Here is a 144179-nt window from a genome sequence, read left to right as displayed (position 1 = left end):
AAATGTTGACTTAACAAACAAAAATATTTTCTTCAAATTGACAATTCACACAAACTGCAGTGAGTGTGTTTAATTTCGTGCCTTCCGTCTCCGGTGTCGTTTAGGAAAAACCTTGTTCCTAACTTAGGAAAATGCCTATTTCTTCGTTACGTTGTACGTTACGTTACTCCGGACTGACATGAGACCATACCTGTTTTATATTTTCATTGCAGCCAACACCTACTTGTTTTGATTTTCCTTTTTTGACTATAGATCATTTTCATTATACGGTACTCGTCAACGTAACCCCACTTAATTTTTCGTCAAGTAAACCTCAATCAATTGACGGTAGCTGCGTTCAATTTACTGGCTTTTGCATGAAAATCGTTCGTTCAATTCATTCGATATTTTTCGACATGTCTGACAGTTGGGATCGTGTCTGACGTTTACAAGGTCATGAAAATGATCAGTGGTCGCCTGTACCTGGGTCTTTCACAAAATAGTAGATAGCACACTGGTTAGGAAATTTTTATTTTGGTGGTTTAGCTTGTGCTGTATAACTCAAGACGAAAACATGGGGTACAATGACACAATACTACAACTTCGAGACGAAAACAAGATTTAACATGAATTCCGAACGAACGCAGACAGTGTCACTTAAATTTTCTAGTGGCGCCTCCACAAACTTAAGGCCGATCTGGAAAATATCCACTGAACCGTTTAAATTTTTGGTACCAGCTGCCTCCGTTGGTGACTGTTCTTTCAGAACCCACATTATCACCACGAAAAGCACGCGTTTCGTAAGAATGACATAAAATCGTCGATTCGTTCAGTTACATTATGGCATCCGCAAATAAAATATGATTCGGCTAGAGCATTATTATATATCAAGCCAATAGGCCGATAAGTCTATCCAAACAAATTGCCGTCATTAAGTAATTTTATGAATGAAAACGCAATATCCCTTAAATTTTTTGTTGATCCCAACAAAATGCCATCATTATTGATAATGCTGGCACAACTTTAATTACGTCTCGGATTACATTAACAATATTCAACGTAATATACCGTTATTATGTGCGATCTATCAATCCAACATTTAATGAGACAGTTGGATACGAAGAAGTCATATAAGTGGAGAAGCTGGATTTAATGTCTTTATTCGTTTGTCAATGGATATTATCTGTCCGTTTTTTCAGCTTTAATTTCTTCGTTGTATTAAGGTCGGTGGAAGGTGTACTGTACGTTTTATGTAGCACCTTGGCAACTACTGGACGGATATGAGTTTAATTTTAAAAGGGATTTTGGGATTAATGGGATTATTGTACGGCTAAGGATAGTTTCAAAACCATTCATTAGGTTATACTAAAAAAAGTTTTCATTTTCTCGGAAACAACTTGTTGCTTTCAACAATTTTCCTTGTAGCTAAGACGATTTTAATTAGGTGTAGTTAATAGACCTTGAATTCCACCGTCAGTCAATTACTTAAAAAGCGTGGGTTATTTCTTCCATCTACATCTACAATCTATGTGCACCTAGACCACTTTTAAAATTTTTCAAGTTTAATGTCAAAAAAATAGCAGTCGAGGGTTGTTATAGTGGGCAACGCACACAAAACATACGATTTTTATTGATTCATTATTCATTGTCAATAAATTAAGATTGGCTCACCTAGTTTGTGTATATTACGTAGGTGGAAGCACGGGGTTTCAGGGGGTTTCGAACATTTAGTTTTTTCATGTTGCAGATATTGCAGTGTCAAATTCTGTCCAAGATGTGACATATTTGCAAGGTATTGGCCTTTTTCACAAAGTATAATCAGCGTAACCTTCGTAAAAAGAATCTTGAATCTGACAAGAGCACGTGTGCCAACGTGTAAAAAACAAATGTTCGAAACCCCCTGCTGAACCGTGGCGATCCTCTTGTCAAACGGACAGTACATAAACAAATTCCATAATTTATCTGCTCGCTGTTTGTAAAATAAACGAGTGTAAGATGATTGTCATTACCGTAAATTCCGTGGAAGGTTCGAATCTGTACGATTAATGTGATCTTCGCCAGTTGAAAGATGTGAAAGTCACTTCGACGCTTACAGGAAAGTAAACCTCCTAGGTTTAAAACTCTGTACTAGGGGCTTAGCTCTGCGAATCATCAATGCCTAGGGTTCTAAGATGGAAAGGCGTGCGAATTTGGCTGTAGTGTGTAAAAATGTAGGTATGTTTGCTGTAACTTTCATATTTAACTTCAGTTCAATTATTCAAATTTCGTACCAAATGAATGCAATGCAATGAAAATACCCGAAATTTTTGCACAATGACAGTCTGCGTAAAAATAATGATATCGACAGTATTTCCAGTTCGTGGTCCCTACTTACTCGGTAATTCTATCCTTTTAACCTGAAGCCTTCCATGAACTGATTTTTACTTGATCCTAGAGTTATTATTTTTTTTTTTATTAAATGCAGCTGTTTTACTAAGTAAAACACGCACGAGGGCCACCGTTTGGGCCCATTGTGCTACCACCTAGAGTTATTAAGTGGACCTGTTGACCAGTTTTAAAAATTACTTTTTGCAACGGACTGTACATAAGTCTCAATGCTGTACAAATAAAATGCGTGAAATTTGGCCTAATTCTGAATTTCTGATAAATGCAAAATTATTTTAAAATGTTCATTCAGGCCACTTTCGATGTGAAAACCAGAAAATGCAGTTCAAGTCAGGTCAAAGTTAATTTCCTCTTCGCATTAATGACGAGAATCTGTAGAATCGGTGAATCTATTAATTACTTCGTTTGACCAAAGTATCATTTAGTATAGGTTTCTTCCAAGGTCGTTCAAAATGTCAATCATCGCGTCATCCACAGAGAAGCCAACACAACCTCACTTTGAAGTTTTAACGAAGAAATTTGTTAAAGTTGCGGTTATGTTTGCTTCTGTGGATGACGGTCGGTTGTTTTCGGCCTGCCAAAATTCGTTTTTACCGTACGATGGAAGAAACATATTAATGCAAAATCTTTTACTTCAAATGTTTTGCCATTCATTTTATACAATTTAAGACCACATTAATCTTAGGTCATTGCTTATTTTTGTCATTTCTGTCGATAACAAACGATAAGCCGTTTTCAAGACATCATTTTTGAACATAAATTTCAATTAAATTTTCAGGTTAATAATAGATTTACAGAAAGACCTAAAATCAAATGACATTTTTATCCTCTTTCCATTTTTTTTGCTGCATTCAATAATCCTGTGGCTCAAACGATTAAGCGATTTAATATTCTGAATGGAATGTCGTTGCATTGTAATTATGATAAGCTCATTAAAATCCGAAGCCTTTTCCACACAAAACATTTAACTTTATTTCAATTAATTTATTGAATTGAGGTCGAACCGACAAATTAATGTACCAAAACGTTTCTGTGTGTGTGCATTATTGTATTTAACAATGCACAAAATGTAGTAAATTGAAACGGTCTGTAGCTTTTCGCCCATAAAAATATGTATCAGCCATACGAAATAGTTATTTGTTAACCAAGGTGAGAAAATAGGAAATTCCACCAAGAGCGAAATTTGGAATTTCCTATTTCTGCGCGAGTATGAAAAAGCTTTTGTTGAGCCACCAAAAAATTAAATTCCATTTGTTACACTTCCAATAGTACATTTCGCACCTAGGACTAAAAGTCTTTTTTTAGTGTGTAAGAGGTTTCCAGAAGGCGAAGTCGCACTTTTCGGGTCCTAGGTATGAAATAGTAGATTACGGTACCTGGTTACACATTTGTATTTTGACGTGGTGGCTGCAATCACTAATTAAGCCCTTCCAATTTTGATGTCAGTCATCTTGAGTGCCTTTCAGAACCTTACTTAAAAACGAAGTGAATGATTTTATCTGCTACCAAAGCACGACATCGTAAATACATAGCCAGAAGGGGCTGATTTGACGAGGGACAATTTATTTCAGTAACCAGATCAGCAAGCACCGAGTCTCAAGTCTCAATTGAAGTCCATGAAATCAAACTTGCATCGAATGCACTCTCACTTGAAATTCATTTTATAAAGTCAACTGCTCCTATTTCTAGATCCCTTATTTGACTTTAAAAAAATGTACTGCTCCTGCTAGTGTATTTGCTATGCTGGGATGTAAAGTGCAATTTGCTGCTTTAGTGATAGTATAGTATGGGCTATGCATACAATCGTACTACCACTAAAGCAGTAAATTCCTCCTAACAGATACAGTAATGAGCAGGTAGCCGTTTTTCAATCAAATTTGTATTCAATTGAATTAATGGGAAAGATTACCTATACCATGTTAAAATGAAACAAGAAGTGGAATGCATTGATGTACCATGTTCTCACTAATGATTCGGTAATACACATAATTGTCGTTATGATATTTCCATTAAAGCTTTTCAAAATCATTTAGCTTTTTCTGACATTAAATTCCTGTAAGGTCTTTGTTAGCAACGAAGGTTGGAATTTGAAATATTTGTTTAGTGAAAATGGCCTTTGATTGAAATTATTACGTTTCGGACTCTTAGAGAGTTACGAGTACAACAAACGAGTGTTACTTTTAAGAGAAAAATTGGTTTGTGGATGATAACTTATCGCACTTGGAGAAATCTTTGCAAATGTGTAAATTTATGTGTTTTGCAAGGGTTTCTCCAAGTGGGTTAAGTTATCGACCACAAATCAATTTTTCCTTTAAAAGTAACACTTTTTTGCATGCTTTAATGGTTTTACTTTCTCAAAAAAAGATTTTGGTTCAGAGAAATCATCAAAAAACGAATATTTTTGCGCACAAATGTAGGCTAGAAAATTTCCATGGGGTGAGGGCTCTTAAGTGTTTCAGTTTTATGATATTTTAGCTCACACTTTTGAAAACACCTCAGTGAATTCAATTTTTGCGCCAAAATATGATAAGCTAAGATTCACTTAATTGACTGGTAACATCGATGACTTCCAAAACTCTGATAAATCCAAAATTGTGTTTTCTTAAGGTTTTTTTTGCGCAAACGATGCGAACTCGCTTCGCTTCTATCGACAATCTCACATTTAGTGCGCAAAACCTCATTTACTAACTAGTTATCAAAACAGCTATTTCAGTCTAGTAAAAAAACGCGAATGGTGAAATCAAGCCAATTCGCACCAAGGCTGTATACTGTATACCCAAAGTATACAGCCTTGATTCGCACAAGGTGCCATTAGTCTTTTAGCTAAAAACATTTAAGAAATATGACTTTGTTTGAAATTCAAACTTTGAATAGCCTTTGCGTAAAATTGCTGTATTTATCGTTCGGACAATCCTACACTTTACAGAATTCGGTCACTGGGACGTATACCTAGTCCGTAGCAATTATAAATGTTGATTGATTCGATTGATTTCGATTCATTTCGATCATCAACTCTACTTAGTGGCAGGCGAATAAGCAAATGATTGACAAACTAATTCTCTGATTAAGCCTGCTTCCTGGCAACAAACATCAATTTCAATTAATTAGCGCTGGTTATGTACGTTGCTATTCGTATCACTCATGCTATTTTGTGGTTTGGTTCAATGGAATAATAATTCCTTTTTTTATGTAGGCAGCGATAAACAATTTTGGATGTACGTACATACAATGGCACAACGGGCTAAATTTTATAGCATTGATGTGTCTAGTATGAATATATTTCATATATGTAATGTATGTTGCCATCTATCACACTCCGTTTATTTTTTGCTGTTGTTGTTGATCAAATTTACCTCATGCACACACAATCTAACGAAATATGTAAATATATCGGGGAGTATAATTCGGTTTAAAATTACGTCCATCAGACACTATACTACGTAAGGTATACACAATTCAATTGACTGTGGAACATTTTCAGCCTGTTATCGACAATATATATATTATATCCAACTTACTTCTTTTATGGTTCTGTAAGCCACCACCACACAACGTTGTCTTGTAAGAAAAAAAGGCGTATGTTTATTCTTCAATTCTCCAATATTCATCGGAAAATGTTAGACTAAACACAATTTACAAACCGCTGGGCTATTGTTCGATTTTTCTCGGATGGGGCGAGAATGGATAACACGGTTCCAATTATAACCTGCACCGAATGGTAGTAAAATCGTACGATTGTATATTCTTTAATAGAGCCACTTAATTCACTCTACCTTTTCTTTTTGTGTTAAAACAAAAACAAATTTCATAAAAAACTATGAACCCGAACCGCAGACGAAAGGCGATACAACCTTCCACAGCACTGGTAAATCTAGAACTGTTTCCACACAACGTAGATTACTCACCATTGTACGAGAAAAAAAGCACACGGCCTGAACTTCTCTAATACTCGTGCCACAACTTGGGGTAGTTATGTGCAAAAAAACGAGCGCATGGCAAATTCACACAGAGTTTCGGTCCTGCATTAGAAGAGAGAATCATCGATAATTTTCCTTTCTTTTTCACTTCAATTTTTTTTTGTAAACAAAATTGTAAGAAGAAAATGTTTTACGAGAGTTTCAAAGTTAGGAACGTGCCCGTAATTCGTGAGATGTTGCTGGTGTTATTATTTTTGTTTGGCGTTCAACATTTTATCGGTAGACATAGTCAATATATTTGTGGCTGGAATAACCATACATAATATATAAATACGGTTTGAAGGCTCGGAAGATTTATACACGACGAGTCCATGTGGAGTGGATTGAGTTCAACTCCATTAATTACTACACCGTACGATATCCTATGTTTGTTCATAGTACATAATTCGAGGTGGTTCACATAATGGGTGGTAAATGGGTATATAGATTTAGAGCACATAGTTCATCAAAGAGGTTACAGACCGGAAGCAAGATTAGAATTGATCTGAAAAGTCGTCTGTTATCGGCAAAGTGCCGGCCAATAATCTGTAAGCGATGAATTTCTTTTGTCTTTACATATGATAAAACTATTGAAGTAAAAGATTTAAAGATTAGAAAACAGTTTGATCGATAGAAATAATATAGTTTTCATGTGTTCGGCGCGATAATTCTCAAATGCAGTGGTCTTTTCCTATTATAATGATAATTCAGGGAATTAAATGTTTATTTTCTCACCTGGAGCTCAGCTCTGGAAAATAAACATTTTCTCGTCTAAATTGTCTCTGAAATGACTAAAATCATCAATTTTTCGTTGATTTCTTCACAAGTTTTTTCTTGGACAAAACCGAATTTCTGCTAAACACACATGAAAAACGTGAACGGGCGTGATCACCTCAAATTTTAAAATCCAACTCGGTCGATTTTCGGCAAAATCCGATTGAAAAAACAAATTTCGCTTTTGTTGGAATTTATAGTTCCCTTCTTACGGTAAACAAATAACTATTAAAGACTAGAAACAAATTGTTTAAACAATAGAATTAATAGATTTAAGGATTATACGTGTCATTGCTGTCAAAAGAATATATTTCATGCAACATTACATTATCGACCAGTTTAATTCAGTCCACGGTCAGACTTTTCATTGATTGTAAAACATTCCGAGTAACAATTTCCAATCCTAGTTGAAAATTGATAAAATATCAGGAGCTCGTCTGCTTGAGAAGTCAAGAAAATTATTGCGACGCAACATCCTGACCTGACCCTACTTTGTATCAAAAAACCAGTTTTGTGGTGTCCTGTCAAGGAATGCAGTCCATCGCTAACTTAGGCAAATAAGCAAATCCAATACTATTGGCCCAATACTCATCCAACACTTATTAATTTCAGACACACGATGAATATTTAAAGAAAAACAGCCACTTCATGCGGCCTGTGAGCCGAATTTCATGAATCACGAAAGTTTCGAAAATGAACCGCTCCTGCCTGGTTTATATTACTCTGCCGTGCTTCACACTATAGAATACCTTGGATTTCCCCTTACTCAGTGAGTCGACCTCGACGTGTTACAAAATTGAGGTACATAGTTCCCATACCATACGTCACATACGTAAGACCCAACCAGTGAAATGTCAACTACTAGCGACACCTATCTTCTAATAGACCAAGCATAAAGGTTACAATTCTCTTCAAAAATACGGCAATGCACAACAGACCCATTAGAGGTCCATTTTATCCTACATATCTTATCGTACGGTAGGCGTAAACGTATAAGAACTTAGTACTTCGTATGGGTCTTCTAATCGCCTTCCACAATCGTCTCAATTCAATTTACTGGTTTGTTCGAAATTTGCGTTATCAATAATTGTAAATTGACTATCAAGTGGATAGTATCCTCAAACCGCTAACCGTCATTAGCAACGCAATTCATGTTTGAACAAACAATTAATAGAGAACTTTAGCAAATCACACAATAACGACAAAACCAATAATTCTCAACAATAACGAAAACGATATTGACACGGAAAAATTTTATCATTGTGAATGAGGTGAGATGGGTAAATATGTTCACAAATCATGGTGTGTCATGTGGTGGTAGAATTCAAACTTTCTTGTGAAAGTAGATACTTTTATCAAAAATTAAATTCGAAACAACAAAAATTTCAGGTTTCTATATAAACTGTGGCAATGCTCCGCGCGAGATTAGATAGAGACATTTCGCACTCATATATGCACTTTTCAATGGCTAACTTGATTTAGAAAATTTTTACGAGTACTTGGTGATAGGTTGGCGGTAGATTCAGTTGCGTTTCAGGCACATATATTTTTGAGATGCAGATTTTATTCTAATACCGACGCATATTGTATCAGGGATACCGGTATCCCAACCTAGAAAATGTGGATTTTGTATCACGAATACCGGTATCTCAACTGAGATACACGCATTTTGTATCACGGATGCCGGTAAACCGAGTGTAGATTTTTCTTTTACTTATACCGGGATACTGGTATCCCAACTGATATTCACGCATTTTGTATCACGGATGCCGGAATCCCAACTGATATACACGCATTTTGTATCACGAATGCCGGTATCCCAACTGATATACACGCATTTTGCATCACGGATGCCGGTATCCCAATTGATATTCACGCATTTTGTATCACGGATGCCGGTATACCGAGTGTAGATAATTCTTTTACTTATACCGGGATACTGGTATCCCAACTGATATTCACGCATTTTGTATCACGGATGCCGGAATCCCAACTGAGATACACGCATTTTCTATCACGAATGTCGGTATCTCAACTGAGATACACACATTTTGTATCACGAATGCCGTAATACCGACTTAGAAAGTGTGGATTTTCCTTTTATTTATACCGGGATACCGGTATCCCAATTGAAATACACTCATTTTTGTATCAGGGAAACCGGTATCACTACTTAGAAAGTGTCGATTTCCTTTTAGTTATGGCTGACATAGCTCTCCTTTAGAGCGCCAAATTGGCAAGGAATTTAGAGTAGCGCTAGATTTCTACGTTAATAGTGTAATTTCGCGACTATACGGCAGTATATAGACAATTTCAACCCGAAAAGTTATGTGCTTCTATTTGAATTTCATTTTTGTTTAAGTATCTACTTTCACAAGAAAGTTTGAATTTTACCACCACATAACACACCATGATTTGTGAACATATTTACTTATCTCGCCTCATTCACAATGATAAAATTTTTCCGTGTCAATATCGTTTTCGTTATTGTTGGGAATTATTGGTTCTGTCGTTATTGTATGATTTGCTAAAGTTCTCTAATGATACCGAAGCGAATGGCAGTAGCACAGTCGTATAATGTCTCTTCGTGTTCGTATTGAAAATGAAAGTTTCTAAATTTTTTCATTTAAAATCCACGTGATGTTTTGTTGGCTTTACTCGTAAATAATTCATCAAACTATTCACACCTCCTCAACGTGAAACCAACAATTTATTTTTTATTTTTATTTAATTCAAACATGCGAATTTTAGGTATATACTCACCGCTATGACTATTCACTTGGGGAAATCACATCAAGAAAACAAAACCAGTTCGTTTGGCTTGTATCTATATTATATGATTCCCCAACGACATAGTGCACCGTAAAATGCGTACTGTGTTTGCGGTTAAAACTGATGTGTCGTCACAAGATCGCTATAAGAATAATAAGGCTCATGGTTTGAACATTCTCACTTCAAACTACCGAGCAAAGAAAAAAAAGTTGAAAGAATGCAAGTTGAAGGTGAACTTAACTTGCGGTTACAAGACAATCAAACTATTAAATGACGTAGCCCATTTTTTCTTCGCTGTTTTTTTCGTATTTAATTTTTTTTTTACATTCAGTAGTATAACCGATTCAGGTGCCAAATTAAACTGCTTCCGCTAAATTTATCTCTCGCCAAACTAGACTGCCAAACATCAACAATGACTCATGGAAATTTCGTGCAGCGAACTATCGTAATATTTTGTTGGTCGTTAACGTTATTCCGTTTCGGTAGGTATTCAAGATCAATGAAACTTAATATAAAACCAAAATGATTCACGTGCCCCGGTGCTGGTTTTACGTACGTTATGCACCAAAATACCAAAACTAGTTGATTTTAGGTAAAGGTAAGCAATCGGAACCGGTATATTACATTGGATTGGTTTCGTTTTTATTTGTTTTTAAATTTATAAATTTATTATTCATGGAATTTATTAGAATGAACGGTCGCATGTGTCGCACATTTATGAATAACTCGTAATAACTGGTACACATGGGTAGGGATTTGTCGATCCAAACTCGTCAAAAATGTAATTAATTTACGCAAGCAACATGCAAAGCTTATTCAATTAGTACAGCGAAGTCCCTCACGTTATATCTGCACGTAATGATGTAGTAGATGTAATAGCATTGCTTTATCTATTCGCTAGATAAATGTGAAATCGAAAACGCTGCACCCACAAATTTGAATTTTATATTCTCATTCATGTCATTCATGTCATTTCACAATTCAGGCTTAATTAAACATCAGAATCGAATCAATTACTCAAAAAAAAAAAAAACACCAACGACAGTCTGTACATTTACAAGAGTACTCTTGCAATTGTCACGAAATGCAATATCAAATCATTAACGTGCAATGCAATCTTTTTTTTTCTCTGTCTTGACTCAACATCTACAGGTGCTCGATGATTAAATGTCTCCAATACTGGAATTTTATATAATTAGTCTTGAACTTGGCATCTTGTTCAATAATGTAGTTCAATTACTACTTTCGTTTTTTATACGAATGCTTAGGTCAAACGTCACCGTTAGTGGAGGTCACTATAATAATACGTAATAAGCAAAGTTGTTAAGAGAATTTTTTCTTTACGCACTATACGTAGCGAAATTATTGCATTATTCCCCCTCCCAATTCAGAATTCTACGAATATCGATTGCTGCAACGTTGCGTTTTCCATTTAATCTGTAATCTATGTAATCCAAGAGTTAACGCACTTCGAAATCTATTTGATCCGATAAGATTTTTATATTACTTTGATATGAATAATGAATGCGTGCAAGATAAATCGACCGATTTTGATGAATATGTCATACCTGGTATGTAATTCATTGATTATTATGTCATTCATTCTTCTGTATATGTTTGTTCTCGTTCTTGGATGATAGCGGCAAACCTTAGCTACTGCACTGAGGAGCAAATCCGATATTCTATTTAAGTTCATTAATAGAAAAGCCCTTTTTATTCATTAAATTCTTCATTTATTTTTCTTACATTTTACCATTGAATTATAAGAGAGATGCAAACGTAGCGCTGAATTGGTAAATACTTTTCATTTTTATTTTCAACATTTTATTCTTGGTAAATTGACTCAATTAAGGAAGTCAAGATCCCAAAAGCTTTCAACCGTATACGTTGAAAAGTCATTTCTAGTAAATTTTCTTTCGATAATAGTGAATGCTCTTCCAAGAAGCAATTAGAAATTGAAAAAGAAATTCAGAAAATTTCATGGCCAATCTTTAAGCAGACAATCCGTGAACTTATTTATATAAATCACGAAGTTTTGTTCAATTAGTTGAATGATGGATTGATCGATTGGCATAAGTCGCTTTCAAGATATTTCTGAATCGGAAAGTCAAGGTAGCAGTAAATTTTTCAACTGCTCTCAAGAAGGACTTGAGTCTACATTATAAGCTCAAAATAAAGCCGGAAATTTTCGTTGATTTAAAATCAATTCTCTAATCTTTCTCTATCTAAAAATAATTCATTCCAAACTGACAGCATTTCGTCAGAGGAAACAATTCGGAATTAAAAAAATTTCGATTTGGACACTTGATTATGCAAAATCTTATTTGAATTTCTAATTTTTGTAAATCGAAAATCCTTCAATTCATCGCGAAATTAAAATGTTTGTACAGAGCAAACGGAATCCGAATGTTTTCTCAGGTTTACATTTCGATGTTGTTGGCTTGTCGATTCACACTATACTAATCCAACCGAACGATTGTTATACAGCATGCGAATTTACATCACGATTACAATGCGTTTGGGTTTGAAGCAGCCACAAAGCAGCAGCATATATACCAGTGGTCGGTCGTTATATTTATATATAGGAGAGAATGGAGGGAGTATATCAAACACACAATTTTCCTATATCATTTTAGCAGAATGCTAAAAGTGCTTTACGATTTTTACGTCACCACCAACATATTATAGCTCAAATGCTTTAAACTCAATGTGCGTTGGTATTTCCGTCGACTTGTTGTTTCATAAATATTTTGATTTTTAATGATGTGGTATAAGCCAAGAGCTTTAGCGCTAAGACTTCATAACGTTTATGTTAGATGGTGGAGTAAGATCGTATTTTTATTGGCGACTATATTACACATCTCGTCTGCATAATAAATATTGTGTTTGTACGGAGACGTTTTAGTTTTCATCTTTTTTGTGTGTGTTTTTTTGGTGTTTTGTTTTAAGTTCAGTCGGTGACCACTTAGGGGACATTGAAATTGGTTGGTTAAATAATAATTGTGAATTAGATTGTTCAGAGTTTAATTTTAAAAAAATGTTTTAAAGGTCCGAAGTGAACTTAATATCCAGCCATATAATTATTAAGGATACCCCCTCAAAAAGGTAAGTCAAAAATATGTCATATTTAAAAGGAATGTAACTGAATGCCAGATTTGAGAGGCTAAGACCGTTTTTTCCTATTTTTTTAAAATCTAAACAGCTCTTCATTTTGAGCAAAATATTGTTTTCTAAAACATTGCGTTAACGATAAACTATTTCTCTCCTCAAATTGCTACTCAAAGTCTAGTACTTCAAAATAAAAATCTTCGATTTTTCAATGTTTTCCATTTTCTATCGAAATAAGTATTAGATCTAAGCAAAATAGTATACTACGTAAGTGCTCAAAACGGCACTGTTTTTTTACATCTAACAAAAAAACAAATGCCTACAGGAGGATTAATGGACATTATAAAAAACGGTTCATTCTCGACGCATGTCGTAGAATAATTTTTTGCTCAGATTTACTTTTTACGTCAAATAATAGTTATTTTTTCAACGAGGGAAGAAAAGTTCGAAATTGTTTTGAGGGTGAGAGCGTAGCGAGAGTCACAAGTCACTAGAGATAATGGAATTTGCAAAATTTTTCACAACAAAGGCTCCTGAAGTTTCTGCGGAGGGGAGAAAAATACTAACTAATTTTAACTGTTCGACACAAATCTGTTACTTCATTTGTTTATCATAACATTTTGCTGTTTAAAAGAACTCGTTTCATGGCTCTTTGTTCATCTTGGTCGTCGTTGTCAATAACAGCTGAGTTTCTAAGTGTATTTCACAGTTCCTTTTCTAGAAATAATATAGTTCTTGTATAGTTATTTATGCAACAAGTTGCACAAGGGGGTATGTTGTTGTCACTAGATGTGATATTAAACAAGCAAAGCGAGTAGTGACAAAAGTAACTTATTTTTGTAACTAGTGGCAAACAGTAAAACATCCAGTGAAACAGTGAAAAAAGATTCTTCATACGTCACCCAAATTATGTATGAAAAAGTCACTCTTCGCAGCTCAGTTTCAGAAAGCATTTTTTTGGGTTTATTCTGATTACTAATTGCAGAAAACATTGTCTTTACAAGCAACAACGTCACTCTTGGATTTCTTTTACCAAACGTTCTGTCTCTGATTTGTACGAGCACAGCTAGTACATGGCCTGGAGAAAATTACCATTGTACAACGTGTTGCACAAACTAAATCCATTTTCCCATTCAACAAATCCAGCTGTAAGAGTCAACAGCGTCTTTTCATTTCATAAAATATCTGTCGTTGTCAAAGACATCACATGTTATACGATGGAGAATGATATTGCAACAATAGGATGTTCATTGTATGCATCCAGTAATTCAATTCAACGGTTTTGCCATTCTGTTGAAGTTTGAAGTTCATAGTTAATAATTCAATGGATGTTAGACGTCAAACCGTCACATAATATTGTCAACAAGATAGAAATTTCTACAAATTTAAAATGATTTCGTTCTCTTGCTGGAGGTAAACTGAATATAGTTACTATAATACAAGTAAAGGATCATCACTAACTTCAATATCATTTCATTTTTTTTTTATCAAATTGTCGCTTTTATAATGTGAATCAACGACATAGACTGTATGTAAGTTTGATTTTTTTTTGTGTATGCGTTATACGGGAGCAACCTAGCCTCTTTTCTACAATCTGTTTTTATTTTAGAGGGAGACAAGGGCAACAATGCACAACAATTTTATTCTGAAAGGTAGTGTTGATTGTGGGTTTTAGTTCGAAGATGGACATATTTGGTTATGCCTTTCCTGAGCTAGAACTACCTAGTGTGTGGTTTTATAATTTTATATATTCAGTTGGGACCTTGCCAAAGTTCTCACGTGCAATGTTCTCATGGGAGTGTTCACAGGAGCAAGTTTGTTTACTCAAGTCAAGTCAAGTCAGTCGGGACTATAGCCCGTTGAATTAATGTGCAAGAAAAAAAAACAAAAAAAAGTTGGGTATTCATGATCAAGAAAAATAAAATCCAGAGTGTGTATAGTGAGATAGAGCTGTAGGAGTGAAAGGGTACTAGGCCCCATTTTTTGTATGTAAATCAAGTTAATAGTAATCATAGCTATTTACATGGCAAGGGACAATTGCAAAGTCCCTAGCTTTGTAATGGATCTTACATGTTACGGCGTCGAAAGTAGTGATTAAAACATGAAAAATACTGTTTTCGAAGAAGTGTCAACAAAATTCACACGAAAACTCTATTTTTGATCTTTTTGTCCCTTGTCATGTAATAGTATTTTATCTACCTAGGTGAAATAATAGCAGTGAAAAAGTACTATTATTTCGCCGTTGGTAAATAAAATAGCGTATTCACCTCTGTCCACATGTTTATTTAGACACTTGGGGTTATACCATTCGCCTTCAGCTCATGCAATAACTCCCCAAGTGTCTAAATAAACATGTGGACAGAGGTGAATAATCTACTATTACATGCCACATGCGTCGAAAACAGTACTTTTCATGTTTCAAGCACTTCCTTCGAAGCCCTCAGCATGTAAAATCCATTACATAACTCGGTAATAAAATGAAAATTCTCGTTTTCATGTGTTTATTGACCTCGGCTCCGCCTCGGATCAACAAAAATCACTGGAAAACTCTACTTTTCATATTTTTTATCCCTAGTCATGTAAAATACTATTCCTTTCAATACCTAAGTTTGTTTACGACCGGAAAATTTGGCTAGAATTCTCAGCGGGGAAGTTTTCGTGATAAAAACTCTTGTTATTAAAAGTCTTAGTGCAGTTGTTACAAGATCTAACTCTCGTAAGTCTTCAGATAGTACCTCTGGACGAGACCACCATCAACGATTGTAAGCCTCATTAAGTTCCGGAGGACCTTTCATAATTGAATTCTAACTGCAATCGAAACAGCTGAACACTTTTATGGAAGTAGATATAAAAGACTGCAAAGTTTAAGTGATCAGGGCATAGAGTAAGACATTGGTTATCGCATTATTCGTTCGTGAAGCGAGTCGCCAACGGTCAACAGTGGCGATTGATTTTTTATTTTTTCAAGTTGGCATTCATTCTTATACCCTTTGAAAACCAGTGCTTTCACCTAAGAAACAAGTACCAAGCGAGCCTCAAGCCATAAAAAATTCTACAAAACTCATCATCAAAGTATAGCTATTATAAAGTACTGCGTGCGTGCCATCAACTTACTATCACATTCTGTCCCAAAATGATTAGATAGATGTCTCATCATCTTCACTCAATTTACATGCATTTCAATGCACAACATCGAAATTCCCACAATATTTCTTACATTACAATTGTTTGTTGTCGTTCGAAGAGTCAGCTAATTAACCACAATCAACTAATTATCGTAACCTACTAACTCATTTGCGTAGAAAATATTTCAAGTCTACCGCTACCGAACAGAAATTATATTCCGATTTAAGCAGCAAAAAAAAGAGCTAAACACTCAACCGAACAAAAGATTATTAGATTGTAGATTGTAGGTATAACGATAGACCTATATGCAATCCGCATAAACGAAATGGTAATGTTTCGGTGTCTACGGAATTAATTTCAATTGAAATGAGTGTATCATTCGCCGTATCTCAACAGATTCCAATCAAATTGCTGGTAATTAATCAAACGACACTTATTAGCGCAAAAAAAAAGAGTAAACTCCCGGCTCTCATATTACCATTAGAAGTGATAGTAATATGAACAACTTCAACAACAACAAAAAATGCTGAAACATTGTTCAAGTATGCAATCGAATTAAATACAGAACAGATATGGTACTTAAACGATTGTGTCTGTTGAGTGGAAGAATTTTATGCTTTTTCATTTGCATTTTTAATTAGACGATAATTGAAATGGGCAATTCATCGAATTGTGCGTGTTGTGTTGCGTTACTTCCATAGAAAAAAATATGGATAATTGAACGTCCAATTAGGGTGGTTAGAACATTACACTTTTTGTCATAGTTTCAAGGTTCTATATTATTGCCTCATGGACACTCTATTGACTCGCTCATGTGTGCGACAAACGATCCTTCCACTCAACCTTTAATTTAAAATGAAATGCGAAAAAAATTCAAATTTATCACGAGCATAGAATTCAGAATACGTAGTATCCTTGTGCTGCAAATTCATTGAAAATAGGAACAATCATGCCGTAATTCTAAGCGACCTTTCTGAAAAGAAATATTCATAGGAAACATTCGTTCAGTAGTACCTTGGCCAGTAGAGGCGCAATTTTTTCAGTACTTCATTCTGTGGAGCTCATATTCGGTGGAAACAACTTCACTCCGGTTAATATCTATGAAATGTCATAGCGGTGAAGTTGGTTCACATATAAATAGAGCTGACATTTGTCTATGGCCATGATGAAATGTAATGGAATTATACAAAAATCTATTACATTTGAGTATCAAAACAGCATTTCATTAAGTGACCGAATTAAATTTTAACGATTTTACACTGTACTACGACATTTTACCTTAAGAGTAACTGAAGGCATCAACCACCCCTGTCAACTATTCCCAACTCGTAACTTGAAACGCTAGGGCAATCAATAGTGTCGTTTTTATGTGAGCTCTCGGTGCCGCCTCGTACAACAAGATCTGAGGGTTTCGCCTCTTATTTATTTGGTATATTAAGAAATTCCCTAATCCCACACCCGCTACCACCATTTTCAATATTGATCAGCAAAGTGACAAAGGCTGAGACTTTATGACATTTTCGTGTTGGAATGTTAGCAAAAATTATGGGTTACACTAGCAGTTACATAATATAGTAAAATACGTAGCATGGAATAATGACCAATTTATATCCCTTATTTAAAGTGAATTAAATCATGTCTGACAGTCAGGCAGTGCCTATTTAACGAATCACCGAACTTTCCTAATTCTCTGAGATTTTCTTGAAAATTTATTTGAATATCGATACAGAGTACGTCAGTGAAAGTTATAAACAGGAGTTTGTTTCAGCTGTTTTTCAGCTGCACTCATACAAACAAAATTGCATTTACTTGTTTATTTGGTTAGAGGGTAGAGTAGTTACACACAACAGTGCGTTAAAGAAGCCTTGCAATGACATACAAGCAGATTTATTTATATGCATGGACATGCTAGGAAACAGCTGAAGTAAATTCTGTCCACTGTAAAATTTCGAGAAAATATTTTCTCACACCAGCAATTTTTCTGGTCGGAAAAATGGGGACCACCCTAATAAATCATAGAAAATGAAGTGTTGCTGAACAGTTTGATAGACAGTAAGTAACAAGAACGAAAAAAAAATATTCGTGTGTAGACAACGAGCATAATTATACGTTTTTTTATGTATTATAGGCAGAACAATCAGAGATTCAGCAACTACCTTGAACTCAACATAAAATGCTTGGAATTTAAATTCATATAAAATACCGAGTCTGCAAATAATACAAATTGTTCAATAAACTACACGATTGATGGCGATATGATATTCCGAATCCATCTGAAAGAATAAATTAAGAACATTTAACGATATTATTATAGGCTCTACGTAAAATGTAAGTCATACACAACAGCACACAGTTCAATCAAGTCATCTATCAATGGCTCTCGAAATTTATTAAATAAAATAAGAATGGGAGACGAGATACATCTGTGGTGTATAACGGATAAAAACGCCACGGTTCCGTGCTGTGCCGACCGGCGGCAACAATTGCTTATATATAATTTCTATTTAAAACAATTCAAGACGACACGACACAAATAGTTATACAATCCAATAGTATCAAATGGTGCAATCATATTGATGTTGTTGATTTTCCAATTTAAATTAATTTCATTAAAAGTCATCGGGTACGAATGTATGGTGTCGTGTATTTGTCTTTCAGTGCGGATTGTTTACTGGAAACAAATGAGGCTAAGGTTGGATTAAATTAAAGTTTTTATTTTTCGATCATCACCATCAACAATTTTACTTTTCGTTGAATAGAATTTATTTATTAGATGCACTCGATGCCAAAAAAAAATTTGAAATTCTTTTACGTTCTTTTTACGAAAGAAAATGTGCAGAAGAAATGAGGCTACCAACAGACACTCCTAAATCATTCGTTTTGAGTAGATTTTCACTTCGGTTCTCTCTAGTGTACAAAAATTGTTGATGAAATGCAGTATTTTTGGAACTAAATAAATCACAATAAACGAACGAGACTTTCTTTTTAGTCGGTTTCCCAATCTTTATTGCCTTGAAGACCTACTTTCATTCTATTTTCGGATGGATTAGATTTCCATACCTTTTGCGAGTACTGATAGACACAAAGATTTCAGTCTTTGCTGACATGTTTCACGCATCACGCACATTTTTCAGGAGCAATCGATAAGCATATTTCAAAATCTTCTACTACTTCTTCGCTTCAAGTATTGTATTCAAGCCAGGGGTCGTACTACTCCTTATTTTCCTGATTTTCCTTATTTTTGAAAAAACCACCTTATTCCTCCTTATTTTTGAAAAAGTTCCTTTTTTTTCCTTATTTTTCAATAATTTTGACGAGAAAACTACATTTTTGGATAACAGATAATAAAAAAAAATCGCTGCGCGGCAGAATACTGAGCAATAGGGTCATCGTAAATCTTCACCCGATCTCCTACTGCTAGTAAACAAACCATAGAAATGTAGTTCCTTGTTGTCGATTTTACTGAAGAAAAATATCCACGTGGATTACAGTAATTTTGCTACCTTCCCACTCAATGGGAAGAGCGGTGTTGAAGAAGGGGAGGGAGGGTAGAATTGAAGGTAACGGACGAATGTTTGGAAAGAATTGCCTCTGTCTCACGCTAAAAAGCGCGGTCATACTAAGTCAGCTAAAGCATCGACTTTACAAAAAGTCAGTCTAAGAAACAATCTAACGACAATAGAGCACAGTGGGCGAGGGGGTCCCAAAGTTTCAAAATTTTGGTGGACGCCACTTGTGTTGGAGGCTTGAAAAGGTCAATGGAATCTACCTGTTCCAAGTCATCTATGGGAAGAATCATTATTTTATTATTTCACTGATGTACTAAGAGGGAAACTTTCCCAACAAACTATTTGGTGGTAGATCACATACAAAAAAACAAGACCTACATAAACTTAAATTCATTTGATCAAATTATTGTGTTGTTTACAAATTTGATATAATTCTGACCTCAAATCTCTACTTCACCTAAAAGAAAATTAAGGAATGTAGCATATTGAGAAATGTACAGTTTTATCCTGAGGTTCAAAACACGACCTACAACCAATGGAATGTTGTAAAGAGCCATAGTCTTATTTTGTGGGTTGTGTGGATTATTTGTATTAATATTTACACGTAAATATTCACAGTCCACAAAATAAACAATTGACATGGTATAAGAAAGTAGCGGTAAGCTAAGGTTAATAATTTCAAATTAACTTTTACTATTAAACCATGGTAATTCATAGGCCGCGTTCAGGAACGAAAAATTCTTCACTGAGTGAACATTCGTTTCGTTGAGTTAACGCTGTCAAGTTTAACTTTGAGGTTAGATTTCTCACGATGTACTTTGGTCGTGAAAGTTTACCCAGATGTCATGAACGTTTCGTTTCTGAACGTGGCCCATTGCGTTTAAGTGGATTTAAGTGGATTAAATTAGTGTAAAATCGTTGAATATGGGTATGGGAATTTTTGACAAACTTCGTAATTTTTGATTATGAGCCTAAAAAAGCGTGCAGGGGGTGTGCGTATAAAAAATCATCAAGATTTTTACCCAAAAATTTACTTCCAAGCTCCTTATTTTCTCCTTAATTTCAACCGAAAAATTCCTTATTTTCTCCTTATTTTTTTAAAAAACCTCCTTATTTCCTTAATAAGGCACGCCATTTTTGAGTGCGAGGTCTGATTCAAGCTGATAGGCAATCTTTTACTTCATTAGTTCAGTCATTCGTTTTGCTATACATAAAGAAAATATTGAGCTTTTTGCTTGTTTTTGTCTTCTGCTCTTGCCAATAGCAGATGATAATAACTGTTAGGTAAAATGTTGTTTGGTTTGTAGCTAGCGCGCAATAAGGCTAATACTTTGGTGAAACTTAATGTCTGACCTAAAACGGTCGTCCTTCATCATCGTTTCATTTGAAAGTTCTTGGTATTAGCTTACTATGTACAACGACGATTCGCTTATCAAATTAATGCATAAATGACTATTAGATCCAAGGCGAAGATGAGGTGAATAAACACATGACAACTGGACTTTTCATTTTTATCTCGAGTTATGAATTTACAGTGATCGTCTCAGGATAATAAATCATTATTCATTTCAGTGGGGGGTTTTGAAAAACGTGCAAAGACGTGCAAGGGGGGAGGGGGGACTCAAATATCGCAACTAAACAGCGTGCGCACTATTTGAATGGCCCCTTATGTGGAATATCTACTGAGACAGTGATGCGTTTTCCATACAGACACTTTGGAAAAGAGCTCGTGGGGCCAAAAAAAGACTGGAGCCCTAAATGACACAAAAGAACAAAAAAATTATTTAATTTTTAAGTCATTAGGCGCTCGTGGTAACATTCGACGCTATGATAATAGACTCGTAAGCACACATTATCAATAATTTCATGTTGTAAAAACCAAATTTTTCGAAAACTTAGCTTCTAGTATACGATTGTCTTTATGATAAGGCATTGGTTTCGTATCTGCAATGCATAATGGACCCTTTCACATTTTTCATTTTAATAAATTTGAGATCAATTTCAACTAGAGCCGATTATTAATAGTTTAATGATACAAGCGTTCGTTAGTCATGAACATTAATTTAGATTTGTGCTTTGTAATAAAACGAAAACCGAATGTGGAATTCTTTTCGTCTTATGTATTTTGTATAAATTTTATTACTTTTTTTCCTTCGTTGTTTTCAATTTCCAGTTCACCTTGAGTGTAATGTATAAGTGTATACACCAGCCGTTCAGAATGTTCTTAAGTCTTAAAGTGTGGGCAAATTGGACAAGTAAAGTTTTATTTAAATAAAAGATAAAAACTTCTTTTCGCTTTTATTGTATAATTATTCTACTTTAGTTAAGCTTCATTAAACATAGACGTCTCGCTATGGAATGGCTGCGCTAGTCGGGTTATACATGGTAGTGAATCAAGATTTTTTTTTTTAAATAAAAGTAACAAGCGAACGAAGAGCAAGGGTTTTTAGATCACTTTTTTATGTCTGATAAAAAGAACACCGCAGCAACAGCAAAATATATTCAGAAAGTTGCAATTCATTGCGAGAATAAGAAAAAAATAGTTGAGACGGAATAACATGACTGTCCTGAAACAAAATTTTTTTCATTCTGCCGTAAGCTTGAGGTTATAATATATGGAAAACGAAATATCACATTGCATTATGTAGCGAGAGACTAGGTTGTCATCTCAACACACATATGTCTACGGTACACTTTACGCGATAAAAAATTTCTTGGAAAGCAAAAAGGGATCAACTTTAATCTGTGTGTACACTACTTTTATTGATTTTTGAAAGTCGAGCTAACTGCGAGCTACTCCGATCATCTAGTTTCTTTGTGGCTGTGTAGGCTTCGAGCTATTTTGAGGTTTTAAGTTTCTACTTCCATTGAACTTCTACAATATTCGAGATTGTGTTATCGACAGTGACTAAAAAAGAAACATACGATGTGCTTTTTTCATAATGTGGTTTCATGTTATATAGCAAAATGAAATAGTAAAAACAATGAAGTAGCAGATTTTGTAATCAAAACACTATGAAGAAATGAAGTAAAAGACTTTGATGATGGCGGCAGATTGATCTATTTACATAAAAAAAGTCGGTTTCAGAACTTACAGTGGAAGCTTCTCTATCTGATACTAAACAATACCCTAGAATGTCATAATTGACAAAAGAAAATTGAAGTTTACATGAAAACGAATGGTAACGCATAGAAACGCATCGAAACTAATACGTTGTCGATTGCGCTACTCAGGATCAATTTTTTTGCTATTTAATATGTCCCTCTCGAAAGAAAGAGAAGTGTAGCCTCTCCACCAGCCATTCTCCGTATACCTTTGACTTATTTTTCGTAATAAATAATTTTTTCTATCCAACATCTGTAAGTACGTTTGACAGTTATTTCATACCTTCACACCTACAGTTTACCACACACCCCATATGACGACGGTTTTTTGATTCTTGAATAGATACACCGTGTATCTACATTTGTGACTGATGAAGGTTTGGAAAAACATTCATACGCTCTCAGCTACTTATATTTAAAGCTAACTTTGTTTCGCATGGTGGTCACGAGCTACCAGGGTTAGTGATAAATTGAACTTTTATTTCACTTATAATTCGCTAGAGTTTACGTTTGCAAAATGGCATAAGATGGCAAAATGTTATTAGAGCATTCACGTCATAATCCCGCCAAAAATGTAAATATTTTCAACTGAAACCATTTAACAAATGTCAAAAACTATGCGCTAAAATGTCCCTATATGCGTTATGTTTGAAATTGAGGGAGCACTTATGGCGTGAATTGTATCATCATCACCACTGTTGACATGGCTTGATGAGAAATGATAATTTAGAAGCATCGAAAGAAGTATTTAATCTCTCTCAGATCGAAGCAGTGACCTAACGTTTTGTTAACACAGTCAAACACTACTTCTGGCCACACTTAATTGCATTAAAACCTTATTCGGAAACTACCTGAGCAGGTGAAAAAATCAAACTCTTAATTTCACATGTTCCGCCTGCCTACTCATAAATTGGTATGCAAAGAATTCCGTTTGTCTATTATTAGACCACAGAACGCCATCATCATAAAAAACTGTAGCAAAAACATTTACGTCCAGATGTTAAAACACGTTGTGCTATTCACTGTGACATGTCGATTATTAAGTCAATATTTATTTGTATTTGACTTGCATTTATTTAATTAATAATTCTGATAAACTTCAATTTAATTAGAATATTTTACAATGTTTCTGTTTGCTTCCATTTTTTTTCCCTCCATATTAACATAACTATAGTGTCCACATGTTGATCAAGTTTACCTTGATGGAATTTGCATATTCATTTCAATACTAAGCATTTTATTCGGTCCAATGTTCTATTGGTTTTCTAATCGGAATGATTTTGACTAGCAAAGTCAAAGTTTTGATATGGGTCGATTGATTAGGAAAATTTTTGTGTGACAAGTAGAAGTAATAGTAGTTTGTGTATCAAGAAGTAATAATTCTGATTTTTTGAATTCTCTCTTCTGAAAACAACGGATCACATATGTGACGCTGCTTGTGAAGAGCTTTCGCAAGCTTTCAGCTATTTTTGTATCCCCTTGAAATGTTGCGCTTTTCGAATCGAACACAAAAGAAGCTCAAACCTTTGAAAGCTCTCCAAAGCGCACGTTAAATTCAATACGTTATTTTGGCATAGCACTGCAGCTATTAATAGATGAAAAATACTCTTATTGTTTTCTGCATCTAACAACTTCAACCTGTGATAACCCGTACTGTAAAACAAGGTATATGGGTCGGCTATTTTTTAATAGGGCTGCGGTATATCTTCGCACCTCATTTTAGTTATATTCACATCGATGAACATCGATGAATACTATACAATTTAAATGATCTCACTACAGTTGGTCCACCCTCTGTCGATATCATCCATTACTTTTGGTAACTGCTTTCATTTTCCGCTCGTTTCTATTTGCTGTACCATTAATTAGTACGGTGCGGAAAAACTTACTTTGTCCAATCGGAATTCAATGTGTCGTCGTATGGTAGCATGAACAATGCAGAAAATAATTTGCTTTATCGAAACAAATAGGTACAAAGAGAAGTCATTTGCAGCAAAAAAAATCTAATTTGTGGAGTTTAGTCATTTAGTCAGAAGTCTGCTCATGTTCTTCTACCTTCGAAACTTGATCGAACCTAGAGGATGCAATACTGTTCTGCACACATAGATTTACCCATTTGTTAAAGTTAGTCTCCTATGCTTCTCTAATTGCTCTATTTTACCATGCTGTTTCAAATGGCAAAAGAGAGCAATAGTAGAAGCGAAGAAGTAACGAAAATGGGTAATTTTATGTCTGCAAAACAGTAGCTGAACGAGTTACATTGTAAAATCATCTTTAATTTTTGTAAAATCTGCATTCCACTAGCTCCACGTACATCGACATCCGTCACATGTGACTTATGAATCCGAGAACCTATTAGTAGACTTTTGTCTTAATTTGTATATCATGAAGAAATGAAATTCTAGGATGTCAGGATCATGAGCTATTCCGAATTTAAGTTAAATGAGAATTACACTGTCGCGAGTGAGACGAAACTATGTCTCGCTCGCACCAATGTAATTTGAAGTTGGAGTTAGGAAGAGTGGGATTAAAAGGTTGGATTTCACTGTATTGATGAATATCACCCATCTGAACGGCGGATTTACATCTGACCCATCTAAAACCCCGGTAACTTGTCGAATATATTGATTTGAAGAATACCATGATTTATACCCATACATATTTACACGGCCACATTTCCGCCAGTCTATTAGCATTATGTGTTTCATTTCAACCTTTCAATTGAAGTGCTTGTACAACGGATCTGTAGTGAAGAGTGGAAGAGGTAAAATATCAATTTTCTTTCGTTGAATTAAAGTGATGTTTTCTTAGGCGTTAATACAAGCGCCAAACGAAAAAAAAAGTTCGGTGTCGGTGTCATTTTCAAGGTTGAACGATTTTTTTTACTTGATACAAGTTCGTCTATCTATCACATCGAGAGGCATAATAATTAATGGTTAACATTCTTACACTCGAAAACAAATAGCCGGTCACACAATATTCTGCGTTCAATAGACATTATTTATACATTTCTCGTAATTTGCTGTTGGTATACATAGTATGACGGCATTACCGGTTTTTTTTTACATTAAATCATTGTCGAATAAAGAAAAACAAAATTACAAAGCCCGGAACTTGTATCTGTTTAAAGACACATAAACATTTAATGGACCAACAATTATATTTCGTAGATTATGCAGATTAATTGTTTAGTTGTTTGCAACTAGATTAAATTAGTTTCAATTATGTTAACGACGGATTTTCTCGACTTTAAATTAAAAACGAATAAAATTCCATTACAAGGTGTACTCTAGGTATGCCATTTTAGTTAATATCAATCATAAAATTATTATTACCGTCCTCGTATCACAAAAATTTAGATTTTCTAAACGGCTGGTGGTAATTATATTCTTTGTCAAGTGCTTTTGGCAAATTGAAGATGCACATGATTCAAGTATTAGTTTTACTGCTTGACAAGAATGACAACCATTTTGAGGTTTTAAGTTTCTTCTTCCATTGAACTTCTACAATATTCCGATGCGATGTGCTTTGGCTAATGTGGTTTCATATAGCAAAATGAAATAATACAACCAATGAAGTAGCAGATTTTGTTAGCAATTTGTTGAAAATACTTTGAAGAAATGAAGTAAAAGAATCGTTAATTATACATTGATGATGGCGGCAGGTTTTCCATTGAATAGCCCTAGTATCATTAAAATAAATTGTTTCAGAACAGTTTTGACAGAACTTCATAAACAATACCCCAGAACAGATCATCATAATTGCCAAAAAAATAATTATTTCTGAGTTGAGCAACGCAATTGAAGTTTACATGAAAACGAATGGTAACGCATAAAAACGTAAAAACGCATCGAATCAAGCTTTTTGAAAACAGAGCAATAGTAATGTCAAGGGAACTGAACTGGGATTATTATTTTGCAAGATTGGGCTCAATTGTCAAAAGTGACAGACTATGTGATTACGTAGCTCAGGATGCTTCAATAATTACGGTTGAAAGCTTTGATCTTAATTCAAATTCTATTCAATTTATGCAAGATATGCTTGTTTTATGTGAAGCATGTGAAGTCTATAAAAAACGTCCTTTCTAAATCGAACGCATTTTCCAGTGACTAGAAAGGTGTCGATCCCTAGAAGTCAAAGACATATTTAAAAAAAAAATCCTCGGAGGTGATCGAAAACCGACACGCACCTTTCTTAAGTAAATTCACGCTGTAAGTGCGGTAGAAATTCAAAATGGAAAGTGAGGAGAGGTCTTTCACTTTCACTTTTTCATCGAATCGTTTACTTAAAATTCAAATTTTAGGCACACTCACGGCGTGAATTTCTTCAAGTGAATGAGTCGTATAGGGTAGTGTGGAGTGACATGACATTAGAAAGGTTGCATGTAATTTTTAGGTCAAATGGGGCCATATTGAAAAAATCCGTAAAAATGTGACGATTACGGGAACTTCTAGCAGTTCCTACCCTAACGCAACGAAAAAATCAAAAAAACTATTAAAAGCTACTACTAGTCTCACCTTGGAAACGACTAACGACATCAACCATGCATATTGTCACGATGAATGTGCAGTGCATACCGTTGCAGTGTAAATTTGAGACTCGGCTTCTCTACTCGAATAATTACAGGATCGGAAAGATTTGATCAAAAATTAGTTGTCCTCGAATTTAGCTCTGGAACATAAATTTTCTTACCACTATCAACCTCTCATATCTAGTTTTACCGTAAAGAACACTTTAGGGCGTTTAGGGTTAGTTTTTCGGCTAAATTTGAGCAGAAATCCGTTATTTATTATCTGAATCAGCAACTGTAATTTGAAGCATTTTCTGCTGGACTTGTGGTTTAGAAAATGTATACCGGACTACCGGAGCTATAAAGTTGCATTTGTAAACTATAAATATTCAGCACAACCAAAGCATCTAGCAGTATAATAGAAAAAAATAAAGTAGTACTTTAATCGAAGTATGCGAATATTTCCATACCTTTTTTTCATAATGTCATTGCAAAATTACCATTAAGGCTGCTTATGGTATTATTGGTATCAAAAAACTACTCTATTTGACGTGTAAAAACCTCTATTAGCCTGCTAGGTGCTTTGGCACAACCAACCGATCAATGTCCGTTTATTCGAATTAATTTATTAGTTCAAACCAACCAACGTGCAATTGTCATCCTTGGCATTGGTCACGATTCGATTTTATATAATGTACCATAAATAACATACCATAATGTCTGGAGAATGTTCAATGTAATGTGAAGAATTAATACAAAAGTAAACATTTTTGCTATTCACCTTCTTTAACCAGATCCGCGTAATTAATTCTTCACTCTCGTCATTACGATGTTGACATTAATTTCGTTATAAATACAAAACGAAACCAATTAATTACGAGAATCGGATCTACAATTGCTGAATGGATGTAGAATGTAGAGACCATTTTGTTATTAATTTTAATTTTGTATTTCTATTATTTCCACTATTACTTCCACGCCTCAACAAGGACTTCCGCAATTGAATTACTAGGCAATTTCCATAGTCGTGATTATTATTAGCGTGCTATCTGCTAGATATTGTATTGGTCGTTTCCAACAACGCCGCTGAGATTTAATTACCTTCTCTTGCAGATAATTTTACATTTTCAAAGAGTAAAATGCAATCAACAATATTTACCAACTTGGCTGTAATACGGTTATGCTGTTGAGGCTCACATACAGTAGTAAAAGAGGTTGCAATGGAAATATTGTTGCCAACAAAATGTACAAGTACATCCTATTTTCCCATTTTTCCGATATTTAATTAAAAATTCATTTAACTAGTACTACGTCCCACATTTCACGAAACATGCACTGCACATTTTCGCATCTCTATGTTTCCGTAGAAATATCGGAAGTGTAATTCAGAACAAAGTTGTGGGTAGTTCTAAAAATATATGTTTGTGTTGTGGCAGATAGTTGGGATAAGATGCGACATTTCATCCTATTTTTCAGTAAATAGGAATTTCCTGGAAATTACATTTGCCTTTGACTTTCGATGTAAACTTTAAAATTACTATTTGTAAATATTCTTGAGGTAGCCAGGTGCGGATTGTCTTTCCCATACTAAGTACAATCTAGAAAAAGTCTGTGGAAGAAACTATAAACTAAAAATTCCACGTTCCGAGCCGCATGAGACAATTTTCATTTCCATATAATTCGCTAAACATGATCAGTTGTTCCGATAAACATTAGATATAAATGTCAATGAGCTGATCATATCTAGCGAATTATATAGAAATGAAGATTGTGTTGCTCGGCTAGTGAAAATTCTTCTACAAACTTTTTCTTGATTGTATTGAGTATCCTAACCATAACTAGAATTCATAATTTATCTTCACCTGGATCATAGCGTTGTCAAGCGACAGTGCGTTACCTGGATTGAACTCGAATCTTGGAGGAAGATCAGTACGTTACTAATGAGCCAATCCGTTCCCGTTTGCATGAATAATTTTTTATGACAGGGCTTTTGCAATTTTTCGAGCGTTTTGGTACCCAGTCTGGCACTGCTCCAGCCTTTACCTAAACTTTCATTCGTAAGCTCCCTTTTGCCAGAATATTTTCAACGTCAGACATTTTTTTCCTGTTCTTCCTGTTGAAATGAAATATATTTTTTTTGTTTATCGACAGTTGATGTCACTGAAAAATAGAGTTTAAAAGACGGAAAGAAAATCCGGAAATTTTAAATTTTCTTCAGAAAACTAACAGAAAATAAGAGGAATGGGTGGATATGGCGGAAAACAAATTTTCTTTTTACCATCTCACCTCTTTCAGTTAAATAACTTTTTGCTGTTGACTCCAAATATGTGTAGATAACGGGAAAAGTTTTGCTGGCACAATGTTTCTTAAGTTTAACATGACATTGGCACCATTTTCCTGAGTCGTGGCATTGAAATCGAATTTCATCCAAACAGATGGATCGAAAAGCTATTAGACAAGATTTGTAGCATCTTAATGAAGATAATTTGAGATGCATTCGGTTCACACGATTCAAGTTTATTTCTTTGCGTCAGAACATTGTTTTCAAACGAACAGTCTTGTGATGAGTAGAAAATTTCAGTTTAATTATGATTCACTAGAGTTGCACATGCCCAATAAGGTCTGTGGTATCTTAGCAATTTAGTCTCCTGATGAGTACTGATGAGTATATCCTGATGAGTGACTAACATAATAAGCATTGCTTCTAGCAGTCTTCAAGAGCGTTATCTGCCTTTTGAATAGTTTGATGTCTGTTGTCTATTGTATATGCTAGGGCAGAGTAGAATCTTGTTCGAAGTTACGCCTTCATCTTCTTAAATAATGTTTTCTGTGTCTTTTCCGTACATTTAATAAATCATTTCGTTTCATCTCTTTCCAGAATTTCATGTCAAAATGTTGCCAGTATTCAAGAAATTGGGGTTTCTTTACAATAGCTACGTACTAGCCATCTTAACAATCGGCTACATTCTGGGTGAATTGGGCCACTATCTCATTGGTGTTACATCGAAACAAACAGCCATTGAATTGGACTATGGCGATCATGCCTGTCAGTTGAATAACACAGAACTGACGAGAAATGAACTGCCTATTCAGTGCAAGGCAATAAGCAATGCAACAGAGTAAGTATTGATCTTGGCCCTAACTTGTAGGGCGTCTGACACTTGATTGGCGAGTTTATATTTAACTGGAACTTACAAACAGATGCATCGCTCAAAGTATAAATGGAACGGCCTACTGTGAATGGAACTACAACGGTTTGGGTATCGACTATCAACTGTTAGCTGGTCCCAGTTTCATTTTAGTTTTTACAATTGTGGGAATTGCTATGGGTGTGCTAGCCGATAAGTACAATCGAGTACGAATGTTGGCCGTTTGTACAATAGTTTTTGCCGTTGCCATTATTCTACAAGGATCCGTGACAAAGTATTGGCATTTGGTAGTGCTGCGAATGATCATGGCTGCAGGTGAATCGGGCTGCAATCCGTTAGCCACTGGTATTATGAGCGACATATTTCCGGAGAAGAAACGTGCCTTGGTCATGGCTATTTTCAATTGGGGCATATACGGAGGCTATGGAATCGCCTTTCCTGTCGGTCGATATATAACGAAATTGGATATCGGTGGACTGGTAATATCCAAATGAATTTGCTTCCTTTGATCGATTTTGATTTTTAGCCATCATCACTTGTAGGGTTGGAGAATTTGTTATTATGGAGCCGGTGCTCTGGCTGTAATCGTTGCAGTCCTAACTGGTACAACATTGAAGGAACCGACACGAAAAACTATCGGAGAAGAGAACGCCAATCAAAATAGGAAGAAAATCTCATTGTGGAAAGTGTTGCTGCAACCGAGAGTTCTGATGTTGGCATTCGCCGCTTCGATTAGACATAGCGGTGGCATGACGTTCGCTTACAATGCCGATCTGTACTACAACATTTATTTCCCCGATGTTGATTTGGGATGGTGGTTGTTCATCGTGACAATTGGCATTGGTAGCATTGGTGTGGTTGTGGGTGGGGTGGTATCGGATAAAATTGTAGCGAAAATGGGGATAAAATCACGAGTAGCCGTACTGGCCATCAGTCAGTTGATCGCAACGCCATTCGCTTTCGGATCAGTTTATTTCGAGCCGTTGTGGGCTATGATTACCCTCGGAATAAGCTACTTCTTTGGTGAGTTCAGACCGAAATTTAAAAGTCGAAAAACGAATTGACGAAAAACGTTCCCCATTTTGCAGCTGAAATGTGGTTCGGAATCGTGTTTGCCATTTTGGTTGAAATTGTTCCGCTTCAAATCAGATCGACAACCGTTGGCATTTTCTTGTTCGTGATGAACAACATTGGGGGTAATTTGCCAATTCTCGTTGATCCCGTTGCCAAAGCTCTCGGTTACCGGGAATCGATCTCAATCTTCTACGCCGGATTCTATTTGATAAGTATGGGGAAAGAATTATTTGCAATAGCAAACCGACATTTCTGACTTCATTTTATTGTCCACTCATAGGTTCGGTGCTATTTTTCATCACCATCTTCCTGATGGAAACATCGCCGTCGAATGAAGTTGAAGAAAGTACCGCTGAACAACCGAAACTACCACGTGATTCTGGTCATGACAATCGTATGTTTGCCGATGAGACTGGACTGCCACATTTGGCGAACAAAGCTCATCACATGCAACAGCAGCATCCACACCATGCCAAATACGAGAACAGTAAACTGTGATTTGTTTAGGAATTTTGATTTAAAAGAAATAATTTATTTTTATAAGAAAAAACAACTTGCTCCAATTTAGTCTGTATTGATTGTAATATGCGACACATACTTAGTTGAAGTTGAAGCTGATGAATGTTACTTAAATTTGCCAAAAAAAATCCATTTTTTTCTATGAAAATGTTTTTCAGCGTTCATCTTGAGTTATCTATCTCGAAGAACAAGCAGAGGAAGAGATTTTATAGACTGTTGTGATCAGAGCGGGAGTTCCGAAGACCAGTTAATTATAACTTCCCTGGGGGGATGTATTTGTCACTGCATTTTCACGTACAATTTTTGGACAAATCCCCCAGGGAAAGTTAAAATAAGCGTTCTAAATTATATTTCCTTCTCTCTCCATAATAGTCTATTAGCGTTCTTGGGGAGCGTTGATAAGAGCAAAGAAATTTCACGTTTAAATTGGGACATAGATCAGAGGGCAAAGGTGTCAATACCAATTTTTTTACATCAACCACAAAAATGATCATGGTCATCTGTCATCATACTCCTCGAAGTAGATTGTAGTCTACAAATTGTCGTCATCGTATTCGGTTCGGTGATGGTACGAAAGATGATATGTATCGTACAATCCACTACAAAATATTGAAAAATCACAAAGAATTTCACCAGAAACAGCGGAAGTTCAATGCTTTATGGTAGTTCTCGAACGAAGTCTTTTGTATAGGAATTCTAGAAGCGAGAACTCTGGCATACATACGACCCTTAAAAAGCAATGACCATAGCATGTGCAACCGAGCAGCAGAACGGATTTTCCAAGAGGGGCCTGCGTTGCAACCCTACCATGTTGCCATTATAAAAGATGAGAGATGCCGATTATATTATATTTCGGACACACATGCTCCACTTGTTGGTAGTATTTTGATTTCGATAATTAAATGTTTCATCCTGATTGTTTATTGACAAATTTTCATTAATAGTTATTTACGACGTCTTGTCGACCTCGGCTTCGCCTCGGGTCGACAATCGACATCTAGTGCGAAAAAATACCTTCATACCTACCGTGGTAGATACAACGTCTTTCGCAATTTCGGGCCATAATCACCTTTCCAATGCAAAACATGTCCTACATTTTGTTCCAAAATTCTTGTGTATACAGAAATTCATTTGAACGATCAAGAAGGCTGCATTATAATACACATTGCAATGTGATGTAAAGAGACGCGTTGAATGAAATCGAGTAGTCAATGCTTAGTATATGCGCTTCAACAATACGTTAAATACGCATAATTGTGTGACTCTATAGCCGAATGGCTATAGTCGCTGCTTTGTGTTCAAAAACCATTTGGTGTCGGGGGTTCGATTTCTGGTCAATGCTGCAAGATTTTTATTTATAAAAATTTAGCCTTCGTTGAAGGTAATAGGTTCTTTACCGTGCGTAATATCGCACTGTGTCCAGAAATACAGTGAAATAAATACCTTCAAAACGACATTAAATGTATGCATGGAAAGGTGATGATTATGGACCGGAATTGCGAAAAGAATAATATTTAGCAATTATTTGTGCAAATTTCTGTACATCTGTTTGAAATGACAAATGAAAATCTGTCTACATTTTTAAGTGAATTAAAATTTTTTGCTACATTAGAGGCTCTTATTAAATTTATATTTGTGGCAGTTCAAAAAATGTTGTTTATTTTGTGGCAGATCATATTAGCGAGGCTAAAAAACCGTTAAAAAATTTGTTCTAGTGCTTGGTTCAGTGCTATGCAATAATTTAAAATCAACCCGTCAAAATTATCTGTTATAACCATTTTGTATAAAGACTATAAAGATGTATAAGCACTTTTGTCTGTATGAGTAGACCAGCTGGAAAACAGCTGAAGCAAATTAAAGTCTAAATTTAACTGACATTTTAAAAAAAATTCTTGAAAACAGGGTAATAGTAGATTACGTTGGATGCTGCGAAAGTAATTCATTACACAAGGACACAATTTTGTGGTACGAGCAAACTCACGAGTAAGTTTTTGAGCAACAAGCTTCGGTAACTGTTTTCGAGGCAAGTGTAGAGTTTGCATATCCGAGCCGAAGGCGAGGTATGCAACTACCCTTTTCGAGAAAACAGTTACCGAAGCTTGTTGCTCAAAAACACGAGTCCGATAGCAATGAATTACGTCGCAGCATCCAATGTATTCTGGTTTATTGCCTGCTCATGCGAAAATTGACTATTACACGGCTGTTCTGCAGAAATTCTACATAAATTCAGTATCTCAATAAACCAACACCAACAAAACAAAAATAAATCTGTTCTTACGATAAAACGTTTACAAACAAATCTAGTGTACTGACGAAATCAGCTCACACGCTACACGTCTCCTAAAAAATTGATCCCGAAAACAGCACTAGTGTTACATTAGTATTGTCGCAACAGTAGTTACAATTGTTAGTCCTTTTTAATGTTTTCAAAGAAATGTGCAACAAAGTGTAGTGTTTGTACTATAAGGAAAAGCATTTAGTGTTACAAGTGAAAAATACAACGAAATGTGTGGCCATAAAGTGTTACTTCGGAACATCAAAATTATTGTTACAATAAATATGGCCGACAATTCTGTGTTGCGAATTCTTCTAAAAGTATGTTGTAACCAGATTACTTGCGTAATAAGTTTTTCTGAAATAACTGTTCATCGATCAATATTTCTATCAAAAAAATGTTATTTTAGCGACATTTCTTACATTCTTTTTCGATCGATCGATTCATTCAACAAAAAAGATAAAATGAAAGCAAGGCAAATTTTACTTGAAAGAACTGTCAACTTGAAATAAACCCCAAATATCCCTAGTGTAATGGATCACTTTCGCAGTGGGTAAACAGCCGTGTAATAGTCAATTTTCGCATGGGGCAGGCAATAAAATTTATTTAAAGGCGAAAAACACTGCTGTCCTTTCATAAGGAGCGTTTTTATTAATCGGGTTGATGATAGTTATTTATGTAACAAGAATCCGAGACGAAGCCGAGGTTGGCAAGACGTCGTGTGCGATAGCAAACCAGCATGAGATTCGTGTTGCATACATCGTTTTATGCACTGACGAAAATCGAATAAATATGTTTGCAGATATCCCTTGCGATAAAATACGTTCAAATAACATTGCACATAGGTTCCGTAAGTTGCAAGTATCATCACTGAATTGCATAAATAACTATTATGATTGAAGTAGTTTTTCCTGACTTAAAAGATGACATAATTGGTTTATACACCTGACAACTGACATACATTTTATTGATTAAATAAATATTTTCTACAAACAAAATGTATGTAAGGTGCAGTTAGATATAGAAGACGACTAAGACAAAGATTTTGGACTATGGTCTCAAGTTTTTTTAGTGATAGCAACGCACTTCAAGCAAAAGTGCTATTAATGACAGCTGCCAAATAGAGTACTATTTTGTATGAAATTTTATCCCCACTCACAGTGTAAAGTTTTGTATGTAGCACTGTCAAGTTTGAGTACCCTATTTAGAATACCACTTTTCCTTGAAGTGCGTTGGTGATAGGTACTACTGTAATGTAAAATGGCGTCGAAAACTACACTCACGAAATTTTAATACCCGAAACATTTTGTGTATCTGTGTTTTACTTTAGTTTTTGATTTCTCCAATTAAAATTACATGCAACATTCACAAAAAGTCAGTAAACCACAAAACAGAAAATGTGTCGGTTGTCAAAATTCCGACACTTCTCCGCTTTTTCTTGTAAAAGCTGCTTATTAATAGTACATTTCGTACCTAGGACTAAAAGTCTTTTTTAGCATGTGAGAAGTTTCCAGACAGAGCCGAAGGCGAGGTCTGGAATCGAATACGCTAAAAAAGACAGACTTTTAGTCCGTGGTACGAATAGTATTTTTCATATTGGACTTCGTCGCACTTTTCGGGTCCTAGGTATTAAAAATCCGTTTTTAGTCCAATAGATTGTGGATTTGAGCACTATTTCTCAGCCAATGATTGACGCTGTCGGCAAGTCGGCCCCTTTTTCATCGAACAATATTTTCATGGACGATGTGATCGAAAATTTATTTTCCCTAAATATTGATGAAGTTATATGGATGAAATTTGACAGTATTTTTTTTGGTCTTTAAAAAATGTGCCCTAACTATAAAACCAAGAGATGACGCTGTGAACGGCACATTCTTTAAAAAGTACCATTTTGGACTAATTTCGGAGTTACATACAGTTTTTAACATTCAAAAGTATCGACATATTAGAGGACGCCAACTTTTTTGGACAAAAACGATAATGTCCAACAATAACAATAATTCCCAGCAATAATGCCCCAGCTCAATGTCGTTAGCTTCCTACAAATTAGATCTACGGATTGCAGTAATAAAATGTAGATCCGGACGCGCTTTTAGAATAAAAATCAAAAATAAATAGAAAATTTACTTGTCCATGTGTATTCACAATGGTCGCCATTTTTGACGGGACATTATTGTTGGGAATTATTGTTATTGTTGGACATTATCGTTTTTGTCCAAAAAAGCTGGCGTCCTCAATTATACATTTCTTATTTCTCCAACTTCCCTCATTTCTCCATAACGAGTATATGGAGAAATGAGAGAAGTAAGCAAAATAAGAAATGTATAATATGTCGATACTTTTGAATGTTAAAAACTGTAGCTCAAAAAAATTGAATAAGCAAATAAAAAACCTAGCCAACACCTCCCCGTGGCCCATAGGAGGCTCGATTCGAAATAAGATTCTTGTTGGCAGAATAAGAAGTTAGACTTGTACTCCTGACAATTTTATTCGGAATGAAAATTACAATATATTTTATAAGGTTCATCAGGACTACTAGAATTTAGAACAAGTGAATTTTCTCGTACCCTTTTGCATGTGATGCCCCTGTCCCGGCTAGATGGGATTTTGATTTTGATTCAGGGAATAAGTGAGTCCCTTTGAACTTATGGACATAATTGAAAAACCCAATTTGGTTCCAACTGCACTTTTATTCAAGAATTAGAGACTTTATTTCAACACATTGCTTTATCGTGCCAATATCAACTTTCGTATAAATACTAATTGCCTGTATCGCTCAAAAATTGATAAAGATTCTAGTAGGAACTGGAGAACTGTTCAAAACCCGGCTTAAGACTGTACTGTTTGAAACTTGACGAAAGATTTTGGTAAGATCCAGTCAACTGTTCTCCTCAAAAACCGATGAAAGACTCTTGAATTGTCTCATAAGCAGAAAACCCTACCCTTCAGGAATAATACAATGGTTCAATGATCAGATAGAAAATATCGTACGTACATTCTAATCCTGCAGATGTTTCCACTTCAAAATTGTTTAGTCTGTACTTCTATCTGAATATTTCGACTCATTCCATATCAGCGTATGTATTAGGCCTGTTCATTTTAGAGAAATAGTCTCAAATTCATCTGGCATGGTGTCTATCTGGTCCGGAAGTCCGGAAGATAGCCTAGCCTCAGTAGTACCATGCTACGGAAGAACTTCCTTGGATAAGTTTCACTGCAGAGGGTTGTTTCCCTCGATTAATCGCAAGAAAATGATTTTGGGGCTCTTTTGGCAGACCCTTACTTCATGACCTCGATTGTCGACAACAAAATAAATTTCACCAAACGTAGTACTACGTTTTACTCGCAATAGTTCAACGAATCGAATGAGATATAACTCAATAATATCCGTGGCCCCTTGTCCCAAAGCTGTTCGATGATTTCACGATATCACTCATAAGTGGTTTATAAGTGGATTTTACCATCAACAAAACTTGATTGTATGATCAACAGATCACATTGTATGACACAATCAGTCGTTGTTTTTTCCTTATATGAAACCACGACAGAGTAAAGTTAACCAGGCAGTAGCGCTGATTTGACTAGGGACCTGAATAATCTAGTAGCCCTATATTTCAATTATGTGTATGTCAATTTATGTCAGTGTAAATTTGAGTTCATTTTCATCCAGTGTGTTAGGTCACTTATTTGACGTTTCGAAAATGAACCGCTCCTGCCTGGTTTATTTTACTCTGCCTCATTGTATTACGAGTCCGTTATGGTTACAGTTTGGAATTAGGGATATCACATGCAACAACAGGGGATCAACATGAATAAGTGATATCAACAGGACGTGGGTAGCTGGGTAGCAATAGAGTTAATTGACATCGTTACAAGACGCAGAACTATTAATGATTCCGTCTATGGCAACCGATTTGTCTCTTTTACTGTCGTATTGATTAAAAATGACTACCCTTCAAAATTCGGCTCGCAGCACCAGCAGCAGTTTCCATTCTTACATGTTCATAGTCAGATTTTAAAAACTCTTATTCGATCTTTTCACATATTAAGTTGTATTGTAATAAGATGACAGCATTGTCAGGATGTAATATTTGCAAAAAGAACGGGTGCTTTCTGTCCCAAATCTGTCGTCGGGTATTGACAGAAAGAATTATTATTGCCCCAATCCAACGCACTTCAAGCAAGAAGTGCGTTGCTCAATCGGAAAAACCAGTTGATCTAATTTCATACATAAATGCTTGATTTACCGCAAGTCATGTAAACATTCTCAAGAGTACGTGCGAGACAACCTTGAAAAACAAATTCGTTCCGTGAAGACCCTCATCATTGTTAAGATAAGATAAATTGGCACTATCTTCGCATAAAAGTAGTGAATAAAAACCAAAAAATTGTTAGTTTGTACAGCACTGATCATTCGAAAATTGCACAAAAAAAACTTCGGGAAATGTTCAAAGGGATTTTTTTCGCCGTTCTCATAACCGTTGCATCAGCAAAACACTTAGATGAAGCGAATACTGTCACTCATGTCGTTCAACATTTTACCGGTCCATTTGAGCCGGATGTCAATGCGATTATGATTAATCGCGACGAACGAATCGTAAACGGATCCAACGCATTGGACACTCAATTCCCTCATGTTAATGAAGTACTCTTTTTCGTAAACGCAACAAACTACTACTATTGCACAGGAACATTTATATCAACCACATGGACCATCACCGCTCAACATTGCTTGCCCGAGTAAGTAAATCTAGCAACTTGTTGTAGCATACGCAATGTTTTCATAGATGCTATATTGCCGTCAAGAAATATAGTGGGAGTCTATGTTGAATATGGAACTGCAGCTGTTGATTCACCCAATCGACTCCAAGCCCGTTCAGATCAAAGTGTTTATTGGACAGATCTAGAGGTGTGCACCGCCGATTTTACGCCGGCGCGCCGCCGATTTTTTGCTAAATTTTCGGCGCGCCGCCGCCGAAAAATAATAGCTCACGCCGCCGCCGCCGCCGATTGTATTTTCGTCGCGCCGAAATTTTATACGTTTAGTGCTTTCAGAAATTTTAATGGGCGACAATAAATATAAACTTAAATTGAAAAATCTATACAAAAGTGTGTGCCTGAGTACATGTACAAGGTTTTAGCAAATGTTTATCGCTCTTAATTTATAAGTCAGGTTTCTATATGCTGCTATGTTTCTATATGCGTAGAAAGCATAGCCTGTTTTAGGTAATTTCTTAAAGAATTTTCGGGAATTTTAGAGAATTTCGAGAATTTTCGGGAATTTTAGAGAATTTCGAGAATTTTCGGGAATTTCGAGAATTTTCGGGAATTTCGAGAATTTTCGGGAATTTTAGAGAATTTTCGGGAATTTCGAGAATTTCATTGCAAGTAAAATATACCTTCGCTCAACAATTCGTTGATTTTAATTTCCGATTTAAGTATACTGATAACAATTCTAGAATAAGCAACTAAAAAAGATTAGGAAGTGAAAAAAATTAAAATTGATTTTCGGACTTTGTTTCACAGTTTTCTTTGCCGGTGCTTCTTCGAAGACACCTTTAAACCACTCAGAGGCGTATTACCCTATGGGAAATTCGGTACCGTGCCCATTGCGCTGGAAAATATATGCGCTGAGCTCGGTCACTGAATGGACAATTATTGTCTGAAGAGAAATTTTAATCTATCATAAAAACTATGTAGAGTTTGCGAATTAACTTTACATTGCCTAATCTCGTAAAAAATACGTACCAAATTTTTTAGTTTGATGAGTGCAAGAGTCCATGAGTTAAAAGGGAAAATTTCAATTCGCGCGTCAGGGTATTAAAACCGAATATTTACAAAAAGAAATTGTTTTGATAGGAAACATGAATGGTGAAGTCTAAAATGAAACATTTAGAACTACAGACCTTACTTTGAGGGCTGAGCTGATCTTCATTTGTTTGCGCTATCCTATTACTTTCAATAACGTAAATCATGTAGAAAAAGAAAGCTGATCACTTGAAAATAATGCCACAGCGCAGCAAGAAGTGAAAAATAAAAAGCTCGAATATTGAATTAGAGGGATTCTTTTTAAAAACAGCCTACCGAAATCGGACGCATTTTCCAGTGGACTTTGAAAACGGTTTTGGCTTCTAGGGTCGAATACCTTTCTAGGCACATATAAAAAAGTCGACTGGAAAATGCGTCCGATTTCGGTAGGCTGTTTTTCAAAAGAATCCCTCTTAGCGTAAAAACCAATGCAGGATAAATCACCCAGGTACGGTCTAATGTCACCTCGGAGGAAATAACGATTTTCAAAACGGATTTTAACGCTTATTTTTATCTTGACAAAAATAATGAGTGCGTTCAGTATAAATCGACAGATTTTGAAGAATCTGCCATAACTAGTATGTACATTCATTGGTAAAAACTACGAACTGTGAACTAAAATTTTTACTTTTACCTCATACATGTCAGTTCTATTAAGGTTCTGAAATAACAGGTAAGACACCTCTGAGTTGATCACGAAGGCGGTGACACCAATATCGGAAAATCGAAAAATCTTAAAAATAGCTCTTTGTCCCTTGAAATATGTAAAGCCACACCTTTGAGGTCGACTACCACACTTTGAAGAACAATAAAATCGAAACGCAGCGAGTTTCTAGTGTTTTAATAATTTTTAAGAATTTCGGGAATTTTCAAGAATTTTCGAGAATTTCAGAGAATTTTCGGGAATTTCGAGAATTTTCGAGAATTTCTAGAATTTCAAGAATTTTCGGGAATTTAATTCCTAAAATAGGCTATGGTAGAAAGGAGTTTTTTGTTTAAAAAAATTTGTTGAAACTTTGGGTTTTTCTTCTTACTTGCACTGTACGACGGTGATTTTGTTTCTGATGCTACGATAGGGTTATCTTCGAAGTAGCTTTCTATAACGTATCCTATTTCCATCAGTAGATGGCAAGTGTTTTATGCATATTTTTAAATACTTCTTCTTCTTCTTTTTCAGCCTGTTTCTATCCACTGCTGGATGTAGGCCTCTCCAACTTCTTTCCATTTCGTACGATCCATTGCCATTTGCTGCCAGTTTGTACCTGCAATATTCTTAATTCCGTTTGTCCATCTCTCTGGTGGTCTACCTATAGCTCGTCTTTTATATGGTCGCCATATAAATACTAGTCCAAAGAAAAAGTTGGCTGCTGTCTTGGGAAGGGTATCGATGGATACTACTGAGGATGGTCAGATCACGCTGGCCCGAGACCGCCATCGATACCCGAGGTCGAAACAGCATTTGTCTTTTCTGTATCCTCACTTAACGTGAACTCTTGGGTACGTTACTCTATTTTCTGTGCATATAAGAGGAAGAAGAAGGAGAAAAAAATTCAGTGAATCAGTCAAAACTACTGTAATTGTAAAGGGGCAAACTTAAGACCTTATGTGGAATTTGGGTGGAAAATGGCACAAATCATGTGTTTTAGGAATTTATAAAGTGGAAAATCTTTCCGGTTTCAAGTTTTTTCGGCAAAAAGACGAGACACGGGTATCTTTATTTTCAATTTTTAGCTGCTTTATGTAAAAAATTTGGGAAAAAAAATCATTTTGGCGTAGTCTATGCACTTATTACTTATAAATTTAAGTTTATCTAAATCTCTTATTTGCGAAAACCTTCTACTACGATCTCACTCCTTCATCGAAGATGGACTAAAGGCAACGGGAACGGTTATTGCATAAATCGAAAGATAATAGTAGTGAGTTTGCGTAAATGACATAAATTATAAGTTGGAAATAAGAAGCCTGCAGAACATCTGGTATGAAGATGTGACTTAAAATTTCTAAATTATAATTTGACTTATAGCTTACATGTCATTTACGCAAACTCATTAATCATTCTTGGATTCATTAAATTAGATGTTTTCAAAATAATAGGTGATTGTACATTGTACACAATATAAAAGGTGAGATACGCCTCAGTTGATTCCCCTTGTATAAGTGGTTGATACTTCAGATTGCAAGATAGTAAGATTTCAGTGTTCGGAAAAATGATTGCGCACGCTTTTTCAAATGTTTTTGCATTATTTTCGAAAGTTTAGATTTTTTGTAAATTTATCGGCGCGCCGATCGGCGCACCGCCGCCGACTATAAATTTCTTCCGGCGCGCCGCCGCCGATCCCTTACCAGTCGGCGCACCGCCGCCGACTATTTTAAGATCGGCGCACACCTCTAGACAGATCCTGTGCTCGTGTACGATGTTATGATTGTTCATCTCATGACACCTATAACGCTTTCACCGTTCGTTCAAATTGCACAACTTCCACCATTATCAATGGTGAATTATAATTACGGACTATACATTGCTGTGAATGCCGGATTTGGAGCTCTGCGGCAAACTCTGCAGTGGCATACGTTGCTCATGTTAGGCAACAATTGTGGTAATGATCCAACGGCGGAATTATTCATTTGCGCTGCAACAACAAGTCGTAAGTCTTTTTCAACTAGTCGATAATGCCATTAAAAACCATGACAAATTAAATTCGGTTCTCTGTTCTCATTGGGCAGCTAGCACACAAAATGAAGGAGGAGATTCCGGTGAGACGATTTTCTTTTAAAAATTCTCTCACGTTGAATGACAAATTAATTTTTCTTGATCCAAGGTGGTTCCTATTTCATTTACGAAAACGGTCCTATAAGTGGAACACCAACGATTATCGGAATTCATTATGGACGAGCCGTCTGGACGAATGGTACAATCACAAACTTGGCAACGAGAATTGGACCGTTTATGGGATTGGTCAGTGCACAGGCTGGAATTACGTTGAGGCCATAGACATGGTTTGATTGTAAAAAGAATCTTTCGTTCTGGTTGCCTCTTACATATCGAATAAATGGATGAATGTATGTATGAACAATGAGGCGGTGTCAATCTGATTTCATCATAATATTAAGAGAGGTTCAGGAGAAACTCAACGTATATAGTAGATTGGGTGAGAACCATGGCGGTTGTGTTTTTTTTCCTGTCCACTTTATTTGTTCATTGTTTTCCGATTTTGCTCAATATAACTGTGTCTTTACGGGCGACGTCCCAGCAACACCAAATGCCAAATTTACAATTTGAATATCACTACGATCGAGTAAAGCGATCACTTTACGTAATATCATCCATGATTTCATCAGGACATCATAATTTCAAAATAGCACTGTAATATCGGGTAGGACAAGTAATAATACACGTGTTTACAGTACTGCTGTGTCAGTATAACTGAACTCATTTATTGAGATTACGATCACAGCGTACTACGATACTACAAGCACGGATGTTCACATGAGGTTAAATACTTCACAAATACATATGGATTCTCCGCATAGTACACAGTAATGTTAACTACTTGCACTCCTGTTCTAAACTATATAATGTAAAACCAGCGTTGTACACAAAATGGCTTCCTCATCAAAACCAAGGTTGTATACTTTGGGGAGGTCATGCAGATGCAGATACGCGGGTTACACACCACGTTTCATACAAAAAATTCACCACGCCATACAAATTCAATTTTGGTGAATTTGTTTGTATGGAAAAGGTGTGTAACCCGCGTATCTGCATCTGCATGTAGTAGGCGTAGAGTAGTAGGCGCTGTGAAAATGGCTGGACGTGAAAATTTTTGCTCGTCGAATTTTTCTAAATTTTTTAAGTTATTTCTTGGTTTTTGTGGTTTGTTTTATTTCAAAGTTGTTTACGGTTGTTTACGGTTGTGTCCGATTGTTTTCGCGAGCGATTGCTGTTTCCCGAATGAAATTTACGACGGACGGAGACGTAGGCTCATGGGCGGTGAAACGGGACGGTTACCAGCATTTTCTGCTCAACAAGCTGTTCAATGGAATTCATGAATTTGAGGGAAATGGCAAGAAATAGGGGCCGAATACCAATGCGGAAACTAACACGAGGGATATCGAAATGAACTGTATCCAGGTGAAACAGTAAAACTCAATGATGAACGCAGGCTCTGATTCTGGTATCAATATGTTGCAAATACGGTTTGTACCGCATATATGATACTGAACTGATACGATCGGGACCCAGTGCAGCACGGTTCGGAGAAAACTCTGACTCCAGTTGAAGCAGATACGGTTTGTATATGGTAACGGTTTCGGTACGTATGCGATGTAACTTGATGTGTGAGTTGTTGATGCTTTCCAATTGCCATTCTTTGAATGCATCGTTTCTCACAATTTTTCTTTGTCATTTCTTATAAGCATTTACGCTTTTAGTTTGGATGTGCTGTTTTGCCAGCTTTGTCAATCAGATCCTTCACGGATAATCCGGTACGATTAGGAGCCTTAGTCTTTTTTATGCTGTGCATTCGTGAGCAAGTGCAAACAGTTTGCAATTATTTGTGATTTGTCTAGAGTTTTTTCTTTCCGTAATGTTGCGCGCTTCGAGTTTCAGTCTGTTTTGTTTTAGTTGTTGTCGACGTCTGTCAAGTCAACGAAAGTTGAAAAAACTTGCTAACCGCTGACTCGTTGTGTGACCCTGATCAGTGGAATGTGCAGACTGATGCACTGAAAGTTACGCAAAAGAGTGGAAGTGTTACGTAAAAGGGTGAATCTTCTGTTGAGTCCACGTGTGCCTTGGAAGTGGCAAATAGCGAAGAATTTTGCTTCGAAATTTTTAATGATTGTTTTAGCGGGCCTTAGTCGACCACTTGGTTGAAATCCCTGTGTCGTTTCTTGTGTGAGATTTTTGCTTTGGGTTGCCTTTCCTGAGGTATCTAGTTCGCTAGGACTAAGTAGAAATTCTCTAGGGTCGGGCCTTTGCGTTATGTTTCTTAAAAGAAGGAAATCTCTAGAGCCGATTTCTCTAGGACCGAAAGCGTCTTTGCGTTACCTTTCGTAGAAGGAGAAATTCTCTGGGACCGAAAAGAACGCCGGTTGACAGTAACCGACTTTCGTCCGCTTTTCTATACAGGATTACGTTAGTTGTCTTAGTCTTCGCTTTCATCCTTCAACTCTTGACTCGTCAACCGCTTTCTAAACCTTCGTTCACTCAGTGGAAGATATGAAGGTATATGCATCTAATTTAATATTATCTCCATCGTATGTACCTTGACCTAATGACTTCCTGGTGGACTCTGTTTCGATGGGCGCGAAGAACAAAAGAGTGATTATGAAATGTGGAATTAGGCCACTTAATGAAACAATATTATCTAAAGACTGAACGGAACAAACGGAATGGACAATGGTGAGATTAGTGAGAGTCTCCATAAGACAGGTAATTGTAAAGTTATAACAGGTGAGATTCGAACAACTAATTCGTTATCAGGTAATTGATTTCTCCTTGTGGCATTATATTGTGTCACATTGTATTGTATTATACCTCAATATTTTTCGAGCAATGAAAGAGCTCAGGTAGTCGGTTCATCTCCCCACTGCCGTGTAGTTAGTCCGATCACTTTGTCGAGCGACGGTGATTGTTGTTAGATTAAGTTTCAACATACCTCGAGTAGCGATCCAGCGCTGTTCACGGTAAACGTGATTTGTTTAATATACAATGCACGCTTACTATGAACCGGAGAGTAAAAAGGGGGATCCAAGTGGATAAGTCCCACTATCAGCGGTTCAACGTTCAAACTCTACTGGTTATGTGCACAGGCACCAGCTCTTGATATGTCACGGTCACGGTCACGGTCACGGTTCCCGCGTATCTAATAAAATGGCGATCTGCGTGAACTCCCCAAAGTACACAGCCTTGGTCAAAACGAAATGATGGTCATCCGCCAATGAGCTATGACACATGCTTTACGAAGCTTGATATTAGATTAGATTATATTTATTGCTTCCAGGGCCATACGAATTTTCAAATTACTGTTAAATTTTTGCTAGTACTTCGATATCTACTGTACAACCGAAGGTGACCGAGACCAATGGAACTGATATTTGAACTCAGGAGGTCCGAAAACCTTACCCCACCAACCGCCGACCGGATTAATGTATTTTTATGTTATTTAAATTGAGTGAAACACAGTCGAGCACTTACACATCCAGCTCAAGCTGCGTCGGAAAGTCAGTTATTAGACAAATGTTTTTTTCCGATGATCTTAAAAATGTTTGGACGCCTGTTTCGGAATCTGGGATCCGAGACCAATCCTTGCATAATTTAAACTAAAAAAAACCTACGGATTTCGGCGGGATGTTTCGTTGTTTTTCAATTAATTATTCGAAATTCCCAATTATGAAAATTCTTGTGCAATAGAAATGACACAGATCGAAGTGTGCAAGGTGTGAAAATCAGATTAAACATAAACGTTGAAAGGGCAAGACGCCCGAATTATTGTGTTTTTTCTGGAAAGCAATTGAACCAAGTTAATCCGGAATTTCAACGCCAACAAAATACAGCCCCGTCGAGATGGTTCAATTGCGAGTTAATGGTAAACGAAATTCGGTTTAGTTGAACCGAAAGACGTATGTAACGTTTGTATGCTTGCTAAGAGGACCGAAAGTAAAGCTGTCAATTCGCGGGGCGAAAGCTTTCGCTTTCGCCCCTTGAATTGACATTTCTTTACTTTCGGTCCTCTTAGCAAGCATACAAAACTTAATACGTAACTCTTTCGGCCTCCTCAATCGATACGTAAATAACTATTTCATTACACTAACTACGAAAATTGTAATTTTCATGCTTCGGGGCCGAAAATGAGGGCAATTTTTCGAATTTTCTCGGGTTTCCGGCCCTCTGCATGAAAACTCACATGTGCACCTGTTTGGGACGGTTGATTTAAGGCACTTTCGCTTGTAAGCCTCACTTCGTTCGGCCTACAATCCGCGAAATTGCCTAAAATCAATCGTCCAAAACAGGTACACAATAGTTATTTGTGTATCTGTTTTGGACGATTGTTTTTAGGCAATTTCGCTTGTTGTGGCCCGAACGAAGTGAGGGCTACATGCGAAAGTGCCTAAAATCAATCGTCCAAAACAGATACTCAAAAAATTTTTCATGTAAGGGGTCGAAAACCTGAGAAAAATATCGAAACTCCCTCATTTTCGGCCCCGACACATGAAAATGACTATTTCGCTTCCCGAATGAGATGCGAAAGTTTAAAAATTCAACTCTCAGTAAGCCACGACATCACAAGAGGTGCGAAAGTACTTTCGCCCCCCAAACGAGGATGCGAAAGTAAATGACAGCAATAACAGAGGAGCGAAAGTACTTTCGGCTCTCAAACGAAGATGCGAAAGTAAATGACAGCAACAACATGTGTTCCGTCTGGTGTCGTTGTGATCGTTGTGATAGAAAAGAATGTTGCCAATAATTTATTAATTTTTCTTTCTTCCTTCGGCCACGGGCTGCAAACTTCGCACACGGTTGAATTTTTTTACTTTCGTCCCTTGTGATCCAAATAACCATTGCGTTACTTTATATCTGATGGTGCGAGCCAACCTTCAAATTCGGTGATCGTCGTACCGACCAGGTGAAGTCGGTTACTTGCAGCAAAATTGGCCACTAATTGATCGGGTTGGTTTAATCGAATTTGATGGTCGAAGGACATTAAAGATTGATTGTTGGCATCGGAATATTGAAAGAAGAACGTAATCGGATTCGGTGGTCGTCGTAATTGATCTGGTTGGTCAAACCGAGTTCGATGGGAAACGAAACAAAATCGTCATTGGCAAGATAAAAAAGGTAAACTTGGCCACTGGCGAACGAAAGGCAATAGCGAAACGAAAAAGAAATGGTCACTAGCGAAGTAGACGTGATCAGTGGCAAGCCGTCGGCAAGATAAAAAAAGGTAAACTTGGCCACTGGCGAACGTAAGGCATTGTCGAACGAAAGAATTGGTTGGCAGACCCAAACCACTAGCGAAGAAGACGTTGTTAATGGGAAGTCATTGCAGAACGAATTGGTCACAAGCAAAGAGAAGTGGTCATTCGAAAGTTATTGGCGGAGCGATTGGTCACTAGCAAAGAGAAGTGGTCATTCGAAAGTCATTGGCAACGAACGAATGCGTAACATTGATCGTGGTGTTAACGCATCTGATTGGTCGATTCATTTGGTGATCAAAACATAATGATGGTCGTCGTTAATCCAGAAACGAAACAAAATAACATCGGCCATGGTGGCGCAACATCACAATTGGTTGGTCATTGGACGCAACATATAAGAATTGGTTGGACGAGTCGGTGGCGCAATATAACAATTGGTTGGTCATTGGACGCAACAACGAAGGAAAAGAAAAAAAGATTCCTCATCATTCGGAAACTGGTGGGAGTGTTCGAAATATTATAGCGTCGTAGTATGCAACAGAAATGAAACAGATCGAAGTGTGCAAGACTGTGTGAAAATCAGATTAAACATAAACGTTGAAAGGGCAAGACGCCCGAATTATTGTGTTTTTTCTCGAAAGCAATTGAACCAAGTTAATCCGGAATTTCAACGCCAACAAAATTCCGAACAGAAGTATCGCCAAAGTCAAATCGACAAGTATATCGCCAAGAAAAATAAAAAACTTTACTTTTGTGAAATTTAAAGACGTTTCGTTTCATTTATCGACACAAAACTTAAGAGTCAATTCGCCAAAACTTCAACCAAGTTGTATGAAACATGAAAACAAGCCATCAGCGATTTTCAGCGGGTACACAGTAATCGATTCAGGTGATCCTCCTGAGTCATTTGCAACAAAAAAAAATCCTCGAAATAATTATGTTTTCACGCCAGAAATCATGAAAAAATGTACTGCGCGAGGGTGACCAAAATAGTTTTTGTTGCATATCACCAAGAATACGTAACGCATTTATCTGAAATTATGGTCATTGGTAGAGGTGTTGACGCCGCATAAGCTGGCCTTTAAAACATTTCGAAATTTTTCGTGTATGTGGTGCAGTAGCTATTTTAGGGGGAAAAAATTCCAACTTTTGCAGAGTGTTTTCAAAAAGTTACAACGATAGACTTCGAAGATATGGGTGTCGTTGGGTAGGTAGTGACCTCTACTATCCATGACACCATGAACCTACCGCGGCACGACTTTCGTTGAGCTTCAATTTTCATTGAAGTATACTAACACAAAAATTCTCTATAATTCCACTTTTCTTCGCGTCTATTTCAATTTTTCTAACGTATGTGACAATTTTAAATCAGGGCTGCAGTTACTGGCACCTTACGCTTCGGGAAATTTCGTTTAGGGCCTATAAAATTTGAAACAAAACCAACTGATTCAATTGTGTCATATGTTCCTCGGGTATCTCCAAACTTCCTAGTATGGCCAGTGCGGCACTGTATCAAGTGTTTACTAGCATATTAGAATCATATTTTGTACTTTAGCCATTTACCGGAAGGATTTGGAAAATTTTCACAAATGTACGAATACGAAAAATTCGACATATTTCCAAATCCTTCCGGTAAGTGGCTAAAGTACAAAATATGATTCTAATATGCTAGTAAACACTTGATACAGTGCCGCACTGGCCATACTAGGAAGTCTGGAGATACCCGAGGAACATATGACACAATTGAATCAGTTGGTTTTGTTTCAAATTTTATAGGCCCTAAACGAAATTTCCCGAAGCGTAAGGTGCCAGTAACTGCAGCCCTGATTTAAAATTGTCACATACGTTAGAAAAATTGAAATAGACGCGAAGAAAAGTGGAATTATAGAGAATTTTTGTGTTAGTATACTTCAATCAAAATTGAAGCTCAACGAAAGTCGAGCCGCGGTAGGTTCATGGTGTCATGGATAGTAGAGGTCACTACCTACGCAACGACACCCATATCTTCGAAGTCTATCGTTGTAACTTTTTGAAAACACTCTGCAAAAGTTGGAATTTTTTCCCCCTAAAATAGCTACTGCACCACATACACGAAAAATTTCGAAATGTTTTAAAGGCCAGCTTATGCGGCGTCAACACCTCTACCAATGACCATAATTTCAGATAAATGCGTTACGTATTCTTGGTGATATGCAACAAAAACTATTTTGGTCACCCTCGCGCAGTACATTTTTTCATGATTTCTGGCGTGAAAACATAATTATTTCGAGGATTTTTTTTTGTTGCAAATGACTCAGGAGGATCACCTGAATCGATTACTGTGTACCCGCCGAAAATCGCTGATGGCTTGTTTTTAAGTTGTTCGAAGTTTTGGCGAATTGACTCTTAAGAGGCATAATTGTTCCTCCAAAGACACACTACAACAAGATGCTTCTTAATAATTGATACTTGCTCCATCCAACGATCACAACTCAAAACAACTTAGAAAATTCGGAAAAGCGCAATAATTTAAATTTGAACACACAAAATTTTGACTAAAATATGCAGATTTTCTGCCAATTATTTGTTTAAATCTTCTACGATGTATTCACTGGTAATCAGCGTATAATGAAGGCTGAAATCGTTTAAATTATCAAAAATGCATTTTATTATTTTAATGTGTAGGCATCCTGTACGTTGTATTTACATTGTCTGCGATGAGAATGTAAATGCAATTTACATGTTAGACTTTTCGATGATTTACATGCTATGCGCGATCACTTACATGCACTGGTCGGAAATGTTGCGATGATTTTATTTATGTTTGCACTTCACACAAAACACGATATAAATTAGAATTTACACAGGCACAAATATTTTTTGGTGCACTTGCCACCGATACTATTAAAAAAACACTAAAATCACCACTGAATTTACAATTTTAAACAACAAAATCAAAAATTTTTCACTGAAACTGAGAATGACAACAACGAAGAAGTCAAATAAATATCGCCGAAATGGCGTGCACAACCGATGCCTACTAAATGAAAATTAAATTTTAGTGCAAAATGGTTAGAAGTGGAAAGGTTCCGAAATGCTATTTTTATGCAAAATTGTTTCGTAGTTTTCATCTTAGACAATGTAAATACAACGCACAGGATGCCTACACATTAAAGAACAGTACAGAAGAGCCTATGTGAATGAGTAATACATGTGTGCGAAATTAGGCGGCACGCCTTCGGCTCTCCCGCCGCAAACATCGCACACATGTATTACTCATTTACATAGGCTCTGCTGTAATCTCCTATAAATCACAAATTTGGTTGCCCATATGTCCACTTTACGGAAAGTAGCATTTTAATCGAAATGACATCATTTTTGAAATCATTTTTCGGAAATTATTCGATTTAATGTGCCGCCATTTTATTATATTTTGATAATGTTTAAACCTATTGCAGTTTGTTTTTTAACATTTGTGAAATTAAAATTTTTTTTTTTAATTTGTGACCGCAATTCCAATCGAATCAGTGGCAGCTTTTCATATAGTACGCTCTTGTGTTGTGATATTTTTGGTGTTGTCAGGAAAGTGAGCAGTTTTGTGAAAATTTTAGCTCAAAACAGAGGTACTTTAATTTCATTATTTTATTAAACTTTTATTAATTTCAGGAAAATGTAAGACCGCAATTCCAACGGCGAAAGTCCATATTACCTTTCTGAAGCATATTCGAATCATTTTATATGACTTGCTAAGAGATACATCGACAGTTTTCGGGTCGTTTTTTCGGGTTTTGTGGTAGGCCCCTTGATTAAGTGAATTTAGTTCGATCGTAGAGACGTTTCCTTCTCTAAAATGTAATGTGATTGCTTCTCGTCACACTTTGGAGATTTTTCTTGGCCTTGGCGTATCTTCACACTTTGACTAAACAGCCTCGATGAAGCGGGTAACAGTGGCAGAGACAGAAATATGCGACATGAGAAAATGCGACAAAGTGGTTCTGTCGTAAAGTTTGCATTTTCTTAGCGCAACATTTTTGAATTTGAATATTTAAGAATTCGATTTTAATTGACTGAACACAAGAAATAATCAAAATTTTCCTAATTACTGCTCGCTACAGCTCAAACCTGGCCTGAAACGAGAAAATCTAATTTAAATCAGGTTGGGTTTAGGCTTTGAATTGATTGATCACCGGAACTGAATCAGCGAAAATATCATCACATAAACTGATTCAGAAAAAATCTCAGGTCTAGAATCTAGACCATTTAGATCACAGAAAATGAATCAGATCGTTTGGGTGCTAGCCTTGGTACATATCTCAATATAACAAATTATTTGGATCTATTCACATAAAACCAAATTTAATGTTTATGAAAGCGAGAACATTTGCCACGGATTTTATGTTTTTGAAAACATTGAACAACGATTTTAATATTTATGGGAACACTGTACACGGATGGTACATTGTTAAACAATTATTATAAATAAAATCATAGTTTTGTACACTTTTTCACAAGAAAACCGAAAAATCATCAGAATCAACCACATCAAAACAAGAAATTTAATTTAGAATTTTCTCAACTGTCACTTTTTCCTTGTACCACTTTGTCGCAATATGACGCAACGACAAAACGACTCTGCCACTGTTACCCGCTTCATCGAGGCTGTTTAACTTTGACGATTGTTTCTGTTAACAAAACAAATTAACAAAAATGATGGATCGCCATACACTTCACGGGTATCTTCTGAAAGTAACATATTTTAAATAAAGCTAGAATTTTGCGGAATCTCACTGACCTTACGAGTAGTGGCATACCCCTGTTAGTTTGTCATAAGCATCGTTAAAATTCTTTTCGTAATCAAACTTCCTTGGTAACGTTGATATTGAATAGCAAAATTTCATAAGGGTAAGTTATATACCAGCTCAATTCCATACAGTCATTGAGATTCATAATTTTATATATAAATACCGAGCCGGTGAATGCATCGGATAAATAATTTCCCCTCATAGAATTACCGGTATTGTGCATAAGATGTCAAAACTGTCTGGTATGCTGGTGGGTTAACACTTTGCCATTCCTCTGTCATTTAAGAAATTTAAAAACATTTATTGTGGGATTACACAAATTTGTGAAGCTAAATTTTTGCTGAAAGTGAAGAGCAACCGAAAATTGCTGGTCTTTGATAGGAAATATATTACGCTAATCAGATAAGCAATTAACTATCAAATATGAACCAAACTATGAAGAAGAATATCAAAAAGTAAACGCACCATCACATCGGGAAACAAATGGAACGGATCTCAGCGCTCTGAATTCAATTAGTACGCTGAATTCCATCTTTTATTGCGGCAAAAGCTGTTGAAAATAAGGGGGAGAATTAAATTACTTCGCGTAAAGTATTATTTTTCACCTTGTTAATCAACTAAATTCTGATTTTAATCTTGGACGCTTAAAGAACACAAACTCGATAAGTAACCAGGACTTCTTGCAACCCCTTAAGAGGCATCGGCACTTTTTCCTACCACAAAACCCGAAAAAACGACCCGAAAACTGTCGATGTATCTCTTAGGAAGTCATATAAAATTATTCGAATATGCTTCAGAAAGGTAATATGGACTTTCGCCGTTGGAATTGCGGTCTTACATTTTCCAGAAATTAATAAAATTTTGATAAAATAATGAAATTAAAGTATCTCTGTTTTGAGCTAAAATTTTCACAAAACTGCTCACTTTCCTGACAACACCAAAAATATCACAACACAAGAGCGTATTATATGAAAAGCTGCCACTGATTCGGTTAGAATTGCGGTCACAAATTTTTAAAATAAATCTTTAAATTTCACAAATGTTAAAAAACAAACTGCAATAGGTTTAAGCATTATCAAAATATAATAAAATGGCGTCACACTAAATCGAATCATTTCCGAAAAATGATTTTTAAAATGATGTCATTTCGATTAAAATGCTACTTTCAGTAAAGGGGACATATGGGCAGCCAAATTTTTGATCTAAATAATAAAATAAATTTTTGATAATTTAAACGATGTCAGCCTTTATTATACGCTGATTACCAGTGCTTACATTGTAGAAGTTGATTTCACTAAATAAGTAACAGAAAATCTACATATTTTAGTCAAAATTTTGTGTGTTCAAATTTAAATTATTGCGCTTTTCCGAATTTCCTAGTTGTTTTGAGTTGTGATCGTTGGATGGAGCAAGTATCAATTGTTAAGAAGAATCATGTTGGAGTGTGTCTGAGGAGGAACAATTATGCCTCTTAAATTTATCAAGGCTCTGATATGCAGATTGTCACATCTTTCAATTGATCATACAGGCGGTGTTCGTCCTGGCGTTTCAGAACATTGAAATTGATGATCGTTCTTGGATAATCTAAGCAAGAAATACAGCTTAATTATACACGTCCGATTAACAACCTTACCTACAACGAATATATATAGTTAGCATGTACACAATTCCACAAAACAATGTCATTTCAAAGGTTTCGACTCATAATCGGGAGGTCCCGTGTTCAAATCCGCGGCTGGGCAGGATGATGTTTCCTTCATTCGCTTTCTATGTAACACTTACTTGTAGATGTTCTAATAGTCCGTTGCCAATTGCAGCGTTAAAAATATCGAATGTCCGATTTGTAGTTCCTATTACGAACTGCACCCAATGTTTACAGCCGATATGACTTTATCTTAGTCGTTATGGTAACTTAACCACAGGATGTTTTAGCGTGTTTGGTGATGAAACGATATTAAAGTTTACTTTCATTTATGATTCGCTGAAAGTGTTATATGCAAATCGGTATCTAATGCCCCAGAGGTCAGTCATCTTTTGTACCACTGTCGTCATTGCCTGCTCTCTCAGGTCGAAATGATAGGAAATTTCTGTATCTGCTTAGGCGATTAATTTTGGGTAATTTGGTGAGTTGTAGTACGAACGGAGTGAATACACGCGGAAGTACCTAAGATCAATTGTCCAAGACAGATAGATACGCATACAACTTGTCATGTAAAGGGAAAAAATCCACATTTCGCTCACTTTCGGCCCCGAACCAACAAACACCATTTTTCATGTGTTGGGGCCGAAAATGAGGGAGTTTCGAGATTTTTCTCGGGTTTTCGACCCCTTACATGAAAAAATTTTTGAGTATCTGTTTTGGACGTTTGATTTTAGGCACTTTCGCATGTAGCCCTCACTTCGTTCGGGCTACAACTCGCGAAATTTCCTAAAATCAAACGTCCAAAACAGATACACAAATAACTATTGTCTGCATCTAGTCGTCGTTGGGGCAAACGCTGCAATATCTAGGAATATAATTTTGTATGCAAATTCATTATGGGTATTTTCTAGTTACATTAGAAGTACTTTACGAATGGTTATTTGGATCACAAGGGACGAAAGTGCGGCAATCGCACAGGTTGAATTTTTTTACGTCGTGCCATGTGATCCACACAACTTTTCATTACAACAACTACGAAAATTGTAATTTGAGCTTCCTTATAATGTTCCAACTGATGAAATTTACCGAAATAAGCTGAAATATGCGGGGGTCCCCTGGTAAAAGAAAAATTTATAAATTATTGGCAACGTTCTTTTCTATCACAACAATCACAGTGATCACAACGACACCAGACGGAACACATGTTGTTGCTGTCATTTACTTTCGCATCCTCGTTTGAGGGGCGAAAGTACTTTCGCTCCTCTGTTGGGAGGCGAAAGTATTTTCGCACCTCTTGTGATGTCGTGGCTAACTGAGAGTTGAATTTTTATACTTTCGCATCTCACTCGGGAAGCGAAAATTACAACTTTCGTAGTTGGTGTAATGAAAATCTATTTTTCATGCTTCGGGGCCGAAAATGAGGGCGAAATTATCGAATTTTCTCGGGTTTCCGGCCCTCTGCATGAAAACTCACATGTGCACCTGTTTGGGACGGTTGATTTAAGGCACTTTCGCTTGTAGACCTCACTTCGTTCGGCCTACAATCCGCGAAATTGCCTTAAATCAATCGTCCAAAACAGGTACACAAATGACTATTAGACGCCCACACTGGTCAACATAAAGTCACGCCGGCCTAAAATATTTTTCAAATTTGAAGAATTTTGTCAATTTTCAGAGAATAAATTTCCATAAATTTTAGGCCGGCGTGATTTTACATTGACCAGTATTTATTTTTAGGTTAATAAACCAATACTGTCAAGGAAGCTATGCCTCGATACTGTACAATTTACAAATTGCCACATGTATGTGTATGTTCTATACGTACACACCGTATGCGATGGTGGCGATGATATATATACTAAACTTGCAGCCGAAGTCGCACCACTTATTTAATTGACAGACGTATTTCGACATAGATTTGACTCATGTTGTTTTTGCAAAATATTGAGTTATAATTAATTTAGTGAGTTTGCTGATTGTGTTTATTCCGCTCTTACGATACTGTACATACAAGTACGTATTACTCACAACAGTAATATAACGCAATTCCTAACTTAGTTTTCTTTAGTTTTTTGCAACTTGTAATCACCAGGCTTTTGTTAGATCACAATGGTCTCGTTGGAATGTGACGAGCGATGTGCAAATTATGGCACTAATCTTCACGTTTGTTACGATAATATAATTACGGCCGATTACACTGGCACAACATATAAAGGATTTTACGCGGATAGTGCACCTGTTGCAGTCAAAACAATATTCAAATGCGAAGAAACTGAACAATATTTTCACAAAGAGACATTTCGATATTTGATGACAAACTCCAAATTTAATCGAAATGAAAATTTGGTTCATTATTTCGATATGGACGAAACTGTTAAATTACGCTTCGTTGTGATGGAACGATATGATACTGACTTGAGGGACATGCAAACTGAGAAATTCCGGAAAAGTGACAGATTAAAATTCATAAAGAGTATATGTCAAGCCGTACACATTTTGCATTCCGAAATTAATATTGTTCACGGGAAAATTAATCCGAATAATGTGTTACTGTGGAAAAATCAAGACGGCAGTTATACCGCTAAATTGGCCGACTTTGGCATTAGCAAAACATTTTCAGATGATTGTACAACAATCGATACTAATGGAACACGTAAGTCATTTTCCTTGTTTAAGCGCTAATCATGTTGGAGGTGTAGCAAAAAATGGCGGCACTACAAATACACGTTTACGCAATATATTATTTTACACACACTGCGGTTTAAACGATTTCAATTGAATCTGCATATATATGTTTAGACTCGTACGAATAACACGCGGCTTATACGTTTACTTTAACCTTTGTAACACTGCGAATTCAAGTCTCTGAGTATCGCGTAGGCATAGCTACCAAATATTGATGATTTTTGATAAATATCAGTTAAAGTTATCAAAAATTAATATTTTGATAATTATTGATAGTTTCGTTGGATCGACAATGACAGATTCTCTGGAAACCTACCGAAATCGGACATATTTCGGCTGGGATACATATATATATAGAGTTTGAAAGGTCTTTGCCTGAGGAATTCGAAACAGGCCTCAGGTGGTCTGTAGCCACCCTTGGTTGCTAGTGGCAGGTCTTCAAAGGTCGATAAATGGGTGTTTTTTGGATTCATTTTAAGCCCGCTCAACATGTTAAAAAATGATAAATGACATGGGAAATTTATTACAGCTCTGTGTCGGTTGGGATGCCTCCTAATGTGCAACTAACATAACAATATCCCGTTAAGCTTTCCTTTAATATGCCGTGTTTGTGATCATGATCGAAAATTTTATATGAAGCTTAGATAACGTACGTTACAAAGAGCATGTTAGTTTCATATCCCAACCGCCACAGAGCTGACATAAATTACCCATAGAAATTGTAAAGCCACCCAACTTCCATTTTATCACTTTTTCTAACATATGTTAGTAGATGTTTGCAAAACTAGGCACGCCCAATTGACCTCAGCTTTCCGACGAACCCACTCTCATCCAGGTCGCGCCGTGTTAGCGGCCGTAAAATGGGTCCAAATACATCCATTTTTCAGAGCAAAACCTCCCAAACTTTATATATACCCATCCATCCCAGACGAAATGGATCCAAAGAGGATTAAGGTGAAAACTTGAAACACATCAAAGGGTATCGTTGCTTTGCTGAAACGCCGAGAAGGAAACAACAACATAAAAATCCTTTCCCACCATTCGTATTCGAATGCTATTGCTCATACTCTCCATTCATTCGCTTATACTTTCCTGCATTCGCTCATATTCTCTAAAGTGGCCTTTATTCGACCACATTTTCCCGTCATTCGCTCATAATTTGGGCTCGTTCGTTCCATTCATTCGCTCATATTTCCCTGCATTTGTTCCAATGGCGAATGCAGCCTGTCCCACCATTCACTCTTGTTGTTTCTCCCTCGTGAAAAGCTTACCTTTGGGTGTTGTTTCACCACTGGATTTTAGTTTATTTTTGATGATATTTTTCCACCAGGAACACTTTTTCAAAAATATGGGACCGCAATAACGACCACGAATGTGTTAGCTTTGGAAAAAACAGAAAATAGCTTTGGTTGCAGTCGTTTGACTAGCTCTGAGAAAACTAAGCAGTTTATGAAAATTTCGTTAAACTGCTGATTTTTCTCAGAGCCGGTCAAACGACTCAAACCAAAACTAATTTTTAGTTGAAGCTAACACATTTGTGGTCTTTATTGTGGTCGCACATTTTTGAAAAGGATTCTGATGAAAAGATATTATCGAAAATGAAATACGAGACACGCAAATGTAGGCTACAATTTTAGGTAAGCATAGATGCGTCTTAAGTTACGAGTAATCGCAGTAGAAGAAATTCAATGTACTTCCGATCTGAATGGCCAATAGTTCAATGGAGCCGTTAGGAATTTATGTCTGTTACTTCTTTATCCTAGGCTGTATAGTCGTAGAAGTGGCTTGAATCTTGATTGTGAGAAGATTTTGCGAAATCATGATTCTTAACGTGTTCACTAGTTCGTAGCTTTCGGAAAATGGAAGCTTTCGATGAATGCGTACTACAGTCCTTACTAATAAGAAAACTCCTATAACTCTTACATCAAGAAGAAGATGTAAATCGATACCAAGGTCAAAAGATAAAAGAGCCAATCACCCTTCACTTCACGCACATCTTATGCGCCGCCTCCAATACAGCTCTGGGTGGTAGGCGTGGAAAGAAGTTACGATGAGTATGTGTTACAATGAGATTGTATTTGATCGCATAAAAAATTGCCACCGTATGTGCACCAACATACCTTCATCTACTTTAAAACATCCCACACACATGATACTTAACTTAGTTTATGTTGCGCTATCAATGTGAGTGCAAATCTAAAGTGTCTAAAGTGCTTGAAAATACTATAAATAGGAACGCGACACTACACCATTACATTTTAGTTTTAGTTTCGTGACGAATCACACATGACTACAATTAGGTGGAACTGCTGGAACTCTTATAGGTATATGATAACGTTTGTAACACGTCAAGTTCGACTCCCCGAGTAAGGGGGAACTGTACAGTGAAGATGGTGTTCTTTGCCTATATCTCAAGTAAATGTTGATCGGTTTTCATGATTTTTTTATTTGAACGGCATTGACTGTCAAGAGGTAGTATTTATTTCCGGTCCCATAGCAAAATGATCCACAGCCGCCATATTGTATTTTATGAAAAGTGAAATTTCTTACTGAATGTTTGCATTGCATCGACTAGATCAACGAATCAACGAAAAAAATGAAACGTTTCACAGTTTACATTTACAATGAAAGGTGAAATATCTGGGTGAAAATGGTACTTCGAAAGTTCAACAGAGAAGCAATTACTCATACGTGAGGAGTCTTTCAGGCATCCAATATATGGAAATATGTATAGGGTACATAGGGTAGTAATAAACAGATAGACCGAAAATTCATTTTGATCGACTCGATATAATTTGTGATCGACCACAGCTCCGCTCCTATAACATGAACATAAGAAATATTTGGAGGCTTGAATGAGTGTTGAATCATGTTGTCGTTATAAACCATTTGGCAAACCGAACCAACAGAATAGAAATATTTCGGTGTTTCTATGTTGGAACCAAACACTCACATGACATGTCGACATTGTAGACATTATGCTTCGTTCTTGCTCAACACTCGTACGTGTATTGGTATTATACTAATTATGCTTAAAATTATCCCAAAATAATTAAATAATAATTTTTTGACGAGACATTTTAACTATTTTCACTTGTTTTTAAGTTCACCAGTCATCATAAAGAAGCAATAATTCCTTACCTTATTTTCTTTTAGAAAACGATGAGTGGATGTCGCCAAGATTTTTAAGAGCAAACGACTGTGGAGACATAAAATACAAAGCATCCGCCGCTGACGATATTTTCAGTTTGGGAATGCTGATCTATTACATTTACACAAATGGAAAGCATCCTTTTGGTAATCCTTCATGGCGAATTTATAGCATCAGATACAACCGGATTGATTCCGATGACATTTTAGAAGAGAATTTCGCATTTCAGAACTTAATGCGCGCTATGACTAACAGGAAACCTAAGGAACGACCGACTATACAGCAAGTTATCAATCATCCGTTCTTCTGGTCATACGAGTTCAATTTTCATTTCATTAGAGACGTGTATAGTAGACTTGGTTCGTTCTGCCAATTTCAGGATAATCTTGAATCGCGTTTCGATATTATGAATGATTTCAGTGGTGGGTGGAATAAAGCCTTGGATCCAGAGTGGATTGCCTACTTACAAAAGCAAAGGGCAAAGACCTCAAGACCGTACAAATTCAAAAGTTTCGTTAGTTTGTTAGGTTTTATCTGTGAGAATTTTGAAAATCGCTCCGATTGGGCGAATGAGACTAAATTAGTTCCACTATTAAGAAATGATGAGCCTGCTGATGCAGCGATCGACGAATTATCGTACATGCGATATTTCATGCGAAAATTTCCCAAGCTAATCTTGGTATTAGCCACAACTGACGGTATCGAATCACTCCGGTTGAATCCAGATTTTATATTACCATCACAAACGACATTTGACTTAGGCCCTTCTGACAAAAAACGTGGGTGGATTAGAAAAGTCTTATCTGAAAAATGCACCAAGACGTCGAAAGTAGTTCTCAAAAGAAAAATCCGCAAAGAGAAGAAGCGTCAAATAAAACATTGTGAAAAGAATCCCAGACGTTCGCAAGTCTCTTATTTTGGTCAACAGACTGTTTAAGTTGGGAAAAAATACAAGATTATCCGAAGAGACAATCAAGATTTTATATTAAATGTAGGAGTAAGTTCCGCAGATCGCTGGGACAGCGATCGCAAAAATGTCAGTAAGTACAAGTCTTCTGTTTGTTGAAATTTCATACTGAAATATGCATGGAAAATTACAGACATTTTGGTGATACTGTCCCAGCGAAGAAAATAAAATTGCGGTCCATAAATTTTTTTTAATAACTTTTAATTATGCTGCCGCTAATGTGCATAAATAACTTTTTCGATACAAAATAATTCTTTTCAATAGGGGAATTCCTTTCATTTTATTTATACTGAGTATATCGCGTATATTCTGAGTATATCCAGTATAACGAGTATATCTTCACATATTTCGTATATTAAGTATGTCGCATGTGTTTGACAACTGCCACATTTAGGAAAATGAAATTTTTTACGCGATGGATTTCGATCAAACAACATGCCAGTGTGTGATCTCAGGCGTCTGGCAAGGTAATTAGTTTTTCAATAGGACCAATATCGGCTGAGCGATAAGACTTTGGAAAATGTTTGTTTTTGTATGTGATTGGCACTTGATTTCATAGTGTTGTAGCGAAAACTTACATTAAACAAAAATGTGATAGTTCCTAATTTTTGATAATTGTATTTTTCGAAAAAGTTTTGTATGCAAATTACGCCAGCATGAAGACAATGCATAAGAAAATGAACACTTTCTGTGTGGTTTGTTTTCCTTGGGTAATCTAGGGTTTTTCGCAAATTAAACAGTCTGCACTATTTAGACTATTATAAGAATAAAACTCCCCAACCCTCTTGAATATATAAAATTTTTGAGAATTAGAGTTTTTGACGAATTGCAACAGCAACTTCACAAAAACATTCTCTAAAAAAAATGTCAGTTATTTCGAAAGAATACTTTCTAGCATATTTATCATTTTTTATGTTTTTTATGTCCTCAGTAAAGCCATCTTAATTTTGTCTCTGAAACTGAGGAAATTTTTGGTTCAAAAATAAACTTATTTGTCAAGAAATAATATTACATTATATAGGTACTAGGGCGCAATTTTCATAAAATCCTTCAGAGTGTAAAATACTTAGAAGGCGTGGTTCGGAATTCACGTTAAGCATGTGGTCCCTAGTGTTAGGGCATTAAAATACCATGTGAAAGTACCTTCACTAGCTATAACAGCAAATGGTAGCCGAATCTTTCACTTAAAATGTGCTGAACAATAACCATACGCTATTATTATTATTATTATTATACACTAAATTGCGGTTCTTCCGCCAATTTGCACACCGCACAAAATTTACAGCGAGACACTTACAATCTCCGCGGTACATATTAGCTTCAAAAATGAAAGCTTCATATAAACGACATTGCGGCGATGTTTTTGCGAAGATCGCAAAAACAAAATCTTGAAGTTAAGAGTGAAGTTTTTAGATTTTCAGGTCATTCAGATTTTTAAAAGTTTTTGAGAAAAAAAAATAGTTTTAATGAGGATTTCGTCTTTTAAGTAAGACGACATCCTTTGGAATGATTATAGTTATTTACGTAGCGATTGAGTAGACCCTTTACATAAATAGAACTGCTATAAGGCTCTATGTATATAAGAGTCGTGTACATGAGTAGTCGTATTAGTGATATAAAAAAAAATAAATAAGTGATATAATTTTGCTTGCAAAACCTTTAGCACTCTAGGGTAAATTTGTTTACTCTTATCTACGTTGTGTATATAGCACATAATACACACACATACACACACACACACCGTATGCGACAAAGAATAATGTGCGTATCTGTCTTGGCCGGCGGTTTCTAGACATTATCACACGAGAAAAAGCCTAGAACCAACTGTCCAAGACAGACACGCAATAGTTATTTACGTATCTGTGGTGAACAGTATATTTTAGGCGCGTTTGCGAGTTGTAGCCGGAACGAAGTGAGGGCGACAGCCGAGAGTACCTAAAATAAACCGTCCACAACAGATGCGTATAAACTCTTACACTCCCCAAACCATGAAAACACTAAATATCACGCGTCAAAATTTATCGGAAACCACAATTTTTTAGTTCTCTCTCAGCAGACCTTGCAAACAGGTCTAGGGATCCAGGCGATGTTTATGGTGGAGTTTGTTTATGTTATAATTTGATACGAAGCCGGAGTTTACTCTCCGTATCCACGAGTAGTGTGATGCACATCGAACGATCAACTCGTTCGGCTTTATATCGAGTATTTTCGGTTTCGTTTTTATCCAAATTCTTCTTCTATACATTCAAGGTCAACCTTGAACGGTGTGTATTATATTTGGTTTTGTTGTATGTGTATTTCATGGTGTGACGAGTGTAAAATTGTGTGCATCACAGGATTGAAACCACTCAATCACAGATTATGTGTGAATTCGTATACCACGAGAATAATTTTTGCATACGTATATACATACATCTCTCGGTATACGAATCCACACGTACACTGTAATTTCGTGATTTCAATCCAAGTGATGCAAATAACTATTTCATGCTGACGGCCTAAATTACGAGGAAAATTTCGAAATTTATGCCCAAGGCATGAAAATAACTGCTGCGTACTGAGGACGGAAGTTGAGAAATGTAAGCCCAAGGTGCCCAAGAAAGTGACAGAAATGTAAGCCCACGCGGCGAAAGCTTCGCTTACATTTTTTTTCGTCCCCAGTAGGCAGCATATAACAAAAAAATTCATGCCAGCGATTCGGAAAATCCTTATTTTGTCCACCACGAAGCGTTGTGAAATGGCGTTTTGTTATTATTCTAAAATGCGCCATTTTAGATGTGAAAATAATCATTTTCTCCCCTAAAATGGCGTGTTCAGCCATATTGGGTGAGAAAATGATTATTTTCTCACCTAAAATGGCTGAATACCAAAATACGGTTTTTATTTTATTTTCTTCAAAGTGGACAAAAATACGGATTTTTGCAAAACGCAAGCGTTGTGTTCACCTCGGGGAGAAATAGGAAATTCCATCTTGAGCGATTTGCGGCCCTCACTTTTGGCGAAATTTCCAACTTTCTCCCCTTGGTTAACAATAGTATGTTACGTACCTGCGGGAAAATTTGCTTACTCACAATAGGAGTAAAAGCAAATTTTTCCGCAGGTACGTTTTATATTTTATGGTAATGAGGAATCTCGCGCCGGCGTGATTCACAATGACTCATGAAGTGACATTTTCCTTATACAAAATGTATCATTGTGAATCACTCCGGCGCGAGATTCCTAGCAGCCTATTTTATCTGCCTAGAACAATATTTTCGCACTCATCTATCTAGAGCTTTTTTGTTTATCTCGATATATATGTTCTCGGCAGATAACAAAGTGTAAGCACCTCTTGCCAACAAAATTGTTATCTTGACGTGTGGTCATTGCGTTTCTCGCCTTCGGCTCGAAGAGCAATACCCACACGTCTCGATAACAACTTTGGAAAGAGGTGCATAATCTTATATGCTAGCGTCCGGTAAGTACTTTTTCTCAGTCACAAACAGTGATGTAAAGTGCTCTTTACCGTGCGCTGGCATGTAAGTAACTATTTCCTAACTAGTGTTGAAATATCGCGACCTTGTCGTTTATTTCTACAGTCGTTTAGGAAAACCTTTGTTCCTAACTTATGCTAAAAGGCTTTTTTAGCGAATTCGATTCCATTATAGCCTCCGGCGAGAATTTTAGCATGAATTAGGAAATAGTCATTTATGCAACCGGTTGCATCTCGGTTCCATAAATAACTATTATGCCACTAAGTGTCATAATTTGCAAAATTTGCAAACTTTAGACGTCACTGTGGCATAAAACGTTATATGCAACTCGATGCATCTAAAGTTTGCAAATTTTGCATTTTATGACGCTGAGTGGCATAAATAACTATTACATGTTCATGCACGGTGAAGTGCACTTTACGTCACTGTTTGTGACAGGTAATATGCACTTACCTTGCGTAAGTATATAAAATAACTTACGTAATTGCTTGTATAAGTTATTGTTTTGGCTTGTGTGTACTTCCGCAAAGCTCACACTTGCCAAATCAATGATCTTACAAGCAAGGACGTAATATAATATCACTAATTCTATGTATTTTTAGTTTTAGTTACGATGGCTCACAACCCCTTTAACTTTGTAATGTGAATCATCATATTTCTTTAAAAATATATTCTTTGCATTTTAAAACCAAAATTTCTTTTAAAAAAACTGCAAAATACAAAAAACCACCAAAAATACAAATTTTTTTAAATCATGAAAACAATAGTTAGATTTAGGGAATGTAATACTGGACCGTTTTTTCAATACCGGTATTCGGTATTATGAGTTCCAAAACCGGTATTTTTGGTATTTTCAAGTTATGTTAATGTCATGAATTGTAGAACGAGAAAACGAATTCTATCGGTAAAAATGAATTGGAACAACGCACATCAAGCATGAGTGGTACTCTAAATAGGGTACTGAAACTGGACAGTGTGTCAAACAACTGTAATACACACCACACACACTTCTTCAAAAATATTGGTCCCAAAAACATCAGTTGTGACTACTGTAGCAGTAGTATGTTCTACTGTAACGTCACTGTTGGCTTGGTAACATTTTGAATTGTTTCTGGAAGATGCTACATATGGAAATGCGTTTTTTGTTGTTTCGGGTGGTTTTGCAGTGAAGTGACTTCCTAATAACGTGAGCAATAAAATGTGTACTGTTCGAAATAGTACATTGAATGACAAGGGGCGAAAGTAAAAAAATTCAACCGTGTGCGAGAGTTGATGCCCGCGCCGAAGGCAAGGGCCTCAATCGCACAGGTTGAATTTTTTTACTTTTGCCCCGAGTCGTTCATACTATTTTTTTTGATACCAACATCGAAAGTTGATACGTATCGCAAACAGCAGAACAAAATGTTGAAATATGAAGGCATTTAGCCAGAAAATGCGGGGGTCCAGGGGGCGGCAGCCCCCTGGTATATCAAAAATTTAATTATTTAGCCATCACAACAACAACACACACAAAAATTAACAAATTACTAACAAATCATTCAGCAACAAAAAGTATCAACTTCGTATGTTAATTTCAATAAGAGCACTGGCGCACGCTTTATTTCAATTTTGATCGCAGTACACTTATTGACAAGAGTCGACTATTACATTATGTAGTCGACTTTCGCATTATGTATATTGACTTTCGCTTTATGTATTCTTTCTTTCTCCCCGCTAAAACACATAACTTGCATTTTTTTACTTTCGCCCCGGATTTCGAGGGCGAAAGTATCAACTTTCGATGTTGGTATCAAAAAAAAATAAGTGAATAGCCCTATGCGCAATGAATTGGAACCCCCCGGGATGTGTAGAAACGACGGAAAAAGCCCTGACAACCTCACACTCATTCCATGGTCGCGTGCGGAAGTGTTTGGCCTGGGACGATACGTACTGCGACACTTTAGCCAATTCTTACATCCGAAGCTCCTCGTCAATGGCTGGACCAGCCTCCGAACGCGCAGCTAGAGAAAAACACGAACTCTACACCGAAATGGAGAACCACAATTACATCTTTGTCGCATTTGCCGTCGAAACAATGGGTCCCTGGTACACCGAAGCGCTTTCATTCGCTAACAAAATTGGTTCGAACTTGATAGACTGCAGTGGAGACCGTCGCGCAAGGGATTACAAAGAATCTCAATGGCAATTCAACGAGCAAACGCTGCTAGCATAATGGGATCTATTCTTGCGACATCTAGGCTTGACGAGATCTACTATTTGTGAATTTCCTTTTCTTTCCTTTTTTTATTGTAAAAAAAAGCCACAAGTGTTCGTTGACAACAATGAAATTATTTCTAAAGCAATGGCCGACACATTCATTTCTGTGTTTCTTGAAAGTTACAAAGGCTTTGCTTACGTTATTGTGCATTCAATTCAAGTTATCACTGCAGCAAAATTTATTAGGATCATAACGAAAGTAACAAAAACTCTTTTTGTTTCTTCGTTTGAAAATTATGATGATGATAATCTTGTAGGATGTAGGTAATGAGGTCTAGTGAGGTTATAAACTTTCCCGAACGGACACAAAATGAATCCATAGGTAATAAACCATTTCCGAGGGGGGCATACATACATGTAATGTTAATTTTCCGGATAAGACATGTATTAAATTTTTTTTTTTTCTTATTGATCTAATTCAAGCAATAGGAAAGATTCAGTAATTTAATTGCTTTGTTCGAGGTTTTTTGTCTATTTTTTTCATTTTTTTATTGTTTCTTTTCAATTAAAAGTGGTACCGTACTTAACAGGGACGTAAATAAGGATTTTTTTTCAGTGTAGCCACATCTTGTCAGGGACCCATATTTTTGCTGTGAAGGGGCCAAATCTAATTTGTAAAACAAAACTTGAAATAAGTAATCTTGGGCGAATAAAGAAGTAGTCACAGACTTTATTTTAATCATGTTCCTTAACTGGGACCACTGTTTCTCAGTTTCTGAATTTGAAATCATTCCATAGGCTCAATGCGAAGTCATTTTCTTGAAGGAAAAGAAATCGCGAGCGGAGCGAGAGATATTTTTTTAAGACTGACTTTTGATGATGCAAAAATAGAAAACTGCACAATTCTTAAAGTATGAATGAATCTCTGATTCGAGTAAATAATTATTTAGATATTTAATTAAGTGTAGCGGTATTCGACACATATATCGATTTTTAACGGTCGCCTTCGGCTCTGTCTGGAAACTTCTAACACGCTAAAAAAGATCTTAGTCCCAGGTACGAAACGAAATGTCCTATTTTAGGCTTGATCTTTTTTGTAAAATAATCTGTGAAGTCTGAAGATGAGATTACAATATGGACTCAAATTTTTATGCCCACTGCACTGACCGTTAAAAATCGATAAATGTGGCGAAGTCCGAAAACGACGAAATTCTCAAAAATCGATCTGGCACAAAATCATAGTTAAAAAAAATATATCTTCCATAAAATGATCAGACCAGCTAAGTGGATTTCCGGTACACCCTAGTATTTAAAACATTTAAAGGAAAAATGCGGCACAGGCAAAATTTTTGAGTTTGAAGGTTTATGCAGCTTACAGGGAATCTTCTGACCAAAAGAAGTTCATTGGGTTGAAACTTTCTGGTGAAAAAGTTTCTATCAGCGCAGCGTGAAATATCCGGGAAATATCTAGATAGATAGGTATATTATATCTGCAAACTTGAAGTTAGAGTTTTGACGTGGTAATTTAAACTTTCGAACTCATGACCGCTAATGCGACACTTCTGCGTTTGAACTCAACAAATTTAACCAATGATTCGGTTTTCGTCTTTAAATTTATTTTATTATATCCTAAAATTTTCCTGAAAATGGTGTGGTTTCCTCAACCATTGCCATTTGTGACGCAAATTTTGTTGGTATTTTTTGGTTAAATTTGTTGAGTTCAGTCGAAGCATTAATTGCATGGTGATTGGAGAAATAGGGGGAAGTCAAATGCTGTAAATATGCTCATCACTTAGAAAAACCGTTTCGACAATGATATAGTGAAATTTCTGTGGTGACAAATGTCGATGGCAATGTCGTTGCTTTGAGGGGCACTGTCGTTAATTGTCTACACACTTGTTCCTTACTTTAGTCCCTGGTACTTAATTGTTTCTTTTATTTATGTCGATTTGATAAATATTGATCAGATTTTATTTTCAGCGCAGCAAAATATACAAATGTCGAAAGTAGACTCAAAAGATTAAAATCTAATTCGCTTAGCGTTTACAGTTTTGAGGATAAGTTCAAGTAATTCCTGAGGGACTGAAATTCTAATTTCAAGAAAGAATCTGTCGGCCTCTGATTAGGCAATTTATAGGTCAAATTATGAAAGTCGAAATTTATAGATATATTAAGAATTAAAGAAGGGAATACCGGACCCTTTTGGCTAAACCGGTTTTCGGTAATACCGGACACTGTAACACCGGTAATACCGGTATTATCGGTTTTACTAAAGAAAAACAACTGGAACCATTTCTCGTCTAGAAGGACTCGTAGTGGAGCTCATAAAAAAGTTTCCACCTAAAAATGTGACAACTGTGCACAATTTATCAAGAGTGAATTTGGCATAAACAGCGTTGTATGAAATCGAAAATGAAGACATCTCCGATTTTTATGGACGATGGCTCGATGGAATCCTTGTTCCATGCTTCGTGAAAGAACTTTTTTCTCTAGTCGCTTTTATTTCTGCTGTGGGAATGTATATGCCTTTATAGGAGTAAGCTTTTCAAGAATTTCTATAAGAAGCAATCAAACTATTTGATATGCACTATTATATGGCCTAACATGTTGCACCCACAAAATGAATATTTGAACATTTAATAAACAGTCTAATTGAAATACTGGATACATCTCAGCTATTTAAAGCTTAAATATAAAACAAAAAATTACAACAATACTAAAATAATAAATATCAGAGAATTGGAAGCGATGTCTAAAATCTTCCAATTTCTTCGATTTAGTGGAAAATTTCAAACTGCAACATACTGCAACTGTAAACGAGATGGCCTAGGAAAAATTCCATGAACAGTGGTGACTTTACGTTTTACTACAGTGGCAAAAGCGAAGACAGCCCGAGGACAGGTTTTTTAGTTCTTGGCAGAGCTAGAAACGCGGTGATCGACTTCAACCCAGTGGATGAGAGGTTATGCACTCTACTTATAAGAGGAAAATTCTTCAATTACACTCTTATAAACGTTTACGCGGAATAAAAGGAGAGTGAGGAAAAGGAATTGTTCTATGAAAAACTGATGGGAATTTATGACAAAGCACCAAAGCGAGACATTAAAATTATTCTTTGGGATTTTAATGCCAAGTTAGGCCACGAATTCTACCATCGCACCACAATCGGTAAACATAGCCTTCATGAAACCTCGAATGACGCGTTCGAAGGATTTTGCTACATCAAGGAACATGGTTGTAAGCAGTACCAAATTTGAGCACACAGACATCCACAAAGCAACCTGGGCTTCACCGGATGGACGCACCAAAAACCAGATTGACCATGTCTTGATTGATGGAGTCACTGTTCGATGAGGAATGTCAGGAAGCACTAAACGACAAAAATGCAGCTCGACTTTAAAATCTGGCTAGATTTACTCGAGCAGGCGAAACAGAGTACCATTTAAAGAGAAATTTCGAGCGAAAACTGTTCTGAAGGAAAAAGCGACAGCAAGAAAGGAAAGTTCTCATCGAAATTGAAAGGTTTGGCAATCAGAAGGAGACTCGAAACTTTTATAGGAAGCTGAACGAAGCTAAGAAAGGTTATGGTCAACAACCCCTATTGTACAAAGATAAGAGTGGGTCGGTTTTAGCTGATGAGGAAAGGTGCATCAAAAGATGGGCTGAATATTTCAAAGAACTGCTAAATCCGGACTACCCACCTGGTCAGACCGAAGATAACGATCCACCATTTCAAACCTTACAGCCGCACATTGCCAAACCAACGCTTCAGGAAGTTGAAAGGGAGATATCAGGACTTAAGAACTTCAAAGCCGCGGGTATAGACAATCTACCTGGCGAACTTTTTAAAAACGGATGTAATGCGTTGTGTGTGGACCTTCACGACCTCGTGGTGCGTATCTGGAATGAAGAGGAACTGCCCGATGAATGGAAGACCAGCATACTCTGTCCGATATACAAGAAGGTTGATAAGTTGGATTGCAGTAATTTTCGAGGAATAGCCTTACTGAACATTGCCTACAAGATATTCGCGTTAATTCTATACCGGCGAATGCTCCCGTCCACGGAATGTTCAGTTGGTGAGTATCAAGGTGGATTCCGAGAAGGTCGTTCAACAACAGATCAGATGTTTGTAATCAGGCAAATATTGGAGAAGTGCAAGGAATACAACGTCGAACTGCACCAACTTTTCGCTGATTTCAAAGCAGCATACGACAATGGGATCAGAAAGAAACTGTGGAGAGTGATGGCCGAGTTTGGCATCCCCGAAAAACTGATTGCCCTGACGAAAACGACGTTATAGGAAGCTAACAGCCGTGTAAAGATTCGAAACAAACTGTCAGAATCGTTTGACATTGAGGAAGGACTACGCCAAGGAGATCCTCTCGCAACACTGCTTTTCAATCTGATTCTTGAAGCAGCACTGAGGGCCACCCAGACAGACACGTGCAGCACCATTTTCACCAAATCCAGTCAAATACTTGGTTTCGCAGACGACCTGGATATAATCGGCAGAAATTTGGAAGTTGTTAAAGAAAACTTTGTGACCTTGGCGAGGAAAGGTTCCGACTAAGGGTTAAAGGTGAATAACACAAAAATGGAATACATGATCATCACTCATTCGAACCGACCGCGCGAGCAGAATGTACAAATCAACGCACCCACTTTCAAGGAGGTGAACGAATTTGTGTACCTGGGATCTCAGCTAAATACCGACAACAGCATCATGAACGAAATCAAACGGCGGATAACTTTAGGAAACAGAAGTCATTATAGTCTGTTGAACATCCTCAGGTTCAAGTCGGTAGCAGAGTTTCAAAGTGCACAGTGTACAGATCGGTAATAAGACTGGTTGTAACATACGGCTCGGAGTCGTGGTGCATTACACAAAGAGAAGAACAGACGTTACTAACTTATTCTGGATCCGAATCAAAACAGATGGCGCAGACGATACAACTTTGAGCTAAAACAGCTTTATGGAGAGCCAGACATAGTCAGGATCATCAAACTGAATAGACTTCGGTGGCTCGGTCATGTGTCCCGAAGAAAATATTGAAAACCAAACCTGAAGGGAAGAGGAGTGCAGGTCGACCAAAAGCCAGATGGTGCGATGCAGTCTTATCAAATCTTCAAACAATCGGTGTCACACGTTGGGAATCGTTAGCCGCGGATAGGTTCGGTTGGAGAAGCATGTTGGAGAAGGCCAAGACCCTTAATGGGTTGTAGTGCCGGTAAAGTAAGTAAGTAACACATGGCATGGTCTAGCGGTTGGACAGGAAAGCTAAAAAACTAATGAAGAACAAAAGATTGGAATTTTTACATTCTCTGAAAAATAAAATCAATTCAGCTATATGTTCTTTTCGCATACGTTTGAACTATTTTTTTAAAAGTCGCATTTCATGGTGTGAACGATAACTTATTTAGCGAAATTTCTGTGTTTAGCTCTTTACTGAATGCGTTAAATGAAAACAGATGCGTTTACATTTTTTCGTAGCTATTTCACCAACTGATACGTAATTACTATGACGATTGTGAACGATTCCCGCATCGATTCCTCTGGTCTAAACATTGTTTTAAGATACTTTAATAAACGCCAGATGCAATAAACGTCAGATTTGTAAATATTTTTTAAAACCGCTATTGGCGTCAGTATTCGATACACCGGTATTACCGAAACCGTTTATACCGAATTCCCTTCCCTAAGTAAGATAGTGGATCATATAGAGCAATGAAAATTTAGGAACCAGCTTACAGAGACTTTAATAATCCCAAAAATATAGAGGTCAATCCATAATTTCATGAAAAAATCATCAAAATCTTGACGTTCGTAAGCTGAGAAGAGATAGTAATAGTCAACGAAGAAAAATAATTTGCTCCTTGTAATTCTTCTGACTTTAGGAATAAACTTGGCGACCAAACTTCCGAAGCTTTCATAGCTCTTCATCCTGAAGAGCTGCAACTGACGACAAAGTCAGGACCGTCATTTTCTAAATTCTATGGTATGTAAAATTTGTTTGTCTTCTGTCGCTCCTAACTCTTCTCAGTCAAAGAACTGCAAGATTTTGGTGGATTTTACATGATTTTGTGGGTTGTCGTTGTCTTCTAAATTTTTGGAATTATTGATATAACTGTAGGTTGGTTCCTAGAGTTTAATTGCTCTGCTCTATCTGATCCACTATCTTGTATAGAGTGCTTTTCTAAAGTTTCGTATTGGCCATTGTCCTGAAAATTCGACAACATGAGTGACGACGACTTCCTGAAGGAACGGCAAGAAACGTCTTTTACAAAATGTAAGGGAACAGAGGGAGATGTCCTGTTGTAATGGAAACATAAAAAATCTCCAACTGTCAAATGTACATACATTAAATTAAATGAAACAAGCTGATTTATCCAAACGAATTAAATTAAAAATTTGTGGGCATTGATGATGATCCAGCTGTTGGTTCTACCTGCGAAAATAGTGATTGTGTAAAATATCATTCAATATTATTGAAAAATTAGGTGTTCCCAAAATCATCTTACCAAGAGAAATTTTCGTGTCATTTTGGTTGAAATATTGACAACCCATAGAATGGTTTGAATTGAACGTTTATTAGGAAATTCTACTGTTTTTCACTTGGAGTAGCTATCTCATATTGACATTCCTTTGTATTCGAATTGTACCATGATTTATCAGATTTTTTTTGGAAATTGATTACAAATAAATCATTGAAGTTGGCTTTGTAAACAAACTAAGTTTTTTGGTTATGGACAGTGGTTTATTGCTTATGTGAAGGTGCAATGTTTTGACGTTTCTTCTTAAAAATGTCAGTGTGTTTGGCCTACGCATAATTTTTATTGCCTATGTGTAGGTGCGCTGACGACGCAAATTTTACGAGTGTATGTCGAGGTGTATGTGGTGTATGTTATCAGATGTGACAACTAAACAGCAAATAAATATTGCTCAATATTTTGTTTTTGTTTTGAAATTTTTCAGTTGATGCGTTCTTTTTAGCGCCAAAATTTCAAATTGACTAAATTTCGTCTGGTAAGATCATAGAGTGTAACTATATGAGTAAGATGATAGTAAAACTGAACTCAACTTGGTTCAAAACAAAATTTACGACTCCAGAATACGCAACCGTTCCATGAAAACGAATATTTTTATTTGGTGTTGCTACACTTAGCTATGTCTCTCAACTACCTAAAATTTCCAACCAAGAGTTGTGTTTCTGTTCAGATATTCAAGCAGCCATAAAGGCTATTCAATCGGTTGAAATTAAATCAGCACTAACACAGGAATGCTGTGACACTCGGATATAAAAGGTAATGATGAACAGATGAACTAGCGAAATCAGGGGCACAAAGCTCGTTCATAGGACTGGAACCAGTAATGGGTACTCCAACTCCATCTGGATTTATCAGACGACGGATAACTATGTTGAGAACGAAGAATTTTAGTGCCTTCTGGAACAAAAATCCGGACTGCAGACAGACAAAAATTGTATAATTATTAATTCAAAGAACTCTAAGTTTCTTTTAAACATTGGTAGAACAAGACTTAAAAAGTAAACTGGAATAATGACAGGACATTTTGGCTTTAACAAACATTTAACAACGATACGAAAACGAACTAACCCAGACTGCGAACTATGTGGAGAACACATGGAAACAGCTGTGCTACTGCCGTGCTTTCATAAACACAAGAAGAACGCATGTGGGCGGATACACAATTAAGTACTCCATAATCAAATCATTAAAACCCAATGACATCCTAAACTATATAGATAGTATATAGAGTTCGGAACGTTTTGATTTGAGTCACATTTTTGATTCAATCCATTTCAATGAACCGAAAAAAAAATTCGTTTCAACAAATCGTTTTGCTACTTATGTGATCGTTTCGTTTCGGTCCATAAACGAAACGAAATAAAAGTTATGTCAAAATGTCGAGCGTAAAATAAAGACATGTGTTTTGCCGAAATCGTATGAGAACGGATTTTCGTCAATTAAATTTTTTTTATTTCGGTTCGTGTAAGGGCACGTTCTGCTGACAATAACAAATGTACAGGTAAGTGAATTACAAATCGTGAACTCCAAGTTTATACGCGACGGCCTGCAGTATATCGTCATTAAATGCGTTTTTACTCTTCAGCCAGGCTTTTAGGCAGATACGCATTTGAATGGTTTCGGCGTTCATCCGCTGCTGCTTGTTGGATATGACGTCCGGTCCAGATGAGAACAGTCGCTCTACCGGAACTCCGGTGCCGGCAGCAGCCAAATAATCTCTCGCCATTTTCGCCAAATTTGGAAACTCCTTCTGGTGTATCTAGTCGGTTTACAAATAAAATTGTGAAGGAAATTTTGATTTGAGTTAACTTATTGGCCCATACCTTCCACCAACCGAGGACACCATCGATTCCCGTTTTCTCTTTAATCAGCAATTCGGGATCCACAACACTTTCGGCCAGATACGCTTTGAGTTCGTCGTCAGTACCAGTCTTTTGGTAATTCTTCATTTGCTTCGAGAAAAAATCTTTAAACAAAAGTTTCTGTGGCTGAGTGGTTGATGGCGGTATCTCGTCGGTTTTGTCGTCGATTCCAGTTTTCGGTTTGTATGTCGTCTTGTACAATTCGGTTATGGCCTTTCGGCTGTAATCGATCCATTCTTTCGGCCATCCCGTCGCCTTATACCACACAAGTTTACACCGAGGATCCAAAACTAAAATCAACTTCGACGTTAACAAATATGATAAAACTGGTGCTGCATCGTGTACGAACTTACCAGTGTTCACAATGTAAACGAGACCATCAGTCGACGGGTAATACTTTTCGAGTTTCTCTAGACCTCGTTCAGCAGCTTCTGTCAACCAGGTTGGCTTAATGGGTGTGTTTGAGGTTGTTCTTTTCGGTCGTTTCGACGACGGCTCTGACTGTTCACAGTCAACCGCTTTAAACTGTTGAAGATGATCGAATAACGCTTGATAGACGGTTGCCACTCTCGACACAGTTGGTGATTGTTCTGTGGATAACATTTCGGTAGCTTCTTTAAATGGCGCTAACAGCTCCAACAGTTCACGGATTTTCTCCCATTCGCCTTCATCCAACACATATTTACGTAGCTTCGGAATGGATCTTAGTGTTAGATCGAAAGGTTCTTTCAAATCATGTGCGCGTTTCATCATGGTATGAGTTGCATTCCACCGAGTTCTAACGTCTCTCAGCACAACTCTTGGCTCCATCTCTGCGGCAATGCACTGTCTAGCTAGAGCTTCACGTCTCTGAGGAGAATTTCGGATGGCTACCACTCCTTTACGCATTTTGGCGACAACAGGCAAAACTTTTGTTTTTGAACACTCATCTTCGGTGTCACTTTCCTCATCGCTCGGATACTGTGTTTTATCTCCATCACCGACGGACTGTATCATATCTTGGCAGCTCAAGTTCATTATATGTGCGAAACATCTTAAGCGTTGGTTTTCAGACTCAAATACAATTCCGACTTCGTTAAACAGTTTTTCGAGCTCATCGAACATTGTGTCCATGTTGAACGCGTTGTCTGTAGTCACGCCTAAGACCTTAGCAATCAACTTGTAATCTTTTAACACATCCCAAAAAGCGGCAGCAATCTTCTTTCCCTCGTGACTTCCCTTGAGTATGGTCAGATCAAGTACAGTTGAGCAAAGCTCCCATTCACTGTTGATCCATCGCGCGATGACACCTTGAAACGGATGCTGATTGGACGACGTCCAGCAATCAATGACGAAGCTGATTTTGCTATCGTTTTTTTGTAGCGTAGCTTTCATGTCGGATTTGTATTGATTGTACAGATCGGTAATACGTTCTTTGGTGGTCTTTGCGCAAAAGAGTTTACACTCATCATTCGATCCAGAAACGTACTTGATTAAGTCTCGAAAATATTCGTTTTCGGGCAATGTAAACGGTTCGTCACAGCAGACGATGAACTTAATCAGTTTGTGGCAAAAAACTTCTCTCGTAATTTTCTCAACAGTAAATGCCTGCTGAACATTTCCATTGCTTCCATTTACTGATGAAGTGGCTGCTGCATTTCCGGTCGTAGATTGCTTCGCGTTGTCATACACAGATTGATGATCTCGAATCATGTGATTGTTTAACGATCCAGTGCCGCCAGACTTAGGAATTGAATATTTTTTTCTGAAATTTATTAAAAACATGCCATAAAGCTCCATAGATTTAGCACTACATCGCACAAATACCCGCAAATTTTACATTCATAACGATTGTCTTCGCCAGACCATTCGAAAAACTGGTAAACCAGTGCTCGCGGTTTCTTTGGTCGCTGCTTTAATATTTCCACGTTCACGTTGCCATCAATTTTATCATCCAACAGTCCATCAAAAATGTAAACCAACGATTCTTCCCCATCTTGCAAACTTAAATAGGCTTCCGTGCTCATGATTACACAAGAAATGTACGAAATGATATACAAAAGCTATCACCGCGTCCGACAATAAACATTCGAATTTTGAATTTTCGTAAGTTTTACAGTCCAACGCCTACTTTAAGTTTTAGATTTAAATGCATTTCGCGGGTTTAATTCAAAAATATTGATAAACGGTTTCATTCTTTGTTTTTCAAAATGAATTGTTTTGCGTTTGAAGTTCTGAATCATATCGAAACGAATTGAACTTTGCTGAAACGAATCGAGATAATCGACATTTTCTGATTTTGAAACGGAACATTCCGAACTCTAATAGTATATACAGGAAGGTTCGATGAAATTACAATCTAAAATTATAATAGTATGCACAATGGGCCCGAAGGAGGCCTCTGTACATGTTCTGCTAACTAGAGATAACGACTATTTTAATTAAAAAATAAAATTTAAAAATAAGAATAATTTAAGAATAGTCTCCACCTGTAGGATCGGCTCTACAACGTGTAGCATGATTCTTCAGTATTAAATGGATCTTGCTTTTCAAGAAAACGTTGTGTGAAGATGAGCTCAGGGTCGAAATTATTATTATGTATTCACACTGTATTTTTGAGTTTGTAAATGAGAATTTTGATCAGCTGAATGATTAATACAATTTTTTAGTGTCATTGTTTAGAGGGAATAACTGTTCTTGCCCATTTTTAATCTTCATTTTTGATATGTTTACTTTTTCAGCATTCTTTCAAAATAGTCTCAATTTAGACTGATGTATGACAGTTGCTTTCAATACAACTTATATTCAATTTCCAGGCGCACTAAAAAAAGGTAGAGCGGAGTCGTCAATGTTTCTCTTTATTTCACGGAAAATTTCACAATATATATCTCGAAAATTTAATGTCCTATCATAATTTGTAGCACGGTCCGCGAAATCTGTTGTTCAAAACGAATAATGTGAGAAAAACCTCATTTCTCCATACAAAGTCAGCAGTTTGTCATCATTGGACAATTTGAAACGTTGATCAAAAATAGCACAGTTAACTTTCACTTGTGAACAAGACACTATCTGTAATATGCTGGCTAACATGTTAAAATCAATCCTCTCTCCTTCGCGATTAAATTTATTGAGATGAATAATTAAAATAAAATCGAAGTAAAAATTCGACCCACCCATTGCTTTGGGGAGGCAATAGTAGCGTTGTTTTTTGAAATAAAAAAATTAAAGAAACCGGTATTTTACGTCAGGAGGGTCGAAATTTTAAAAAATATATTGCATCAAAGAGTGGCTTTGTTAGTGCTGTGTCAGCTTGAATTCGTAACTTATTTAGACATCATGACAAACGCGAAGTTTAGATTATCCCATTACATGTAGCCTGAGGATTCGTAAAACTCTAGGTCCTATTAGCTATCGAATCTTATGCATAAGTATCATATTTCTGATTGGCCGATGCTGTAGGCCTTCGCACCGAAACTTATTGGGATCAGCTATGGCAATGGTCATTTAAACTCTCATAAAACTAGTGTAAATACCTATTCACACACCGTTTTGCTGAAAGCCCTTTTACGCGCTGTGAAATCATGTTTCACGAATTTGTATCGCGTCCAAATAGTCTACACTTGTAGGTTTGGCTATTCGCACGCGCGTCCCAATAGTCCACACCTGTAACAATGGCTATTCGCACGCGCGTCCCAATAGTCCACACCTGTAACAATGGCTATTCGCACGCGCGTCCCAATAGTCAACAAACATAAGAGTGACTATTCGCATGCGGCGTGCGAATAGCCTACGGCCGAAGGAAAGACTATTCGCACGCGCAATTTAAAAAAACTGCTTAAAATAGTCAATTCATTTGTAAATGTATATTTCCCATGTTCTTACCCTTCTCTAAATTGTTAGTTCATAGTCTTTAGTCTTACTTGTAAATAAAATAGTATCTGTAAAGATTTTTCGAATAGCTTTCTTTTGCTAATGTCATTGATACATGGATAATTCCTTTGAATGAGAGTCAGGGTCTTATGACAGAAAATAACCTTAAATGACCGTAACGCTAAGTTCACTATGCTATTTTAAAAATGTTCTATATTGGCAAAAAACGTTAAATACAGAAAACGTCCATACACTTGTTACTACGATAACTCGAGTAAATTTTCATTTTTTTTTGTTTTGTTTTAATCGACGAAGATTGAAATTCTTGAGGTTGAGTTCGTAGATTTACGAATTTCTCCCTTCTCGTTGTTCGAACATTATCTATCGATGGATAATGTTGGACCAACGAGAAGGGAGAAATTCGACAGAGTCATGTTTCCTTGTTATCGCTATAACTTCAGTAATTTTTACCCGATTTTCAAAATTTTTGTTTTAATTGCCGGAGAATGGTATCTATGAGGTTAAGTTCGTAGATATGCAATATTGAAGTATTGAGATGGGAGTAATTGTAAAAACAACATTTTTTCCTTGTTACCTAGAAATTTTTGCGTTGGTTGGTAGTAAACACGTTAACTTGCGAGGACTTGAGTAATTCACAACGGGTTTCCAGAAAAATTTCTATCTGACTAGTAATGAAATTCTGGATTCCTGGTGTAACAATCTAGAAGTACTTTTCAATAGAGTCTTTGTTTGATTTCTTGGTACACACAGGGAATTTTGAAAACCGACACATTTTCTGTTTCTGTGTTTCACTTGAGTTTCTGATTTCGACACTTAGACGTATTATTATATAGTTTGTCTAAGTTTCGACATATCAAATTGCATGCAAAGTTCACAAAAAACAAGTTGACCACGAAACAGAAAATGAGTTTTCAAAATTCCGCGAGTGTAATATGATAACTCAAGTAATTTTCAGAAAATATTCTGTTATAATTTCATAGTTAGTTTAGAAAAGTGAGTTTTGATGCTACTTTTAAGAATTGATTTAGGTAAGGGATTAAGTGTTCTAGGACATTTCTTGCGTGAAATTGTATTCCTAAAAAAATTTTTCCTTGCAAAGGCCCATGAAAGAAAATATTTGAACGAGCGTGAACTTTGCGGCCAGAGCAAAGCGAGTGCCGTAAATCACACGAGTTGCATGTATTCAAGAGGTAGGAAAGAAACACGCCACCTCTTCAGCGCTTTTTATTAGACGGTATAAGAGACTTGTAATAGGAGTAAAACATCGCTCGCTGAACCTTCAGCTCATAGTTTCTTCAGAAAATTAAATTTAATTCGAGTAAAATAAAGCACAAGATGGCTGCTGTTATATAAACGGGTAGTTTGCCAGTGAAAATAAAAGAGATGCATAATTAATAATGAACGCTTATTAATATGACTATAGTTTGTCGATCATAAAAGCACCACCTCATTCAAAAATGGTAAAAAAATTAAAACTGGAATTATTCATAAATTTAGTCAGTCAAGGGACCTGACCCACCCAAGAGGTTATAAATTATGAAGGAAATTTTTCTTTCTGGCAGGGCGGGACTAACGTGAGGGTTCTGCTGTGCCGTGGGAGTATGGAAATTCGACCAAAGGACAAAAATGACTTGTTTAGAGGCACAAAAAAAGCAATTTTCAGAAGTTGCTAATATTCTACAAGTGAAATGCCAGGTTTTGATTGTTTGTACTATTATATAGTTTAGATCGATTCGACATCTGCAGGACGAAATTTGCCTCTTTCCGTTTGCTCTTGCAGCAGTGAAATTTTCTCATCTAGTCTCATCTCATTTGCTCATCTAGTCATTTCCCCAACTTAAACAGCCGGTAGCGAACACTTCATGGTTTTCATGAAATGTCATATGCGCAATATATTTGACAGTATAGAATTTTTTTCCGCGCTAGTCAGATTCATTGTCACACCAAAATTTGGAACACAGAACATTTCCATATTTTAATGTGTTCTGTTCTTAGGCCAACTATAGTGATATTGATAGTTATCAGTGCCTTATCGTGAGTCGATAATCATAGCTAATTATTTGTAAAGAATCGGCTTTAAACGCAAAAATGAACGCAGAGTGTTCAAGATATTTGTAGTTGATCGACGATAACCATTATTTACGAATTTTCCTTATTTCACACATTTAAAAGTTGCCTAGACCTATCGTGCCGAAAACAAATCAGAGAGTAAGTCACATTAAGAAATTTTATCTATTGAATAATCTAATAATTGAGGTGAATAATCTACTATAAACGCGAAAAGTGTGTCTGCTCACCTAATGCCTAGTATCAATTGACTCAATTGAATTGAGTTTCTATAAAACAAAAAACGATAAACAAGAAGAAGTGGTTGTGGAGTCGCATAATTGTGTAATGCATGTATTAATACAATTCTAAGTCTGCGACAATGGTTACTTGTGACATGGAGTGCAAAGTGTTTTATGAGACACTATGTGTGTAACTAAGACACGACCCCGTATGTCATAATACACATCTTGAGTCCAATAATAGTTATTTATGCAACTTTAGATCATAATGTTCGAAAACTGCGAACTTTAGATCCCTCTGTTGCATAAAACGTTGAATGAATGTCGGTGCGAAGTACTTGATTAGGCTCACGATGTTTATTATGACGCTCGGCCTGCGGCCTTGTCTTGATCTAGATCCTAAGAAAGTACTTCGCACTCGATGTCAGAGAGGTTTCAACAATGAAAAGTAGCCGAAGCTTCGATTGGTTGATTGTAAACGGAGAGATATACGACACAAGTGCATTGAGACCTTTAAAGATTTCGTGCATGCCATATGTTTCAATCTGATATTTGATCGTCAGTAACGATTAACAAGAGAATGTCGTGGACTTAGCGGTCCTTTTCTCAAGGTATTGGCTTCCACTCTTCTAAAATCAAGCCCGCCTTTCTCGTCATTTAATCTCGCTATTTCATGTGGAGGATAAGTAGAGTAAATCTACATGAAATTTGGCTTGAGTAAGTTTGTTCAAAATGCAGATTTTTTATTTGGGACTTGAAATGTGTGATAACAATTAAATTGTTAATGAGCTGAACTAATTAATATCAGGATTGTCGGAGTACTTCAAATGAAGACAAAATTGTTTTTCTTTTTGCCAATATATTTCGTTTTCAGTTCCAAAAACTTAACCAGGGCTGTAACAAAAATAATTCATTACGTTAATACAAACAACTTACAAACATACACATCATCAAAATCTATAAATCTTAATTGTAAAAAAAAAATATTAAAATTTCTCCAAAAACAATACTGGTCTCTAGACTCAACAATTCAAATGATGTTATTGTATGCTGTCGATAGAAAAACTGATTCTTCTGTTTGTTGATGCAACCTGGGTTCTTCCTAATGTGGATCATTTCTGGAAGTTGATTTGATGACAATGATAACAATGTGACATTTAGATTTTACACTCGCGATACGAAGTAATACCAAGACTCCGAGTATTTTCATTTTTTTCATTTTTAATATGCGATAGAAAATGCTACTAGGAGGCCATTGTCTACTAGTATCAGCACCTAATAAAGCGAGTGAATTAAAACAACTAATCTTTATTCCATCAGATAAAAATGGTTCACTCAGCCGACTGTAATGAACGATGTGCAGATTATGGCCCTAACCTTCACGTTTGTTACGATAATATAATCACGCCCAATTACGTTGGCAACACATATCAAGGATTTTCCGTGGATGGTACACCTGTTGCAGTCAAAACAATATTCAAATGCGAAGAGACTGAACAATATTTTCACAAAGAGACATTTCGATATTTGATGACAAACTCCAAATTTAATCGAAATGAAAATTTGGTTCATTATTTCGATATGGACGAAACTGTTAAATCACGCTTCGTTGTGATGGAACGATACGATACTGACTTGAGGGACATGCAAACTGAGAAATTCGGCAAAAGTGACAGATTAGATTTTATAAAGAATGTCTGTCAAGCCATACACATTTTTCATTCCGAATTTAATATTGTTCACGGGAAAATCAATCCGAATAATGTGGTTCTGTGCAACAATCGAAACGGCAGTTATACCGCCAAGTTGGCCGACTTTGGCATTAGTACAGCATTTTCGGATAATTGTACAATAATTACTAATGGAACACGTAAGTCATTTTCCTTGTTTAAGCGCTAATCATGTTGAAAAAGACTCGAATAGTAGCGGTACTAGATATATACAAATGTCGTTAATATTATTAACTTAATGCACTATCAAGCTAAGCATTTTTTTTGTCGGTACTCCTGTTCTGAAATGCGACTACTTTCTATAAATTGTAATATTACTCAAAACTTCATCTGCAATATATCTCGGAAAAAATAGTTCTTTGCTAGAAATCTTATTATTACTGAAATAGTTATCTGTTGCGGATGATATATTTTCGGTGATTTCGCGAGTTTTAGGATCAACAATGCAAATTTTTGCAGGACAGCGTGACAGCGTCATTCTGAAATTCATAAGGATCTGGATCAGGTCGGCATGATTTTCTCCATATATTTATCAGAACCTTATATCGACCTGAATCTGATCATGCAAGTAGAGTCAGTTGTTAAGATATAACCAAACCGATAAGTCGTACTTGCTGATTTGTATTTTCTCTAAATTTATATCGTTTTTACTAAAATATAATATGGCGGCCGGTGGTCATTTTGTTAGGAGACATTAAACAGTTCTGCCGCTTCACAGTCGTCAGTAACTTTCGAACAAAACATTCCTAAAAATCGGATGAAACTATCGGGTAAGACAAAAAAAACACTATCTTCACTGCGCAACCGAGCAGCCAAACTCCAGGTCAGTCCTGGTAACTTCCTGATAGGTGTTGTCAGTAGCTTTCATAATCTATGATTGACACTGCTCTTGGTTTCAAATCTCTGTAGGTATGTGCTAAAATCCGTTCAAAGGCTCCCAAAGTAGCACTTAATCGGCTTATCCCTATACTTCAACGCATAAGATCGCAGTACTTCGTACGGGTCTAAAAATGTCGAATTCAGTTTGAACCTGAACTTGATTTGAGTTAGGTTTTGTCGTTTCAGTTCAGTTCAAACCTGACCTCTTCCCAGCTTTGGAGTGTATCTCTTAAAAACACGTTTTCAAGCTCACAATGACAGATTGATAATTCCTTAACTATCTTTTTTTTTTAGAAAACGATGAGTGGATGTCGCCAAGATTTTTAAGAGCGATCGACTGTGGAGACACGAAATACAAAACAACTACCGCTGACGATATTTTCAGTTTGGGAATGCTGATCTATTACATTTACACAAACGGAAAGCGTCCGTTTCGCAGTCCTTCACGTCGAATCCATGGCATCATACACAACCAGATAAAATTTGATGACTGTATGGAAGAGAATTTCGCATTTGAGAACTTAATGCGCGCTATGACTCACAACAACCCTATGGAACGACCGAATATCCAGCAAGTTATTAATCATCCGTTCTTCTGGTCATACGAGTTCAATTTTCATTTCATTAGAGACGTGTATAGTAGACTAGGTGCTGTCGGTAATTTTCGGAACAATCTTGAATCGCGTTTCGATATTATGAATGATTTCAGTGGCGGTTGGAATATAGCCTTGGATCCAGAGTGGATTACCTACTTACAGACGCAAAGTTCAGCCGATATGACCTTAAGACCGTACACACCTACAAGTTTCGTTAGTTTGTTAGGTTTTATCTGTGAGAATTTTGAATATCGCTCCGATTTGGCGATTGAGGCTAATTTAGTTCCGCTACTGAGAAATGATGAGAGTGCTGATGCAGCGATCGACGAATTATCGTACATGCGATATTTCATGCGAAAGTTTCCCAAGCTAATCTTGGTATTAGCCACAACTGACGGAATCGAGTCACTTCCGTTGAATCCGGATTTTATATTTCCATCACGTACGATATTTGACTTAGGCCCTTCTGATCAAAACCGTGGGTGGATTAGAAAAGTCTTGACCGATTAGGGATTTGTAGTTGATTGTTCGATAAACAACGTAAATTTATTATTTCTTTTCGTTTTTTATATACAATTTTTTATTAGAATAAGTGTCGGAAATTATTATTTTTGTTGAACTGTAATGTTTCAGGAAAATTTCCACTTAAATATATTGGAACTTGGAATCATTGAAACGTTTACATAGAATTTAGAGTCTGAAGTCAACACTGAGTTGAAGACGCATTTTTCAAAATTTAATTTCTTAATAATATTATATCTAAATAAGATTAAATTTTTGTGGCAAACTGGAAAATATGTTCAAAGAACAAAAATAGTTTATGGAATGAATGAAAATGTATACAAATGAAGATGTGATTAAAAAGAAAACCCCATTATATGCTTTTTATTTGATATTTTTATTACGATAGAGGGATTCTTCTGAAAAACAGAAGACCGAAATCGGGCGCATTTTCTATTGGAATTTTTTATATGTGCTCAGTAAGGTACTCGACCTTAGAAGCCAAAACCACTTTCAAAAAAATTCTCCGAAGCTTGTGTGGCTAGTGTGAGATGATCAAAAACCGAAAACTTGCACTTTTCTTACAAAAATTTCTCCAGTTACACGAGCCGTACAGGGTCGTGTGGGGTGTCATTAGAAAATAGGGTCTTATTGGGTTTAAAATTCATCCACACTGAGATATGTACAGTTGAAGTTTTCAACCGAAAAAAGACTGAAAACTTAAACTTTTCTTACATAAATTTCTCGATGTACACGAAACGTTCATGGTCGTGTGGGGTGTCATTAGAAAGGTAATTGCACGTACTTTCAGGACAAACAGGGTCTTATAGGGGTACGCGTCGCAACCGAACAGTATCATGCTTGGTATCGTTACAAAGCTTAAGCTTAGGGCTAAGCAACCATACATATTTTGATTAAAAAAAAGTACGTTGGAAGCGTTCCAGCAGTGCCCAAAGTTCGCCGATGGTAGCAAAAAAATACGGTCAAAAATTGGCCATTAGAGACAACATCTAAAAAACCAGATACTAGTGGTGGATTTGGCTTGTAACCCTCTATCCATATCAAAAATCCGAAACTTCCTTTCAAAGATATTTCGATTGAAAATCGTGATCATTCGACTACTTGGGGCTACAGCTGCCCAACCAGATGTTCCAAGGTGATTTTTTTTTTAAATAAAAAGTCTTAGGATTAGTTCCGCTACCGATCCCAATATAAGTCAGAACTAACCGCTACTCCACCGGCCATGGACGACACAGCTGCTGGTTCTCAGAAACGGCCCAGCCGATCGGTTTGATTTTTTCCTGTGTGATGTTCTTGTCCATCACTGATTAATAATATGAAAAAAAAAATTATTGGTGGTCGGCGTTCCCTATTTAATCTCGTTTCAAATCAACCGTGTATGTTGCTAGAGAGCTGACTTGAAAATAGAGTACTTTCTGCAGCTGATCACTATAATCAATTTTGCTTGAAGTGCTTTGTCGATATCCGCATTCCATCAGTTTTCAAATACTTAAGTTCTTTGAATGCGATCGTTGTGGGCTGTAAAAAAATTTATCAGACCTCTTGTTGACAATAAATGTTTTTAGTCGTTCTTGTACATAAAAAAGAAAATAATTCGATTTTTTTGTTAGGTCGATTTTTCGGTTCTTTTGGGACCAGCAAGGAGCTTCGGAAACTGTTTGGACTCTGCTTATCTCGATATGAAGATTCTAAGGCAGTTATTGTACATGTACTAGTACTATGTTTAATTTATTCAGCCCTCTTTGGTCCCACGCTCCGTACACTGTATATCCACATTTAATCTTTCCCATTTTCTCTTTCTCCGACACGAAGAGTGTTTCAGAGTGCAAGCTCCTTTTATTACCAGCGACCATCTATAGTAAGATCAGTGTTTTATCTGCTTGCAGTACTATATATCCAATATGTTTCTGTAAATTAAAATTTTCGTCAACGACGATGCCCGAATTTTTTAAAATTCTTACTCAATCTCGACTTACATTCCGTTGACCTCCACTGCAGGTCGTAATATTTTCCATTGAGAGTGAAACCAGGTATTGGAGAGCACTGACTCCCTGTTATCAGCAGGATAACTGCTGTCGTCGTCTTCTGCAACATTACAGCAGCTTTCCTTTATCTATTCACCTCAAGCGATGATAGTCGTCGGCAAACGCGAGTTCTGTTTGCTTCTCTTCTCTCGTATTTTGAATATGAACGTCCTGTATAATAGGAAAGGCATTGAGTTCAGAAGATCCTCTACATCTACGAATGGATGTATAAATACTTGTTGTTTATTATGACAGCAACAACTGTCATAGACTGTTTTGACAGGGAAGTGTTTTGAAAGAGAAATAGATCATTGTCAATGTCGTTTGAGATGTCAAATGAGCTGTCATTTTCACAACGCTAACCAAAATTTTACAAAAATTTATATGGAGCTGTCATTGTTTGAGGTTAGCTTTGTGAAATTGACAACTCATTTGACACTATTTTGAGAGAAGAACAGTTATTTGACACTGATCTATTGTATTTGAGACTGCGTAAGGTGGGGAAAAGACAAGGTAACATTGGAAAAAGACTAGATAAACCGGGTTAACATTGTGCATACTATTTTTTTTTCTAAGGCAATGTACAAAAATTGCAAAAGTGAACGGATTTTGTAATGCAAAAAAATGAAAACATTAAATAATATTTCTTTCTGTTCTCGGAAAAATATTTCATGGAATAATGTTTTTTGTAGAGTGGAAATGGGGGTTGTGGTTAGAGTTCTAGTAGAAAGTGTGCCGGAAAATTCTCAGTTACAATCCGATTTTTTTAAACGAGTTGTCATTAGGAAGTCGCGCTTAAGTACTGCTGAATTCAGCCGGCCGGTAGCTAAAATAAAGCCTGGGAAGTTCCCAATATGTAGTATACTTAGCTCAGGAATGACAGACTCAAACATACCCATCTTTGAAGTAGATGTCACAATAATGATTAGTAATCATTGATTACCTTTCGGGAGAAAAAAAAAGTCGGTTGAGATTCAGTTCATACCTGCACAGTTAAATGTGGTAGACAGATGAACTAGCTTTTACGAACCACCATGAATGTAATCCTTAATCTGAACCTTAAGATTTGGCGGACTTATCAGATCCTTTTCAGTAATCCTTGCATTCGAAATGATGAAATTCTTCAGAGATAGAGATTCCCTAAAATTCTGGTCAAAAATAAGATTGAAACGATATGATCACTAGCCACAAGCATTATTCACTTAGAATTTAAAGTCTTTGTGCTATATATATAAGAACCGATAAGAACCGAGATTTTCCATGCCAAGATAAACTGGAGAAAAACCGCTCCCAATAGGACAAAACTTAAGAATTTCTATATACAAATTGTTATGCGTTTCTGATGACCCAAAATTTATAAATTTTCTAACATTCCCGTAGCATGCTACGAATGAGTGTAATGTTTTCCGAAATTGATTATACACAAAATTTAGAGTAAATAAAGGCAAAATTGCACAAAAAACTCGATTGAAACTTGCAAAAAGCTAAATAAATAGGTTTGTTCCAAGGCTATATGAATTGTCAAATTTTATCCACAGAACCATAACCTCAATAATATTTCTGTGTAAATCGCGTAGACAGGCCCGGACTGGCTCAAAAAAGCCTTTCGGGGAAAAAGTCAAAAGGCCGGAAGGGCGACTTTTTCCAATTAGACCCTCGATTCTTATGACTGAAAATTTAGTGTAATTTCCACACTGTAAGTGAATCACACAGTTCCGCCACATCACACGAACAATTGGGACATTTGCCTAGGGTGCAGCGAAGTTTAAAAAAAAAATTTCGAGGGGAATTGAAAAATGTACAACCAACCAAAAATTTATTCAATTTCCAATCGAAATTTTTCTACTGAAGCCTTTCTGTTGATTTTTCTTCGAATTCCAAACAAAATTTTCCTACTGAGGCCTTTCTCTCAATTTTTTCTTTGATTTCCACTGACGCCTTTATCTCAATTTTTTCTTCGAATTCCAAACAAAATTTTCCTACTGAGGCCTTTCTCTCAATTTTTTTTTTCAAGAAAAAATTGAGGGACATTATTCAGTAGGAAAATTTTGATTGGAAATCGAAGAAAGAATTAACGGAAAGGCCTCAGTAGAAAAATTTCGATAGGAAATTAAAGATTGTGTCTATTTTCGCTAAAATGGACTTCATTTGTTTGAACAAAGCACCTAGCAGGGTAGTAGAAAAAAATAGAGTAGTACTTTAATCGAAGTATGCGAATATTTCCATACCTTTTTTTCATAATGTCATCGAAAAATTACCATTAAGGTATTATTGGTATCGAAATACTACTCTATTTGACGTGGTAAAATCTCTACTACCCTGCTAGGTGCTTTGGTTTGAACAATAAATGGTTGAAATTCAAAAAAAGCCTCGTCGGGACTTCGCCCGACTAAGGCAAAAGGCCCTTCGGGAATCGCCCGAACGCCCAGTATGGCCAGTCCGGGCCTGCGCGTAGGCGACGTTGCTCGATTTGTATGAAATATCACGTGAGCGACGTTGCTGTGGATGAAATTGTCGTTGTTCGGGTTGTCAAAGTTCGTGTTTACAGTTACTTGGAACAAATCTATACAAAAAATGTCACTTTAGAATCTGTTGACGAATGCACAAATGAAATTATTATGATAAGAAAGAATTTGACATATGTCATGTACCAAGGCGGATGCGGATCTCAAAAATAGGTCGAGGTACAGCCGATCGTCATTTTGGTAGTTGTGTGTTGGTTACACAGCCTTTTATGATTAGTATTTTGTCTAATTTAAACTCAACAATGTCCACGCTTGACCTGCAAATTTTAGTTGACGAATAAGGTCTGAAAGAACAGGTTAAGACACTCATAAAAGCAGCTAGCATTAAAATATGATGAGTGCAGTCAGTGCTTCTATAGCTTCAATACAAACATTTTAGTAAACAAAAAATCTCTTCTAAATTCTAAATTCTAAAACAATCAATTCACGTTTGCCATGAACTACGGGGAAAAAAGGGAGACCCAAGTAGATCACTTCCACTGTCAGTGATCTCACGTTCACGCTCTTCTGGGATAGTGCATCGGCGCCAGCTCTGTTATGTCACGGTCATGGAAGCTGCGCTACTCTGTCGCTTGCCAGGTCAATGTCGTCAGCGAATTATATGCTTAGCAAGAGCTCCTGCATTACTTTGGATGTGGTGGGATTAGTACGCTGCCTTGGTGTGCTCAAAGTAGCACAAAGAAAGGCTGCGAAGTTCCATGTGTATCTGCTCTCTCTCTCTCTCTAAGTTAGGCATGTTCACTGAAAAATATCACCAGTCAATGATAAAACTTCCAAATAATCGATACTATATCAATCGAATGTTTTATCGATAATCGATAGATATCGATTGATATTCGAATTATCAGTCACTATTTATCGATTTATAAGTCGATATTTACCATTATCAATCGATGTTTTCGGTTATCGATAAAACATTCGATTGATATTGATTTTTTGAAAATATCGATAATCGATTCTATTTTATCAATCGAATGAATTATCGAACATGCCTACTCTTATTGGTGACCTTCTTTCCATACAAAATAATTACCGTAAAACTAGCGCAACCCAACCCTGCTCTAAAGATTAGAAATTCTCATTAATTCAAATTCGATAAGAAGCTGTACCGATTTTAATGGTGCTATATATTTGAGAAATGTAAACTAATGCTTCTAGTACAGATTCGAATAAGAATGTTTTACACAGCATCTGATTCAGTTTGAAGTTTGATTTTTTTTTTCTTTGATTTTGTACCATCACCATCACCATATCGATTTCTGTCAAAGCCGGTTTCCCACATTATTTTTTCACTTTCATTTTTCAAGATCAAATAGAATTTAAAATTTGTGGAATGTCCGAAGAAAATTTATTGATGTTCTTGTAAGCAGATTGTTATTTTCCAAAACACAGATGTAAAAAACTGTGGCACTCACGTACAAGTGCAATTTCGTCTCAGTCGGTCAGAACGTTCGAACTTTGGTAAATGTTTCGAGTTCCTAATGGTGTGACTTTTGTTTGAGTTTGACTTCGTAACAGGAGCGATCTCAATTTTGTGTTTGTGCCGCTTGTTCAAATACTTCGATTAGCGATAGGCAAGAAGAGCATTGTGAAGTGAGAATAATTTGTGAATTTAGAACAATTTAGTATTATGACTATACGTATTTGGTTATAAAAATGGCGGTGATCGAATGAATATTCAATTCAACATGATAAATGTGTGAAAACAGTTTTCAATTATATTATTGATGTGATTTTAAAGAAAAACACTGACAGAACACCAGATAAAATCCACGCCGCAAATTGGAATATAAATTACTGAGAAAACAAAAGAATACGAGCAGGTAAGTCCATTTTCAGTTGTGTCGGCATTCATCTGTTGCGTCATTTCTTATAGTTACTGGAAGGAATTTAATTGGTTTAAATTAAAGAAAAATTGTTGTAAATCCCATTATATACTCTCAGTGAAAGTACTCGGTCTGGGTGGACAGACACGACAATTTAGGAAGTTACTAGAAAAAAAAATCTGGTGAACCACCCTGCCACTTGTCTAGTGTAACTCGATGGTCCAATCTGTACGATGTTGCATTACTCCGGTTTTTTAATAACTAAATAACCAATTGTTACTGTATGTTATCAATGTAAATTTGCGCCGCTGGATTCCATATCATGGTGTCACATTAGTAAGAGGCAAGAAGCTAAGGAACTAAGGACTTTGTCGCGTTTGATTTGGAGGGAGATCATTGACTGATGTATACGATCGTTGTGACTCCGCATATTCAGACGTTATGTAACGTATATTTTCTCAACCAGTGAATAATTTGTTTACTTCACTCTCGATGGATTCCGTTGGATCTCTCGGTAATATTTCATACGTGGTTTTCTCATTCAAATAAGACATCATTTTCACAGTTGTATTACCTTTAGCAGCGTTTACAACAAGAATTTCGAGAAAGATTTTCGCGGCTTGTACTTGTTTCTTCAAAAACTGTTCCTTTTTGGTATTTTTGGTATGGGGTTCCGTATACCTTTGGGAAAAAGTATTGTGGCAAAACAACTCAATAGGTTGGGAAGTGAATGGACCAACATGACTACCACATCACCACAACTGTCGAAACACAGCGGATTGAGAGAACATGTGATTCTATTCAAACAGGATACCAACCTAGGTGGAGCCAAGTCAAAAACTACGTCGAACTTGAATCAACAGCAAAGCAGCCAACACCTTCCAACTGTATGTACCTTTGTATGTACCTCCGCAATGCAACCAGCTGTGAAAAGATGTCAATGACTTTGAAAAATTGAGGGTCAACAAATAGTAATGGAAACTGTAATTTGCATTTACACGAAATTCTAATCAGAATTCAGTAGAGGATATAAAATAGAAAGTTTTTTTCCTTCTGGTTTTTGAAATTGTCCTGAAATCTGCCTCCTACAAACAGTATGTGGTTGGGTTTCTACTTTTCTACTTCAAATTTCAAACTACTTACTTTTTTGACAACGTCTAATATTTGAGAAGTGATCCCCAAGATATTCTGTAAGATTCTGTGTTTTTGGGTTTCTTTGGGAATTCCTTCTCAAATATTAGTCCCTAAATAAACCACTTTACATGGTCTCTGATCAAATCTACCATTACAACACATTATTTGCATAGAACGACCTAGTGCCTAGGTTTCTTACTCGATGTAACAATTCTTTGTTTAAAAAATATAGTTTGAATCAAGCGTTAGAAGTTTCGACACCCTATTGGAATCATAAAATTCTACTTGATTTAGTCTTATTTACTGCCGATTTGAATCTAAATCTATTGTCTGTTTGATGCAATACAAAGTTGATACGTTAGTTAAACTTCGCATTGGTGAAATTTTTTTGAATCGGACACACCATTTTTGTTTCCCGACGTTTATGGTGCTATCGATAGGGAATTTCAAGGTGATCATTTCGTAGAAGAAGTTTTTTTTTAGAACGACCTCTCCGCCCCGGGGCGACTCTAAGAAAATTTGAAAATTTCTAAATCATGACCTTTTCAAGAAACTGTACCCCAGAATTGAACGACTAACTGTACCCCAGAATTGAACGACTCGGTCGGTTTTGATTTACTGGTAGTTTGTAGAGAATTGACGGACGATTCTAATAAAAGTATCGTCGGGTCGAAAGTGGGTAGCTGTGAGTCAGGGTGTGGCATCAAAGTCCAAATTTAATGTTTTGTCAATGAGCACCCTAACCGATTTTTCATTTTATTGGCTTAAAATGGAGGCTAGCACATCCCATTTAACATATCAGAAAATTGGGAGGGGGTATTTCAATTTTTTCAACAAATCTTAAAAAACTTTCTTTTGTGGGCCCATGTTCTTGAGATTTTTTAAAGAAAATGTATGGAAAGTTCGACTAAAAATCAAATTAATTGCTATGTATTGGTCGACGCTAGTCTGCCGAACAATCATATGCCCTAACAAGAAATTTAACATTTTTACTTTGTGAATGTGGACAACTTTCACTGATTTTTTCACCATCGGGGAGCTTTCTGGTCATGTCTAGCTTATCCACTGCTGGGTATAAATTCAGTTGCTACTATATCTCATAGCCTGAGACCTCACCTTTCCAAAAATACCATACTTGCCCTATTCGCTATGTGGCTTGTATTCTTTAAGATGTCAAATATGTGGGAAAGTCGACCTACTCGAAAGAATTTTGAGACAGTTTTTATTTCCAATTTTAACCGAAATAAAGTTACAAATTATGTCAAATAAGGTGGTTATGGACTCTTTTAATGAAGTTTACACACAAGGTGGAAATAAAAAACTGCCTCAAAAGTCTTTCGAGTAGATTGAGTTACCCACATATTTGACATCTTAAAGAATACAAGCCAGATAGCGAATAGGGCAAGTATGGTATTTTTGGAAAGGTGAGGTCTCAGGCTATGAGATATAGTAGCAACTGAATTTATACCCAGCAGTGGATGAGCTTGACATGACCAGAAAGCTTCCCGATGGTGAAAAAATCAGTGAAAGTTATCCACATTCACAAAGTAAAAATGTTAAATTTCTTGTTAGAGCATATAATTGTTCGGTAGACCAGAGACAACCAATACATAGCAATTAATTTGATTTTTAGTCGAACTTTCCATACATTTTCTTTAAAAAATCTCAAGAACATGGGCCCACAAAAGAAAGTTTTTTAAGATTTGTTGAAAAAATTGAAATACCCCCTCCCAATTTTCTGATATGTTAAATGGGATGTGCTAGCCTCCATTTTAAGCCAATAAAATGAAAAATCGGTTAGGGTGCTCATTGACAAAACATTAAATTTGGACTTTGATGCCTCACCCTGACTCACAGCTACCCACTTTCGACCCGACGATACTTTTATTAGAATCGTCTGTCAATTCTCTACAAACTAACATTAGATGAAAACTGACCGGTTCGCTTCATTTCGGGGTAAAATTTTCTGAAAAAGTCATGATTTTGAAATATTCAAATTTTCTTAAAGTCGCCCCGAGCCTGAGAGGTCGTTTTAAAAAAAACTTCTTCTACAAAATGGTCACCTTGAAATTCCCTATCGATAGCACCATAAACGTCCGGAAACAAAAATGGTGTGTCCGATTCAAAAAAAATCACCCAATGAAGCAAAATTGATGAAATAGTTGTCGTTTCCTCAAATATCTTATAGCCATATCTTATAAATCTTGGTCCGAACTCTCTGTTAGATAAGAACGTTTGGTTTTAACAATGTAAATTTAAACCTTTTCTCGAAACAGGTAGATCTTGAACCGACCCGATTAAAACTTTCGAACCCTCTCGACATACTATGTCTTCTACTTTAATTTACTATTGATCTCTTCCTTTTTTCATGTCCGATCTGCTGCAATTACTAATTGATATCTATTGTTTATTTCAGATTAAAATGCACAGCAAGTACATTAAAGAACAATGCAAAACAGTTGGCAAACTTATTATATTTTTCGATCAACCACTTGGTCGGGGCCCTAATGGCATTGTGCATGATGGCCGTAACGAAAATGTTATTCCCGTTGCAGTCAAATCAGTGAAAAAGACCAAAGATAATGGACCCTTTATTAAACAGCTACGATCATTATATCGAGTTCTAAAAAAAGTTGGTGGATCGGATGAAACAGTGTCATATGTCACAATGGAAGAAGACGTTCGGACTATCTATATCGCCACGCAACGTTGTGGTATTGACTCGTCGAAAGTGCTGAAAAATGGTGGATTCAAGAACAAACGCAAAATCATCAAGGCCCTTTGCAAAGCCATTAAGTTTTTGCATTTACGTGGTATTGTACATGGAAAACTACATCCCGGAAACGTACGGTTCGATGAGAAAATAGCAAAATTAGTCGATTTTGGAGTTAATAATTTGTTACCAGGAACACATGGTAAGTTTTTTTTTTGTTTATTATAATTATTTTGGAAATCATGGCCCTACGTTAGTGAATGGCCGCGACGCAAGTACGTTCACACTAAAAAAAATGTTTCCGTAGGAACATATATACACAACTTTTTTGACTTTTCCCCTCCGCTCCTACTACCCTCAAAGTATTTTATTCGCAATCTGAGCGTCCACACGAGTTCAACAAGCTATCACACGCCTCATATGGTTCAGATTTGGCCGAGATATTAAAGTTAAAAACTTAGAAATTTGCATGAAGAAATAGATTTTCATACGTTTTGAAATTGATGAATTTCACCAACCTTTGTTACTTTGTCCTTTTGTTACAACGAAACTTTTAAATTTACCGGTGGATTTGGCGGAAATTTTCAGTGTATGTCAAGGACTTAATTCTAAGAAACTAATTTGAAGGAATTTTCATAAAAGATTATAATTTCGGAGCTATGAGCGTTTTAAGCTATGTTACCTATAACTAAGAAAATATGACAGATGGAAAGTTCGTTTAAAAGACAAATTTATAGAGTTTCAAATTCTAGTCGACACGTGTTTCATGGTTTTCCACAAAAATCGCCCATTTGGGAGCTATGAGCGTTTTAAGTGCGAGCTATTTCAGCCATAACTCGGAAAATACGGCAGATAGAAACCTCGTTTAAAAGACAAATTTATAGACTTTTAGATTCTAGTCGATGCGTGTTTCATGGTTTCCATAAATTTATTTGGGAGCTATGAGCGTTTTAAGTACTGTGGTGCGTCACATCATAGTTTGCCAATTAATTGTATTCAATCGTAGTTAGCCAGATATTCGCTTTATATACAGATGTTTAATGTGAAATAAAATCATTCAATCATCAGCTTCGGCTGGGAACACATCTTCTGTGTTTCATTTGTAGGAGTTCACACTTCCCACAAAATGGTGACCCCGACTAGCAACATGCTACTACACAATACAAAATACATTTTCACTGGTCAATTACCAGAAAATGTTATTTCAATCTAGTCACTCATTTTTCACCTATTAATACGAGCGACTCTTCACAAAATTAGTCATTCACTCTCGGACAGCCGTTCAAACAACAGCTCCGAAACATATATATATATACAAAATGTTCCGACATGGATTTAAAACCCCGACCAAAGAATACAAATTATTCTTTTTCTCAACATTTGTTACCAAGTTAACGAGTCTAACTAGATGTGCTGTGCTCTTAACGCACCACATCGTCTCACCTCTGATTGCAAATCTGAGTAATCGACTTAACATCCTCTTGATAGTCGCATTGCCATTAAGAACAAAAATTTGTTACACTATGAAAATTTAACAGACCGACAACATTTCGAATTGTACAAATTGTATTTTTACAATTTCCAAATTCTAGCAAAACAACCTTCCTTTAAGCTAAAATTCAAATAATTTTTACGCCAAAAAAGTAACAATCTTAATCTTAAGTTCTAACAAGCAAACAAATTCAGAAACACAAATGTTGTCGTCAATCTAGTAACATTCACCAGTTCCTACAAACAAACCAAATTCCTATCAGATATAAAAATTGGTTTCACAATCAAATTCTTCAAAAATATCTTACCCTAACAAACATTTTTAACAAAACTACATCTTGAACCCTATCTTCAAAATGGCTAGAAATTTCTTCAAATGCAGATCGTCAACTTAGTCTAACTTACTTGACTAGATTGTGCCTGTTCCAGGTAATGCTGTGTAGGAACGCGACATCTTCACGATTTCGTATTAGCTGAGGTTTTGCACTATTTTTTTGGATATTGAAGTGTAGTTTCCTTTCAAAATTGGAAGTGACTAATCGCACCCGGGTGCGATTAGCCAGACAACACAGCTGACGCTATTCGCACCCGGGTGCGATTAGCCAGACAACACAGCCAATACTATTCACACCCGGGTGCGATTAGCCGAATAACACAACAGATGCTATTCGAACCCGACGTAGTACATTTTCACTGAAAATACGATTTTCTAATGTTATATTTGTATGATACGTACTGAATTTGTAAGACATATTTGTCAAAAATTGAATATCTAAATATCAGGTGAAATCTGTTTTTTTAAATTTGATTATCATATTTTATAACTTCTATGAAATTAAATACAATTTCCCGAAACTTTTGTTCAAATCTGGGAGGGAGCGCAAATAGGGAATTCCAATATCAATCTTTTCTCAATAACTGTTTGATAGTCATTCGTTCTTTTATTCATTTATTCTTGTAAAGTCAACGTAATACAAGCGGACTTAATTTTGCTAACATGAGCTAAAATGGATATTTTGCGCAATAGATGTGAATATTGTCAACCAGAGGCCGAAGCAGAGGTTGACAACACATCGTATGCGCAAAATTCCAGTTTAGGCACAAGTTAGCAACAAGATTTTATGTTCTGTAGCAGTTTTACACTTTCATTGAATGTATATTTACGCACTCGAAATTAATATATGCGCACTACAGTATGTACATAAAAACAATTAAATTAGAGTAGGATGTAATGACTTCTTGGTTCGTTATAAAATTTGAAAATGAAAAGTTTCACCTTTTACGTAATCCTAAATAATGAAATTAGCCCTGTCTTTCCACAAAAAGTACATATTATGAAACTGGCGACGAAATATCGCAGAATCATTAGAATGGTAAATTCTGCAATAAAATCACAAGTTCTGTGGCATAGTTGTAACTCTATTATTTGAATGAGAGTGGGCATTGCAGGCAAGCAACTTTTTTAGTATCGGCTAATGTTAAGCTTTGAAACAACTTGACATTCTCTATTGAAGAGACAAGGTATTAATGAACCAAGAACTAAGTTTTGTCCAAATTGATTCTATCGAAAACGCGAAATAAAAAACCTTAAACGTTAGAACACATTGTAAATAATTGCGGCTCGTCAACTTTCGGCATCCTGGGATCTACTTAAATAGTAATGAAATACCTCCAAAAAAATTTCTAAAAATCAAAAATTGAATGCTAGATTTTTAGAAATTTATTTGGAGGTATTTCATTACTATTTAAGTAGATCCCAGGGTGCCGAAAGTTGACGAGTCGCAATTATATTCAATGTGTTAAATGAACAGTTTGTTGAAACCGAGAGGAAGCCATGGACCTGAAAATCCTTTTTATCTCTTTTTAACTCTCATAACTCTTAGATTTTGTTTGGAGATAGGAGTTTTAGAGAGTTCTACAACTCGTTTTAACTCTTATAAGTCACTTAATTGAAAGACGAAAAATTTCATAAAGTCTTATCGCTCATTTGGTTTTACATTGGCCACTAACGGATTTCCCAATAAGTGTATGAAGTTCATAGTATGAACACCTCGTCGCAAGAAAATTAGTAAAGTCAAGTATCCAAAAACAAAGAATAGTTACTTATCGAATCAAACTTACTACATTTTACTGTCACTAGAAGATTTCTCTGACAACTTAAATGATTTACTAATATAATTACATATATACTTGGACTTAAAACTCACTCAGGATTATTTCGATTCACAGTTTTTGAAAAACAATTTCTCACCACAATTGAGTTTTAGATAGATTTCATGTCACTCCACACATGTAGGCTACTACACGACTATTTTGATCGTAGTAAGATACAAATCGTGATAAAGCGATGAAATTCTGTAATCAAATTTTCACAAGAATTTCCATTTAAGAACTATTGTCGAATTTACAGTGATTGGATGGATTCGTATGAACTATATAAGTTTAGTAACATTAGTTCCGTCAAGAAGGCGACTGTTGTATTGAAAATATAACCACGAATCCAATTATTTGAAATAGAGATTAGTCACGCAACACAGCAGATGCTATTCGCACCCGAATCAGGGCAACCGAACTTTTTTTGGCGCGCGCCAAATCCTAAAAGAATTGCGTTGAACACAACAATTTTCGATACGAAGCCGATATTCTCACTCTGACTCTGCTGATTATTATGAGCTAGGTTTTGTGCTTTCGAATGATGCTACCCAAAAGTTTTGTGCTGCTCAGGCACCCGAGCACAAAACTACTTTCTATTCAAAACATGTCACTTTGTATGGTAGACCCCTAATATATCAACTGCACCCAAAATACAATTCTAGGACTAAAATGTACACATTATGTGCTGACAATATCACCCCACCAATAGTTTAGTGCTGCCACCTGTGTCCAGCACAAAACTACTTTCTGCTCAAAACATGTCACTTTGTATGGGAGACCCCTAATATATCAACTTTATTCAAAATACAATTGCAAGACTGAAATCTATACATTATGTGCTGACGATATCACCCCACCAATGGTTTAGTGCTGCCACCTGTGCCCAGCACAAAACTACTTTCTGCTCAAAACATGTCACTTTGTATGGGAGACCCCTAATATATCAACTTTATTCAAAATACAATTACAGAACTGAAATCTATACATTATGTGCTGACGATATCACTCCACCAATAGTTTAGTGCTGCCACCTGTGCCCAGCACAAAACTACTTTCTGGTCAAAACATGTCACTTTGCATGCATGGTAAATAGCTTATAGCAAATATGTTAGTTTGATTGTAGGTCAAGGTCGCAGATATTTAATAATAAGTTTTTATTTACGGTCATTCAAAGGTTTGTGATTCTGCATTGTTCAGAGTTCATCAGTTCATTATGCATACAACAGAATGCATAAACAATGACTAATGTGAAATCCTCTTGTTACATGCACAATGAACTCTGACTATTGTGCAAGCCTACTGTTGCATGCACAATGAGCTCTGACTATTGTGCAAGCATTTTGTCACATGCACAATGGATTCTGACTATTGTGCAAGCATCGAGATGCATGCACAATGAACTCCGACTATTGTGCAAGCATTCTGTGGGATACACAATGAAGTTTGACTATTGTGCAAGCCTATTTTTGCATGCACAATGAACTCTGACTATTGTGCAAGGATTCTGTTGGATACACAATGAACTATGACTATTGTGCAAGTATCGAGATGCATGCACAATAAACTCTGACTATTGTGCAAGCATCGAGATGCATGCACGATGAACTCTGACTATTGTGCAAGCATTCTGTTGGATACACAATGAACTCTGACTATTGTGCAAGCATTTTGTCACATGCACAATGAACTCTGACTATTGTGCAAGCATTCTGTTGGATACACAATGAACTCTGACTATTGTGCAAGCATCGAGATGCATGCACAATGAACTCTGACTATTGTGCAAGCATTTTGTCACATGCACAATGAACTGTGACTATTGTGCAAGCATTTCGTCACATGCACAATGGATTCTGACTATTGTGCAAGCATCGAGATGCATGCACAATGAACTCTGACAATTGTGCAAGCATTCTGTTGGATACACAATGAACTATGACTATTGTGCAAGCATCGAGATGCATGCACAATAAACTCTGACTATTGTGCAAGCATCGAGATGCATGCACGATGAACTCTGACTATTGTGCAAGCATTCTGTTGGATAAACAATGAACTCTGACTATTGTGCAAGCATCGAGATGCATGCACAATGAACTCTGACTATTGTGCAAGCATTTTGTCACATGCACAATGAACTCTGACTATTGTGCAAGCATTTTGTCACATGCACAATGAACTATGACTATTGTAAAAGCATCGAGATGCATGCACAATGAACTCTGACTATTGTGCAAGCATTCTGTTGGATACACAATGAACTCTGACTATTGTGCAAGCATTTTGTCACATGCACAATGAACTCTGACTATTGTGCAAGCATTCTGTTGGATACACAATGAACTCTGACTATTGTGCAAGCATCGAGATGCATGCACGATGAACTCTGACTATTGTGCAAGCATTCTGTTGGATAAACAATGAACTCTGACTATTGTGCAAGCATCGAGATGCATGCACAATGAACTCTGACTATTGTGCAAGCATTTTGTCACATGCACAATGAACTGTGACTATTGTGCAAGCATTTCGTCACATGCACAATGGATTCTGACTATTGTACAAGCATCAAGATGCATGCACAATGAGCTCTGACTATTGTGCAAGCATTTTGTCACATGCACAATGGATTCTGACTATTGTGCAAGCATCGAGATGCATGCACAATGAACTCTGACTATTGTGCAAGCATTCTGTTGAATACACAATGAACTTTGACTATTGTGCAAGCCTATTTTTGCATGCACAATGAACTCTGACTATTGTGCAAGCATTCTGTTGGATACACAATGAACTATGACTATTGTGCAAGCATCGAGATGCATGCACAATAAACTCTGACTATTGTGCAAGCATCGAGATGCATGCACGATGAACTCTGACTATTGTGCAAGCATTCTGTTGGATAAACAATGAACTCTGACTATTTTGCAAGCATCGAGATGCATGCACAATGAACTCTGACTATTGTGCAAGCATTTTGTCACATGCACAATGAACTCTGACTATTGTGCAAGCATTTTGTCACATGCACAATGAACTATGACTATTGTAAAAGCATCGAGATGCATGCACAATGAACTCTGACTATTGTGCAAGCATTCTGTTGGATACACAATGAACTCTGACTATTGTGCAAGCATCGAGATGCATGCACAATGAACTCTGACTATTGTGCAAGCATCGAGATGCATGCACGATGAACTCTGACTATTGTGCAAGCAATTTTGTCACATGCACAATGAACTGCGACTATTGTACAAGCATTTTGTCACATGCACAATGAATTCTGACTATTGTGCAAGCATCAAGATGCATGCACAATGAACTCTGACTATTGTGCTAGCATTCTGTTGGACACACAATGAACTCTGACTATTGTGCAAGCATCGAGATGCATGAACATTGAACTCTGACTATTGTGCAAGCATTTTGTCACATGCACAATGAACTGTAAATATTGTACAAGCATTTTGCCACATGCACAATGGATTCTGACTATTGTGCAAGCATCAAGATGCATGCACAATGAACTCTGACTATTGTGCAAGCATTTTGTCACATGCACAATGGATTCTGACTATTGTGCAAGCATCAAGATGCATGCACAATGAACTCTGACTATTGTGCAAGCATCGTGATGCATGCACAATGAACTGTGACTATTGTGCAAGCCTCTTGGTACATGCACAATGGACTCAGGCTATTGTGCAAGCATCAAGATGCATGCACAATGAACTCTGACTATTGTGCAAGCATCGTGATGCATGCACAATGAACTGTGACTATTGTGCAAGCCTCTTGGTACATGCACAATGGACTCAGGCTATTGTGCAAGAATTCTGTTGCATGCAAGACAAACTCTGAGAATTGTGAGGGGTCTACCATGCATGCAAAGTGACATGTTTTGACCAGAAAGTAGTTTTGTGCTGGGCACAGGTGGCAGCACTAAACTATTGGTGGAGTGATATCGTCAGCACATAATGTATAGATTTCAGTTCTGTAATTGTATTTTGAATAAAGTTGATATATTAGGGGTCTCCCATACAAAGTGACATGTTTTGAGCAGAAAGTAGTTTTGTGCTGGGCACAGGTGGCAGCACTAAACCATTGGTGGGGTGATATCGTCAGCACATAATGTATAGATTTCAGTCTTGCAATTGTATTTTGAATAAAGTTGATATATTAGAGGTCTCCCATACAAAGTGACATGTTTTGAGCAGAAAGTAGTTTTGTGCTGGACACAGGTGGCAGCACTAAACTATTGGTGGGGTGATATTGTCAGCACACAATGTGTTCATTTTAGTCCTAGAATTGTATTTTGGGTGTAGTTGATATATTAGGGGTCTACCATTCAAAGTGACATGTTTTGAATAGAAAGTAATTTTGTGCTCGGGTGCCTGAGCAGCACAAAACTTTTAGGTAGCATCATTCGAAAGCACAAAACCTAGCTCATAATAATCAGCAACGAAAACCCCAGCCCAAAAAGGTGGGGGCGCTGACGACATATACCTGAAAACTCGTTTTATTTTGCTTTTGAATCATTCTGAGCAAGCCCAACCAATATCAGGTTCAAATTGGGAAAAATAATTTTGGTGAAAAAATTTGCCATGCAAAGAGGTCTAAATTTTCGATGAAAAGTGATCACAGTTGCCACAGTTCCGTCACAAATAAAAACCTTAAGTTAGTAAAAAGTTGTAAACTGGGCAAGGAACGATAATAGCGACAAAAAAAATATGTTTGGAATAAATTTAAAAAAATATTTACAGCAAATTTAAAGCTTCATTTTGAAGGGAAATCGGAAAAATCACGTGGAAAATGGAAAATTCGGGAAATATTTTTCCACCAAAAAAAAAACTTTGAACCTTCAGCTTTCATTTGAGCCTAATATCAACGAGAGAAGAAAACTTTATTACAAATCATTCTACATAACCAATCAACCATGCATAAGAAACGATAAAAAAAAGGAAAAGCAACAACTATTGAAGTGAATGAACTTCGTCCAGCTTGGTACTCTTAGGGATGCTAGAAATGACACACATAGCATTGCCGCGCTGAATGGACAAAGAAAACCTCTGAAAAAGATAATGCCTAGCCTTAGGTTCTCCCGTCTTTCGGATCAAGTTCGCAGCAATTTTGTTCAGAAGATTCACAGCTTCTTCGGACCACGGGCCCAATGACTCTCCTGCCACCGCGACGAAGTGATATTTGGTCTTTATTTTCGAGTATTTTGAATGTTTTCGAGCCGAAGCTTTTACCGACGCCATGCCCGGACGTTTTGTCCCTATCATGTTGGAAGGTGCCAGAGAATCTGCACAGGTCACATCCCAAACAAGCGCTCTTCCTCTCTCCCACGCTGTATAGGTTATACCATCCGGCCGTTTATTTCCGTCATCGCGGAACAGCCCCGCGATATAAACTATGTAGCTTCAATGGCTGCTTCAAAAAAATTCGCCAAAGTTTCCTATACACTGAAAGTTTCGAAGGGGGAAATGGGAAGAAGGAGTGGGGTATTTTTTGAGCATCATATCCTAAAACACTCAGAATTTGAATATTTATCGATGGTAAACATTTCACGCTTTTATCATTCCATTTATGATGGTTGTAGGCAAATTAAAAGTTGGAAATGGGTGCGAACTCGATTTAGAGCATTTTCAAAGGAACTGAAAGTTGGAAATTTGTGCGAACTCGATTTAGAGCATTTTGAAAGGAACTGAAAGTTGGAAATGGGTGCGAACTCGATTTAGAGCATTTTCAAAGGAAAATTGTCTCAGTCTTTGTTAACACTTCGTAAAAGGAAAATTGCCTCAGTCTTTGTCAACATTTCGTAAAGCTAAAATTGCCTCAGTCTTTGTTAACATTTCGTAAAGGGGAAATTCCCTCAGTATTTGACAACATTTCGTAAAAGGAAAATTGCCTGAGTATTTGTCAACATTTCGTAAAAGGAAAATTGCCTCAATCTTTGTTAATATTTTGTAAAGGGAAAATTGCCTCAGTCTCTAAATCGAGTTTGCACCCATTTCCAACTTTCAGCTCCTCTGAAAATGCTCTAAATCGAGTCCGCACCCATTTCCAATTTTCAGTTTTCCCAAAACTGCTCTAAATCGAGTTCGCACCCATTTCCAACTTTCAGTTTTCCCAAAAGTGCTCTAAATCGAGTTCGCACCCATTTCCAACTTCCAGCTCCTCTGAAAATGCTCTAAATCTAGTTCGCACCCATTTCCAACTTTCAGTTTTTTCAAAAGTGCTCTAAATCGAGTTCGCACCCATTTCCAACTTTTAGTTTGCTTAAAACCATCATAAAAGGAATTTGCGCCGAATTCCATAATTATATAGTTCGCGCTGACTTCCAATAACACATTTTCAAAAGTACTGCAGTTCAAAAAAATGTATGGGCGCGAAAATACAACTCTAGAATTAAATGCACGATTTTTTTGCTTTTATATGAACATGGACCTCCACTATCAGTGAATTCGTTATCAAAAATTTATTTTTGAAAAAGTACAATTCGAGACTACTTCCAAAACGTTACTCCCCAACATTTAGTGGATGCTTATGTTACAAGCGGCAGAACTCACTGTTTTTTTATACCTCTGGTCCCATGCCTGGGTGAAAGATTACATTGTGTTTCGCGCAGAAATTCATCGGAATGACCAATAAAAAGAATTAAAAAAAAGAGTGAGAAAAGCCGTTGTCGCACAGTTCTACTCATTCTGATGTTATCCCCATACCTGTACCGCTCCACTAAAGCTATTTCTGTGTCAAATAAACGAAGAATGACTGATCATGTACAGTATAAGTACACTAACCTGTGATACTGTGATAATAGAACTATTGATAATGTCGACGTCGAAACGTCTATTTAACTCGCAAACTTGATTGTATGGATTGATGGATACAATATGGATCAAGGATTAATTCACGTTTTTGGTATGTTTCAGTTAAATGGATGTCGCCAGAACAACGGAAGGCAGACAAATCATCATACGAAGCGACTGCAGCTGACGATATTTTCAGTTTGGCGATACTGATCTATTACATTTACACAAATGGAAAGCATCTGTTTGGCGATCCGTCAACACAAGAAGAGAACATAAGAAAGAACAATCCCAAATTCACCGGCTGCAATGATTGGGAATTAAAACACCTCATCCTCGCTATGATTACGAAGAACCCTAAAAAACGACCAAATATCAATCAAGTTCTCAAACATCCATTTTTTTGGTCAAATGAGTTTCGTTTACATTTTGTAAAAGACGTGGTCAAACATATTAAGAAACAAAAGTTCAAAAAAACTAAGAAAGACATAGATAGCCGCTTAAATTTAGTAAGCAATGGTAGGTGGCACAAAGAGTTGGGTCCTGAGTGGAATGTTTTTTTGAAAAAAGAAAATAAACGTCACAAGTGCGAGAGTACTTTCAGCGGCTTATTATACTTTATCCGCAATAAATCTGAGCATGACGAATGGGAACGCGAGATTGAACTGTTTACATTACTAAGCAATGATAAACATCCTCAACAAACGGTTGATGCAAACTCATACATGCGATTTTTTATGCAAAAATTTCCCACGCTGATCTTGGTATTGGCCACAACTAAATGTGTCGAGCGTCTCCCACTAAATAAGAAATTTGTATTACCTTCACTTTACTCATTCGGAGACGCTTCTAAATTAATACATTAAATGAAGTGAGATTTCGTTATTCAGTTTTCGTTGTTCCAAAGCCTAAGTTTCCTAAATTTTTATCGAAAATTTATTTTTTATCGCATTGTCGCAGATGTCACAAAGAATCCGAAACAAGTTGAAAAAAGAATAAAATATTTTTTTTACTCGCTGAGAATGTCAAGAGAAGGCAGATTCGAAGAAAATTCCATGCAAAATGGATGTTTGATAACTTTGTTTGACAATTTTGTTATAAATGAAATTGGTAGTAAATAATATGTTATTGGCTTTAATCAGTTTAAAACTATCCAGTGAATATTTTTCATATCATAGAAAGTTCCGGTTCGAATTCGAACACAAACCTTAATAAATAAAAAAACAATTTCCACTACGTTTGTTTTGTATTTTGACAGCACACCGACAAGGTTTGTGTGTGTTCGAATTTGAACTGGGAATGATCTATATAAAATTTTTGGTGTACAAAAACTTCTTATCTAGAATAACAAAGCCATAAGCAAACAATCAAATAATACAGGGATAAGTAAAACTAAATATTTAATGTGAAATTCAAAGAATAAAAATAAATCGAATACAGCAAAAAATATTAAAATTTATACCAAATAATCTTGAAAGGAAGCATAAGTAATGTTAGTTTCACCTATGTTTCCTTATCAAAATTACGCCTTTATGAGAGCACAAAATTTTTTCTACAGAACAAAACAATTTTGACAAGATAATCCGAAAACGAAGTGGAAAAAATAAAACGAATATGCTATTGGCACCGGGTCTCTTTATTATACTGTGGCTAATGGCACCAGGTGCCAATGGTCTCTTTATTATACTAATGCTAATCGCACCCGGTGCCATTAGCCACCTTAGGGAATTCGTTCGTTTACGAAATTTAACGTAAAGGCGGATCGTTCGATCCTGAGGGATTCATCCTTTTACGAAATGTAACGTAAAGGTAGTTTGTTCGATCTTAGGGAATTCATCGTATTGAGATATGTAATGTAAAGGCGGATTTTTCGATACCTTTACGTTACATTTCGTAAAAGGATGAATTCCTCAGGATCAAACAATCCGCCTTTACGTTAAATTTCGTAAAAGGACGAATTCCCTAAGATCGAACAAACTACCTTTACGTTAAATTTTGTAAAACGATGAGTTCCTCAGGATCGAACAATCAGCCTTTACCTTACATTTTGTAAAAATATGAATTTCCTAGAATTGTGTACAAAACAAGTTTAATTTTCAAAATGTCCGGATTTTTTTTTCAAATTTTAATTTTTGCGGGTGCCAATAGTCTTTTTATAATACTGTGGCTAATGGCACCGGGTGCGATTAGCATTAGTATAATAAAGAGACTATTAGCCAGAGTATTATAAAAAGACTATTGGCACCCGGTGCCATTAGCCACAGTATTATAAAAAGACTATTGGCACCCGGTGCCAATAGTCTCTTCCAAAATAAAATTAAAATAGGAACACATTTATCTCTTGCACATTCCCATTTCATAACATTCGAAAACACTCTTTTTGATATCAATTTGAAAACGAACGTTGCCTAAAACGTTGCTAATTTCTATTTTTTCTAACTTTATTTACCAAAAATTACCAATACACTCGCAGAAAGGTATTTTTATTGTCGGAGAAAGCGTCCTCCCCCGCACTAAAACTCCGATAAAAAATATGTTTAAATATTACAATTAAGTTTCATCACAAATCATTTCATTAAAATAAGTAAAATAAACCAACAAAAGAAGAAAAATATTAGCAGAGAAGTGAATCTTTACAGTATCTTTACCTTACTCGATGACTAATAGACAGAACGCCTGTCTAAGAGCTCGTACAAGAGGACGTACAAGAATTGTATTTCTTTCACTGGCGTTAACTTTTGTCGCTCAGTTAAATCTGTCAAAGTTAACTGTGAGGTTAGGTTCTTCACAGACTATTTTGTTCGTGAAGAATTAACTTGTCAGTGAAACTTGACATTTTTGATGTAAAAAGGTGTTCGGTTTTCGTACTGATGCAAAATAATTATTTTTGAGTGGTGACATTGTGTTTAATTAATTAAAATCAATGAAATAATTTGTGTTTATGTGGCCGCTGTTCTTGTTATTTTGCTTCTTTAACTGAGCGCATTAACCGATCGACGAAAAAATAGATTTTCTGTACGGCCTCCAACAAATCTGTTTGATTCACTGACTTTAACTTTTGTCGCTCAGTTAATTCTATCAAAGTTAACTTTGTGTGGTTAAGGGTGTGTTCCATCGTACGGTAAAAACGATTTTCGACAAACCAAAAACGAACGGGTGCACCTACAGAGCCATAACTTCAAAACGCTTTTGCAAACAATTTATCAACAATAATTTTTTGGTTATGATTCTGTGGATCACGCGGTGACAGCTCAAATAACCTTGGAACAGACCTATATTCTTCACGGCCGATTTTGGAGCCCATACAGAAATTCTATTTTCTGAGTAAATGAAACGAAATTTTGACAACTCTCACTTCAGTGCAAACAAAATTTATTTAATTGATTTTCACTATTTACATACGATTTGTCGATTGAAAACTAATTATTTTTGATAATACTGAAATCCAAAAGTAATTGATATCCTTATTAACACTTGTCGGCCGTGAAGAATATAACCACAAAGTTAACTTTGACAGGATTAAATGAGCAACAGTTCACTGTCAGTGAATGAAATAGAATTTTTGTATACAAGCTAAACGCCAGCGTATTTTTTTTTTTACTGCTCCCCTTCTGTTTGGGAGTTGTTGTGGTCTGTACTTATGATCCACCTTAGCAGCAAATCTACGTAGATTTTTAGAATGACGGAATTCACTTATCTTCGATTGCAATTGTGTTTGAATATACTTTCTTTTATGATTTCTTAAAAGGCCGATGCACTGTGTTGTTTGGCTATTCGACACCGGTGTCAAATAGCATGCACTGTGTTGTTTGGCTATTCGACACCCGTGTCAAATAGCATGCACTGTGTTGTTTGGCTATTCGACGCCGGTGTCGAATAGTCATTCCGTTCTTAAAAACTTCTCAAATGCCAACTGAAATATAAAAAAAAGTCTGACACCACCACATGATCTGACTGATAATTTAGTTTCAAAAGCGTAGTTTAAGCTAATAACTTGCCTGTGATTTTTTCATAAAAGCACGACAGAGTAAAGTTAGCCAGGCAGGAGCGCTGATTTGACTAGGGACCTGAATAATCTAGTAGTCCTATAATTTTTGCGAATAAATTTTTTTCAATTTATGTCAGTGTTCATTTGAGTTCATTTTCATACAGTGTATTAGGTCCCTTATTTGACGTTTCGAAAATGAACCGCCTGGTTTATTTTACTCTGCCGTGATAAAAGTAAAATGTAGTCATTTCGAATACGTCGAAAATAACAATAATTCTAAATATTTTAATATAATTGAAAAAATAAGTTAAGTTTGCTTCCTTGAGAGAATTTACAAAGAAATAAAGAAGAAAGAAAAGTTTTAACATTTTTATCACAACAATGAACTAGTTATCCACGAGAATAAAAACAAAACAAAAAATTATAAAACATTTTTTATTGTAAATTTTGGATAAATAAAACTGTTTGAGAACGGCAAAGCAAATGCTATTCACTGTGAGTAAAATTAAATAAATTCGTTGTAACAAAGCAGCTCTCTTGCAACCGCATACAAATTTTTACAAAATTAGAAGGCCTAAAATCCAAGGTTCTGAAAAAACAGGCTTAAACACTTCTAAATTAATCACGAACACTCAGTTACTGAACACACTCATTACAGATTGTTTGAAATTTGAACTTGATTAAAACTATTTTTTTTCTTCAAGTTAACATTTCAAACAATCTGTAATGAGTCTGTTCATCAAAATGTATCTGTTTGTCAAAATTTGTGTGAATGGCTTAACCTGTGTTTTCATAACCTTGCTAAAATCGAACAGTGTCCGCTTGCCAATTACGTATGTTAGGAGTGTATGAATAAAGTATAATGAAATTTGCAAGCAAAACTGTCCGATTTTAGGCCTCCTAATTTTGTGAACAGCATGGAATAGTTAGAGAGCTTCTTTGGTTGCAGCATTTAACTTGCAAGGCTGTGTAAACGTTGAAGCGGTCACATCGATCGCCGTTTTATTAGGTACACGGAAACATATCTTTTCCATACGAACGCACCGAAATCGAATTTTTACAGCCTTGGAATAATCTCTCGTCCGAAGCAGAGTAAAATGAATAATAAAATAATAAAATCAGATCTCTGGCAAATCAAAAATGTTCATATTCGTATTACTTTTCGTTGATAATGCGACGTAGATTGGACCCCGAGTGACGCAAACAAATCATCCACGTAAAGCTTATGGGTGGTACCCATAAGTGGACTTAGCACGGTCTTTATTTTGAATAAGGCTGTATGCCCCATATTGGAAAAACTGGAATGAATAAGGCTGTGTGACGGATATAATGAGTAGGGTGTGTCGATTTCAATTTTTTTTTTAGTGATTCCGGATTCCGCACTAGCGCGATGCACCCTCGCACTAGCAATAATAATCAGCAAAACGTTTTTTTTTATAAGTCAATATAAGCTTGCACCGTCACTTTTTCAAAAAATTTCGAGCTACATGAGATAGCTGGATTATGGGTCTGCACTAAAAAAAATCTACAGATGCTTTTGCAGAGTTTTCACTCTGTACGGCATCTAGAGGGTCTACTAGAACATACAAAAATTAAAAAAAGTCAAAAAAATGTTTTACCGTCATTTTGGTATAGCACCAAGTTTCACCGAGGTGGAATTTTCAAGAATTTTGTATGTGAAAAAATCATCTCTTCTGGGTAAATTTTATTCAAACTAATGTTGTGATAGCTCATTTTAAAGGTAAAAGAGCGGAGAATCTAGAGGAAAAAAAATCTTGGATGCAGGCTCCCCTGACCGAGAAATATTGCTCGAATAGACAAATACGATTTTTAGCTTATGTTTGACAAAACCTTTTTTATCGCACAGACACACAATTAAATGCAGAAAATGTTTCTTTATTGTGTAGATTACTGGTTTACAAATTGTTTTTTTGTATCGAATGAGGACATAAGTTGACGTGAATGAAATATAGATCTGATTTGACCGTCTCTTCGTGTATATCCTGCAACTTTAAGGCTGGTTTCAGTCACTACTTTCACACAGCGTTCCACCGCTTGGGTGTGATTCGGCAGGCGAAATCCAGCGTAATTCCACAAATCGGAATTGCTACCGTTTTTTGCTAGGTCCTTAAGTTGGGACTCAGAGAACTTGCTCGTTAAAGGTGGTTCTGTTATTTTGTTTGAGTTCCACTTGATAAGGTTGGAGTAGGTTTTGGCTTGAAAGTTAATTTGAGGAACTTTAAATTGTCGGGAAGAGACGGTCAAATCAGATCTATATTTCATTCACGTCAACTTATGTTCTCATTCGATACAAAAAACAATTTGTAAACCAGTAATCCACACAATAAAGAAACATTTTCTGCATTTAATTGTGTGTCTGTGCGATAAAAAAGGTTTTGTCAAACATAAGCTAAAAATCGTATTTGTCTATTCGAGCAATATTTCTCGGTCAGGGGAGCCTGCATCCAAGATTTTTTTTTCCTCTAGATTCTCCGCTCTTTTACCTTTAAAATGAGCTATCACAACATTAGTTTGAATAAAATTTACCCAGAAGAGATGATTTTTTCACATACAAAATTCTTGAAAATTCCACCTCGGTGAAACTTGGTGCTATACCAAAATGACGTTAAAACATTTTTTTGACTTTTTTTAATTTTTGTATGTTCTAGTAGACCCTCTAGATGCCGTACAGAGTGAAAACTCTGCAAAAGCATCTGTAGATTTTTTTTGGTGCAGACCCATAATCCAGCTATCTCATGTAGCTCGAAAATTTTTGAAAAAGTGACGGTGCAAGCTTATATTGACTTATAAAAAAAAAACGTTTTGCTGATTATTATTGCTAGTGCGAGGGTGCATCGCGCTAGTGCGGAATCCGGAATCACTAAAAAAAAATTGAAATCGACACACCCTAATAATGAGTGTATTACTTAGATTATGGGATTACTTCCCATATGAAGTACACCTCATAATATGGTATTTGGACCTATAATATAGATTTGTGCTTTATAATATGGGTAATAACTTCATATTATGACGTTTAAATAATTTTTTTTTAAATTATTTTGCATATTTTTTGCGGACACCCACCTAAGTACTAACCGTGCCGATTGATGCTTAACCCGAGAAACTAACTGAAACCTATGCTACTGATGTGCTAACTTTACTTGTGCAATGACATGTTTTTATTTTGAAGCGTTGTTTTTACAATATGGACTGTGCAGCTATATTATTCGATCACAATGAAGTTTTGAACAAAACTTATGAAATATTTTACATTTGCTCACACTAATCAGCATTTTTAGTCATTTTATGGAACAATTTTGGTTGTCATAATTGTTTCGAAATCGTGAAAAACAACCAAATGGTTGGTAACTTAATTGTTTTGAAAGAAAGAAAAACCAACAAAATTTGTTCAAGTCTTTTTTGGACAACTCAAAACCGAAAAATTAAAAATTGAAAGAAAAACGACCGAAAATTTGACATCATTTTTCTGGGCTTCCAAATCGAAATCTTGAACACCGAGTGTTTTCAGTTTTTTGCAAAGAAAGCTAGCACATTTCTATTTAAAAAAATTGGGTTTAAGGAAATGTTGATACGCAAGTATAAAAAAATCACAATCACGATGAAGCGGTAAACAAGTCGTGAGAAAAAAGTTTGAAAAGAAATATCAAAAGAATTTCCAACGAAGCCAAAGATTATGATTTTCAAAAGCCGCGTTCTCAGAAAAAGCTAGGAACCGACTATAGGAACTGTCATCTTATGTATTCTTAGTGCCCGACGGTTTTCACGAATTCACTTTCACTTTTACTTCTACTTCACTAACTGTTCTTCATTTTTAACGAATACTATTTACTTCGACTCGCAAAACTCTGAGACTTTACAGAAAAAGCCAAAGTTTCTGCCACAGGTCGAGAGATATACGCAAAATACCTATCGATCTACGGCCGAGGAGCACATTTTTAGCTCACTACGAGGAAGAGGTGTATTTGCCAGTATATCGATCAAATCAACAAAAAGAACTACCAAAACACCTCGTTGGCTGGAGCTAGCCTCCATTTCCTTCACAAAGTCAAGAAAAGATATGTACGAGACTTAGTCGCACTTACTTTAAGATTTGTTTCTTTCACATGAATATGAGTCCCATGCAATTGCTCAATATGGGGCACACAGCTATATTTTTTACTTCTAAAATATGGGGACTGTACCCTCATAATAAAGCATACAGCTATATTATGCGTAATGTACCGATAATATGTGTTTCTAGTCCATATTATGGGTATACAGCTTATATTATAGGCACATTAACCATTTCAAGCAAATATGGGCTCAGTTGCCATAATATTATGGATCTCTTACCTATATTATAAGTCATACAGTCAAAATATCCGGCACACAGCAATTGTCGAAAATACTTTTTTTTTCAGTGTATGTAAAAACTGTCTGGTATGTATATGCACCGCATCTGATGTGCTGGTGGGTTAACACTTGGACATTTTTTCTTCATTTTGGATATCTAAAACACTTGGACGCAAGGTAAATGCAGCGTTATACATGTGTAACATACGATATTCTCTTCTACTGATTCACCCAAAAATTAAATTCCCGCTGATAACTATAGCAGTGAAGTTACTTTTAGTCATCGTGAAACGAGATAGGTTTCTTCCAAGGCCGTTCAAAATGTCAATCGTCATCCACAGAGAAGCCAACACAACCTCACTTTGAAGTTGCAACGAACAAATTTGTTTAAGTTGCGGTTATGTAATCAATTTCTAATTCCTTTCAATTCCGTTTAATTACCTCAATTACCGGAGCAACTCGTCTAATTGCCGGATACGCTCTATTTCCCTTCAATTCCTTTCAATTCCTTTCAATTACCTTTCAATTTTTAAATGTACTTCCTGGTGAATATTTTTTTGAATTGGACACATCTTTTGTTTCCGGACGTTTATGGTGCTATCGATAGGGACGAGGGGTAACCGACTCGGGTAATTGACTACACACCCTCAAAGGAATTGCCGGAGTATCCGGTAAATAATTCGAATTGACTGGAATTGATCGGAATTGGCAGTAATTGATCGGAATTGATAGGAATTGACTGGAAATATGTGGAATTGTAAGGAATTGAAAGTAAATGAGAGTAAATGCTGATAAGTGTGATTATCGGAAAGAAGGACCAGCGAATGCAAAACCACATTATTTCCTTTTTGTTTTAATTTTAAAAGCTCCCGCACAATAAATAACAGTGTACAGTGTTGATCAGTTCCATTTAAGAACAGGTCCAACGTCCTTTTATGTTCAAAATATGCACACTGAAGGATTCTTCTTCAGAGGATTCTTGTGAGTCAGATACGGAAGAGTTTGAGACGCAACTTTTCAACTTTTCAAAAGCCTAAAATCTTACGATGTCGATCACTTGAACGAAACAAAAAATTGAGTGCTTTGGCTTTTGCTGACGTGTGCATAAATCGTAAAGAAATGAAGTTTTTTTCATGCCTTGGGCATAAATTACGGAATTTTTCTCGTAACTTAGGCCCTCAGCATGAAAAGTTGTATACGCATCTGTTGTGGACGGTTTATTTTAGGCACTTTTGCTTGTCGCCCTCACTTCGTTCGCGCTACAATCCGCGAAATTGCCTAAAATATACCGTCCACAACAGATACGTAAATAACTATTCCTGCACTATATATAGTTCGGGAAAAACTGACATTTCCTAACGAAAAATCATGGCAAAATATGTCGTATTTCAGTTGTCGGCACAAAAGTTTTTCGTCATTTCCTACTTGGTACGAAAAATACTTTTTATCTAAAATAAACAATGATGTGCGATGTGAAATCATTTTAAACAAAACTGCAGTCAATTGGACGGTTTAATCTAAATTGAAATTGAAAAATCTCTTCTAAAAGTATGAGTAAAAATTAAAGATTCTAACAAAATGAGTCACAAATGTAGGACAACATAGTTGTTCCAAATTTTATCTTGATATAGTCTGACGATTCTTTTTCCAAAATGCTCAAGGGTTTAAATTTGACTTTAAATTTATATCTACAGCCTGGGACAGTCAGAAAAGTGCATTTTTATTCTATACGTGTTTCATCGATTTCAGCTGTTTTGCCATTGTAATTTGTATTGTTAAAACAGCTGAAATCGATAAACACGAAAATAATAAAAATGCACTTTTTTGACTGTCCTTGGCTGTATTTGAAAATATCGAGCAATTATTTCGAAAATTCAAATTCGTGGAATTGAAGGAATTGATTGGAATTATAGGAATTGAAGTGCGAATCCGGCAAGTAGTGCTGTTAATCCGTTAATTAAAGAAATAAAAGGAATTAAAAGGAATTGACAGGAAGTACCTTTAGAAATTGAAAAGGTATTGAAAGGGATTTGAAAGGAAATTGAAAGGAATTGAACGGAATTGAAAGGAATTGAAAGGAAATAGAGCGAATCCGGCAATTAGACGAGTTGGTCCGGTAATTGAGGTAATTAAACGGAATTGAAAGGAATTAGAAATTGATTTGCCACCATTTTGGCCAGTCGGTTACCCCTCGGATAGGGAATTTCAAGGTGATCATTTCGTAGAAGTTTTTTTTTTAAACGACCTCTCCGGCTCGAGGCGACTCTAAGAAAATTTCAAAATTTCAAAATCATGACTTTTTCAGAAAAATTTTCCCCGGAATGAAACGACCCGGCCGGTTTTGATCTAATGGTGGTTTGTAGAGAATTGACAGACGATTCTAATAAAAGAATCGTCGGGTCGAAAGGTTGTAGCTGTGAGTCAGGGTGAGGTATCAAAGTCCAATTTTATGGTTTTGTCAATGAGCACCCCAACCGATTTTTCATTTTATTGGCTTACAATGAAGGCTGGCACATCCCATTTAACATATAAAAAAATTGGGAGGGATTTTTCAATTTTTTCAAAAAATCTTAAAAAACTTTCTTATGGGTGCCCAGATTCCTATGAGAATTTTTAATGGAAATGTATGGAAAGTTCGACATCCATTGCCATTTGCTGCCAGTTTGTACCTGCAATATTCTTAATTCCGTTTGTCCATCTCTCTGGTGGTCTACCTATAGCTCGTCTTTTATATGGTCGCCAGTTCATGATCTTTTTGGTCCAACTTTCGTCTGTCCTTCTTGCAATATGTCCCGCCCAGCTCCATTTCAGAGATGCTATTCTTTCCATGACATCAACGACCCTGGTTTGTTGTCGAATCCATTGATTCGTCATTCTGTCTCTGAGTGTTATTCCAAGCATACTCCGTTCCATGGCTCTTTGTGTCACTCTCAATTTATCTTCGGATGCTTTCGTTAAAGTTAACTTTTCCGCTCCATAAGTGAGCACTGGAAGGACACAAGTGTCGAAAACTTTGCGTTTCAGACTATTATTCATTTTGCTTTTGAAAATTAGTCTGAGTTTTCCGAACGCTGCCCATGCCAGACCAATACTACGTCTTATTTCTGCAGTTTGGTTGTCCAGACCTAACTTCAGTTTATGTCCTAGATATACATAGCTGTCGACTCGTTCAATGACAGTGTCACCAATTTTGATTTCTCTATCGTCCCCGATGTTGGTCATGACTTTTGTTTTCGATAAGTTCATCTTGAGGCCAACTTTGCTCGCCTCTTCACTTAACTGTTGTAGCATAAGCTGAGCCTGACCTAGATTCGCTGCTATCGGTACAATGTCATCAGCGAAGCGGAGATTGCTCAGGTACTCTCCATTTATCTTTATTCCCATTTTACTCCAGTTTAACTTCCTAAAAATACTCTGCAGAATCGCCGTGAATAATTTCGGTGAGATGGTGTCACCCTGCCTTACACCTCGGCCAATTCTGAATTTCTCCGTGCTCTTATGAAGTTTTATACATGAAGTAGCATTTTTGTACACATATCGAATTGTGTTGGAGTACCTTGAGTCTACTCTACATTCGTCTAATGCGTCCAATATCGACCATGTTTCCACTGAATCGAAAGCTTTTTCGAAGTCTATGAATAGCAAGACTATGTCGATGTTGTATTCACGACACTTCTCAATAAGCGTTCTCATCACCTGCAAATGGTCGTTTGTGCTGAAACCAGATCTGAAAGCAGCTTGTTCAACAGGTTGGTAGAAGTCGAACTTGTTAGTGTTCCTCTTCGTAATGATTTTCATAAACAACTTGTAGAGTGTTGACAATAGGCTTATGGGTCGGTAATTTTCCAGCTTTGTTATGTCTCCTTTTTTATGCAGCAATGTAATTACCGCATTTTCCCAGGCTTCTGGTACTTCTTCCCATTGGAGACATTGATTAAACAAAGCCGTGATTGCCTTTAATAATGAGTCTCCACCTAGTTTAATGGCTTCCACTGGAACACCATCTTCTCCGGGAGACTTTTTGTTTTTCATCTCGGCTACTGCAGCTTTGACTTCATCAACAGTTATGTCGGGCATATCCTCCGATCCCACGTTTCTTATTATTGGTCTATCTTCGGTTTCTTCCGGTGGGCTCTGTCTTGCTGAAGAAAACAAATTCTCATAAAATTCTGTTGCAATGTTTAATATCGCATTTCGATCCGTTTGGATCGTTCCTGTTTTGTCTCGTAATTTGAAGATTTCTTTTTTGGCGTTTGTCATTTTTCTCCGTAGGACTTTCATATTGCAGTTAGCTTCAATTATGTTTTGAGCCAATTGGACATTATATTTTCTTTCATCTGATCTCCTTGCTTTGTTGATACTTTTAGACAGGTTCCGGTATTCCACCGAATCTCGTCCTCCGTTTTTTACCAACTCTGCTCTGCTTGCGATCAGGTCTAATGTTTCTCTGCTGAGTTTTGATTCTTTCCCTTGGACGGATTTGCATTTGGATTTCATGAAACCCATTATTGTATCGACGATTTTGGTATTCAATTCGTCCAATGTTTCACATTGATTGTTGACGTTATCTAATTCGGCAGTCATTTTCGTCTCTGGTCTACCGAACAATTATATGCACTAACAAGAAATTTAACTTTTTTACTCTGTGAATTAACAACTTTCACTGATTTTTTCACCATCAGGAAGCTTTCTGGTCATGTCAGTTTTTTTTTCGCTGGTACTTCTTTTCGATAATCACACTTATCAGCATTTACTCTAATTTACTTTCAATTCCTTACAATTCCACATATTTCCAGTCAATTCCATCAATTACAAGTATTTACCGGATACTCCGGTAATTCCTGAGTCAGTTACCCCTCTGGTAAAGGGCTTTCACCCGTTTGGGATAAGCCTAATTTTTTCATTAGTAAAGTAAACATAATTAATTATGAAAACATGAATCTCAAGTCAATATTGGTTCGCTTTCAACGATTTCTAGTCCTGCCTTTTCGAGCTATTGAAATTATCGTAAGGTAAGCGAGGTAGTAGCTGACCGGCTAAGCAATTTTTCAACTTTGGTCATCAGTATCTCAGGATGATCTCGATGAAGCTAAGTTTTTCCTTCGTCAGAATTTAATTTGATCTGTTCCCATTCCGTAGAATATCAGAAATATTGACAATTAATTAATTTTTATTGTAAAAAACTGATTTTACTGAAGCACTGTTTTTGATGCAGTAGCTGACCACTAAAAAACGGATGTTTTTATACCTGACCAGTCTTGTTGCAGTAGTAGACCGCTACAAAATTAAGACATTTTTCACATTTTTCGCAATAATTTCGCATTATTCGACACATTTTCACTCTTAATTCACTGATATTAACCAATTTCAATGATAAAAACTCATAAAAACACAAAATATCAACGAATTTTAATCACATATTTTTGATGCAATGTTTTGACCACCATGTAATTAATCAAATATTAACTTTTAGACGCTATTTATGTTAATAATATTAATTGTCGAACTATTTACTGCCTAAAAACACCAAAACTTTGTCCATTAATAATTCTTTTGTCAATAAAAACATTAAATTAGACCACACCGATCTTACGATTTTCTTAAGAAATGTGCAACTTTGTACTGAGATGGTGCACTGGTTTCATTTTATGGTTTTATCAAATAAGTAAACATAATAATCGCTTTATTTTCATGAAAAAATTAATCTTTAGGCTCTAAAGATTAATTATAACGTTAATTTGCGTATTTTCATTTGTAATTATTTTCCAAAACTGATAAATAATGTAGCTGGTCAGGTACACCTGCACGGTCAGCTATACCCTCGCTTACCTTACTAAATTGAATTTCAACTTTGCATTATTTATGTCTCAATCTTTGTTCATTCGAATTACACACGATTTGGGCGCTTTATGTACGCCGGTAGGAGGATTACCATCAATTCATTCAGAAATATTTTCTATTGATGTCAAAATCATCGTGTGCGAGAAAATGCCAGCATACCTACACCTACCATGGTAGAAACAACGTCTTTTATAATCTGGAACATTACCACGCCTTTCCAGTGCAAAACTTTAATTATTCTTTGCAAATTTATATGTAAACAAATAGTACATTACGTTACAAGGGAGAAGTCAGAAAGTTACTTTCCGAGTGACGTATATAGTTTTTTTTGATACCAACATTGAAAAATGATACTTTCGCCCCGCATATGAGGGGCGAAAGTAAAAAAATGCATCCCACGGGGAGAAAGTACTTAACGAAGAGCGAACGCAACTGAACGAACAGCGAAAGTGACTGACGTCACAGAAAATGAGAGAAATGAGTCGAGTTGTCAACAAAATCCGCTCATATTATGCAGAATACTTTGATCAAAATTGTAAAACACTGTGCGCCAGTGTTCTTATTGAAATTAGCATACAAAGTTGATACTTTTTGTTACTGAATGATTTGTTAGTTATATCTTAATTTTTGTGTGTGTTATTGTTGTGATGGCTAAATTATTAAATTTTTCATATACCAGGGGGCTGCCGCCCCCTGGACCCCCGCATTTTCTGGCTAACTGCCTTTTTTTCAACATTTTGTTGCGATGTTTGCGACACGTACCAATTTTCAATGTTGGTATCAAAAAAAATAGTATGAACGACTCGGGGCAAAAGTAAAAAAATTCAACCTGTGCGATTAGAGCCCTTGCCTTCGGCGCGGGCTCCAACTCTCGCACACGGTTGAATTTTTTTACTTTCGCCCCTTGTCATTCAATGTACTATTACATGCTTGCTAAGCGGGGCGAAAGTAAGAAATGTCAAATTCCGTGGGTTTACATTTCTTTTTCGCCCCGCTTAGCAAGCATGTAAAATTCATTTCATTGATCGAGAAGTCTGCATTATATATATAACATGGGGAAACAAGTAAAAGACGAAATATTCAAAATATATATTTACATACATACAACATGAGTAGAACTGCGGTCACATGATCAAGTATTTTATACTACACATTCTCGTGTACGCTTCACCAATCCGTTTGACTTTGGTGTAAGGCTCTATAGCCGAATGGTTATAGTCACTGCTCCATATACAAAATGGTTTTACACTCGCCAAACCATGAAAACACTGAATATCACGCGTCAAAAGTTATCGGAAACCACACTTTTTTAGTTCTCTCTCAGCAGACCTTGCAAACAGGTCTAGGGATTCGGTTTCGTCTTTATTCTTATACTTCTTCTATACATTTAAGTTTAACCTTGAACGATGTGTAACAATGTGATAAAAATGCTTTGTATTTGGTATTGTTGTTTGTGTATTTCATGGTGTGACGAGTGTAAAATTTTGTGCATCACAGGATTGAAACCACTCTATCACAGTATGTGTGTGAATTCGTATCCCACGCGAATTATTTTTGCATACGTATGTATGTTGCGTCTCGACTTCGTCTCGACGACACATACACACTCATGCAAAAATTATTCTCTCGGTATACGAATTCACACGTATACTGTAATTTCGTGGTTTCAATCCAAGTGATGCAAATAACTGTTGGTGCTGAGAGTTCGAATTCTCGTCTCTGCAAGATTTTTATTTATAAAGAAAAATTGAGATAATGGTTCGACAGGTTTGTTCCAAGTAGCTGTATACACGAACTTTGATAACCCGAACAACGACAATTTCATCCATAGCAACGTCGCTCACGTGATATTTCGTACAAATCGAGCAACGTCGTCTACGCGATTTACACCGAGATATTATTGAGGTTATGGTTCTGTGGATGAAATTTGACAATTCATATGGCCTAGGAACAAACCTATAGCGTGCGAGAAACGTTTTTCTCGCACTACAAATCTTCATTGATTTGACATCAAATTCATGCATGGGAAGGCAAGGATTCCAAAGTAAGAGGTATTTAAGTCGCAAGATGTGAACACACAAAATTGCTGTATAAGTGTGAATTCCTTTACCGATAGAATTATTGTCTCATGAGAATGGATGTGTGTGTTCGAGCCGAAGACGAGGCAGCATATACATCTGTAACAATAATTCTGGAGGTGTATACGAATTCACACATATACTGCGATCGAGTTGTTCGCTTATGTGATGTTCAAAATTTTACCTGTGCTACGAAAGACGCAAAAAGAAAAACAGCAAGGAGAGAGAGAGAGAGAGAAACTTAGCACCGCATTCATATGCATCAATTCAAAACAAGATCATGCTTTGGAATAACTTAAAAATACAAGTCAAGTGGTGTGGGGAAACGAATTGTTTAGCGGCCGAATTGCGATAAGTTCAGGGGCGCCGACTTCTAAGGACAAGCGAGGCTCGGGCACCACTACTCGAATGATGAGCACCACTACATCTTTCCAGTTTTACTTGAAAGAGCACCATTACTCCCAGATTCGCTTGTTGTATGAGCACCACTACTCCCAAACACAAGTCGGCGTCCCTGGATAAGTTACCTTATTACCTTAATAATCGGAAATGAATGAAAAATATAAAATGATCGAATCCTTTTATTTCACTTTTACCAAGGTGAATATAGGCGGAGGTAATGCCATTCAGACGCGCGGTCTAGCACAATAGTTCGATGCCAACGACACTTTATTTTTTAATGGTTGACTATGATTTACTTTTGTTTCACAAAATGTTGTGCCTATCTCAAAACAGATTGTCCAGGTTTCTAAGCAATTTTGTTATTTGAATGAAAGGGAAAGATGGCGTTTATAGCGAACTTTCGTGCCACTGCACATTTGATTCGGTTATATATGGCATTACCTCCGTCCATACATCTACCTTGGCTTTTACCATAAATGGTCATGAAATTGATAAAAGTTAACGCACCACCACATCAGGTAACACAGAGAATCCGATTGTAGAGTGCGGCAGAGGCTGAAAATCGGGGGAAAATTAAACATTTTTTTATGCTTTAATTTGAGGACCTTTTCTTTGTGTACTTTATATTCGAGGACGGTCTTCATATGAAACCTGGTGATTACCTGGCAGTGTTCGATATGACTGTGCAGTTCGATATGACTGCCTGACAGTCCGATATGACTGCCTGGCGGTTGATTTCAACTGCCTGGCGGTTCATTACAACTGCCTGGCGGTTCATTACAACTGCCTGGCGGTTCATTACAACTGCCTGGCGGTTCATTACAACTGCCTGGCGGTTCATTACAACTGCCTGGCGGTTCATTACAACTGCCTGGCGGTTCATTACAACTGCCTGGCGGTTCATTACAACTGCCTGGCGGTTAATTACAACTGCCTGGCGGTTCATTGCAACTGCCTGGCGGTTCATTACAACTGCCTAGTGGTTCATTATAACTGCCTGGCGGTTCATTATAACTGCCTGGCGGTTCATTATAACTGCCTGGCGGTTCATTACAACTGCCTGACGGTTCGGAAGAACTGGCTGGCGGTTGAAAATAACTGCTGGCTGTTCAGCATAACTGTCTGACTGTTCAGTATAACTGCCTGGCGGTTCATTACAACTGCCTGGCGGTTCATTACAACTGCCTGGCGGTTCATTACAACTGCCTGGCGGTTCATTACAACTGCCTGGCGGTTCATTACAACTGCCTGGCGGTTCATTACAACTGCCTGGCGGTTCATTACAACTGCCTGGCGGTTCATTACAACTGCCTGGCGGTTCATTACAACTGCCTGGCGGTTCATTACAACTGCCAGGCGGTTCGGAAGAACTGGCTGGCGGTTGAAAATAACTGCTGGCTGTTCAGTATAACTGTCTGACTGTTCAGTATAACTGTCTGACTGTTCAGTATAACTGCCTGGCGGTTCATTACAACTGCCTGGCGGTTCATTACAACTGCCTGGCGGTTCATTACAACTGCCTGGCGGTTCATTACAACTGCCTGGCGGTTCGGAAGAACTGGCTGGCGGTTGAAAATAACTGTCTGGCTGTTCAGTATAACTGTCTGGCTGTTCAGTATAACTGCCTGGCGGTTCATTACAACTGCCTGGCGGTTCATTACAACTGCCTGGCGGTTCATCACAACTGCCTGGCGGTTCATTACAACTGCCTGGCGGTTCATTACAACTGCCTGGCGGTTCATTACAACTGCCTGGCGGTTCATTACAACTGCCTGGCGGTTCATTACAACTGCCTGGCGGTTCATTACAACTGCCTGGCGGTTCATTACAACTGCCTGGCGGTTCATTACAACTGCCTGGCGGTTCATTACAACTGCCTGGCGGTTCATTACAACTGCCTGGCGGTTCATTACAACTGCCTGGCGGTTCATTACAACTGCCTGGCGGTTCATTACAACTGCCTGGCGGTTCATTACAACTGCCTGGCGGTTCATTACAACTGCCTGGCGGTTCATTACAACTGCCTGGCGGTTCATTATAAGCTGCCTGGCAGTTCATTACAACTACCTGGCAGTTCATTACAACTGCCTGACGGTTCGGAAGAACTGGCTGGCGGTTGAAAATAACTGCTGGCTGTTCAGTATAACTGTCTGGCTGTTCTTTATAACTGCCTGGCGGTTCATTACAACTGCCTGGCTGTTCAGTATAACTGCCTGGCGGTTCATTACAACTGCCTGGCGGTTCATTACAACTGCCTGGCGGTTCATTACAACTGCCTGGCGGTTCATTACAACTACCTGGCAGTTCATTACAACTGCCTGACGGTTTGGAAGAACTGGCTGGCGGTTGAAAATAACTGCTGGCTGTTCAGTATAACTGCCTGGCGGTTCATTACAACTACCTGGCGGTTCATTACAACTGCCTGACGGTTCGGAAGAACTGGCCGGCGGTTGAAAATAACTGCTGGCTGTTCAGTATAACTGTCTGGCTGTTCAGTATAACTGCCTGGCGGTTCATTACAACTGCCTGGCGGTTCACTATAACTGCCTGGCGGTTCACTATAACTGCCTGGCGGTTCACTATAACTGCCTGGCGGTTCACTATAACTGCCTGGCGGTTCACTATAACTGCCTGGCGGTTCACTATAACTGCCTGGCGGTTCCCTATAACTGCCTGGCGGTTCACTATAACTGCCTGGCGGTTCACTATAACTGCCTGGCGGTTCACTATAACTGCCTGGCGGTTCACTATAACTGTCTGGCGGTTCACTATAACTGCCTGGCGGTTCACTATAACTGCCTGGCGGTTCAATTATAATTATAATTATAACAGCCAGGCAGTTATAGTGAACCGCCAGGCAGTTCGACTGAACCGCCAGGCAGTTATAGTGAACCGCCAGGCAGTTATAGTTTTAACTGTAACTAACCGGCGGTTTACTATAACTAACTGGCGTTTCAGTACAACTACCTGGCGGTTCAGTACAACTGCCTGGCGGTTCACTATAACTACCTGACGTTTCAGTATAACTGCCTGGGATTTCAGTATAACTGCCTGGCCGCTGTAACTTCAGTATGACTACTTGGCCCTAAGTCTATACTGACAGATATAACTGCCACTGACACTAAAAGAAACGGCACCAATAAATATTTTGATTTCAGTTGAGACAATATTTCATGTAATTCAATATTTCATTTGGTATATGCATGCAATGAATATTCACTTGGTATTTTATGAAAATGTTCCCAACATGTAATGAACGCATTTCGAGTCTGAGAAATTTTCCAGTAACAAAATTAGTCCGGATCGATAGACAATAATAGTACATTTCGTACCTAGGACCCGAAAAGTGAGAAAAGTGCGTCGTAATATGAAAAATACTATTCCTACCACGGACTAATAGTAGATTATTCACCTCTGTCCACATGTTTATTTAGACACTTGGGGAGTTATTGCATGAGCCTAAGGCGAGATAAAATAACATATGTACCTCTCAAGGCTGTATACTTTGGGGAGGTCACGCAGATGCAGATACGCGGGTTACACACCACGTTTCATACAAAAAATTCACCACACCATACAAATTCAATTTTGGTGAATTTGTTTGTATGGAAAAGGTGTGTTCCCGCGTATCTAATAAAATGGCGATCTGCGTGACCTCCCCAAAGTATACAGCCTTGGTACTCTGTCCAAGATGTTTATTTTGACGATTTGGATTATATACCACGTCTTCGGCTCGGTACGTGGCGATTGTATACAACCTTCCGTAAGCCCTAGTTCGTGCTGCAAAGTTTCAGGAAAATCTAAATAACGTTTGAGCCGCGATCACTTTTCCATAGGAATCAAGGAAACTATGTCATCAAAAAAGTAATTTGTCTTTTTTTCCTCTACTTGGAAATTCCATGTACATGAGAAACTTGTGTTGATCAGAAAATATGTTGATGATAGTGGCTGTGGTTTAGACTCTTCTCTTTGGCACATAGTTCCCCATCTATTTAATCTATAAAGAAATTAAATGACCAGTTTTCAGCACACAGTTTTTTAATATCCATTAAAAGCAACCATACATTAAAATAAGGCACGAACGTGCGTTAAACATAAAATCATTAACCGCGAGATTGGTTTAAAAATCAAACAAAAATTAATTGTAAAACAATCTTAAGCGCGATATTAACCATCAATTAGAGTGGCTAATAAATCGAAAAGAAATACTGACATGAATTCATAAAACATAGCGACTGACTGACTGGACGTGTTCATTGTGATGAATTAAAAATATTACAACGAGTCGCTTAAAATTCCAGCCACCGAGTAATTCAGTTTTTCTGAAGCTTTGCTTTTTTGGCGACGTTTAGAGTTGCAGTTTCCTGTCGTTTGCTTGCAGTTTTCCTTAGAGCGGCAGTTTTCGACATAACTGCAGCATTCGTTGAAACTACAGTTTTCATTGGAGCTGCAGTTTTCGTTGTAGCAACAGTGTTCATTGGAGCTGCAGTTTTCTTCAAAGCTGCAGATTTCGTTGGAGCTGCAGTTTTGTTTGGAGCAGCAGCTTTCGTTGGAGTTGCACATACGTCGGAGCTGCAGTCTTCGTCGGTGCTGCAGTTCTCGTCGGAGCTGGAGTCTTCGTCTGAGCTGGAGTCTTCGTCTGAGCTGGAGTCTTCGTCTGAGCTAGAGTTCTTTGCGGAGCTGCAGTCTTCGTGGGAGCTCAGTTTTGGCGGAGCTGCAGATTTTTTCGAAACACCACTTTTTTTCAGAACTGCCTGCTTCTTCAGTCGGTTTGGATTGTTCGCAGTCTTTCTGGTTTTACGAGGAGCTTGTATCTTTTGTTTCAATCTTGAAATTTTCAGGGATGTACCGTTCCGCTTCGAGCCTGGCAGACAAGTGTCATTTCCAATTGCGTTGTTCAAGAGTGGTGCGATTTGTGTCACTTGTGAAACTAATGGATTGGTCCGGTATATGTTCAGATGAACCATGTCATGATGTCCAAGGAACTCAGCCAAATTTGTAATATCTCTGTCTTTTAGGTCTTTCGTTGCACAAAGGCTCGCCAAATGTTTTCTGAGATTTGTTCCCTTTAAAAGAGACAAATAATTTAGGATAAGTACAGTACCACTTATGAACTATAAAGTACAGGTCAAATACCTTCAAACTTGATGGGTTATCGGCACCACATGCCTTTGCGTATGAGTTGATTGCAGCCCAGACATTGATTGTTTTCACCTGCATCGATTGCGTTGGTACAGCGAACAAGAAGTCGTTTGTTTCTGTAAGACCAGCATTTTCTCGATTACGAATCAATGCATCTATACAATCTTCCCAGCTTTGTTTTAACAACACTGGCACAGTTCGATCGAGTTTGCCGCGGATTTGCATCCGACTTTTGATTTCCATCAGGGATTCCTGTGATATTGCTTCCAAAATAACATCGCATTGATCAGCAATAATCTCTCGCTCATTGTAGTCAGACAACTCAATGTTCCTCATTTCCCCCGCTCTTCGTCTGTTGAAGACCATGATTGACACAAGTGTGAGTTGGGCCAATTTTAACCACGTTTGGAACGAGAAACCTTGAGTCAGTTGATGTAAGCATTCATTTCGTTCAATGTTCAGAAATGTGACGAGTTTATTTATGTCAGCGGTTGTCGGAAGATTCGGCTTTTTAGAACGTCGGTTCTTTTTGATTGTTTTAGCTACCAACTTGCTGACTTTCGTGCGGACGTCTCGCTTAAACACCCTCAAAAATCTCTCAGCATTTCTTTCCATTTCCTCGTCGTCCAACTTCATGCTCTCAGTAATTAATAATTCTCCGATGGTGTTGATTAGTGTCACAGTGGTCAATGACGTACCAGGGCTTCCGAATAATTTTGACCGACGATCAAATTTTCCCATTTTAAGAATTGCATTTATTACCGTGTTGCAATGTTTGACGTGGAAAAGCGAAGCAAGGTCACCAATCTGTGGAGACATTTCTTTTGAGAAATGCAACAATTTTGATGCCGCATTAATCTTCGATCGAATATAGCCTTCTTGGTAGAAGGGCGAATAATTCAAACATAATTCGTTGCCATAACAGATTACCAGCCAGTCAAACTGTATCGATCGAATTTGTTCGGTGTCTCTGAATTTGGCAAAAACGTTTATTAACTCGTCAGTAGCATCAGGATGAACTCTAGCCTCCAACGAGCGTCCTAATTGCTTTACGATTCGTTCGCCCATAATAGAATTTCCCTTGCATTTACGCCAATGCTGACGAAGTGATTTTGAAGAATACGTTCCCATGCAATTAGCACAGGCGATAAGTTGCCACGAATAACGAACAAATTGTCCACGTCGACTGGTTTGTATTTCTCCTTTGTTCAGATTAAAGTCAGAGTTCCATATGAATTCTCCCTTCTTCCGAATTTGGGCTATAGCGTACCATCGGCTTTTTGAACCTGCGGAGAGAATTTTTTTTCGATGACTTTCAAAACTTATGTTGTAGAGGAAGTCGTAAGGTTCATTTTAATGAATAAAAATTAGATTGTGGGGTAGGGGTGGATCAAAAAATTAGCTTTCAATATGTTGTAGAGGAAGCTGTGGGAATGATAGTGAGGGAAGTTGTGAAAACGAATGTTAGGGTCGGAGGTGATTTTTTTTATTTCACTCAAATGTTCGAGGAAAATTTTACCAAAAAAAATTTTGTGTGACAAAGTGGCATATGTTTAAACATAATTTTTTGGAGAGTTCTTTTCACGACATCACATTTGTATCACTCTTGTTGATGCAAGAACTAAGAGCTTAAATTAGATTTTTAAGGCCAAATTTCCGAATCGATTTTGGGTACTTTCGTTCGGGCCCGCGAAATTGCGAAAATCTAACGTCCACAACATAAATAACTAAGGCATTTGCCATTTTTCAATAAAACATTCTATTGAACATCCTCGCGTAATGTTAATATTGATTAATAGTTATTAATCTTAAAGTCAACAAATCAATAAGATAAAAAGACTTACGAAGGGGTAGCGCCACAAATTTTTTGACTGCAACTTCATCTTTATGGACCGTTCGTAGGTGTCGTTCCAATTTTGGGTAACGTTTCAGGCAAAACGCGCAACACAATCTTTTGGCTTTCCCATCTGATGTCGGAACATACAGTTTTCGGATGTCGCATCCGTGGTGATGTTTGATGTCTGTGTTAAATATTTTCAGATTTTGAGAATATCAACATCGATGCTCTGTGTATAAAATAAAGGTATAAGTTACCATTTTCTTCGCTGTCGTCTTCGTCTACATCAGTTTGTGAACAGGCAAAATGTGAAATCGTTGATTGTTCCACTCCATCATCAACAATGATCTCGACATCTTCATCGCTATTCATTACTTCGTTTGTCATGACTCCAACCTTAAAATTTGTAAAAACGTTAATTGCATCTCAGTACTATTAAGAAGAAGTTATGGTCTAGCTTAGAGCGGATTCGGACCGGACGGGTCTGAAAAACCGTCGGGCTGATTCGGATCGGACTTTCAAACGAAATTTCGGGCCAGGCCTTAGGCCGGACGGACTTCGACAAAAATGTTTCGGGCAGCCCGACAAAAAATTAGTTTACAAAAAAAAATGATTTCCAATTTTGAAATAAACATACGGAGCATCAGAGCCATACTAGTGAATTCAGTGGGATTGTCTTGACACAACTAATAATAATTATACATTATATCTGTATAGATTAACAGGGCAGCGCAAAGGATCCAAACTTTCTATGTGCATCGAAATAGTCGGCACTAACTGCGATGAAATCTATCTGTATGTACACGGCAGAGTAAAATAAACCAGGCAGTAGCGGTTCATTTTCGAAACGTCAAATAAGGGACCTGATACATTATTTGAAAATGAACTCAAATGAACAGTGACATAAATTGAAAAATTTTATTCGCAAAAAATATAGGGTTACTAGATTATTCAGGCCCAGTCAAATCAGCGCTACTACCTGGTTAACTTTACTCTGTCGTGGTATATGGAATTTGTTCATGTATTTTCTCATTCACTCAAAATTACGTGCTTCCACCTACATTTAGAACACAAACTAATGGTGCAACTCAGCAGCTTATATGTCTCAAAATCATTGATTCATCTAAAAAAAACAATTTAATAAGCTTCATTAAAATACATTCGATGTCACTGACAATCACATTTTCAGCTATTCATTTAGCTACCAACAGTTGAAATTTTGTTAACAAAGTGTTGGTCTTCTAATTGGTGTAAGCTTAAGTTTGTGTAAGTTAATAAGATGTCATTTTCGGAATTTCACCAACATTTCCGCTAAAACTTTTCAATTTTTCTTCAATTGTAAGTAGTTAGATGTTTTAATATATTTCTACATTGTCGGTGGAAGCTAAAACGTTAAGCATAAAAAAGTAACGGATTTGTTTCTGTCCTTCACAAGGTGAAATATTATCATTCGATATGTGCTGATATGTTGATAAAGCAAGTGTTAATATTTAAGGTAACTGACTGAAAGATGACCTAGTGGAAAAGTGATCTTAAGTTGTCCGTGTAAATTTGTATGAAGAAAAAATTATAGGTCAACTCAACATTCAATAAATTGTAATATGTCCTATCACTTTTGTATAGATAGGACAACTCACGATTCAATGTGTTTAAATGGGAAATAGGACAACTCACGATTCATATAGGTCAACTCTGCATTTTTATTAATTCATTAATTTTGTTAGACGAAATCGGCAATAATTAATAAAATTAAGTAAACAAAAGAAAAATCTTTAAAATAAAAGTGGTTCCATGTAACATAGTTCCAAAATCGCTGAGAAATTCAAGTTCAAAGTTGAGATTTGTCAAATTAGGTCAACTTTAAGTCAGTTACCTTAATTCAAAAGAATGTATGCTCAAAATGTGAATTAATTGAATTCAATTGCTTTTAAGCGTCCAGAAATCAACGAGAATAATTCTTAATGCTCAAAACAAACCAGGCATTGAAAACGTGTTTTGGTCCTAGTTTTCATTGACAGATGCAGCAATCGCGGTTTTGAATAGAAAAAGTTCTAACTTCATTTGACAGTTTCGAAAATTTCGTAATGAAAAATAGGACCAAAACACGTTTTCAATGCCTCGTTTGTTTTGAGCATAATTACTTTGGTAAATGCATTCGCACTCACATGCGGATTGCGCATATTATTAGAATATCAGTTCATGTATGCCAATTACCAACAAAAATAAAATAAAAAATTTGATGGTTTAAATGATATTCCAACTTATTGGCACTTTAAATTGGATTTATAGTTCTTACAAAGTCACACAGTGTTTTCAAGGTTACACGAAATGATTGTGAGTGTGTCTATGAGCTTTATAATGTGTTCCATTGAATATGGAAACGAATGTTTTGTGATAGTAGCCATGATCGTTAGGCGCAATCGTTAGTTGTTTATGACATCGAGTGCAAAGTTCTGTAGTAGGAGACCGCAGGTTGACACAATGCACGTCATAAACCTAATAAAGAACTTTGCACCGGGACATTATGGTTCTAAGTTACAAACACACTTTTTCCAGAGACTAGGGCTTAACAGTTCTTAACGATTCGAACGGTTCAATTAAAATAAAATCGAATTCGATAATTCTGAATCTGAGTGTAAAAGTTACGGTTAATATTCTCATAAAAATTTGCTTACATTCAAACAGGTTGAGAATGAATATCCATGCAATGTTGGTTTGTACGGTATTGTTTGGCTGTATTTGGATTCGTTTTGTGTCACTTTATCAGGTGCATCCTAAAATGTACGGTCGAAGGTAAATTCTCTTAACATTAGGGCCTGATTTTCACTCGAAAAAAGTTCGCGTTTCCACCGTTCTCTTCGCTCTCAATTTGATTTGAAAGCGGAGTACATTTTTCGAGTGGAAATGAGGGTTTAGCGAAACTTAACGAAATGTGAAGCGTACAGCATGGCAAAAACACAAATGAACTTAGAGATGTTGTGTCTCGACTTACATGTAATAAGAATCCCCTGTTGCCACTCATTTCAGAATCAATAACAGATGTTGGACCTGGAGATGATTTTAACTCTTTTAATGACCCAAAAGATTCATTCAATACAAAAGATATGTTTCCGCTTTTTGCGGGCTCCGAGTTGGTTTTTGCATTGGACCAGTTTTGTGCGTTCTAAAGAAGATATGAAAGGTAAATAGTAACTTCACGATGTATGCCAATTACCAACAAAAATAAAATAAAAAATTTGATTGTTTAAATGATGTTCCAACTTATTGGAATGTTTTGTGATAGTAGCCATGATCGTTAGGCGCAATCGTTAGTTGTTTATGACATCGAGTGCAAAGTTTAGTAGGAGACCGCAGGTCGACACAATACACGTCATAAACCTAATAAAGAACTTTGCACCGGGATTCATACAACGTTTCATGCAACATAGGTATCCAAAGTTCGCAGTTTTCGAACATTATGGTTCTAAGTTACAAACACACTTTTTCCAGAGACTATGGCTTAACAGTTCTTAACGATTCGAACGGTTCAATTAAAATAAAATCGAATTCGATAATTCTGAATCTGAGTGTAAAAGTGACGGTCAATATTCTCATAAAAATTTGCTTACATTCAAACAGGTTGAGAATGAATATCCATGCAATGTTGGTATGTACGGTATTGTTTGGCCGTATTTGGATTCGTTTTGTGTCACTTTATCAGGTGCATCCTAAAATGTACGGTCGAAGGTAAATTTTCTTAACAAAACATTAGGGCCTGATTTTCACTCGAAAAAAGTTCGCGTTCCCACCGTTATCTTCGCTCTCAATTTGATTTGAAAGCGGAGTACATTTTTCGAGTGGAAATCAGGGTTTAGCGAAACTTAACGAAATGTGAAGCATACAGCATGGCTTCAATTGCGAAAAATCTTAAGATTACTGAGCAATGCTTATAATATCACTGGCACAAACACAAATGAACTTAGAGATGTTGTGTCTCGACTTACATGTAATAAGAATCCCCTGTTGCCACTCATTTCAGAATCAATATCAGATGTTGGACCTGGAGATGATTTTAACTCTTTTAATGGCCCAAACGATCCATTCAATACAAACGATATGTTTCCGCTTTTTGCGGGCTCCGAGTCGGTTTTTGCATTGGACCAGTTTTGTGCACTGTGCTCATTTGGTGCGTTCTGAAGAAGAAATGAAAGGTAAATGGTAACTTCACGATCACTACTCAGATTCATATCGACCGAATAAATTCCAAATTTTTGCCAGTCGCGACTTTTCGAATCTTTAACAAGATGTGTAAATGTACTTACGTTTATGCCATCAGCAATATCAGCCAGTTGCGAAAGTAGATTTTTTGCTCGTTCCAATTTTGCTTGAAATATACGTTGTGCGTCCATTTTTGTTTCAAATTAAACGTTAAATGACACTAAGCGATGATAATAGGCTGCTACGATCACTTCGATTGATTCACAAAACGTTGTTAGAACGAATTTTCGTTCTAGTACCTTTTTAATAACAAAACTAACGAAACGAACAGAAAGGAACTGTATGTAACACAATTGCGCGCAGAAAAATTTAAATATATCAAATTCCCAATTGAATTAAAATTGATAAATTAATCAACGTAAAGTGTGTTTGTGAACTTAAAATCCATTGGTTCTCGTAACTAACTATTTTGGTTATGTACTTAACGAAAAATTGAACAGTTGAAAAGCCACCTTACAAATTTTGTAAATGCGCTAACTTGACAAAAAGTTCGCATCATTTCGTCGTACACCACTCAGTGGCAGGTATGGACAATTCATACAAGTCAGAGGAGATTTCTAAGGTTTAGTCCTGTTTTTGCGTCGAACGTGCTTTTTGGTTGTCAAAGACATTAGGAAATTAGTCCAGCCAGAACAAATTTTGACATTAATTTGGCCATATCATTGAGAACACTTTAAACAGAGAATTAAATTGATGCTAGAGAATTTATGAGTTTTTTATGATTTTGAATTGAATGTATCATTACTATGAGGCTATATGGTCCCGAATTGTAACGATTGCATACGATTCAAACGTATGCTAGAACCCATCATTCAATTCATTAATATTTTATTGCGTTTTGGCAGCTATATAAAAAGCCAATTCACGCCGTAATTGCGCCTCAGAATTTGAATTTTATGTGAATGAATAAAATATGAACCGAAAAATAAATGTCAACGCTTCCTCATAATGAGAATGGGCAATTTAACGCGGCGTAAGATAGACGGTTGAAAACTCCATTTTGAATTTGTAGCGCACTTACGGCGTAAATTGTAGCAATCAGTTCCGCTGAAAATAGCAAAATTCCGTTCCGTTTACAGTTGAGTCCCTAGATTGACACAGTATTTTGGTAGATGTGACTATAATCAGAGCTATTTTATAGTAGAGTCGAAATATAAAAACCCAAAAATTTGTTTCTTGGCGCTTTTGTGTTATCTACGTGTATCTCGTTATTACTGGGTGCAATACTGATAAGCTGCGAGGAAACGACGGTCGACTCAGCTGAATTAGAATGATTCTCGACCGTTGTCATTGATTGAGTGACCGTTCGAAATATCAGAAACTAAAGCTAAATTGGCCTATTATATTGCGCCAGCAATAAACTGTCGCATAATACAAGGACCATTATTATTGTCTCGGTACATGAATAGTCCTCAGGCTGAATCTCTTATATCATTTACTACAATTTGATGCGAAGCTTGAGTGATCAGTCCTTGGATCATTCATTCCACTTCGACTATAATCACACGATTTTAGTCCTTGTGTAACATCATTCAGATCAACATTTCATGGTTTATCTTAAAATAAGATCGACTTTTCTAAGTTCTTCTCTTTCGGCTAAAAATCGAAAACTACAGAACTTGGTTTTGGTATTTATCAACGCACTTCAAGCATGAATGGTACTCTAAATAGGGTACTGAAATGTGACAGTGTGTCACACAACTGTAAAACAATGTAAAAACATTTTCATATAAAATTAGAGTACTTTCTGTAGCTGACCCCTATGATCACTTTTTCTTGAAGTGCGTTGTATTATGCAATACCGGTAATCCAGTTTTCGGAATACCGGTTTCTATTCGCTATAGTGAACAGTCTTTTGTTATTCTAATACCGATTCACATTCGCTATTGTGAACAGCCTTTTGTTATGCTGTCGCCGTAAATCCAGATATCTAGCAGCCCGTGTGTTTCAGATAACGCCATTTTTCATTATTTAATTTTGATTGAAAACTACTCCGCGAGTGAAAATGGTCGAAAAAGATTCAGCATTTCATATTATATTGCCTTTCTGTGTCGAAACAGAATATGATCCGTTTTTAGCGGTACTAAAATGTGCCGTTGCACGGGAAGTCTTAAAAAATAATGATTTATTTTGTGCATTTAAATCCGCGATGGAAGGAGAAGATTTTTTTCTTAAAAATAAGGATCTTACCCATTGTTGGAAGACTCTTGAAACCGAAACGCAAAAGAAGCGACAGATGAAACTACTAGGTTTCTGGGCTATAGCCAATTTTCCTACATTGGGAGATAGATTGTTTGGCGAGGCGTTTCAGTCGTCTCGCAGAGAAAAAATTTTCGTTGCTGGAGGCACGTACGTCCAGGCTGAGGAGATTGATCAGCTCGTGTTTTCCAAAATAAAACTAAACGTGATCAGATTAACAGTCCATGGAAGCACTCGCAACAAATTAAAACATTTTGTAGAAGTGCCGGATTCTGTTGGTGCTGGTCGACTCAATGAATTAAAAATTTCGAGAAAAATGGATTCGTTTGACGTGCACAATAATTATCTACAAAGTTGCTGGGACGCACTGAAATGTGGAAAATATGTGATGGATTCTGATAACGAGGTGAGCTTAATTAATTCTTCACATTTCTATCTTAGGGACCATACATAAATTCCATCCTATTTCTCCCCTTCACTAAGAACGTCCGCTTTTGAAAATTAAAATGATTCCATCACAATTTAGAAAAACACGCAAATCTTACCTAATAGTTGCATATATTTTTGTTCAAATTTCTATGATAATTCCCGTCTAGGATATACTCCATTGTCACCGTTAGTCCCACTTTCGACCCTTGAGAAAGGACGGGATTTATAGACTTTCTCTTGGACTGACTAGCCACACAATGACCGTTTTCTCTGCGTGCAATAAAAGTATCGGGAAGTAGGAAAACTGTGGCATTATCAGAATCTCTTCTGCCCTGCTGTGGAGTATGCATAATTTGTGAATGGTCCCTTGTGTTTAAATTAAATTTACATGATAAAATGAAGTTGAGGTCCTCGTCGTGCATGTTCCACTTAGGTTAAATATATCATTCTTCACAGCAGGAAAATGAAACGGTAATATATCCGTGCGTGACAACAACAATGGATGAAAGCGAGACTGGTCCAATCGAAAATGAGCGAGAAATGCCGCTACCTAAACGGCAATGCCGTCTTCATCGCAGTGAACAGTTTGGAATAGATTTTGTGGATAATACGGGCGGTGGATCAACCATTGGTGAGTATTGCTACTGAAACGAGTGATCTAAACGATTAAGCTTCTAAGAAAACTTGCTGTTCTCCTTGCTATGACGGTTTGATTGAAAATTGTCGGTCTCAGTTTACGGCATGGCATTAAAATGTCGTCGAACAGAATATGAGCGAAACTAGAAACGCACTGAACTAATGTACCAGAAAGTGTTTTTTCACTTACCTGATAAGACCGAAACGAGTACTTGGTGACAAGCATTCAACCGTCTTGGAACATGTGATTTTAGATTACGCAAACAAACGCGAAAAACATAGCTAACGCCGACCCGTACGAAACACCTATTCGTATCAAAAGCCTTTAATGTGAAACTCTTCATTTCTCTTACTTCATTTTCTTCTCTGCTGAAAAACTATTCTTCCTTTTAAATCACTTACATTATCCACTCTTTGCCTTGTTATCATATACAATTAAATTGCCGGAGGCAATATAGACAGCCCCGTACGAAGTCAAATTTCATAAATTCCTATATTTACCTATATTTCACTGTAAATAAACATTTCACAGAGGAATATGCTATTATATAGCTCTATATGCCTGTATATAGCTCAATATAGCTGTATATAGGTATATATAGATGTCCATATATGGAATCTCTGAAACCCCTCACACTTAACACATTATTTCCATGTTAACAGAAACTCTCTAAGCATCATTTTTCCCACTTTATATCACTTTTAATAAAATCCAATATGGCCGCCGGAAGCCATTTTGTTAGGAAACCGAAAATAGTACCGACGCTTTACATTCGTTAATACCTTTCAAACAAAAAAAAATCATGAAATTCGGTCAAAATTTACTCGAGATATTGACAAAATACTCCACGTTCACTGTACGGCCGAGTAGCCAGATAAGAGCTCACTCCAAGAGACCTAGCTCACGCTCCGGAGAACATAATTTCATAAACTTTTTTTTCCCTGATTGGTACGGTCAATACCTATCTAATTAAGCTAAAACGAACGAAATATGTTCAAATTTGGCCGACCTACAAGCAAAAACTGCTTGCCGCCCTGTGCCTGTTTCACACCAAGGGGTCTAACTCACGAGTCGGTCATCCGATTTCCATAAACTTTTTTTTGTCGATCGGTATTGTATCTTTCATTCGATGTATCATTTACGAGTATAGCGTTTAAATGTCCGGAGATATCTTCGAAAAACCGTAAAGCACTTATTGGGCCCCAGCTCAGGAGGGGTCGATCCAAAATCACTCATCTTCGAACTTAGCCTGTCTTTAGACATTACCAAACGGGGAAAAAAAGAATTTTCAAAATCGGATGCGTTTTACTCAAGTTATCGTGCAGACAGACAGACGGACGGACGGACAGACGGACATTTTTTTTCTTGCTGATTTGGCATCTCTGGACAACCACAATAGGTTTCCCCTTACTCAGGGAGTCCAATTCGACGTGTTACAAACGTATGCGTAAACCTATAAGACCCCAGTACTTCGTACGGGTCTAATAATATCCCTGGATGTAACTTGAATATGTCAGAGACAGAGTAAATAGCAGGTCTACGAGGATAATCGTACGTTGGAGCTTGATTTGATTCGGTAAATCATTTTAATTTTGTCTTTGACTGACTGCTGCGCAATTAGAAAAGTCAATCTTGCTTCTACCAAAAAAGGGACAGTGATTAGTATTTTCGATACTTAGAGCTTATTTTCGGATAGTGAAGACTAAGAAATCGGCGTCACAGCTAGACGAGGCAATAGGGAAACTCTACGATTACTCATTTTGACGAGTCAAAGTCTTCAGTGGCCTAGCCTGAAAGGCGTGAGTTACCCAAGCCTCTAATCAAGACTGCAAACAGCAATTCTGATAGAGCAAGCCAATTTGAGTTGATTTGTTTTACCCATATGTTATACACTTTCGTACGAGGCCCCTTTTAAAATTGACGTTTCCACTGACTGCCAAATACCGGAATTACTTACTTAATACATATGAATCGATTAAGAAGAAATAACTAAATCGATTTTCTACAGATTCTCGAAATGTGTCGACACTTGATGTGCAACTTTATCAAGGATTCGGCAGTCATGTGCAAATGGATGTTGAACAAGGAGATGGAGATACAAACGGAGGTGAGTAAAATTACTTGCAATGTTTTATTTCGCTTCGTAAAAAGGCTGAAATCTAAAGTGAGATCTGACGAACGTGACGAACGCGTTGCCAGTTTCATTTGCGAAGCTTTCTAACGACGTGTTATAAACATTAAGTCCATAAATGAAGTCATGATTGTTCTTCTTACTTCGTCTAATATCCCAGCTCCTTTTTTATAGTCTGTTTCTCACCCTTCCCCAAAGTAATATTTCATCTTCGAAACTTTTTTCACTAAAATACACAGCAATTATTTCCGAGTACTCACCTAGTTCAAATCGATGTTAAGATGATAGATAAATAGATAAATATGACGTCTGTTATTTCGATCTATTTTAATTGTTAATCGAGCCTTCAATTAATTTGTAATTTTTTTTCGTCTGTATTTAGTATCAGCTAGGCCCAAAAATTTGCGAAGAAATTCACAAACTTTTGTGAGTTGTTCCGATTTAGAAAAAATTGCAAATCTTAGGCTATGAGAACAAGACATCTATTACCTAATGAACTAACTCAACTCGTTTATTTTTATAGACTCGCTTCGAGCAATTGTCTTGAAAATTCGAGACGACGTTGAAAATTTGGCAAAATCCATTCAAGCTCAGGAATCTGAGCGAGCTCACGTCATGGTAATTAATCAAAAAGATACTGAACTTGCTCGTATCAATGAATCACACAACGAATTGGAAGAAACGAACAAAAAATTACTCACCAATCTCGTTAACCTGGAAAAGGAAATCGATAGCTACAAGGAAATAATCGCGTCATTGAAATTCGAAAACGACACCAAAACTCAGCTCAATGACAAAATCAAGCTTGAACTGGCTGCTAATACTGAATTGAATGGACGATTAAAGACCGATGTTGAGCTTTTGCTCAAATCTTTAACCGAAGCAAAAATAGAGGCCGAGTCACACAGAAAGGCTACCGACGAGCTCGCATTGCTGAAAGCTAAAAATGACCAAACTGCTGCAGAGCTGCTTTCCGAAAAGGCAGCAAGTTTCAAGTTGAATGCAAACATGAAAGTTGAAGCGGAATGGCTGCGAAAAAAGCTGTACGAAGCAGAAAAGGTGATCCAGTCGAACGAAGCATTCAAAGCGAAAAGTGCTGCCATCGTTGCTGAACTCAATTCTGAAATTGAATATATGGCGAAAGTTAACTCCGAATCGGCGGTGAAAAATGTACAGTTGGCTCGCGAGATAAATTTCTTAAAACAGCACGACAAGCAAACTAACGTGGATGCCTTTAGTCGGGATGAAGAGGTTTGTTTATTTTCAGCATTTTACAAATAATTAAATCAACCTGTCTGAGGGTAAAGCGAAAATCAAAAAATAAATCCGTTCGTTCGTCCGCTCCATTGTCCTACATTTTTTGACCGTGGATTTATTTCTAAGATTTATTTTAATTCAAAATAATATTTGGTCTATTATTTCCCGATTTGAATGCCTCCCCTCCCATAATGGACCAGATTTCTGAATGGCCCTATTATAAGTAAAAATTCCGAGACAAATTTGGGACATAAAATATTTTGAGTTAGTTGAAATTAATATTAAATCTGTTCTGAGTGTAGCAGATGTCGATCCTATCACGAACGAATCCGCAGTGTGGTCTTGTAATGTATAAAACGTGAACCGAAAAATATGTTTTGCTCGCAGCACCTCGCGGGAACTCTGCATTATTATGCTAACGTTAATTTTGAAACTCGTTTCCACAGGCAGGGTCTACCTAGTAAAATAAACTAGGTTTGGAGAACGTTATTTTGACTTGTTTGGTTGCATCCCTTGCCTTCGGTCTGAACTACAAACACCACATTATGGCTTGACTTACTTCACTTACTTGGTACACTTTCTAAAGGAAATTTTGATGTGTCACACGAATATTAAGTTACGCAATGATAACATGTGTTTTCTCTCCGTGTTTTAGTACTTTCGTAAACCAAGGACCGAAACCACGACTGAAATGGAATCGAATCGTGACGACCCGACTAAGTTTGATCCAACTAAATCTGAGTTCATTGGCAGTGACAGAAAAGACGACGAAGAAGTAAGTTGACGTAACCACTATTTTATGGGAAACTAATCGCCATGGGATATTTTTCACACGAATTGAAAATCCTACGAGGCATAAGCTACGACTGGATCGCATAGGAGCTACAATGTCTAGTACAAATTTCTGCTTAATACAGGCATTAAACATCTTTTTACGGGACATGTTTTATTATATAAAGGATTAGTGGGAATACCACCATTGGAGTTTTTTTGATGCTCCCGATCAGTTACTCAATTGTATAAAAATGTCGTTCGTGTTCGTATATAAAGTATGATGAAAGGCATTCCCAGACACAAGATTCGGGAAAGACTCGTAATAATCAAACTGGGAGCCTCAAAACTTCAGTTGATATTATTCTTGCATCTATCCACCATAAAACAAAACAAATCCCATAGAAATTGTTGCCTACACCTAAAATGCCATGAATGATTTTCCTGACATGTGAGAGGTGAGACCATTACTATTGACTGCTTAATATTCTTAATATGTTTTAATATGTTATATTAATCGAGGTCCTCACTAGTCAACCGTACCTCGTTCAAATTTTCTGAACATGTTTCATGCAGGAAAAAAAACTTAATCTGGGGATAAAAACCACAAATCATAACATAGTGAGACAGACCATCTTAGACCAAATTTCCATTTCTTTTCATATAAATCTGAGATTTTGAAGTAAAGGAGACTGCGATGCATAACACTAAAACGAGAGTGCGGTCAAATTGATCGTAATTTCCAGAAATTTCGTTACAGGAAAGATAAGATCTCGTTTTTCGGGTGGGAATCACTACGTTTGAAAATCAAAATCAAATTGAAAATACGACTCACATTAGTTTAAGATAGAAAATTTTGGTGAAAAAATAGAATCATCTTTTTTTTAATACGTGTGAAATACTATAGTTGCATATTACTTTGTCATTTCTCATAAAATGGCCTCGACGAAATAGTTCTTAAATAGTACTTAAATACCCGGTTCAAAGTCTTTCAGAATCCCTTCCTATAGCTCAGCCTTACTCAAAAATTATTTGAACCAGCGTGTTTGTCCCTTGACTGTATGAAAAATAAAAATTTATTTTAGAACCCAGGAGAGAGATTACGGCGTCACTTTTCTTTTCTCTATTCAATCAAAACTCTACCGAAAGAGAACAATTCACTACCTCATTGAAAGGTGTCGCTGCAACAAAACCAATGCCATCAGCAAAATAATTAATTTTTTGCTCGACGTATTTTAGTCAAATAAAATGCCATCGTGTATCACATGATCTCAGGACTCCGGAACAGTCATCAGTTTTTCAATCTTCCCTATATCGGCTTGGGTTTAAGGATTTGAAAAAACGTTTGCTGCTGTTTCTTCACATCCTTTTTTAAGACTTATCGCCAATATAGGACCGATTTAAAAAAAAATTCTTTTCCAGAGTCCTGAGGTCATGTGCTACACGATGGCATTTTCTAAAATCCGTCGAGTAAAAAATAATTATTTTTCTGATGACATTGGTTTTGTTGCAGCGACATCTTTCAATGAGATAGTTCTCTATCGGTAGAGTTTTGAATGAATATAGAAAAGAGGAGTGACGCCGTAATCCCTCTCCAGGGGATTCTAAAAAAAACTTCTTCACAAACTTTCCATGGTGATATAGTTCTTACGCAACGTGGTAAAAGTTATATCTACAGATTTATTGATATTTTTTTTTAGGAATTTGAAACGGATGATGCATTTGTGAAGGAGTGTCGTCCGAAGCTGCTAAAATTGAAATTTGGGTGGATGAAGTTCTCGAACAAGAAGAATGCCAAATTCTACGCTGGCTTCGTCTACCCTCCAGACGAAAATGGAAATAACCGCGCTCTCAAGATCATCAGTTCTGGGTACCCTGACCTAAAGCCAAGCGAATATTTTAACTTCAACGAAAATCTATCTGAATTTGAAAAAAGACCTGCGGAAAAAACGGCACTGAAAAAATTTAATTTGAAATTTAAATTTAATTTAAATTAAATGGATTGCTGAAGGAGATTAATTTTCTAAACCAACCAAAGGATAGTTCAAACCTGCATCTGATCCTGAACCTGTTTATTCAGTCCGAATCGAACTCTTGCGAGTCTACCTTACCTAGAATTACTTATTAAGTGTTGGTCTTGCGGGAAGCGAAGTTGGAGGCGAAGTTTCACTCAAACATTTCAAATCATACAATGGTGTGCTTTGCAGCACTGATCAGCATCGAGACTAATGCTTAATTACCGATTACTAGCTCTCGCGAAAAATCTACACCCCCTCCTCCATCTACAGTCTCAAATTTTTTTCATGCAATTTGATGACTTACTTTGAAGGTATTTTTGATGGCAGGAGCTCAGAAGGACTCAAATGATAGAGAAATATCACTTCACTCCGTCATTTGAGATTGAGCTATGTGCCATTTGGAGTGTACAAATACCTAATGGTCATCTCGAAGGCGAAGTAAGTGAAGTTTGTTAACAAGCACTTATATGTTCCGCAGCGTTGAAAATTGGTATCGTTTCATATGTGACGGAGTAATCCGACATCGACACATAAACTCGTTTAAAAATCGCATGAGTTGATTAGCAAATATGGCTTGAATAAAACATCGACCGATAACGCGCATTTGCTGGTGGTCGATTTTTATTACATTTTTGTACCTAGAGTTGCCTACCACCAATTCAAAAAATCTGAAAAAATTGTCTACTGTACATATTTAAAGAAATAAATCATAGACGAAATATGTTTTACATGCTACATGCGTCGAAAACCGTACTTTTCATGTTTTAAGCACTTCTTTCGACGCCCTCAGCATGTAATATATATTACACACTTGTCACGAAGAAGTCGTGGCTTGCCGAGACTGATAGTGACAAGTGTGTACTCTATTTTATCACATAAGCGAAAACGAGACAACAATATAGACCTGAAGTCATCCGAACACCGCGCGTATGTGATAATAGTACATTACTATGCAAGGGAAGTAAAGTGATATCTCGTATCCAGATGAGAAAAA

The 144179-nt window shown here is 36.7% G+C and overlaps 6 protein-coding genes and 1 long non-coding RNA gene across 7 annotated transcripts; 5 read left to right on the top strand and 2 right to left on the bottom strand.

Moving 5' to 3' along the window:
- Window positions 1–12527: 12527 nt before the first annotated feature.
- LOC119084266 (putative metabolite transport protein HI_1104) lies at window positions 12528–32112 on the top strand. Its single transcript, XM_037194183.1, has 7 exons — window positions 12528–12850; window positions 12915–12971; window positions 30103–30343; window positions 30426–30852; window positions 30916–31396; window positions 31462–31659; window positions 31728–32112. The coding sequence occupies exons 3-7, from the start codon at window positions 30117–30119 to the stop codon at window positions 31943–31945; spliced, it is 1551 nt and encodes a 516-aa protein (XP_037050078.1). The 5' UTR covers window positions 12528–12850; window positions 12915–12971; window positions 30103–30116; the 3' UTR covers window positions 31946–32112.
- Window positions 32113–42511: 10399 nt separating this feature from the next.
- On the top strand, window positions 42512–43115 carry LOC119084287. Its single transcript, XM_037194213.1, has 3 exons — window positions 42512–42694; window positions 42774–42803; window positions 42869–43115. Exons 1-3 carry the CDS (start codon window positions 42541–42543, stop codon window positions 43039–43041), a joined length of 357 nt encoding a protein of 118 aa, XP_037050108.1. The 5' UTR covers window positions 42512–42540; the 3' UTR covers window positions 43042–43115.
- A 13162-nt stretch (window positions 43116–56277) lies between these two features.
- Window positions 56278–63170, top strand: LOC119084268 (serine/threonine-protein kinase/endoribonuclease IRE1-like). The gene is made up of 3 exons (XM_037194186.1): window positions 56278–56402; window positions 56458–57042; window positions 60231–63170. The coding sequence occupies exons 2-3, from the start codon at window positions 56499–56501 to the stop codon at window positions 61160–61162; spliced, it is 1476 nt and encodes a 491-aa protein (XP_037050081.1). The 5' UTR covers window positions 56278–56402; window positions 56458–56498; the 3' UTR covers window positions 61163–63170.
- Window positions 63171–81265: 18095 nt separating this feature from the next.
- Window positions 81266–98671, top strand: LOC119084276 (serine/threonine-protein kinase/endoribonuclease IRE1-like). The gene is made up of 4 exons (XM_037194199.1): window positions 81266–81350; window positions 82751–83300; window positions 84334–84856; window positions 98469–98671. Exons 2-4 carry the CDS (start codon window positions 82757–82759, stop codon window positions 98482–98484), a joined length of 1083 nt encoding a protein of 360 aa, XP_037050094.1. The 5' UTR covers window positions 81266–81350; window positions 82751–82756; the 3' UTR covers window positions 98485–98671.
- LOC119084294 lies at window positions 86509–87507 on the bottom strand. Its single transcript, XR_005089035.1, has 3 exons — window positions 87418–87507; window positions 87134–87352; window positions 86509–87064 (listed from the first exon to the last, which is right to left on the bottom strand). It is a non-coding gene; the product is annotated as an uncharacterized LOC119084294 (long non-coding RNA).
- Window positions 98672–126533: 27862 nt separating the features above from the next.
- LOC119084252 lies at window positions 126534–134096 on the bottom strand. The gene is made up of 9 exons (XM_037194155.1): window positions 133788–134096; window positions 133470–133658; window positions 133095–133193; window positions 132479–132649; window positions 132162–132260; window positions 129744–129882; window positions 129494–129670; window positions 127644–128935; window positions 126534–127573 (listed from the first exon to the last, which is right to left on the bottom strand). Exons 1-9 carry the CDS (start codon window positions 133872–133874, stop codon window positions 126821–126823), a joined length of 3006 nt encoding a protein of 1001 aa, XP_037050050.1. The 5' UTR covers window positions 133875–134096; the 3' UTR covers window positions 126534–126820.
- Window positions 130681–143164, top strand: LOC119084457. Its single transcript, XM_037194439.1, has 7 exons — window positions 130681–130824; window positions 136203–136348; window positions 136828–137002; window positions 139017–139115; window positions 139663–140390; window positions 141052–141171; window positions 142868–143164. Exons 2-7 carry the CDS (start codon window positions 136259–136261, stop codon window positions 143162–143164), a joined length of 1509 nt encoding a protein of 502 aa, XP_037050334.1. The 5' UTR covers window positions 130681–130824; window positions 136203–136258.
- The last annotated feature ends 1015 nt before the right edge of the window (window positions 143165–144179 follow it).

Source organism: Bradysia coprophila, unplaced genomic scaffold (genome assembly GCF_014529535.1).
Source record: "Bradysia coprophila strain Holo2 unplaced genomic scaffold, BU_Bcop_v1 contig_732, whole genome shotgun sequence".
Taxonomy (NCBI): domain Eukaryota; kingdom Metazoa; phylum Arthropoda; class Insecta; order Diptera; family Sciaridae; genus Bradysia; species Bradysia coprophila.
The sequence above is the reverse complement of the archived record's forward strand: the minus strand, read 5'-3'. Positions and strand labels throughout refer to the sequence as shown.

Excerpts from the sequence above, each read along its gene's own strand:
- LOC119084266 (XM_037194183.1), top strand. The coding sequence starts at position 30,117 with ATGTTGCCAGTATTCAAGAAATTGGGGTTTCTTTACAATAGCTACGTA. Across the intron at positions 30,853-30,915 it reads AATTGGATATCGGTGGACTG|GGTTGGAGAATTTGTTATTA; the intron begins GTAATATCCAAA and ends CATCACTTGTAG. Across the intron at positions 31,660-31,727 it reads CGCCGGATTCTATTTGATAA|GTTCGGTGCTATTTTTCATC; the intron begins GTATGGGGAAAG and ends GTCCACTCATAG.
- LOC119084287 (XM_037194213.1), top strand. The coding sequence starts at position 42,541 with ATGGTGAATTATAATTACGGACTATACATTGCTGTGAATGCCGGATTT. Across the intron at positions 42,695-42,773 it reads TTGCGCTGCAACAACAAGTC|CTAGCACACAAAATGAAGGA; the intron begins GTAAGTCTTTTT and ends CTCATTGGGCAG. Across the intron at positions 42,804-42,868 it reads AAATGAAGGAGGAGATTCCG|GTGGTTCCTATTTCATTTAC; the intron begins GTGAGACGATTT and ends TCTTGATCCAAG.
- LOC119084268 (XM_037194186.1), top strand. The coding sequence starts at position 56,499 with ATGGTCTCGTTGGAATGTGACGAGCGATGTGCAAATTATGGCACTAAT. Across the intron at positions 57,043-60,230 it reads AATCGATACTAATGGAACAC|AAAACGATGAGTGGATGTCG; the intron begins GTAAGTCATTTT and ends ATTTTCTTTTAG.
- LOC119084276 (XM_037194199.1), top strand. The coding sequence starts at position 82,757 with ATGGTTCACTCAGCCGACTGTAATGAACGATGTGCAGATTATGGCCCT. Across the intron at positions 83,301-84,333 it reads AATAATTACTAATGGAACAC|AAAACGATGAGTGGATGTCG; the intron begins GTAAGTCATTTT and ends TTTTTTTTTTAG.
- LOC119084252 (XM_037194155.1), bottom strand. The coding sequence starts at position 133,874 with ATGGACGCACAACGTATATTTCAAGCAAAATTGGAACGAGCAAAAAAT. Across the intron at positions 129,883-132,161 it reads CATTCTCAACCTGTTTGAAT|GTTGGAGTCATGACAAACGA; the intron begins GTAAGCAAATTT and ends ACAAATTTTAAG. Across the intron at positions 128,936-129,493 it reads ATTTGTGGCGCTACCCCTTC|GTTCAAAAAGCCGATGGTAC; the intron begins GTAAGTCTTTTT and ends TTCTCTCCGCAG.
- LOC119084457 (XM_037194439.1), top strand. The coding sequence starts at position 136,259 with ATGGATTCGTTTGACGTGCACAATAATTATCTACAAAGTTGCTGGGAC. Across the intron at positions 136,349-136,827 it reads TGATGGATTCTGATAACGAG|CAGGAAAATGAAACGGTAAT; the intron begins GTGAGCTTAATT and ends CATTCTTCACAG. Across the intron at positions 141,172-142,867 it reads ACAGAAAAGACGACGAAGAA|GAATTTGAAACGGATGATGC; the intron begins GTAAGTTGACGT and ends ATTTTTTTTTAG.